A 123,212-nucleotide genomic window follows, 5' to 3' on the forward strand; every position below is an offset into this window, starting at 1 on the left:
CACCAAGTTCTCCATTCCCACACATCAAATTTTAGCCCAAGTGAAGGACAAACCTTGGGTAAAAAGACCGTCACCCTTGAAAGGAGATCCGGACAAGAGGGATACCAGAAAATATTGTGCCTTCCATGCGACACATAGGCACAATACGAATAACTGCTTTGCTTGGAAAGCGCATCTTGAAGAACTCGTGAGAGAAGGTTACTGCACGGAGTTCATGGCGAAGCAGGCCATCCAGCAGATAGAGGACCACGATACCGCTAAGGAGCCATCCCAGAAGGTCATAAGGATTAACACAATTCTAGTCGACTCCGAGAAGTCCGGACTGACCAACAAAGAAAAGAAGAGGAAGATCAAACAGGCTACAATGATATCCTAAGTCTCAACTAGCTTCTCACTTGCAGAAGACGATCCCGTGCAGCCAACATCCTATAATTGGCAGTCATCCAATAGATGGGCTTAGAGGCAAAGATCAATAAATCAGCCAAGTTGCTGACTGGTTTCAATGGCGCAACGACGGTTACCGTGGGCACGATAGATCTCGACGTCTACTCTCCACCTGTAATCAGCTCGCAAACGTTCATGGTCATTGATGAAATCTCACCCTACAATGGCATTCTAGGCAGACCATGGATCGGCCAGATCAACGCCATCACCTCTGCCACACATCAGAAGATTCGCTACCCAATCCCTGGGGGCGGTATCGGCCAGATCAACAGAGATCATGCAATGGCAAGAAAATGCTCAGCTCAAGGGCTGAAGAAAGGCAAGCAAACACAGTTCTTCCCTGTGAACCAGACAGATCTAAAGGGAGTAGAACAAGTAGAGGAGAAAGCAGATCCCGTTCCTGACGGCCGAGCAGACCAGAAAGGAAAAGGAATAGCTACTCCCCAATAGCAATCAAAGAATCAGGACCAAGTCGAGGGAATCCATCCGGAGGTCTCTCCTGAAGAAGGATGGAAGTCCGAAGAGGACGTTGAGCTAGTACCTCTTAATCCTGACAAGCCAGAGAGAAAAGTGCGAATCAGCTCGTGCCTATGCCATGAGGAAAAGATAGAGCTTGCAGCCTTCCTTCGGAACAACAAAGACATATTTGCATGGTCGCCATCCGACATGCCTGGCATTGATCCCCAGATCATCTGTCATTGTCTACACGTCAACCCAGCTATCAAACCTATAGCGCAGAAGAGACTCAACTTCGCCCCCGAGCGGGTTGCCATCATTGAAGCCGAGATCGATAAGCTTTTAGCTGCTGGTTTCATTGAAGAAGTCTCCTATGCAGAATGGCTGGCGAACGTTGTTCTAGTGGCAAAGAAAGATAAAGGTCTGTGGAGAGTGTGCGTTAACTACACCGACCTCAACAAGGCATACCCTAAATACAACTTTTCACTGCCTAGAATTGATCAGCTCGTCGATTCAACTTCCGGCAACTAACTACTAAGCTTCATGGACGCCTACTCCTGCTACAACTAAAACCTCTTTCATCATCGAAAGAGTTACATACTGCTACAAAGTCATGCCCTTTGGGCTGAAGAACGCTGGAGCAACATACCAAAGGTTGGCGAACAAAATTTTCAAGGAGGAAATCGGCAACACTATGGAGGTCTACGTAGACGACATGCTAGTCAAAGCTCGCAAGCGAGCAGACCATATCAAGAACCTTGCAGAGGCATTCAGCCTACTCCGAAAATACAACATGAAGTTGAACCCGAGCAAATGCACGTTTGGAGTCTCGTCCGGTCGATTCCTGGGATACTTAGTCACCCAAAGAGGAATTGAGGCACATCTAAACCAAATCAAGGCTATACTCAACATAAAGTCACCTGCCACAACAAAGGAGATACAAAGTCTAACGGGTAGGGCGGCAGCTCTCAACCGATTCCTCTCAAGATCTACCGACAAATGCAGGCCATTTTTCAAAGCCTTAAAGAAGGGACACAGGGACAAGTGGGATGACAAGTGCGAAGTAGCTTTTCAAAACTTGAAAACCTACCTCACTTCACCTCCCTTACTCTTAAAACCTATACCAGGCGAAGACTTGTACATCTATCTGGCGGTGTCCGACTCAGCTGTCAGCTCAGCTCTCATCCGAGAAGAGTTGGGGGCACAACATCCGGTATTCTACACTTTAAAAGCTCTCCTCAATGCAGAGACCCGCTATCCGAAAATGGAGAAGCTCATTTTTTCGCTTGTAGTTTTCGCGAGAAAACTAAGGCCCTACTACCAAGCACACCGGATAATTGTCATGACAGAATTTCCTTTGAGATCGATCCTCCACAGCCCCGACGCTTCTCAGCGACTCATGAAATGGACTATCGAACTCAGTCAATACGACCTTCTCTACCGGCCGAAGACTGCTATAAAAGCCAAAGCTTTAGCAGATTTTGTTGTAGAGTTTACTCCAACGACCGAAGAAGAGAAGATGGTCACGAAAAGCAAAGAAAAAGCAGACGACACCTCCCCTACCGATTCGAACCTACCTAACGACATGTGGTAATTGCATATAGACGGAGCATCAAATCACAAAGGAGCAGGGGCAGGCATCGTCATAATCACCCCAGACGAAACCTTGTTGGAACAAGCCATCACACTAGGCTTTTCTGCTTCAAACAATGAGGCAGAATATGAGGTATTGCTCGCAGGACTGAACCTAGCAAAAGAACTGACGATTAAGAGATTGGCCATCTACTCAGACTCCCAACTGATCACGAATCAAGACTCAGGCGAGTACATGGCAAAGTATCCAAGAATGATCCAGTACCTCAACAAAGTCCAAGGACTTCTGAAAGAATTTCCTACTTTCACCATCCAACAAGTTCCACGGGCAGAGAATACTCATGCAGATGCGTTGGCAAGCCTAGGATCAGCGCTAGATACCCAGTTCAGACGCTCCATCCCAGTCGAACACCTTGACCGACCAAGCATCGAAGAAATAGAGCCAATCGACTCAATGCAGATCGATGAAGACTCCAGCTGGCAAGACCCCATCATCGACTACTTAGTGAATGGAAATCTGCCAATGGATAAGTCCGAAACTAGGAAGGTCCAACAGAAAGCCGCGAGATATTACATGCAGGGCAACAAGCTCATTCGCAGATCATACTCCGGCCCTCATCTTACTTGCATAAAGTACCTTCAAACACTTGAGGTCCTCTGCCAAATTCATGACGGCGAGTGAGGCAACCACTCTGGGGGGCAGGTCACTCTCCCAGAAGGCTCTAAACGTAGGCTATTTCTGGCCTACTATGCGCCATGACCTCACTGAATATGTCAAAAGATGTGATCGCTGCCAACAGTACAAACCAGTTCCTAATCTGCCTGCCGAAATCTACCATCTGCAGAACAGTCCGTGGCCTTTCATGCAATGGGCCATCGACTTAGTAGCCAACAGCACCTGTCAAGAAAGAAATGATGATCGTCGCCACTGATTACTTTACTAAATGGATCGAGGCCGAAGCTCTATCCTCTACTAAAGAAGCTGATGTGGAACGATTTATCTAGAGAAACATTATCTGCCGGTTTGGCTGCCCATAATCACTAGTTACCGACAATGGCTCACAATTCATCGGCAAACAGATCACTGCCTTCTTCAAAAAGTATGGCATCAAGCAGCATCTATCTACCCCGAGATATCCTCAAGGCAACGGCCAGGTCGAGGCATCCAATAAAATAATATTGGACTATCTAAAGAAGAGATTAGAAGGCGCCGAAGGAAAATAGGTAGATGAGCTCCCTGGCATATTATGGGCCTATTGCACCACCAAGCGAAGATCAACTGGCGAAACCACATTTTCCCTCGCCTATGGAACTGAAGCGATCATTCCTCCTCACGTCACTGTCCCCTCTATAGGCATCGAAGTGGGCAGTATTGAGCAGAATTCCGAGCAGATGAGACTCAACCTTGACTTACTTGAAGGCGAGCGCGAGAAGGCCATTGTCCTTGTCGCCTCCTATCAACAGCGGTTGAAGTCTTACTACGACAAAAGAGCCAAGATCAGACAGTTTCAACCAGGCGACCTTATGCTACGAAATGCCTTCATCACTGCACAAAGATAAAGGTCTAAAAAGATAAAACCCAATTGGGAAGGCCCTTACATAATCAGCCGGTCCGGAGGCAGAGGAAGCTATACGCTTGATATCATGGAAGGGAAAGAGATTCCGCGACAATGGAACGCCTACCACCTCCAAAGATACTATCCATGACGCTTCCTCCTACCTGCTCAGTCCCCAGCAGACGACTGAGTACTGCACATTTCTGAAGAAGAGAAGCAACTACTGCAAATTCCAGAATGTGCCACAGCAAAAGACAGTTGCCCATAAGTAGCGTCCTTCGGGAGACGCATGGCGACAACTAGAAGCGTCATTTGGGAGACGCAGCCCACAAAGAAGCGTCCTAAGGAAGACACGGGGTGCACCAGGAATTTCCTAAGGGATGTATCCAGGTTCCTATCCGTTTCCTAAGGGAGGCAGGACAGCCAAACAGTTGCCCATAAAAAGCGTCCTAAGGGAGACGCAGGGCAACGACCAGAAGCATCATTCGGGAGACGCAACCTGCAAAACAGCATCCTAAGGGAGACGCAGGGTGCGCCAGGAGTTTCTTAAAAGGGGGTTACCATGCTTCCTACGGGAAATATCCAAATTTCTATCCATTTCCTAAGTTGGGCAGGATAGCCAAATAAGTTGTCCATAAAAAGCGTCCTAAGGGAGACGCAAGGTGACGACCAAAAGCGTCCTTCGGGAGACGCAGCCCACAAAGCAGCATCTTAAAGGGGTTGCAGGGTGCGTCAGGAATTTCCTAAGGAAGGTATCCAAGTTCCTATCCGTTTCCTAAGAGGGGTAGGATAGTCATACAGTTGTCTATAAGTAGCGTCCTAAGGGAGACGCAAGGCAACGACCAGAAGCGCCTTCAGCTTTTTCTGGAAAAATGCAAAATACGCCTGGAGTCCCTCAAGGGGGACCCTGGCTTTTGCCAAAATCCCAAGGGAAATACACAGCAAGACACTAACCGGTTACTCAAGCAGTTCACAAGACAATATGCAAATTGAAGTTGAAAAAATAAAGACTGAAATTTCCATAGCAAAGCGACCAACCGGCCAAGTTCAAACAAAAAGAAGATGGTCAAAGCAAGACCAATTATTCTAAACAAAAAGCAGACTACAAAAGCTGAAAAGAAATAAAGAAATCTTCGTTTACTCCGAAACGCCAGCGGGAGACCCCTGATCTGCAGCCTCTTCAGAGTCCACTTGATCAGCCATGCTCTCAGCAGCTCTACATGCATGATCTATGACGTCTGCCACCGCCTCATCAGCTGCATCATCCTCTGCTCCATCCTCTTCAGCTACTGCCTCTTCAGCCACCTGTTTTTCAGCTCCTTCAGTGTTCGCAGCATTAGCCTCCTCACTTTACACAGGGGGCAAGTCAGGATAGAGCATCTCGATGTCTTCATCTCCAATGGCATAGAAGGGATCATATCCAATTGTGCAGTCCAAGTAGCCCAACTTGTACGCATCCATGACAGCTTCGGACTTGGACTCTTCAGCAGACTTATGATAGGCGTGAAATCTAACCAAAAGCTTGTCATAACTATGAGAGATGTCTGCATTCTTGCGCTCAAGGCGGAAATAAGCATCTTTTCGACTTGCCAAGTCAACAACAGAATAGTTGAGCTCGGAATCTTTCTCAGTAAGGGAACTCTTCAGCTCAGATATCATCGCCCGCAAATCAAACGTCTTCTTCTCGTAACGAGTCTACTCGGCAGAAAGCTTGCTAGCCAGCTCAGCATTCTTCTTCTCCAACTCACTAAGCTGAGCAGAAGAGGGGGCAACAGCAGACGAAGAGTTTCGGATGGTCTCCGCAGCAAAAACCACTCCTTTTTGAAGCAGATGAAATGTTGCTTCTCTTTGTTTTTTCAAGGAAAGACTTGAAAAAGTATCAAGATCACCAGCCTGACGAACTTGATCAACCAGCTCAGCGCAAGCGGATGGACTTGAGAGAAAGTGCGTCTTGAGCAGATCAGACATGCCCGCATCCCCTGTAGGGCTAGGCTTGTCCACCTTTGGATCAGCCGCTGATATTGCAGAAGAACCTTTTTTCCCGAGCAGATGACTCTCTTGCTTTCTTAGCCTTTGCCAACCTTACTTCCAAAGGAATTGACGACGATGAATCAACTCCACGCTTGACTGCTTGCGACTCAACAGTTGGATCATGCTGGTTGGATGGATGAGCAAACCTCGCGCATCGACCTCCACTCTTCGACTGGTGCAAACGACCCGAACTTCGGAGAGGAAAATCAGCATCTCTTGGCTTCTCAACAGGTGAGCTGGACCGTGCACGAACTACGTCGTAGAGCTGATCACAATCTCCAAACTCATCAGCAAAAGGCTTAAGGGGAACATCCCTAATGTTGCACTCACCACCAATCTTCTTGCTATCTACACCAACAAGATGTTTGACTCTAGGAGATGACGCGGGAATAGCTCCTACTTGGGTTTTCTCAGCAGAAGGGAGCCTTGGCTTCTTCCTCAATGAAGACACATTCCTCGCCTGTAAAGAAGTAACTGGAGTTCTCGAAGACTTGACATCGGCCTTCCTTTTTGGTGGGGCTTCAGCAAAGCACTCATCCTGTTTAGCAGATAGATCATCAGGGTCCGGACCATTCTACCTCCATCTCTCGACATCCTCGGCAGGGGGTAGACCACCGTCTTCCTCCCGATACTCGCACAACAGCCAGCGCCACTCACGAAACTTTCGGGGGATGTTCAAAGCACGGCGGACCTTAGCCATGTCAGGCCCAAGCTCCAATTGCTTGCTGATGTCACTCACTACAAGCCGAAGACATAAGTTAGTAGCCACACTTCAAGAAACTCAAATAAAAAGGGAACATATCATAAATCGCAAAAAGACACACCATAGCAATAAGTGATAGGAACAAGGGGGCCGTAGCCAACGTCACCCTCCCACCGTCCGCTGACTTCCAACACATCGTCATGCCAAGCATGATCTCCTTGACTAAGACCGTCGAACAGCCTGGACCTGTAGACGCGAACTTGGGCATATCGCTCGAAGTGCCTCACTTCAAAAAAATAAAAGAACTCTCGTACCGTCAACTCCAGCGTAAAAAAACGGCTCAGATTCTCGAAGCACATGATCGCTCAGCAAACGTTGGGAGTACTCTGGCTCAGAGCACACCCCATGGCGCAGAACACCTCCTTGAAGAGCTTCGACAGCAGGAAATTGAAGCCCAGTGAAAAATAAAAAGGACGGAAGGTAATGATCCTAGCACCAGGATCATTCGCATCCCCAAAAGGATCGTTATCAGTCCGAGACCTCAATAGCTTGACCTACACGTCATCTGGAATGGCAGAAGCGAAAGCAGCCCACCATTTTTTGAACTGAGCGTCGGTCGTGACGCGGTGCAAGTTGGCCACGAACTTCTTGCTAGGCACTACGGAGCCTCCCCACAAATACAAAGGCACCTGAGAGCTTGGAGCCTTGCTACCGTCTCTAGAAGACATGGTTGGTCAACGAATAGCTGCAAAAAGAAAATTCTACAAGTTAAAATCCAAAAAAAGAAAAAAAAAAAAAAAAAAGCAGCATCAGAAAAAAATAAAGGCCCAGCGCGAGCAGCCCAGCACGAGAAGCCCAGCGCACCCCCAGCTTGAGCCCATCTCGCCAGCGCGTATTCGGCCCATGCCCGAGCTCGACAGCCCAGCACGAGCAGCCTGCTTGCCCACCGCAAGGCCCAGCGCCTTTTCTGCCTCAGCTCCGAAGCCCAGCTCCTCCTTCTGCCTTGGGCTTGGCTCTTCCATGCTCTTGCTTCAGGCCCAGCGCGCATCTGCTCCAGCCCAGGCCAGGTAGCTCCAAGACTAGCATGCGCCTCATGCTCCATTCGATTCCAGCACAAATTCCTCAGCTATTTGTAAACTATTGCTCACGAATTACAACTCATGCTGGACCATCTCCTTGCTTCCAAAAATCGAAAAATATATATATACGTACATATATATTTTTACGAGCTCGACTTATTTGGGAAGCACGGCAACTCCTCTCCTCAACAAGCAGTACAAATTCTCCAAAATCTTTTTCAAGCTAGAAGGTAGAGAAGTTAAGTTTGTGATATGATAAAGAGTGAAGAGAAGCCCTGTATTTATACAGGTTGGACAACCCGGGTCAAGAAGGAATCACAAGTTCATTCCTACTGGGAATCCAACTCCAACAACAGTCAGAAGCCTACACCAATTGGGAATCCGATCTGCGAAGGAGTCCAACTCACATAATAAAGCCCAAACATAGTTGGAGAGCCCGAAAAAATAATAATTTCATCTCCTACATGCCACACAAGCCCCATGCAGAAGCTGGGGGCATTTGTGGGAGCATATATTTTCGTCTCCAATCAGGGCACGCTACGTGGAAAAGAAGATTATCTCTTAAATTAATTAATTAAACCAGTTTATCTGGCTAATTCATTAATTGGAATAAATATCTTAATTAATATGATATTATCTTTATTTAAAGAGATAATATCATTAATTAAGATATTATCCTAATAAATAGAAGATAATATCATTTAATTCAGATATTATCTTCTTAAGAGATAATATATTTAATTCGGATATTATCAAAGCCGACTCGATCCCTACGAAACCCTGGCCCCGAGGCTCCTATAAATAGACGACCTCATTCATCATTCAAGGGACTTCAGAAAACCTACTCCTTATACCCGAGAAAAATACCCGAAGCTCTCTCTCCCTCTCCACTCTCCATACTTTCTCCACAAGGCTCCGGCCACCTGGTTTACACCATACATATAACTCCGTACCGTTTGCTTAGCTATTGTTTTCCTACAAACACTCGAACTAACTTAGGTATCGGAGGGCCTTTGGCCAACACCCCCCGGGTGTGGTCTATTTATTCCAGTCTTTTTTACAGGAATCGAGGAAGAGAGAGAAGGAATATCGAAGGTTGAAGAATCTAGAAGCGAATATTCTCCCGTGAGATTATTTGCACAAACACATACCACATTGCCTAAGTTACATTACACAACACTGCCATACCAAATCATAAACACAAAGGCCCAAGAAATAAACACAGTAATCCACAACTTCTTCTCTCTTGCTCTCGCATGCCCAATCTGATCTTCAAATTCTCTCTTTGTCCTCAACAGCCAAGCCATCAGAGCTCTCTCACGGGGAGGCATTTCAATATCAACCCATACAAAAAACCCACAACATTTTTCCCCCTCTGCATTCAAACAACAATTCCATCACATTCTCACAATTTTTTTCTTCTTCAAATTTTCGATAAAATGGCAAATATAAAACCTACCTCTGACTTTGGACACACAAAGAACCTCCGAAGTGGGTTGGACTCTGTCCAAGAAGTCTACAGCCGAGCAAGCCTCCCACAATAGCAATCAGGAGCAGCAAGGGCCACCTCTTCTCCTCGTGGAGGTTCTTTCCTCATCTTCACACCCTTTAATCGAACAAAGTTGGAGAGATTTTTGTCTAGAGAACCTTAAATCCTTCAAATGGTGCTAAGTACTTGCTCTGAGTTTAGAAACCCTATTATCGAAGAAGAAGACTGAGGATTCTCATCATCAGCAGCTTAAATTAGGATTTTCAACACCTTATGGGGTCTAATATGCCACGTAGGCAGCTGACTAAGGTCAGCAATTGGCCCACGTGGATGCTATTACCATAATGCCCCTAACACGTCAACCTTTTTGACAGTATTTTGGATGGTGTTAACGGTGAGGGGGGAAGTGGAACACAAAACTATGGTCAATGAGGTAAAGTGGGTCATTTTAACTTTGGGGGGTAAAGTGAGATTTGATCGAAATTTCAGGAGGTGCTACAGTAAATAAGGCTTGTAATTATGACATTTTGATGCACCCACTTGGATTGGTGATCTCTCGTTTGAGTGTAACCGAAGCCAAGGACGCCTCCACATTGATTTTTTTTTCGGACAGAAGCTCCCACATTGATACTTAAAAGAAAACCCATAAAGAAGCTTTGGTTATAGTGTTGGTGTATAGGTGTAGCTGCTGTGATGGAATTAGAATATGAAGGTTCTATTCTTGTTAGGAAGGCTGCCTTGGATCATAGTCCAAGTGTACAGCAGAGAATGTAATAGCATTTTGCCACCTGTCATTATCTTATAGGGTAATGATTGAATGGCTAGATTTAGTGATGTAATAGGGAATATCTCCTCCCTAACGGTTTTTGTCAGTGTCATGATATATACATGTTTTGGTGCTGGGCTGATACAGCTAGCATTCTTCTAAAAGCTCTCTCTCTCTCACACACAGAAATCTGACCTCTCTTTACTCAAAAGCTCTCTGCATTTTCATTGAGATTTATTACATGTTTTGATTGAATCTATATGCATGATAATGTTCTGAATATGCTAACATGGCCTCAGAGCCAGGTTTGATCTTGTAATACTGGGAGTTTCTCTGTGCTAAGCTATTGAAGCTGCAGCTGAGCTTGAGTTCTGCAGATCTAAGTCTAACATGGCTGGATCAAGTGGTGGTGAGTTGAGAGCACCAATTTTCAATGGTGAGAACTACGATTTCTGGAGCATTAGGATGAAGACCATCTTCAAATCTCATGGACTGTGGGATTTTGTGATCAAAGGACTTGATGGTATGGATCTGAAAAAGTCAGATGAATCTGGTGATCAGAAAAAGGAGACAGAAGAATCAAGTGGGAAAGGCATGGTTGCTGAGGTACTCATGAAGGATGCCAAGGCCCTTGGATTGATTCAAGGAGCAGTTTCAGAGGAGATATTCCCACGAATATCTCATGAAGAGACATCAAAAGGTGCCTGGAGTATTCTGCAGCAAGAATTCCATGGAGATAAGCAGGTAAGGAGTGTTAAATTGCAAGGCCTTAGAAGGGAATTTGAATATACAAGAATGAAGGATGATGAATCCTTAACTGTCTATGTTACTAAACTATTTGATTTAATTAATCAAATGAGAAGTTATGGGGAGGAATTGCCTAGGGAGAGAATTGTTCAAAAACTGCTTATTAGTCTGCCATCTACCTATGACTCTATATGTTCAGTTATTGAACATTCTAGAGATCTGAATGAGATTGAGGTGCAGGAGGTTGTTGCCTCACTAAAGAGCTTTGAGTTGCGTTTAGATAGGCATTCTGAAAACAGAACAGAGAAGGCATTTGCTAGCCTTAGTGTAGATGCCAAACAGACTAAGAATGGAGAACAGAACAGCAAGCAGAATAAGAATTGGAAATCCAAAGGCAAGAAGTGGGATAACAAGGCAAGTGAAGGCACTAAAACTCCCTGCAAACACTGTGGTAAGCTACATTTTGGTGAATGTCGATTCAAGGGCAAGCCAAAGTGTTATAACTGTGATAAACTTGGTCACATTGCAAAAGACTGCTACAGCAAGAAAACACCACAGCAGATCAACTATGCTACTCAAGTGGAAGCTGCACCAACAATGTTCTATGCTAGCAATGTAAGTGGTGCTGATGTAACAAGGGATGAAGAGATCTGGTATTTGGACAGTGGGTGTAGCAATCACATGACAGGAAAAGAGGATTTGTTGGTGGATATTGACAGAAAAGTGACTGCCAAGGTTGAAATGGGAACTGGACAGCTTGTAGAAGTAACTGGAAAAGGCACTATTGTGGTTGAAACCAAAGCAGGCAAGAGACATATCAAAGAAATAATGCTTGTACCTGGACTGAAAGAGAACTTACTCAGTGTAGGACAGATGATAGAACATGGCTATTATTTGGTATTTGGTGATCACAAGGTGGAAATCTACAATGACAGCTCTCATACAAATCTGGTGGCAAAGGTTCAGATGAAAGGAAACAGAAGCTTTCCTTTGAAGTTGCAAGCTGAAATGCACTTTGCTTATAGAGCAAGTGTAGACCATTCCACTGATCTCTGGCATAGAAGGTTTGGACATCTCAATATGACTAGTCTAAAACTATTGAAAGAGCAAGATATGGTAGTAGGGCTGCCAGAAATTAAAGAAGATAGACAGGTATGTGAGGGGTGTGTTCTAGGCAAGCAAAGTAGAGAAGCATTCCCAAGAGAAGCTATTTCTAGAGCATCAACCCCACTAGAACTTATTCACAGTGACATCTGTGGTCCTATGCAGACAGTTACCAAAGCTGGAAATAGGTTCTTTCTCACTTTCATTGATGATTGCACAAGGATGTGTTGGGTCTATTTCTTAAGGCACAAGTCAGAAGCTCTTTGTGTGTTTAAGAAGTTCAAAGCCACTGTGGAATTGCAAAGTGGCTACAAACTAAAACAATTGAGAAGTGACAGAGGAGGAGAGTACACTTCAGTGGAGTTTGAGAGGTTCTGTGACAATGCAGGCATTGAAAGGCAGCTCACAACCCCATACACACCACAGCAAAATGGTGTGGCCGAGAGGAAGAATAGAACTATAGTAGAAATGGCCAAATGTTTGATGTTGGAAAAGAAAATTCCACTTGATTTCTGGGCAGAGGCAGTCAACACATCTGTGTACATTTTGAATAGATGTCCAACTAAAGCCTTAAGCAAAAAGACACCATTTGAGGCTTATGGAGGGAGGAAACCAGGAATTAAGCATCTGAAGGTATTTGGTTCATTGTGTTATGCTCATGTACCAAAACAGCAAAGACAGAAGCTAGATTTGGCAAGCAAAAGGTGTATTTTCTTGGGGTATGGCAGCTGTGAAAAGGGATACAGGCTCTACAATATTGAAACTGAAAAGGTTATCATTTCAAGAGATGTGATATTTAGTGAGAATGAGTGTTGGGATTGGAATACAAAGAAGGAGACTAGTGTGAACATTCAGCTCACTGAAATTAGAGAAGAAGAACAAGGAGCAGAAGGGAGTTCTTATGAATTTGAAGAACAATTGGAAGTGAATGAGATGCCTAGCTTAAACACTGAAATCAGTGACCAAGAAAGGGAAGCAGGATCACAGGATGTTGATCACACTCCTCTCAAGTACAAGAGCATTGCAGAAATTTATGAAAAATGCAACATGTGCATTATAGAACCAGAAAGTTTTGAAGAGGCAGCAAAGGATGACTCTTGGAAGAAAGCAATGGAAGCTGAAATCACCATGATTGAGAAGAACAATACATGGGAGCTTGTGAATAGACCATTTGATAAACCAATCATTGGAGTCAAATGGATCTATAAGACTAAACTGAACCTAGATGGATCTGTGCAAAAGAATAAGGCTCGGCTGGTGGCAAAAGGATATTCTCAAAAGCCTGGAATTGACTTCAATGAGACCTTTGCACCAGTGGCTCGACTTGATACTGTGAGAACCTTGGTGGCTGTTGCTGCACAGAGAAACTGGAATCTGTTTCAACTAGATGTAAAGTCTGCATTTCTTAATGGAGTGCTAAATGAAGAAGTTTATGTAGATCAACCATCTGGTTTTGTGATGCAAGGAAGTGAAGATAAAGTGTATAAGCTGAAAAGGGCTCTATATGGTTTGAAACAAGCTCCAAGAGCTTGGTATGATGAGATAAATTCCTATTTCATCAAGACTGGTTTTTATAGAAGTCCAAGTGAAGCTACTTTGTACACAAAGATGTCTACAAGTGGTATTCTCATTGTGTCTCTATATGTAGATGATATTATCTACACAGGAAGCTCAAAAGAAATGATGGCTGCATTCAAGGATGATATGATGAGACAATATGAGATGACTGACCTAGGACTACTTCATCATTTCCTTGGTCTTGGGGTCCTACAAACTGATTCTTGCATCTTTCTTCACCAGAAGAAGTATGCAAAGACTTTACTTGACAAATTTGGACTTAAGGATTGCAAGTCTGTTGCAACACCTTTGGCAGTGAATGAAAAGTTGTCAAAAGTGGATGGAAGTGAACTAGCAGATGAGACATTGTATAGGCAAATGGTGGGAAGCTTGCTATATCTGACTGCAACCAGACCAGATATCATGTTTGCAGCAAGCCTCTTGGCTAGATTCATGCATAATCCAACCAAGAAGCACATGGGAACAGCAAAGAGAGTGCTGAGATATGTTCAAGGCACCATAAACTATGGAATTGCCTATGATAAGGGAAAAGGAGCAGTGTTAATAGGCTATTGTGATAGTGATTGGAGTGGAAGTGAAGATGACATGAGGAGCACATCAGGCTATGCTTTCAACTTGGGGTCAGGTGCATTTTCTTGGGCTTCAATCAAGCAAAGTAGTGTTGCTCTGTCAACAGCAGAGGCTGAGTACATGAGTGCAGCAGAAGCTACTGCACAAGCTATGTGGCTGAGGTTTGTGTTATCTGATTTTGGAGAGGAACAGGTAGAACCAACTCAGTTGTTGTGTGACAACACTTCAGCTATTGCTATATCAAAGAATCCTGTTCATCATCACAAAACCAGACACATCAACCGCAGGTTTCACTTCATAAGAGATGCTCTACAAAATGGTGAGATTGATTTGCTATATTGCAAAACAGAAGTGCAGCTTGCTGACATTTTCACCAAGCCATTAGCAAGAGACAGATTTGAGTATTTGAGGAAGGCTCTAGGTGTTATTTCAGCACAACACCTAGAAGGGAGTGTTGGTGTATAGGTGTAGCTGCTGTGATGGAATTAGAATATGAAGGTTCTATTCTTGTTAGGAAGGCTGCCTTGGATCATAGTCCAAGTGTACAGCAGAGAATGTAATAGCATTTTGCCACCTGTCATTATCTTATAGGGTAATGATTGAATGGCTAGATTTAGTGATGTAATAGGGAATATCTCCTCCCTAACGGTTTTTGTCAGTGTCATGATATATACATGTTTTGGTGCTGGGCTGATACAGCTAGCATTCTTCTAAAAGCTCTCTCTCTCTCACACACAGAAATCTGACCTCTCTTTACTCAAAAGCTCTCTGCATTTTCATTGAGATTTATTACATGTTTTGATTGAATCTATATGCATGATAATGTTCTGAATATGCTAACATATAGTACATGTTTTTCCCATTTGATCAAAGTCTTGTTTATCATTTTGACATGAGACATAAAAAAAGTTGCCACTTCTCTCCCCAGATACAAAATATGGATTTTTATAACCTGTAGAAAGTCACTTCATTAATTTAATTCCTCCACTGTTGCCTGAAAGCCCTGCAGTAGTTCGCTGTTAAAACTTGACTCCCACAGATGGAATGGAGGACACAATCTTCATAATCAAAAGGTTTAGGAAAAGCATAAAACAAAGTACCAAGCTCATTATAGACTTGTAAAGCCACAATCTTCAAAACTGAAACACTCTGGATAACAGAAAAAGGATGTTCATACTCGAAAGAAACCAAAATTCAGTAAAACTTTCATCACCATTCCTAGGTTCAACTACTTTAGCTAATTAAAGTGCAAAGCTTTCAGATGAAAGGAAACCGCGAGGCAACAAAATTACACAAAGATGTTGGGCCTAGTTGCCTTGTATGTCGTCTTGAGCTTCCTGGTTGGGGGCCTAACCTTCTTGAACACCAATGGGAATTTGATCTTGGAGTTATGGAACTGCTTGGTGCTCTCCCTCTTGCAAAGTTTTGCAGGGATAGTGGCTGTCTTAATGATTTGGATGCATGGAGACCTCACCCTGTGACGAGATGCCATCTCAGTGTACATGTCTTCAACAGCACCATTGAGAGTAGTGTCCCGGTATTCCTTGTACATGTTGTGATAACCAGTTCGGCTCTGATATCGCAGCCAAATTCCGTAGTTCTTGATCGTTGTTGGACTTTTCTCAAATATCTGCAATAAGAAAATATCATATTCTTCTTCTCAACCCAAATACTGTGAATACCATAGTCAGTAAAAAACACTAGCAAACAACTCTTGCCAGTAAGACTGGAAAGAGAAAAAGAAAGTTTTTGCCAGTGACAATGTGTTCACCTGATACTGTATACACTACAATAGAAAATTCACATAATCTAATCTATACATAAAAATCTAAAATCATACATGAAAGAGAACCTTAAATCTAAAATGTAAAATCTACCCCAGAAGCTGCTTCCACCTATAAGTGCCAATCTTTCAGGAGTAAACATTATTACAAAGTGGGTAAATATTCAATTTAGCTCTTGGTTAAGCATGAACAATCAAACTAATCCTTATTTTAATTTGAATCAGGGACAGCTTAATCCACAATTGGTAAAGGAACACATTAGCAGCTCATGTTGGCTCATAGTGGAAGAGAGACGTTAACAGACAAGTAAGATGCCTACCTCATTAATGGCCAAAACTTGTCCATTGCTTTTCTTCACTTTCTTCAACTTCCTCAAAAAGTACCTAATTTAAAATAATAATAATAAAAAGAAGTTCAAATGAATGGAGGAAAACATCTGAACGAGAACCCGAAAACATAACAACAGAAATTGAAGAATTCGTGACCAATGAAAACCATGAAAGGTCCATAAAAATCATACAAAAGTTAATTTCTTTCTTTCATGGAACCTAAACTCTATACTTGTTTAACTTCTATTGGCACCATCCTGAAATCAAAGAAGATTCTAACCATATGAATTTGTTACATTGGTACGCACAGTCAAGTGTGGGCTTATTTTATGTGAGGTCATAACTCCTAAATGACCAAGAATCTAAGATTAAAAATTCATTATTTTCGTATCCCCTACATTTTTCAGGAACCAAATAAAAGATATATAGCAAATAGTACATAGAAAAGTGCTCACCAGAACTTGGATTTGGCACGGACCTCATTGGTGGCCCAGAGCTTCATACGGTAGATCTTGGGATGCTCATCTTTTTCAGAAGGGAGGGCTCTTCCCACCACCTGGTACTGATGAAACTGTTTACACAAAGCAAAACCCATCACTCTATGCTCCATAAATCCATGTTCGCAGAAAACATGAAGCTAAACACTAATTGAAAACAAAGTAAATTCACAAAACATGCACAGAGAAACGAAATGAAAGCATACAAAAGTTTCCCATGGAAACAAAAACTAACAACCGATAATGGGTTGTTGTAGCTAGATCAAGAGTATCACGGAGACTCACCCTGAAGGTAACCATTTGGGATGTGGGAGAGGCCGCTGCTGACTGCTGGCTGCTGTGTCTCCAAAAACAGGTTCTCTTCCAATGCTCTAACAAGTGAAGGTTAAAAACCCTACTTCTTCTGCTTTCTGTATGGGCCCTCAAAAGTCCAACTAAAGCCCAAAAGTTTATGGGCCAAAATAATACAACTCAAAAACAAATTTGGATTGTTTTTTTTTTTTAAGTTTTAAAGAAGTCCAAAATAAAAACGAAATAAGGGCGATAGATACAAATTCTGGAAGCTGCTGATAATTATATCATGGATTTGATTTCTTTTTCAATTTTCAGAAGGTGGTCTGGGCTAGATTTTGTTCAACTTATATGTCATTCAAGCAACAGCAACGGAGCACAGTGATTGGCCCATGAATAACTTTTTAAGGCTTCAAGCTGGTGGGCACCGTCCAATTTGATTCGGTTTAGAGCTAAACTGCGCGGTCCAATGTTACAGGGAGGCTATAGTGAGAGGTTATAATAAGGGGATCCTTAATAGCTATTGAATCCTCACATTGTAACCCTTCAACATAGTCCCTTGTATAAACATCTTAATTTGAATTTGTTTGGTTTAGGCTTTAAATATGTAACGTCAACAGAGTCTAATCCAGTGAAAAAGGGCATTGACTTGCAGACTTCGAACTCCCATGATATATTGGTAATGTATGTGAGAGAAATCTTCTTCCTTATAATTTAGATTATCGTTTAAAATAAAAATAAATAAATAACCATTTAATTTTGTGACCGGTATCCCTTCATAAGTTATCGTCCTAGTTCCCTTTCTTGACTTCTCATCGGATGGGGAAAAACTTTCCTACAAGAAACCCAACATGACCACGTGGGTCGTGACCATAAGCACACAAGCTGGTCTAACTTGTGATTTTGTGCACACAAAAACCATGACTGCAGGTCAACACATTGAAATAGTTAGAAGAAATTAGAATGGTGAGGATAAAAAAATTGTATTTCCATTCCGGTGGTCTTCCACTGAACCACGGGTCTCTCGGACGCAGATAGGTATTTGTCATGCTTGGCAAATTGCAATTAATAGTGAGAAAATTCAAGTCCTACCTATTATGAGAGAGAGACATGCGCACCTCCTACCATGTAATTACCTTTAACCAGATTCATTGGAAAGACTTGGGATTGATGGTCGTTTGATTTATGGCAAAGGAGATTTGGGGATGAGAATTTAATTGTTTTTTTATATTTGGTAAGTTTAGGCATGAGAAATCATTGTCTGGCCCATGAGAAAGTATGGGGGAAAGTCAAGTCATCTTCCTAACTTGGGTTTTGTTTTCCCTTATCATAGGAAAGTTTGGGAAAATGAACCAATATTAAATAAATATTTTTCATGATCATTTTGTCCCCATTAACAATTTAGAATTACAATATATCATTAAATGTGTTTTTTTTTATTTGATTTAATATGGGTATAATTAAAAATTTGTACAAACTTTGTTTTCTATTCCTACTCAAAACAAACATGGAAAATGAAATAAAGTGATATCTCCCGGTTACGTTCCTAGCATTACCAAATATAGGAAAGGAATCTTCATTTTCTCATCCCTTGGAAAATAATTTCCTCTCAAATTCATTCCGTGAACCAAACGGGGCCTGAAAGACATCTAAATCAGCTTATTTACTGGAGTTTATTGCTAGACATTGAAGTTTGTTCATCCATATTTATTACCCCTTGAAGGAGAAATATTTTACCTAATATAAAGACTCGTCGAACTTTGTAATCGCTTAAATTCGAGATAATATCGGTGCAACTTACGGGAAGACAGTTACTTCTTGGAAAAACATAAAACCACGACTCGCATTAAATGGGGTGGATGAAAGAATGAGAATAATTGAATTGGGAACAGATGAGTCTTGGTTTCAGTTATTCTGCAATAAGCCACCTTGCAAGGCAATATGTTGGAAATTTCTTTCTACAAAGCTGGCTCTTATGGTGAGAGCCAGCTATGGCCCCTCTAGATGTGGAATCTGGTCATTTCTTCCATCATGCAGAAGAAATTTCAAAGCATTAAAACTATGGTTGTCTCGAGATTTTATGCGGTTCATTTCTGTCAGAAATATAATTCATGACCACAACAAAACATATCCACTTTAAATGCTTGTCCCAAACTCCAAATTAACCATATACATATATACATGCATTGTGTATAAATGTTTACATTACACAGAAACGAAATTACTCAAATCTATCCAAGTTAACCATAAACTGATATATGCAGCTTGTGAAGCAGAGTTGAGATATGAGATAGAGCATCTCTAAGGGAGATGTCAAATATCAAACATCAAATTTAAATTTGATGGCTGATGTGGTAATTTGACATCTTACACAGCTTTACACCCCACCCGATATGTCAAATTAAATTATTATTTTATTACATTTTAGTGTGGATTTATTTTTAATTAAAAATAAAATATAATAAAATATTCATTTGACATCTTTCTTTTGGGATGTCAAAAATAACATATCAGCCTCCAGCTTTCATTCCACATAAGCTTTAACACATCAGTTGGAGTGATGTGAGATGTTTTTTTTAGCCATTAAATATTTATGTGACACTTTTGACATATCGGTTGGAGATACTCTTACAAAGCATCAGAATGACTATAATATTACTAGAACAAAAGTAAAGGCTAATGACCAACGGGGTCTAACCGAGTGGAAAAGTGCATTGACATGCATACCAGATATTTTAAATCTTCATGGCATCTTAGTTGTGTGTATATATGAAAAATCACCTTCATTTATACTATAAAAATATATATATGAAAAGTTAAGGCTAATTATTTTAACAAATTTGTTTTGTTACACCCAGAGCAAGCATATTCTTAGGAGGCTAATCTGGGGCCACCTTTGAATTGAGTAACCTTATCATCAACTGTGTATATAGAGATTGAAATAAAAAGTAGCTGTGGCAGCCCAAAGGGTTGACTTGTTCTTTGTTTATATACACACACTATAATCTTTTTGTTTTAAGTTTCTTGCACCTAAAAATTGACCAGTCTTTTTGTTTTATAATCTATATTCAATATCAGGAACCAACGACCTGCATACAAAATAATATTTATAGTCCAAAGAGTGATAAGGAATTAGGATAAACAAAAACAAATGGAGAAAAAAGGGCAACAAAGATTTATAAATTCATGTGCAAACTCACACACAGCTGGGCCTTCCAAAATGAAGAATCTGTGAGCAATAAACTCAAGACTCTCAAACCAGCCGTTTGAGTAAACTCTCTAGTCTTAAACAATGAAATTAGATTCGGTCATAGAATATCAGCCTCCCTCCAAATCCCCTATTTGCATAAAGACACTCATAAAGTGATCATGAATGAATGATTCACTCAATTAAACTAACAGATCAGAAGGCAACAAGAACACCAGGAAATATAAAATTTGAAAAAATGCACTGATAAGATTGCTTGTTTGATCAATACAGATTATGACCCTGTCTAGCTATCAATATGTAATCACTTGAACTTGAGAAAAATATAAAATGAAAAAACAATGAATCTAATTTCTGTGCGTTACCTCAGATCCTTGTAGAGAGGAAAAACTAAAAATAAAAAAATAAAAAAAGAGAGAAAAAAAAAATTGTTTACAGTTTTTCACCTCCTCCTGATCTTCCAACAAAATATTGTTAAACATCAGCACATTTCATTGGTACATATCCTAGCCTAGACTTCTTTGTGTCATAGAGGATGTGAAAATTCTGCTGCTGATAGTTACCAATGATTGAAAGACCAGATTTTGGAGTTCCTAGCACTGCCAAGCAAACAACCTCTTGCGGATCGATCTGGATGAAGTAATTCTCAACTGGGAAATCCCAAACTGCTCCATCAGCAAACAGAATTGCAAATTCTGGAAGCACTATCTTCTCAACACCAGACACATTGTAACAAGGATCTAAAAATGGGAAGTCTTTTACAACTGGATAGCCTTTAACCTTCTTTGAAAATGCCTCCTTGATAATCTGGTATGCAGGATCTGCAAAATAACTCAGTGTGGTGCCAGAATCAATGATTGTGCCTCCAGCACCTTCTGGTGTCAAATTCCAAGTCTCCTCTGGTATGTCAACCACTTCCCCTCCAACCATGATGGATTTTATCTGGACATAGTAAAATGTATCAGCAGGGTTTTCTTTGCCTCCAACCAATGAGGTGTAGCTCAACTTTGGGTGGCTCAAGAGCTCCTTGTCCTCCCCAAAAATCAACTTGCTGCTAACATTGGTGTCACTATTTCTATCTACCAGACAGTATGAGAATGAATGGCCATAAAGTGATTGAAGCTGAGAGGCAAAGGAGAGAGGCCCTCTCCCAAGTCCTAACAATCCTGCAGCCCCATGAAACAGGCCTCTATTCCAATGGCCACATCCAAACATCACATTCTCCACTCTTTTAAAGTCTGTCTTCCCAGTATGTGATGTGAGATTAACAGTAAAGGTTTCAAGGGAAAAATCCCCAGTGGTATTGGAACTGTCCCCATACCAGTAGAAATAGGGACATGTTTGGTTCTCAGCCTTGCAAGGCTGAGGAGGATCCGGGGACGAAACCAATCGACACCGCGGATCCTGGCAGCTTATGTCTCGAAAAGAGGTGGAATCTTTAGGATCATAATGTGGTCCATCTTGCTCAAAACAAGCATAGCAAGGTGCACATTGAACCCAATTAAGATCACTACCAGTATCAAGTATCAAAGAGAAGTGTTTAGGAGGTGTACCAATAAAAACATCCATGAAGTACTCTCCAGAACCGAGACTGACCCCGGACTTCAAAGTCGCCTGAAGCTGACCGGAAAGCTCGCTTGTATAAGACTCCGGCGAGGCTGCCGGAGCAACAACTGGCTTGAATTCGTGGACCTTCTTGTCTTTCTGTAGCCTTGAAATGGTATTTTGATTCTTTTTCTCAACAATCCTTGTGTGGAGGGTCTGAATTCTGACCAAGTCTCTGACTGTGGACTCAATCACAGAACTCTTACGCTCGGATTCTCTGTTCTGTGACCTGTGCCTCAGGTGGAGCTTCACAGATTGTTTATGGGTTCTCATTTTTGTCACAGAATCATCAGCTACTTCATCCTCGTCGTCGTCAGATTCTTCATTATCGGACACTGCTTTTTCCATGGTTGAATCTGATTGCTTGGTTTTCCTTGAGCTGCTGAGGCTACATCCAGTGTGGGATGAGGAGGAGACAGCATTGAAGCTCATATGCTCTGGCACTTCCATGCCAGCGAGAGTGGAGCCATTAGGAGTTTGATTGTTGTGGTTGTGAATTCCAGCAATCGCTACTAGAGTGCAGGAGAAGATTACAAGGAGAACCAGTATGAGAGAAGCCTTAACAACCATTCTGATCGTCTCTTCTTGTTTGAAAATCCTACATGAAGAAAATTTTAGAAGAAGAAAAAACTGGAAACGAACCCGAAAGCTTGAAACTTTACTGAAATTTCAAGGCTTTATGTGAAAAAATCAGAACTCAGAATTCTCAAGTGGTTGTGACAAGAAAAACCCAGAAACAGAACAATTAGAAAGGACTTGAATTCCAACCACAAGGAAAACAAATTGGAAAATAAATGAAAACGAAAGCAGGGGAGTTTATAAGCACAGGAGACAAAAACACAGAACCCAGAAACAGAAACTTCAATTAAAGCTTAAAAAAGCAGAGACAGCTTCTAGGAAACGGAAAGAAATTGAAAGAATACAGAGTTATGCAGGTGAAAATGTGTATATAGGGGAGATGGAACATATTTATTGAAGAGAGAAGACTCAGTTAAAGAAAGAAAGGAAGAGGCAAGTGTTGGGTTGTGAGGAGAGTCTCTGTGTCTTTCTCAGCTTAGCATCAATGTCAAAGAGTTTGAATTTTTTTTTTGTTTTCATAAGGGTTGGAGTTGAAAACGCGGTTTCGAAATAAAAGAAAGAACAGAGAGGCTGTGAATTGCGTTTTAATATAAAATTATATTAAAATGTTGTCTGTGTGGTCTGTTCTGTAAAAGTGCTTACCTGGTCTTCATCTTGTTCTGCTTCTTCCTCTCTGTTTCCTGCTTCATTGGCTTACGGCACTGTGACTGCCATATATACCGTTATACTTTCACACTAAGCCGCTACATGAACATCAGACTGCCTCTCTCTCTCTCAAATAGTTTTTAGTTTACTTGGTAAAACTACTCTTTCGTCTTGGTTTGGACTTTGGTTTACTTTTCTTATAGTTAAGGAAATAACTGGTTTACAATATTGTTTTATATTACATAGTAAAAGCCATATAAATTACGGAAAGTTTGAAAAGTAAATACCGAATGCGAAGTATTTTATTTGTTAACTTTAAAGAAATAATGACATGTTTTTTTGTTTTGTGAGAAAAATAACATGTTTACTTGTAAGGAATGTGGAAATTCATGAATCGGGAAACTTAATAATAAGAGAAAGTAAATTCATGAAAAATAAGGAATTGAAATCATTCCAATACTCATGTGTTAGTAAGAGACACAGAAGAAGAAGGAATTGGAATAACTTTTTATACCTATCACATTAATATATATATTTTTTAATTATCAAACATTAACTTAAACTAATTTTATACAAGCAATATTTAGGAACGAGGAACGCAACACAATACGTCAAGTAAAGGTTTATTGGATGATTTTCGTGTTCTCCCAATCATTCCAATACCCAAGTGTAACGATTTATGTTAGGTGATCTTTATATTATTTTTTGACTTAAATGTCAAAATGGTCCCTGTGTTTTACTTCATCGGCCAATTTAATCCCCGTGTTATCAATTTGGCCAATTTAATCCATGTGTTTGTATATGTTAGCATATGTGATCCTTTTTGCCAAAATTTTGTTAAAACTGGAAAAAAAAATATTTTAAATTAATTTAAAAAACTGTAATTAATTATTACATATCCAAATTCAATCTAAAAATGGAATTAAAAAAAGTTTTGCCTCCCCAAATTTCACGCTTAGAACTCAACCATCTCCCAAACCCATAGCCACTCTCACTACACCCACTTCAACCCCAAAAAATACACATTGTGTGCCGGTAGTGGAGAAGGAAGATGATTGCGACAAGAAAATACGATTGACTATCACTTTCTTTGCTAGAGGATACAAGAACATCGCTTTTAATAATTAAGTTTTTATTATTATTTGAATTTGAATATTTGTAATTAATTTAAATATTTTTTTTCTTCAGTTTCAATTGAATTTTGACAAGAAGGACCACATTTGCTAAAATATATAAACACATAGACTAAATTGGCCAAATTAATAACACGAAGACTAAATTGACCGATAAAGTAAAACACAGGAACCATTTCGACATTTAAACCTTATTTTTTTGGTTATAGATTCATATTTCATTAGGAACAAAAGACAGAGAATCATTTTATTATGCGTGAAGTTCTCGAAAGTCAATGCACACTTTAGATGGCGGAAAACTTTTCCTATCGTTATTTTAAATTCACTCGTCATTGTCAGATGTATAGTGAAGTCAAAACTTGTTTTCTTTTTTCTTCTCCTTTGGCGTACCCTAAAATATTGTTCAGAAGGCACGTATACTCAGCAGGCATCACCATTTCGATCAGATATGGTCATTCAATCATGCAAATGCTCAAGACCCTTTTTCAAGCAGCCTAATTAATCTATTAATACTATTATTCTAACTAAGCATGCTTAACTTTGATCTGACTGACTAAAGGTACATGATTTTTTATTTTTTTTTTTCACTTTTGCCATTTGGATTTTGAACCCGTGACTACAGTAAAGACATGGTAAAAATTGTTAAAGAATGTAATATTTCACGTCGAATACTTGACTAAATATACTACAACATATATGTAGTTAAATTGAGGACAATCTCGATGTTGGTAAAGTGAACTTTTCTCTGTTTGACCGTTTTATTTAGTTTATTTGTCAAATTTGAACATTTTCTTGATTGAACTTGTATATTTTTCTTTTTAATTTGGTCATATGCTGACGAGTTGCTTTGGGTCTTTTAGAAATGAAGTCACCAAGCAGGAAGGGGCATAAACAGGGGAATGAATCAATTAGAGTATGACGTAGGTATCTAAACAAATATCAGACAGGAAATGAAAGCCTTGACTTATTACCTAACCAGCTCTTAGCCAAATAGTAAAAGCAGGAATCTAGGATAACACCATTTATGTGGTTTGGGGCTTGTGGTTTATGTTATGGTCTTCCAATTTGCACAAGGCAAATTAAATTAACGATAACTTAATCTGAAAGTGATTCGAGATGAATTAGTTGTAATATGTGACGGTGTTTTGATACCGTTGAATATTCTTTTCTCATGAAAGTTGCTTCAAATTATTCGTACTACTATTGCTTGGATAGAAAATACATATGTATAGAGTGTGACATTTATATGGAGAATTTTTTATTTTTTTTAATTTTTAATACAAAGGAGGAAAAGAGATAGGGTCTGTATTCAAAGTTCAAACAATATTTGTCAAAAATGGATGTATATAATGTTTCTTTTTTTCTTTTTAATATGGCATGAATATTCATACTATCCATGCTCATTATCACTCGAGTTACAAATCACCACTTTAATGTTTACTTACCAAAAATGGAAGAAGTCATGAATCGGAAAATTTAGATAAGGGAATCAAGGTATTGAAATCAGATCAACTACTCCCCCTTAGTTGATTCCATTTCCATTTTTTAGGGTATTTGATTAAGGATTTTAAAGTGAAATTCACGTAATTTTTTATTCTTTATGTGTTAGTAAATACGGGAAAGTCTTTTAAAAAACATGGAGAAGTCATGAATTTGAATCATTCCAATACACATGAGAAGTAGGAATTGGAATCATTCAAATACCTATTCCTGATAAGTAGACATGTCTAGTGTATTACTCTAATTCTTTTCCAGATATGATTTCCATTTTTTAATAGTTCTCGTTTCTTTTGTTTACCAAAAAGAAATAAAAATATTTCACTTTTGGTCCCTGTAGTTTGACATTTCAATAACTTTTAACGATGTAGTTTCAATTCCGTCAATTTTGCCATTGTAGTTTCATTTTTCAAGCAATTGAAGGACAATCCTATTTTTTGTCAAATTATTCTTAACTTCCGTTATCCATTCAGGGGTATTTTGGTCCTAGCCAGTCATAGCCTAGGCCACCCCAACTCCAGCACATATTACAGATGCAGCCATAAGGAAGAAGTAGGAAATGGAGAAGAAGAAATAGAGGAAGCTTTGTTGTTGAGATGCAAAAACATGGATTAGAGAAGTAGATGCAGTTTCGTCAAGCTTTATCGCGTTTTGGCCCGCCCTTTCTTTTACCCAGAGAATTCCTCGAAGCATCATTACAGATTTCTCTCTCACCACTAATACTTAGTGTTGCTTTCATGCATGATTCAACATTGCCTGTTCGGACGAACAAGCAACTCTCTGTAGATCTATTGGGTGCATATATGAAACTTGTACATTTTTAACTCCTTGATCAATGTGTTTGGATGACAACATTCTATCTTCATCTTATAGGCAAACATGCTAGCTTGAATGTGAGTCATTTTCTAGCTGTCTCAGACACCCAAATTTCAAATCATTTTTCTTTTTCTTTTTTCTTAGTTTGATTTCATCTTTTCGCTTCCACCCACCTTCCCAATTTTCAAAACCATTTTTCTTTTTCTTTTTTCTTTTTTCTAGCTTCTCTGCTTGCTTGCTTCTCCCACCTTTGTTGGGGTTGGGGCGGCCTTGGGAGGCTGTGGTCGCAGTCAGTTAAGGCTGTGTTTGCTAGCTTTTTGGGGGGGGGGGGGGAGGAGACTGTTCTTCAGTGTTGGCTGGTTGGGGAGGGGATGCGAGTTCGGACCAAAATACCCCTTAATAGATAATAAAAATTAAAATAATTTGATGGAAATTAAAATAGTTCTTGAATTGTTATAATTATAAAATTATAATGACAAAATTGACGAAATTAAAACTACATGGTCAAAAGTAGTTGAAGTGTCAAATTATAGAAACCAAAAGTGACTTTTGACTAAAATATTAACATAACTTTGAAGCTTGGTTAATGATAAAAGAGAATTAAGCATGTAGCTAAGCTAGCTTAATTTCCTCACCATGTCTACCAATAAATAAGAGAGAATGTCTGCCATTAATTTCCACATGGAATGTTCAACAAGACACCGCCCACCATGACCGCCTTGAAATATGAACACAGAAGCACAAAACAGAGAGAAACGAAGGTAGCTGGTAGAATTTGGAGCAGACAGACTTGCCGTGTTGCCGCGATATATATTAAATATATTTTGATATTATCAACAATGGAAGAAATAAAAAATAATATTTGTACGCCGGTTTTGTACTGCATTTGGACCCCTTGGATGGATTTTGAAGGATTATTGTTGACTCCAAAAAATAACATTATTAAATTCAGGGGCTTTCAAAGTGGAAAATTGGTGTGCAATGTCGTGTTCCTGTATAATTTGTCTGTGCTCCCACGTGGTGCTGACTTTGAAATATGGAATTTATATGTAAAACATAACTAGAGCACATTTCAATTTCAATTCCAATTCCTTATCTAGCAAAACATATTTACCTTTTCTTTACAATATTATTTATATTCTCTCTTTATTGTTGGTCTTGACTCTTGATTGATCATTCAATCTGCTTGGTAGGCAAGAAAGCACGCCCAAGTCATGTATTCTTCCGTTCATTATTTTGGTGCTAATCGATTTCATCTCATTTTGATCAAACATATGAATAAGAGTATAAATACAGCTGTTTCGTAACGTTTACTAGACCGATTTTGTGCGATGCGAACGTCCTTTTTTTTAAAACACCTAAAATGGAGACCAGAAAGATGAAATTTAAGTAAATATTGAATTCACATGCATATATTTTCAAGTAAGTAGTCATGACCCATGCACTAATCACTTTCCACAAAGTGGGAGAGAGTCTTTATCAGAAAATTATGGCGTTATATTCTTCTTCTTGTCTCGTGGAAACAAGATTTTCTAAGTCCGCTATATATATGGAATTAGTTAGGTGAAGTGAAGGCAGGTCAAACTCAAGCTTGCAATAATACAGGGGAATGTTAAAGTTTCAACAATCAACAATCACTGCCATACTCGAATCAAAGCTCATCGTCTAAAATGTATTCAACACATGAAAAACGTTTACTGATTGGACAATATAGTTGTGCATATATACTGCAGAGCCATGCTCATGATGCCATTGTTACTACTTAAATATTCCATGTGTTCATCTTCGTGACAATACAACAATACAAAAATACAAACTACGCGATTATTGAAAATTGGCAACATCATGTTTAAACATGGAGAAGAATTTGCATGTCGAGATAACACTGTTGATTGATTCCATCATATGAATCAGTTATTATGTATGATCAAATGTGATTGATTGATTGAAAATACCAAAACAACCAAGTGATATACAAGTTTATTTTTTGATTTTCATTCCCCTAGAAATAGTGGTCATGTATCTTTTTTTTTTAATGAGCGATAGTGGTCATGTATCTTAAACTAAGGAAAAGGTGGAATGTGGAGAAGAGTTTTGGTTTGACACACAAAAGTAGGTGGTGTTAGGTTTTCCTCAAGATCAAGAGAGTTTATCAACAAAAAATACCCAAAGTTGAGAAGGCAAGCCAGTAACAAGTGCTTGTTTCTTGGAGGAAGCAAAAGATCTTGAAGGTTGGGAAATTTAATGAGAATTTCCACTACAAAATCTGTCCTCTAGCATTTGGATGTGAATAAAAAAAAAAATGCCACCACATTCTTTCTATAAATCTATTCTTCAATTCTCCGCATGTGAAACTCTACTCTATGCATGGACTTTCGAATTTGGTTTACTTGGACTTTTAATTGTTTTTTTCGTCCTCTTTTCCTTGGAGGTTTTTCTTAGACTCATTCTTATTTTGAACTATTTTAGTTCTATCTGAAAAGGTAAGTTACGTAATTGAGTAAGTCTTTTAATCCCTCAAGAATCCGTCCTCATTAGGGTCCAAGTCTAAAACTTTGAAGAGACTTGCATGTCACTAATTAAACCCTATCTTCAACTTTAGTCTTCTAACTTAGTTCACATTAGAATGCTACGTTTACCTGAAAGTATCCCGTAGTTTATATGATCAACTAATCTGTTTTTTTTATAATTTTTATAATTTTTATAAATAGAGTAGGTCAAAGAGATCATTTTGATGATATAAGTGTAATTAGTTTTATCATTGAGGGGTTAGTTAGATTGGCTGAGGATTCAAGCTACCCTTGTGTCTGAGTTTATCCCCTCCTTTTTTTTTTTATAACTTCGGCAAAAAAGAGAATTTATCATTTTTATAAAATATTTGGAGGGATGGAAATAGGCTGTGCGATCAAAAGCCCAAATGAGGCCCAAATGAGAGAAAATGGAAGGAGGTTTCTTTCTCAAATCCTCAGAGATCAAATGTTTCGTTTCTGTTGAGCAAAAAAATGTTATGTTTCTAAGAAAGAACATGGCAAGGAAATCCAGAAAGCCAGAACTTCTACAAGAATTTTACACAAGTGTGGACAATGCAGAAGATGGTGCACGATGCTTTCAATCTGGAAAATAGTAAATTGGAGGTTTTATGTAGTCATTCTAATACAATAGCCACGGCCAGCTCGCTCAGTCATCCAGAGATTTTTTTTTTTTTTTAAATTTACTGTACAACAAAAGAGCTAATACAAGTCATCTCTTGAAATGAAGAGGAGAGAGATGTCATAGGATATAGAGCTGCTTTCTTGGCATTATCAGTATACTTTCAAGGTCTCAGTACAGTCAAATTGTAGCCAATTGATTCACGTGGTTAAGCCGTCTCCCTTTCGATGTTCTCGTCTGAAATGCAAATCGTAGCAGCAACTATGTCTAGTTTGACACAGACTCAACAGGCCTTTCAGACAAATCTTGCAATCCACAAACCATATTCGCAGGTACAGCTATGTCAATCATTTTCGGATATGAGAGTTTTAGATCTGTCAAGAAACATCATTTTTCTTAACTCAAACCTAAAATGGTTGGATATATCATATAATCAATGAAATGACAGTTAAAACTGGACATGGTTACTTCTAAAAAATTGGATGCTAGATAGTTTTACTTACTTTCCATGATATTTTGAAATGTTTCCTGTAAAAAAGAGTTCAAAATCAAACTAGTTAGATTCATATCGGGAAGAAGTGTTAAAATACCAATATGATAAATGAAAAATAAAACTGCATCTATGCAGCGCATATGGTCAAGACTCTTTACAGTGACTGCTAATTTATTCAGCTAGTATCTCACATAAAAGAAATATCCATTTCTCACTACTTTCCCTTAAAACTCAACATTCTTTTACAACATCTGTGCAACACCAATATTAACTATTCTTGGTAAATTAGATGAGTGCTTTTAGGCAGAGGCTCCTTCACATTAATATCGCCCCAGGTCAAAATCATGCTAAGACATCTTAGTCAAACATTTGTTGACCCAAGATATGTCGATATACAAAATCTTGACAAGAAAGGAAAATCATCATCCAATCGTCAACCAGATAGTATCAGTGTCATCTTTCTGAAAAACATTAAATTTAGTAACTACAAGGGTTAACACTTTTGGAACAACGAAACATATACCTCATCTTTAGTGAGTCGAGGATTATAAAGCATCTCCTCACCAACGGTGCTAACCTGCATCTCAAGCAAATGTGGCATAAGAAGCTGCCTAGGTATACAGGGTACAGAAAAAATAGACAATAGTGAGTTCCATACACTGAATCCCTTGTAATCATGAGCAGGATAGATCAACGTATTCTTTGGCAATGTGAAAATCTGGATTTGTAAGCACAAAAGAATAAGTGGGCTTTTAACAAAGTCATGTTTGAACTCATTTCTTTCCTATGGTATCAAAGGTATGCTAGCTCAGCATGTTCTTACCTGTGAATGAACTGACTTGTACAGTTGATGTGAACTGCCACCCTGCAACAGATTAGATAAATCAAACACAGGAACTTGGTAAATCCCCTTAACAGTTGCGTTTTAAGAACAAGCCAACTCTTCTAGTGGCAAACTGTTGCTAGTTTTTCAATTTTTGCTTTCCTTGTCTTTTGATTGAAGCAGCAGAATTTGTCACAAAAAGGTAAATTATAAAGAGTTTCAAAAGTTGAAGGTACTATACCTGAAAATCAGTTCTCCCACAACCCCGTATGAGTAAAGCATCTCCAGTGAAAGCCATCCTTGGTTGGGGCTGATTAGGCCCATCTCCTGTAACATAGGTAACACAACCTAATGTATGCCCAGGAGTAGCTCGAACCTGCAACACAAATGCACACATGAGATACATATATACAAAGGCACATACATACACACACACCCGACACAGAGAACCACAGCTCTAACTAGTCCAAAACCAGTAAGATACATACATAACTTCTTTCAGTAGGTTGTTTCTTTAGGCCAATTTGTCGCCACATATGCACATAAGATACATGTATAAAACGTATATGAACACATACAAACACACACACACAAGCACACCCCTTTGTGTACACATATAAAACTACCTAGTTGAAAATCAGTAAGGACCAGTACAGTAAATTATTTCTTTTGGTCACTTTTATATATTTCACAGGAAGAGGAACTCGGTAGACCACAGCCTATACCAGTTAAGTTTTGTATTCATTCTACTTTATCAGCCCAAAAGCAATTAATTCAATAAAGGCCGACTCTTTAGTATTCAAAACCTCAATCTGAGCTTTAACACTATTGGCAGATTTGGGCTAAACACTCCAGTTTAATCAACCCAGTAAGTTTTATACCTTCACCTAGGAGAAAAAATTACCACAAAGTCTGGTATATGAAATATCTGTGATGATCACTGGGAAGCAGATAACACATTTCCAAGGCTGGCCTAACAAGCATTACAATGATTCTCCCACTTACACCTCAAATCATACTCGATTTCTTCAATAATTTTAAAAGAGGGAATATAAAGGTACGCTTGTGTACACATTTACTCCTCTAGAAGCCATTAAAACCTTCCAATTTCCATGTAACACAGTGCAAAGAGCTTAAACATAAAAAAAAAAACCACGGTGTTAACCAAACCTCCAAAAACAGATCGCCGAAATGTATTTTTTCACCAGCTTCAATCAGACGGTCTGCTTTTGAGTTGCTCGCCTTCGAAATGATAGATTTGACACCAGGAAGCTTAGTCTGCCACAAAAGGAAAAAATGTATACTCATCAAATAACTCAGTTGTTGTTACAAAGAACAAAACTTTTTTCCCAAATAGCAAGAATGCAGAGGCATTGATCACTCATGAATAATCCAAATGCACCAACATTAACAAAAGAAGTCAAAAATAGATGAGCAGAAGAAGGTGGAAAGCCCAAACCTTGATGAGGCCAGTGCCAGTGACATGATCAGCATGAACATGAGTGTTCATGGCATAAATTAGCTTCAAACCCAACTCTTTGACAAGGGAGATATCCCTATCCACCATCTTGTCCACCGGGTCAATCAACTGCAAATTAAAATTCATCAAAATCCTAATTATAATTATAAAGTTTTAATTTTTATTCAAAATATTTAAAGGCTAGCTAACCAGAGCGGGTCTGTCGGGGTGAGCGACGTCGGCGAGCAAGTAAGTGTACGTAGAGGACTCCTTCTCGAAGAGCTGGCGGAAGAGGAGCTTCGCAGAGGAGGCGGAGTCAGACGACGTCGTGTAAGCACAGGTGGCCATGCTTTGGGAATGGGAACAGGGAGAAACGGGATTGAAGAAAAGGGAAGAAGAAGAAGAGGAGCGAGAAGGAAGAGAGAGAAATCTGAGGAGACTGATTCGAAGCATTTGGCCTGTAATGTTGTTGGTGGACACAGCGATGAAATCGATCAGCCGATTTGCTTATTATGTTATGTTCTGTATTATTTTTATTATTTTTCATTATTTAAGGTGGTGGTAGTGTTGTCCATTATTATTGTTGTTGTGCTTTTCGAGTTGTGTTGTCTAGTGTGAGATCGGCAACAACAAGGATTGCGATTGGTTTGTGGGCGCCAAATCCGATGAGGGAATGAAGAGAGCGACAGCCAACGAGTCTCGGGCGAGTTATGTTGTGTCCTAATCGGATTAAGAATAAAGGGTCACATTATTTGAGAATCACACGCATTCAATTCAATGACACAAAATATGATGATAACATTCGCCACCACTAATCAAGGATGGTGAGTAAGCCTTATTCTCATTCATATTCTGCTCGTATTCAACTTTAATCCGGTGGAAGGGAGTGCTAGTTGAGTTATGTTGTTGTTATTTAGTTATCGTCATTTCGAATCTACGCTTAGAGGTAATTGACTTTAATTTTATTACAATAAATGTTAAATGAGTTACTTGTCGTAAATCGTTCATGTAATTTTAAATATTATATCTTATTGTTTAATAAGGTAGAATGTTAATGACAATCATACACGTGTGCAAGTCACTAAACCAATGACTGAAGCCATTAACCGTACAAGGTTTATAATGAACTGTTTGTAGTAAAATATATTCAATTAATTGTGTAAAAAGATTGCAACTTCCTCACCAAAACAAAAGAAACATAACATTTGTATAACAGAGATAACACTATTTTTCTACTCCCGATTAATAACACAATAATACTTGTAAAAGTTAGCTTACATATTTGTTGGTACCGTAACTGACCGAGCAACTAGCTAGGCTAGATCATCCACGTGCCATGCTTTGAGAGGTCATCACCTTAGCCCAAGAAGCACCACCACAAATCACAACTCTAAGCAGAGTAAGAGGAGTCCCACATCGGAAAACTACAAGAGATGGACTCCCCCTCACCTATAAAAGAAGACTGCTCTTTCCTTAGAGGGGGATCCGGGTCTTGGATCTAGACCCTTAGGCCTTGGACTCTCTCTTCTAGATCACTAGACTGGGCTTCTCACTTGTTATCTTTATATTTGGGTCTAATCCCCTTGTACAAATGTAAACAAACATTATCGTTTGCCCAAATCCTCACACACTTGGTGAATATCCTCACCTTCATCCATCATCCATCACACCTCATCACTAAGTTGGACTCACTATTGGCCGGGCCATTTTGAGCATCAACAATATTGTAGTGTTATTGACAAGAAATAACAAAAAACGCTATTATATGAGAGTGTTTCTCCTACAAATGGTTTCTTTGCGTCTACAAATTGTGTCATCCTCACAAACCTTCCTTTTGGAGCCAAATAGGCCCCCAAAACAACTCGAAGCCCAAAACTTGCGCTGAGGAAAAAGGTTTAGTCCCGGCCCAGTTTGCCACCAAAAACCCCAAGCCCGATTGCCCGAGTCTCTGGAGCTGCTGCAAGCAAGCAAGCAAAATGGTGTTTGCTGCTTCCCTTCCGCCTCTTTGAATGAAGAAGAAAGCTTGGGGCTTGTCCAAAACCATCGGCAGCTTCTTCACCAATCAGCACAAACTCATGGAAGATTTCCCAGAGCGTTACTCTTACAACCCAACTCTGCGTTGGAACGCTGAGCTCGAAAGCTACTTCTCCAATGCCTATGGACCCCAGAATTTCTCTCGCATCTCCAAAGCCCTGACGTACTGCTCTCTCTCTCTCTCTCTCTCTCTCTCTCTCTCCCTATTAACCCATTCAGTGGTGCATTTCATTTTTTCTCATGAGCCTTGTTTTAAATTTTTTTTTCTGTTTTGTTTTTGGGTTGCTTAGGCGCCCGTCTTGCTACTCCTGTATACGGGTGAACACACTCAAGACCACGCCCGATGCCGTCATTGACAAGTTGACGGCGGTTCTGAAAGAAAACAGAGCTGACATTTCCAAGTGTGAAGTCGCAGGGCTGGACAACGTTGTGTTTGTGAGGGGCTCAGGCCCTCACGCCATTAATTATGGTTATGCTGCAGATGGGAAGCCTCCAAAGGAGGTTCTTGTGAGCCGGAAATGTGCCGAGGCAGTTCTTCGAGGTGCCCAGGTTAGCCTTTTCTGTGTTCTTTTGATTTGCCTCTGCTTTGCTTTGCTCACTCAGTGGTAGCTGGGATGAATTTGCTTTTGTCTTTTGACATGTAGGTGTACGTTCCTGGTGTATTGGCTTGCAGTGCTCATGTTGAGAAAGGGGAATTGGTTGCGGTTTCAGTCTCGGTTGAGCAGCCTGGTGTTGATGGTGGATGGGGCGTTGGGATCACTCGAGGGACTGTGCTGCAAGGTTCAGAGACAGGTAACACTAGTGTATTTATTCATGTACCACCATCGGAGAGTCAACTTATCACTAATGAAGGAGGGTGGTAGGATTTAAGATTGGCAAATGGGTGGTAATGTGGGATAAAAGAATATGGTAAGGGGCACATGATGTAAATTTTATGGATGCTTGAAATTTTATTATTTTGTTTTGGACTTTTGTCATGTGATGATTATATTGATCTTAAGCACATTTACTTATTTTTCTCATATTCTTTTTTGTGTTGTAAATACAAAGATTGTGACTTTGCTTTAGTGACCGTGGGTTTTATGCATGTTAATTTAAATGATGTTTTAGATCCTTATCATCTTGAACGAAGTGGGCTGTATATCGGCCAAGGAAGAGCAATGATGTCAAGGTCCGGGATGTTCCGTGTTACAGAAGGGCTTGCTGTGGATATGAGTGACAGAGTATTTCATCTGCCTTCCTTTCGTGGTATGATTCATTACTTGTCCACAAATTATAGTGAAGACTTTCTTGGAAATAGATAGTACAAAAGCACATACTCCTATTTCTCTTTTAATGAATTTCATGTCGTCTGAAGATGTTGCATGGCTCCTCCTCTAGCTTATCAAGTGTTTTACGTGGTTTTTAGTTCATTCTTTGTTGCATATAAATATTACATGGATTGTTTAATGCAGATTTTTATTTCATACTGTGAAAGATAATCTCTTTAGTAACCGACAGGGGTCTTAAATTAGGGAACTTTGATTTTCTTTATTTATGGTATATCTTTTGTTTGTTGCTAATTGATGAGTAGGTGCTTGCACTTTCATGGTTTGCTTTCTGTTTTGATCGTTGCGTTTTTTTTCTTATCTGGAATGGTGTGTGTTTTTGGTTTTGCATTATGTACAAAGTTTCTATAACTCCAATGTTCTTTTGTCTTGGCTTCCAGACGTGCTTGAGGGGGAAATATTTCTTCAAAATCTGCCAAGCATTGTCGCTGCTCGTGCACTAGGTAACTATTACAGTGTTGTGGTTAACTACAGGAATTTACATGTGTTGTTGTTTCCTAATAATCATTGACTCTGAATGCTTCTGTTTCACAAAAACTACATCATTTTATAGGTGTTCTGCAAAGTAGTGATCTGTATCATGGTTTTTCTTTAATGGTGTCATTAATATTTCTACAATCGATCATAGTTGTGAAGGATGGTTCCTTCCATAGGAATTAGCTAGCTGTTGCTTACTTCGCTCATCTTAGAATATTTGATGATAATTTTTTTTTTTTTGATTTAATTATTGTTATTGTTTTTTTTTTTATGTCTTAGATCCTCAAAAAGGTGAGCGTATACTAGATATGTGTGCTGCACCGGGAGGGAAAACAACTGCAATAGCAATTCTTATGAAGGATGAAGGAGAAATCGTTGCTGTTGATAGATCTCACAATAAGGTAAACTTCCTAACTAGAGATGTGATTAAAAAAAGTCTCCTTTATGATTCCGGAATCCTATTTAAGTCATATTGTGCATTACAGTTCCTTATCTAAGGCGTCTCCATGTGGTCTCCTGCAGTTCTTATAGGTGGTTAGAGTCTATGCTCCTTATTTACATCATATCATGGCAAGATAAAATTAAGTCCATTGATCTGGGATTTTCAATGTCCCATGATGAACATTCCCCCTTCTTGGTTTGTTTGCAGGCTTCGGGTTTCATGTGTTATTTATGCCCCACTATATTTTGCAGGTGCAGGGTATTCACAAATTGGCTGCTGAAATGGGCCTGAGTTGTATAACCCCATATAAACTTGATGCTCTAAAAGCTGTTTGTGTAAGGAACGAATCTGAAGATTTGTCTGATCCATCTTGTGCTAAGGATAATCATGGTGGACACATTCAAGATTCCAACTTCATGAAGTCAGAAGTAGAGAAAATTGAATCAATTACTTTTGAAAGGTTGAATGCTGAGAAGGATTTTAAGAAAGCTGGTAGGTAAATTCTCCTCGTATGGGTACATGAGACCAATGTTCATAGTTGTGCACTGTATTCTGGTTCTGATAGTTGGGAACTGGAACTTGTTGGAATCAGTATAGCAGTTTATAATGATATTAATTTGTGAACAAGCTCATTAAATGAACTTTCAGTATTTTGTGACTTTATGCATTCTAAAAACTTAACGTGGTGTTTTAGATGATCAAATATATTAAAAGTTGAAATATATTTTATATCCCTGGACCCTTACTTGAGGTTGAGTTATAGTTTTCGTTTTATCGGAATACAGGAGGTTAATTGGCCGCTCACTTTGTGGATTGAAATGATTCAATCCTACATGGCCTCCTCCCCTACCTTTCATTGGGCTTAAGGGTATGCTTAGTTTTTAATTCTTCAGGAGTTTCACTGTAGCTGATAACCTCCTTAAACTAGTGGAATGGTATAAAAATCTTTATTAGAATATGTCTTCCATATGTAATTTTCTTTTCCCTACCAATGCTACAGTAGTCACCCTTTCGGTTTTGTTATATGCATGACAAATGCTTCTTTGTGAAATTAGAAATTCAGTTCTAATAAACTCAATGTTTTAGTTAGCAATGAAAAAGCGATTGAGAGTTCTTACATTAGCAAAGCTGACATCAGGAAGGAAATGCGAAGAAAACGGAATGGTCCAGGAAGAAATCAGTGCTTGGGTGGTAAGGTTGAGAAGTCAAAAGGCTTTGCTCCCAGCAGCTTTGATCGAGTTCTTCTTGATGCACCTTGTTCTGCCCTTGGCTTAAGACCTCGACTATTTACTGGAGAGGTACTATAACCCAATCAATACATATTCACAGTAGTTTTTTTTGTTTCTTCTTTTCTTTGGTTGTTCTTTTATACTTTAAATGCCTCTTTGTCTTGTTAATGTCTTATGTTTATATGCATATACAAGGTATTTTAGTTACAAGTAAGAGTAGTTAACATTCTGTAAGTGTTTGATAAAGTTAGTTGCTTATTCCAGGAAACAATCGAATCCTTGAGAAAGCATGCGATATATCAAAGGAGAATGTTTGATCAGGCTGTTCAGTTAGTTCGCCCGGGTGGAGTTATTGTGTACTCAACGTTAGTAGATATGCCTAACATGGAAGTTATTGAACTTTATTCTTGTATGTCTATTTTCTACTATTGAACTGAACTTTCTGTATCTTTTTTGTCTCTAGATGTACAATAAATCCTGGAGAGAATGAAGCTTTGGTTCGATATGCTTTGGATACATATAAATTCCTCTCCTTGGCACCACAGGTTCGATTAGTTTAGGGGAGGTCTATATAATTTAGTTTCTTGAATTTGTCAAATTTTTTTCCTAACAATGAGGAAGTATCAGTATCTCGTTTCTGATTTTGCATTTGCTATTGACTTTGATTTTCAGCATCCAAGAATCGGGGGACCTGGTCTTGTTGGGCGCTTTGAATTTCCTGATGGATATACTGAGTAAGTTCATTCATTTCCATGTCTTATGCAGTTGTTTACATCATTCTTAGTACGCTTCTCTTTATTGTAGATTGAAGTTGGGAAACACGCAATTAGAAGAATTTTCTTACGTTTGAAAGAAAAAGTCATTATTGAGTTAGTAATGTTTGTCGCTTTAAATCATCATCTGCTCTTCATTATGATTGATGACTCACAGTCCAATAGCAAGTCTTTATTGTTGACCAAGGAAAAGAAAAATCAAATCAAATAACCAGTTTACATGCTTGACGTCACAGGGAGTGGCTAAGACCTGGTGAGGAAGAACTTGTTCAGAGGTTTGATCCATCGTCCCCGCTTGACACAATCGGGTTTTTCATAGCCAAGTTTGTGGTTGGATCAAATGAGGCTGACTTACAAAACTCTTCATCTTGACAAGATCAGAACTTCTCCCCATGAATACGACGTGTAGTCTAACTCAAATTCAGAACTTCTCTATCTGGAATATCATTCAAGGTGGTCATTCATTTTAGGTTCAATATTTCATACACTAGAGAATACCAATGGATTAAGAATACATCTTCTATAAGTTTCTGTATTAAAGAAAAGTTCTTGACAAGTATAAATGACAGTTTCCTACAATGATTGGATTCTTGATTCAGCGACCACTACATAACTTTTATGAATGAATGAGTTGTATCGAATGCTACAAGGAAGCTGCGTGCGTTAGTTGTCTTTTAAATTGAAGTTTGTGTGCGTTATCTACTTTGCTGATATGATGAATGATATTTTAAAGTGGGGTTTCTAGCACCGTATGGTGCAAGGCACCCCTTTGTAAATTGGCTTAATGCGCACCTTAGCTATCATGAGAGTAATGTTATCCACAATGTTGGAGAAATTCCAAGGTCTAATCATGACATCGTGATGTGATGTGGTGATACCAATTTATATGTCATAACATGGTGGACGATATAATTGATATGTCATGGTGCATGACACCGTCCTTGTAGCTTGGCTTAATGCACACCTTGGGTATCATCAGAGTAATGTTATCCACAAGATTGGATAAGGTCAGTCTAATCGTTCTAATCGTGATATCGTTACATAATGATACCAATTTTAATGTTATAATATGAGTGGATGACATGATTAATATGTCATGAATTTAAGGTATAATTTTAATATATAAATACATGTACTGTAATATAATTATATTAATAACATCACATATCACATGACTATGTGACTATCACACACAAAAATTTAAGTGAAATTGTGTCAGTACTTATTTAATTAAGATGGCAGTAAATTAAATATTCTAGTAACTGGCGACATGCATATATTATATTACATGCGCAGGTAGAGGTGGTCCATGGATCATGCTTCTTTTACATTTCTAATTACTCTTCCCTACACATCCATAAGCACACATTTTCCCTATAATCAAGTATCTCCCCACAAGCAATTGTAAGTTATTTCATTGCAGGAGGCTCCAATATGAACACCATTATGCAACTGTGGAAAATCTCCAACGACACAACCAAAATCCACCATTCCCACCGTGTCATCTGCAAACCAAGCTTCCATTTCATATGATGATGGGTTTGTCTCCGCCATGTCTACATCTCCCGACTTTAAGTCAGGGGTGCAAATCTCATCATGCTGCTCCACTGAAACCTGCCCATCTGTCATGCTATTAGCATCATCAACATCCCCTATTTTCCCATCCTTCTTCACCTCCTCCTCATTCTCCAACTCTTCAAGCAAGTCCCAGAGGAGGGCTCCATCAACTTCTGTGACCTCAAAGTCTTCAAATTCATCTTTACCAAGAACAAGCTGCATGCTTTCTGATACATCATCAGAGGCCATGTATGACAGAAAATAAAGCTGTTAAAAAGTGCACAAAATGAAGAAACAATTTTCGAAGGAAAAGAAGTGGAGTTTTTTAAGAGAACTTGGGTAAAAACCTTGGAATACAATATTGATTTATATAGTGATAAGGTAGGGCCCAAGTAGGCATATCGATTGCCATGTCAACTTGTCAAGGGCACAGATTACTGGCATCATGGGACATCTTGAAAATTACATGTACCTAATATTGCTAGAATTAGGTGTACACATATGGGGGACCAAGAAAGATTTGAAAAAAGCCAAATAATGAACTAGGTTTTGGAAAACTCTACCATATAGGACATCACATATGGCTCCTAACAAGACACATATAATGCACAAAAACCATATCTTTGATGAAAACCCAATCTTCTAAGCCTAGAAGGAAAAAGACTACAATTTTATTGGTAATTTGGTGTGTACCTCTCATGCACTTTTACCAAATTCAGATGAACCATTGAGTGTGCTTTTTTGGTCTCATTCAATTCTTTTGCTCATTGGGAGATGGAAAAAAAGGGCAATAGAAGGGGATGAGCAGCATGTGCAATGGTTGCTGGTCATTGTCATTGTGTTCAGTGCATGTGAATTATGCACATGTTTTCATCTTGTTTTTAGGTATCTTTTTGGTGTCATTTTAGGCTTTTAGCTATCACGAGAGTACATGTACTTGTTGTTCCTGCACCATATAAAGTTTCATTTCAATTCTTTTTCTTTTTCTTTTTCTTGGGTTTGGTTTTATCTGGCTAGCACAACAATTGTGAGTGGAACAATTGCCTTTTATTCTAAAATGTTTATTTCGATTTGATTATGAAATGAATTTTTGAGCCAATATTGGAAAGATTGATCAATATTTGGCAACTTGGTAGTTTGTGTAAGAAATTCTCATCTCTCTTGTAGTTTAGACTATCGTTTGTATTGTTTATATATATAGAGCTTCAATTGAGGGGACTCTCATAGGGACACCCTTGTAGGGCCCACCACACATTGTATTTCAATGATCCGAGCCGTCTAGTTTTTAGATATTACATCAAAGATCATCTCTGCAAAAAATCACTTGAATCTGAAATCATTTGACAACTCAATTAAATAGTTGCTATTATAGTCTTTTCTTGAACTGTGTTCGTTTATTTTATTGGTCCCAACTAGATGCCTTAATGATTTTCAATTTGCTTAATTTTTTGCAAGAATGATCTATGAATGAAGACTTGAAAATTAGACGGTTTGGACCGTTGAAAAAAAAATATTATAAGGGACCCTAAAGAGTGTTCCTGAAATAAAATTAATTATGGGATCCCTCAATAAAAGATGACTATATATATTCAAGAACAATGGTTGGTTAAAAAAAACCCGCTAAACCAAAAAAACCGCTCGATTTAGTTCAGATTTTGACCAAAAATAAAATTAAAAGTTCAACAGAAGTATGAACATAAGAACAGGCCAAGAGGAAGCGATAACATAACAAACATGATCTAATAAACATTTACATTTTCCCAACAAATGCTAAAAGAAATTATTTTCTACAACGATGTAGTTTTAACACAAACGAATCTTTATTTATATAAACTATACTACCAAAAAAAGAAGAATGGATTTTTGTTATGGCAAATAATTGAAAAAACATGCCTCGTTCAGTGTTCTACCAGAAATATAGATTGATTGGTTGCCAAACTAATGAGATCTGGAGCCAATCTGTAGAATGTGAAACACATTTTATTTCCTCTTATAGAAAGATCACATTTTATGAAACATCGGGGCAGAGGATACCAGAATTTCCTTCTATAGAAAGATCACATTTTATAAAAGATTGGGGCAGAGGATATATCAGATATAGGGATATTGTTGTGACACGGACACTGTCCATCCTCCTTGCTAAAACATTTTATAAATCCGGAAATCAGGACGGAGTACGTTTTGCTATTAACATGACATGATATTAATATGGACACCTTATCAATATCATATCGACAATCAGTACTTAAATAAAGAACAGACGTCGAGAGGAACTCTAGCGCTTATTGTAGGGCATTACCCAATTTGAGGCTTTCAGTTTTAGCTCGAGTACTGCTAATCCTGTGCTGGACAATTTCATGATTTGAAATTTGAATATCAATAAACCAATGCTCCTTATCGTATTGTGCCAAACAATTTGTATGGCATGTTTCTGGCCAAATCTGAATTGATTTTGATTAGGGGGATAAAGCCAGACCTCCAGTTATTTTAGTTTTCATAGATTTCAAAGTCATGATTTTTATTTTTATTTTTCTAAGGAGATTTTTATTTATTTATTTATTTTGAAGAAATATACTTCTTTAAACAAAGTCATGCTGCATGCATGCAGATCTAGATGAGCTCATTTCATAGATCATAGATTACAAAACTTTGAAGATCCAAACGTTGTCGTTTGGAGGAAGTTGATCTTTCTATGACGGAGTATTACAATTATTATTTTCCACGTCAATTCAAGGGAGCTGTTATTAGCACTCTAAAAAGATAATTTTACACTATTGAAGTGCAATTTCTTCAGCTTTGTTTAACAGTTAATTATGTATAATTCATTCATTTGATGCCGTTGAAAATAATATATCGGAGTATCTAACTAAAACCAATTAGTACCTAATCGTGACTAAGATATTAATGAGATGTGAAGGTTAAAATGTTGGAAACAATATGGCAGAACATCTAATCAAAACAAGGTATTAATGAGATGTGAAAGTTTAAATGTCCGAGACGTGAAATTCCCAAAAAATAGAAGGAGCCAGGAGAGAGATTCTAGAAGATGCAGCTAGAATAGGTGATCATTAATTACATAGAAATGTTCTTTGTTTTGATTTTGATAATATGCTCTTTATCATACCTTTAAAAAGATGAACATCATGTTTAATCTTAAGCAAGCCTTGTTGTTGAAACCCAAATTCATGGGCTGACCTTCTGAGAAGTGCAACAATTCTTGGATGGCTGAGGAGCTTGATGGGTATCCATAGCTTCTCCATGTCTCCCATTTCTTTCCCCACCAGAATTGGGACATAACCTTTTCTAACCCTGTCTCTCTCCACTGTCTCACTGCAGCTTAAGCTCACATAGGCTGATGAGCAACAGCAGCTTCCCATTTTAATTAATTTCCAGCCCTTCATTGAGTTTTGAGTTTTGAGCTTTTTGTGTTGCACTTGATACATGGTTTTTATAGCATGAAAAATATTTAAATAAAAGTAGAAAAAATAATCCGAATTTCGACAAATTTTGATTGGTCAAATTTTTATAATGCATGATTCTTTGAAAAATTTAGATTCAATTAGTTATTTGGTCAGTCCAACTAAATTTTTATAAAAATTTCATATTGTGAAGGCATGGATAGTCCTTTCTTTGATGGGGATGTTTGGATTAATCTTGAGATTTCCTGTTCATGTTTCATGCTTGCCTGGAAATTCAACCAACTGTACTAATTAATTCATAATTAGTTGAAGTATTTAGAGCACAGCTCACGCAAGAAATATCTTTGTGAATATTTTTCTAAATTAAACCTTGTTGTTTATTACTAAACAAAGGAAGTTCTGCAAAAGGATTACTTGCTTATCAAAATGTAGTGACTCGTGAAATGGATGTATTTGTTTTATGTTCACCCCTTCCATCAATTCACAACTAACCATGAGTTTAAGTTCACACATTTGAGGGCCAGGGAACTGTAAACTAGGCTGGGTTCAGTCCGAATTTTTACGGGCCCGGCTCGGTTCAACTCAAGCCCAAATCTCTTTTCAAGATGCCATATTCCATTTTAGAGTCTACCTCACATGAAAAGTGAACTTTTTTGTCTGCGGACATATACAATTATGTATCTATCACTCTCATCAAGAGACGAGATGAATAATGATTTCACACTCATTGGTACTAGAGTGTGCTAAGTGTGGCGATACAAATATTTTTTATGGTCCCCCCCAAAAAAGTCTTCTGTTAGAACGTTTCTTGTCATCCCTTGGTCATTTTAAAACACTGTTGGGCCCATGTTTTGTACGATATGGTGGATCAAGGAGCTGGTGTCTGATAGAAGGGCATGAAGCTTGAAGCTTCTCTATCATTTATCAAGTTTCTGCAATTTCATGACACTTGTAAATAAGGTGATGTGCAACAAAGATAGCTACATGGTTCCTTAATCTTTTCCCTTTTTTTGTTGGAATTTTTAGCTACAAACACAGATCATCAACTTCAGCATCATCTCTGATGAAAGAAAGGTGAAAGCAACAATGTTGAATCTAACCACCACATGTGATGTGACCCATATAAATCATAATTTTGAGGCCCCAGCTATTAAACCTAATCTTTCAGGGCAATAGGGCAACTGTGTACTTCAAGGGGCAAGATCAGCATTCCTCATAAATAAGCACCAACCAGAGCAGTTTCTCTGTTAGGAAGCCTTTAATGTGTCTTTAATATCTCTTAATTATGGGTCACATCCAGTGCTCAATCTTCATTCTCCCAATAATATGCAAGATAAACTTCTCAAAGAAACAATATGCAAGATAAAAGTTTTGTTGATAAGACCTCTTTGCTTTGCAGACATAGGTTAGGCCAGTTGGCCAGAGCAGTGAGCTCGCCCTTCTTGCACTCAATTTCGAATTCTCATTTCCATAGATTAGATTAATTGTATTCAAAAGATAGAGCACTGTTTCTTCTCAAATCCATAACTACGTTTCCCAGATCAGAAGTTGTAATCCATAACTATGTCTTCTCAAACATCATTTGTGTCCCTAAATTTTGGAAGTTTTGAGTTTTCATTATGTTTGACAGAAAAGGTTGTAAGTATTTGTACCTTACTTGGTACACTGCTAGATCATGTTGTCTTCACTTTATCAGGCTTGCAGGATTTTTTTTTTTTTTTACCACCTTTTGACTTTTTGGTAACAAGGACTGCAGGTAGACCTTTCTCAGGAAATGGAATGGAGAATTGAATGCAAGTTGCAGTATTGCAGATAATCTGACAAACTCCATCTACTACATTTATGGCATTATCAATACTAACAATCACACAAGCAACTCAACTGATTGACAAACTTTTCAACCATTTTTGGTGCCAATAAAGACTTGCCTTTTTAATGGTTTCATTCACTATTTACTCATTCCTTTTCATCAAAATTCTATGATTGCAGAAACCCAGGAACTCACTGAATTTACTGCAGCTCTGTGTTTAACCCCATTTTGGTTAAGCTTCCACCCCATAATGCTGGTACATGCTAAGCTTCCTACTGCAATTAAAAGCAGAACCCCCCACCAAACTTTCTCAATTATATATCCACATTTTCCATTATTCCATTAAATAAATCTGAAACTAGTATTTAGATTCCTTCTCCCACCAATCTATCATTCCCGTCCAGTTGTGAGCTTGCTAGAACCTTATACCAGACACAAAACAATATGGCAAACTTGTACATTCCTTGGATTTTCTTAGTTCAAACACTAACACTATTTGCCAAATGCAGAGGTAAAGTTCCAGCAGTCATAGTGTTTGGAGATTCTTCTGTTGACTCAGGTAACAACAACTTCATTCCAACAATTGCCAGGAGCAACTTTCAGCCTTATGGTCAAGATTTTCCGGGAGGCCAACCCACGGGGCGGTTCTGCAACGGCCGAATTCCTTCTGACCTCATCTCTGATGGTCTAGGCCTTAAGCCAACCATACCTGCCTACTTGGATCCAATTTATAACATATCAGATTTTGCTACTGGTGTTTGCTTTGCTTCTGCAGGAACCGGCTATGATAACACAACTTCTGATGTTGCTGTAAGTGACCAATCAACTTCTAAAGTCTGCATCAATTAAACATGTTGAAGCTATATATCTCATCAGATTCTTTATGCTAACCACATGCTACAAAAATGTTTACAATTATATCATTATTTCAGCGTGTGATTCCACTGTGGAAGGAAGTAGAATACTACGAGGAATACCAGAAGAAATTAAAAGCCTATCTTGGAAATAAGAAGGCAAAAAAATTACTAAGTGATGCTTTATATTTGATTAGCATAGGAACAAATGACTTCCTTGAAAACTACTATACATTACCGGACCGACAATCCCAGTTCACCGTGAAGCAGTACGAGAACTTCCTGATCAATCTTGCAGCAGATTTTGTGAAGAAACTATATGCTCTTGGGGCTCGGAGGATGTCCCTAGCAGGGCTTCCTCCAATGGGGTGTTTGCCATTGGAAAGGACCACAAATATCATGGGACTGCATGCATGTGTGGAGGAACGCAACAATGTGGCTTTGGAGTTTAATCGGAAGTTGAAGGGTATGGTGGCAAAGCTGAACAAGCAGCTTCCGGGGCTTGAGGCGGTATATGGAGATGTTTATTACATTTTCTTGCAAATCATAACAAGGCCTTCTGTTTTTGGTAAGTGTTTACTTGCTTTTGATGATTGGTTGGTTCTATGACTTTAAAGTTCTAATTCTGAGGTTCCCTCAAAGAGATGAAAGTCAAATTTCAAAACGTCAAAATTTATATTTTTAGTTTTTTAGTACAAGCGATATTGTAAACTACCTGAAAGGGGGGATTTCACACGCACACACAATTAAGATATTCAAACCAAAGACCTTTGATTTGCAAGTCAATGTCCTTTTCTACTGGGCTAGACCCCGTTTGCAGAATTTTTTTGGTTCTAGGTTGCTTTAACTGATTTGAATTTGATTTCTCTATGTTTTTCCTTGTTCTTTAAGGTTGTCCAATTAACATTTTGGGTTTAAAAATGGTTCTCTTTTCGATGACAGGATTGGAGGAAGCAAGAGTGGGATGCTGTGGCACGGGGAGATTTGAGATGAGTTTCCTATGTAATCCACATAATCCCTTTACGTGCCAAGACGCAAATAAGTACGTATTTTGGGATGCCTTCCATCCTTCAGAGAAAACCAATCAAATCATCTCAGATAATGCTCTTAAAACTTATTTAGCAAAGTTTCTTTGATGTTGTAAAATGTAATGTGTAACATTGAAGCAAATACAACGGGAACTCCCTTGTTAGTGGAATGAAATTTCTAAGACGACCAAACATCAAAGTTTGAAGGTTCCCCTTCATCTCTCTATTTCTTAGTCATCCACACTTGGGAACTCAGAGGATGTTTACATAGGTTGGGAAGATCTTGCCACTTTCCAAATTATTTGGAGTGAACGATGAACAGATAGAATGAACAACGAACAGAAATAAAGCTATTGCAGACTCGAAGCAAAACATTTACCAAAAAGAAGCAAAAATAATCAGCCCCGACTCTGCATCCTAGCTATCCTTCCATGCAGTTAGTTACCCATCTCTACACCAATCTCATTTCCACAAGTCAAAGACTAATAGGTTAAAGTTGCCCCGTTGCAGCTTCGTTACAGCAGCGAAAGCTGTACCTGGAAATTTGAGGCTCATATTTACACCTGAGATCTAGAAGGTTCAGAATCTTCCTTACCCCTGACTTCTTGTCTTCTCCTCTGTGAATGCTGATGCTCCGACCATTCAACCCCTCCCCCTCCTGATACTTCACATATGATCCAAACCACTCATACATCCAAAGCTACCTCCTGCCGGTTTCACCATAACTTAAAACTTCCACAATGCATTTCGTCACTAAAAACAAACTGCAATCCTCCATTAGTTAACAAGGAAGGATCAACAGTAGCTACCAGCATCTATCTGGATTTAGCTAATTCCGTTTTGCAATTATTTGAAACCAAACTTACAAAGCTTTTACAAGATCCAACAAACAAAGAATATCAAGAACAAAAGACACTAATATTTCGATCTCTATTCCTCCTTGAAGTTGCTTATTACAAACATGTCCAGAGTGCAACAGGTTGATGATGGATTACACTTGACATACATAATTAGAACTAACATTGATGTCATTGTGCATAGATCAAAAACACCAACAGTGACAACCATACAGCCTGTTACACATAATAAGACACTTGCTTACCAGCCCTAAAATGAGTACAACGACAGAACCCGACTTCAGCAACTACCTTATTTCACAGTATCATGAACAAAGGCGAATCAAGCAGCCGCTGGCTCTGCAATTTGTCTGGCTTCGAGAGTCTTTTCGTATTCCTCGATGGATTTGAAGAGCTCGGAGAAGTTACCTTTCCCAAACCCACCACATCCACCCTTCTGGTGAACCTTCCCTTCCTCATCCTTAAGCATGCACCCTACTCTCTGAATGATCTCTACGAATATGGTTGGCCTGCCCATTTTAAGACAAGAACCAATTAACCCAATGTCATAAGATCAAGCAGGAAATTCTTTTAAGCATGAAGCTATCATTTTTCAAAAGCCCCAATTGCCTCATACTTAAAGACCATATCTTTGACACAAAATTAACAACTTTAACAAAGAAAGAGCAGAGCAACCGTGATCAATTACCTATCTCCAACAGGCTTTGTGAAAATCTGAAGCAGAGTGCCCTGGTCGTCCCTGTCCACCAAAATCCCCAACTCCTCACACTCCTTGATCTGATCATCCGTCAACACGTCCCCAGCCCTCTTCTTCAAGTTCCTGTAATACGTCGGCGGCGGCGACGGCATGAATTGGAACCCTCCGATGCCGCTCCGGCTCCTCATCTCCCTCAGCGTCTTGAATATGTCTTCGCTGACCAGAGCCAGGTGCTGAACTCCAGCGCCTTCGTTGTGTTCCAAGTACGTCTGAATCTGACTCTTCCTCTTCGTCCCGTATACCGGCTCGTTCATCGGAAACAGAACCATCTCTTCGTTGTTCGCCAAAACGACGGAGTTTAGCCCGCTCTCGCTCGTCCCGACGTCCTCCGCCGTGAACTCGGCGAACTCGTGAAACCCGGTGAAGCCTTTCACGTACGACACCGCCGATTTCAGATCCTCCACGTTGCCTACGGCGTGGTCCAGACGGCGGAGCCCGAAGTCGAGAGGAAATGACGACGTCATGGCTTCGAATCCGGGGAGGAACCAGAGGTCCGGGTTCGAGTCGGAGACGTCACTAGAGTTAGAGTAGCTCACGTAGCGCAGAACAACATCGCCGTAGAGCTGGACCTCGGCGACGGTGACGCGGTTGCCGAGGAGGATCGGCGGGGCGGAGGGTTTGGCGCCGTGGGCGACGCTGGTGGTGAAGGCAGAAACAGCGTCATCGACTTGGATGGCGACGGCGCGGACGCCGAGGCCGTGGCGGGAGGAGAAGTCCCGGGAAGCGGAGTGGTCGAAGGTGGGGATGGAGGCGGTGGAGTTGTTGGGCCTGGTCGGATCATCGGTCCGGGTCAGGGTGGGGGAGTACGGGGCGGTGAAGAGGAAGTTGAGGTCGCCGGAGCGGAGGAGGTAGGAGGCATGGGTTTGATTGCCTGTGGAGAGGTCTGATTTGGCTACCATGGGCATGCCGAGGCCCCACGAGAATCGGAGGGCGGAGTTGGTGGCGTCGGTGCACCAGAACTCGACGTGGTGGAACCGGTGGACCTTGAACCGGTCGGACCGGGGATTGGACCGAACGAAGTTGGAGAAGCCCACGAGGTTCAATTGGCTGTCGTTTTCCTGGCCCATGATGCTGCTTGCTGTCGTAGTGGCGGTCGCGGTGGTGGTGGTGGGGGGTGAACATAGGATCATATAGCAGTGACTGACAGTGGACTTGGAGAGGAAGGTGAGCTGACACGCGGCATGGGTGGAGTTATCTGATTGTCTTGACACGTGGGTGGATATGGGTGGTTGTACAGGGTGATAGTGGAACAGACGTGTGAGACTGGCCTTCATCCAGACAGTGATCAGTTCTGAGTCTGTCACTGTGAGGAAGGTTGTTGAGTGACGCAACTTGGGACCTGGAAGCAGGGCACTTGCGCCACCACACAGGTCCTGAAAAAGTTTTCTTCATATTATAGGAATTGTATATATAGTATAGCGGGCTAGATATTTATGCTTTCGGTCTATTAGTTTTCTGCTCTAAAAAAATTACTTTCTTCATTCAAAGCAATACAAAACATTTATTGACGGTGATTTTTAATTTTATAAATTTAATTTTTGATTGTCATTACATATTTATTAATAGTGACTTTTAGTTTTAAAAAAATTGCTTATAACATTAAGTTATGGCAAATTTTTATTTATAGTATTTTCGTATTAGATTATGTGATGTCCCAATTTAAGTTTCACACAAGGCTCTCAAAATCTAAGGGACGACCCTGCCTAGAAGTTCGTAGATGCGAGTTGTAGCGGAGAAAACTATGACTCTCAAAAAGTTTTAACTATCAAAATATCCCCTCTTGCAAACCCTGTAATAATGGTAAACTCTGGCAAGCATACTTGATACCATAGTTTAAAATATCGATAATATCAACGAAATATCGAGGATATTATCGTTTTTTCGGGTCACGGATATTTCGAAAAGTATCCACACATATCGTATAAATATCGAGAATATCGACGATAATATCGAAAAATATTAATGTCGATAATTTCGCTCACACTTCAGCAATATTTTGCCAAAATATCACTATAATATTGAAAATATCAATGTAATAGAAAAAATGGAGGAAAAAAAAACACGCAAAGGGGATTCGAACCCTTTCATACCCTATTCCTTTTGGATGGAATTGAGTAGCTTATGGAAAGAATCCGACACCCAATTTTCAAATGATTTTGCTTATGAACAATGTCAACCAATCTTGGATCTATATAGGTGTCATGTTAACAATTATATGCAAAACTATTTTGGGGATTTATCATTTGATGGCTACTCTTCACAATACACTTACTCTACACATAGAGATGATGAAGATAGTGAAAATTTTGAACTTTATAGGAATTCTATGCGGTACTAAGTCACTTATGTATCTTACCATGCAATGTATAAAGTGTAAAATATTGTAGTAAATTATTATATATAAATGATTATGATGTGTTTAATCTTTTTTCATTAATTACTACATATTTTCTATATTCATGCAGTGTTTGTTAGCTCGCTATATAATCAACTTAAATCAGTTAAACCCATCATGCAATGCATTTCCTTATAATTTTTTGTGATAAACTAATAGATAATTGACTAAATAAACATCTTCCAAAATTTCAATAAAAATTTCCAAGTTTTTCTTACAATTTACGTAATTTTTATTCAATTTTTATCAATTTCAATAATATTCCAATATTTCTATCTAAATTTCCGTATTTTTGAACTATCGATATTTTCAATATCATCGATATTTTAAACATTACTTGACACCTAATTAAAGTGTAGTGCTAGGTGTAGGGCCACGGGATATAACTCATCTACGTGTTTACGTGATATAACTCATCTATATATCCACATGGTATAACTGGTCTATGTGGCTGTGGATGGATATCATTGACTCATACTTTAACAGTGGACGGATTATAACATGCAGGAATATTGCAGTATTATACAATAATTTCTGAGCTTAAAAAACCTGCTTTTTGCCGGAGTCTGGGTTTTTTTTTTTTTTCCTTGAGAAAGTTACATGTTCAGTAGGAGGATAAAAACATATTGGGTAAATAAATCTATACACAGCTACCTATACGGAGCATAAATCATTTGAAATGGCTTGTTTTACATGTTCAATATACAACAACTATTCATTTCCTTCAAAATATGTTGGCGAGAGGATCTTCCTCATCTTGCGGATTCTCAAGGGCCAGAATGTGTTTCTTAAATGAAGCTGCAGCGTCTTCTCTGTCCTCTAGTCTTCCCAGTTTGTCAAAGACCATTGCCGTTAAATAGAACGCTTCCGCCGCCAATTCATGATACTGCACACCAGAAGGATATTCAACCCATAAACAATGCAATATCAAAGCATTTCCAAGACGCACAAAGCAGACACAAGTAGACTTTAATATTTTATACAGTCCTTGTACCAGGATTGAAGCTCAGAAGTAGGTTTACCTCCAGCAATTGAAGCTCATCTGAAGCTTGTCTCAGAGGATCCAGCACAATATCAGAATCTTCAAAAACTGGCGAGCAAATTCACGACAGCAATGCGAAAAATAATTAGGACTTCAAATGAAATAAAGCCAAATATAATTAGATGATAGCAACACAGAAAAAGATTCATCGACAATGAAACATGTTAAGAGGGAACGGATATATGCATGATAGCTAAAGAAGATGGGGCAACAATTTGGAGTTTGTTGACAAAATTGCTTATGGTTGACTTACCGGAAAAGCTTGGATCAGATAGATAGCATTTTGCTTCTACAATGAAGGCCCGAGCACGGAGCTCCAAACCCCCTTGACCAAGAATCATAGGAAAGGCCCCATGCACAAGGCTCAAGGCCCTTTTTGCATGATTTGATCCAAGTGATAGCCACAACTCGGCTAGTGTGAGTGTGGCTGATGCTTTAAGAAGATCCAAGTTAAATGACTGGCAAAATGAGAGGCTTGCCAATGCGTACGGAAGACCTAAAACAGCATTGCCTGATTTCTGACAAAAAAAATAAAACAACTTTTACCTTTGCAGAATTTATAGAAGGTTAAATATACAAATAGAGAAACAGACATACATAGCAAAGAAGACAGGTTGCCAAGAAACTTCAAATTCAAACAACTAAAGTGGAAAATATGTCATTTCTTCATCATTGGATTATACAGATATACAATCTAGAAGATACTAAAATATAAGAAACAACTTATACCAGCACATCAGATTTCCTGGACATAATAATATGGACCATGGTTGCCTCCCCCCAACCCCTTCTATATCTTCTTTTTTCTTTTCCTTTTTGGTATGCGCATGGGGGGCTGGCATGTTCAGCCATAAATAAGAACTTTCCTCCACAATTTATAAAAAGCTGACCATTGGGAAATGAATTTCTAATATGTCTGAACCTCCAACCACATTGTTCATAAAATGTAAATTGTACCTTGTGGATTTCAGCTAGCAATAGAAGAACACTGGCATTTTCAACTTGCATATTGAATTTGTAACACATGCAAAAGAGTGAGTGTGCTACAGCTGCTGCCTGCAATGAAATATGTCAAAATAGCCAAGGAAAAAGCATGCCACACAATTGGAAGATGGAGTATAGTCCCAGGGTAGGAAGTTCAATGTATTGAAAATATCAAACCTCACTGAACTGATTTGCCGCAAGCAAAGTACGAGCATTTCGAAGGCTTGCTTCCGTCTTCAATTCCATATCCACACCAGTGACAGATGATGCCAGGACTCCAAGCTCATCACATACTTGTTGGGCAAGCTTCAAATGTCCTCTAAATAATATTTGGCAAGGTCATAACATAAAATGTACTGTATATGAATCAAGATATTCACAAAATATTGTACCTGGTAAACTGACCTATGTAGAGCACGCTCATGGAGGAGCTGAAGTTTTAGTAACAAGATTCGTGATTTTGAGACAGATAAAAACTTCTCTGCAGCTATTTTAAGAGCAGCAAATGCCTCTAAACAAAGAGAGAAAAAAAAAAAACAAGTCATCAAGGATGAACAGCATTCATGCATGTGTTTATGTGCGTGAGAGAGAGAGAGAGAGAGAGAGAGAGAGAGAGAGAGAGAGAGTACATATACCATAAAAGAAAATGGCAACATTTAGAAAAAATGTAATTCTTTTTGTTTACAAGAGTTCTTTAAATAGTAAACTCAACATAGTGCTTATACCAAAGAAAAAGTAAAGGGAATACAGGTCTTACATATAAATGACACATTTATTAACAATATGACATACAGAAAAAGACTTCGAAGTCCAATAACAAGGACCACAAACTATAAAATGGTTCCTTTTCTCCGCACAAACTAAACACCCCTACCTAAACAGATTGATTCAAAATGTTAACAAGAATACCAAAGAGTTTTATGTGCGGGAGCAAAATGGCTGCTTGGAGAATCAAGAACACCAAGCATTTTCCAGGGTGTTAATCTTTTGCCTCATTTTTCTAAAAGTATAACCCCAACTACATAAAATACATTTTTCCAGGAACCAAAGATTTTATTAAGGCGAAAAAGATGGATAAGAGGTCCATCAGTGGATGCCTTTTTTTTTTTTGGCATTATATTTTATATAGTTCCCCAAATGCTAGTGCAAGCATGAAACCCTATCCAATGTTATAGATGCATCACTCTTTTTATGATAGTTGAACTTTTCTTGATATGGGGCACTATTTGACGTATAAATAACACATAAAGCAGGTCAGTCATGTGGACCAGGACTATGAAATATATATATAACATACAATTTTAAGTAAAGAACATGTGATTAGCTGAACACTATCACAATCACTAAATTTTAAATAAAGACTACTGGAAAGGTACTCAAGTATTTCATCTAACCTTTGTATCCTTTAAAAACTGCTAGATGTTGGATAAGCTTCAAATATGCTAATGCTGTGTCAGATGAACTGAAGACATCCAAGAAGTAGTCAGGTTCAAGTTATATAACATTTACATGGAAAGAAGGTTATATTATAGGAAAGGAATAGAAACACGATATGCAAATCTTGAGATACTTTCAGCTAGAAATTACCTTGAAACATCAGGAAAACAAGTTGCATGAACAAGCGCATTAAATCTAGCAAGAGAGGAACTGATGACATGCAAAAAGAAAAAGGTATTAAAACAAGCAAGGCATCATAGTCCTAGAAAGTAGTATGAAATTAAAAGTAAATAAAACTAGTCTTTAGAATGAAATCAAGAATTCTAGAATACTGAAAAGATAAATCTATTCATGTCATAGCTACTTTTTTCTCAGCAGGGAATCTATACAACACTTATTATTTATGTTAAATGTTGGTGGTTACCACTATTCCCTGAAAGCTTAAGCTACTAGGATGTTGAATAAAAATTATCTTATTCTCTAAGTCTCTCCCTCACTTGTGGACCCCCACCCCAAAAGATCAAAAGAGCCCAACATATGAAATTCCGTATAAATTGTGAGGTTGTAGATGCAAGGATTTGAATTCAGGGACACTTTGGTATTATGTTAAATTTTGTTTGTTTACGACTATTCCTAAAACCTTACGTTGTTAGGAAGTGTCATAACTGTTATTTAATACTCTTAACACATTTACAATTTTCATTTTGATTAGAAAAGAAATAAAAATAAAAGAATGAAAGGAGCATCACTAAAGATCAGCATTAGAAAAGAAAAGAAACAAAAGTAAACTAATACAGGTCTTTACTAAAGATCACCTGCCATATATTTCCCATGCAGTGGCACGAAGTAAGTATGAAGAGCCTACTAATTGCAACACAGATGCAGGGACAGAACTTGGTTGTGCACAGAACTGGAAAGCATTATTGCTTCCTGATCCACTTTCTTGTGACAAGACTTGTGAATCCATTGGCTTCTGTAAGTTCTTAAGCCATGCAGTACTAAAAGCACCATCAGTTGTCATTGAAGAAGTTTCGGACCCAAACTCACTAATCAATTGAGAACTCAATCTAAGTTCCTGCAAGAATTATACGTAATAGAGGGGGAGAGGGGAGAAATGTTAGGAAATTGAACAATTTAACATGTTAGATAATCGAAGACCATTGGAATATCTTCAAAGAGTCCACATTACCTTGCAAACATTAATTGGACTTGTTCTAAGCTTCATTGAAGCCTTGGGACCAAATGAAACTAGAGGCCTTTGCACATGCTGCAAATGATGATACAAAATTACAATTTGCTTCTTTCTTTTTTTTAATGAAAAGATGAAATTTTATTTCACAAAAGAAACTGTACTGCAACAAGGATAGCAATCCACCATGAATATATAAGAGAAAACAATAATTCATGCTACATCTAGTTTAGCAAACCAAAACATATTCATGACACTACAGGTTTCCATAAAAATACATTGCAATGCCGTGCTCACCGTTAAATCAAATTTAGCCATCGCAAGATGATTGGACGCCACTAAACGCTTTAACTTCAAATTTTCTGCCCTCTTCAGAGACCCCCTTAAGAGAACAAATAGTTGTTGCTGGACAGACAGTGAAATGCCTATTCTGGTCAAAGGGGAATATGACGAGCCCAGTATTCCAGTTGTACTAGATATACCAGTTTCGGACAACAAATTGCAGATAGCCGCTAAGGTGTAAGCAAGACATGTGTCATTACTTTGCTGCACAAGTTGAAAATCATAAGGCCCTAGTAGACAACATATCCGTGAAGGAAGAATAATATCACAATGCTTTTTTAACTGAGATGCATGTATATAATCCAAATGGCTATAGAAAACCCAAAGTCAGACACGATATAACTACTGACATGATGACATACGAGTGATTTAAGATAAGAATGTCTACATAAACTAAGAAAATTACCAGTTGAGAAAAATGTACTGCTTCAGTCAAAACCTGAAGATTGTAACAAGCAGAAAATTATTAAACACAGGGAAATATAATGACAGAATGCTTCATAACTAAAGGAGAGTAGGAAATTGAGTTCTTTAGGCCCCCTCCTCGTGCTCACCTCCAAAGCTTGTTTCGGGTGCCCAAAATGGAAATGCATCATTCCCAAACAAAGCAAGGCAATTTCATATCTTCCAAAGGTATTGCAACCAGATGCAGGAGGAACAAAATCAAATCCTTCAATCCCTGCACTTTTGTGCCAATGTTTATTGGATTAGTTAATTTGTTTTTAATACATTTAAAAGAGACCAAATGGTGGACACAAATGGCGACCAACTAACATAAAGCTGCAGCTTGAAAGCCATCATTTAAAGGCTTAACCTAAGCCAATGAATAATGTCAAACTTAACTTTCATTGAGACAACCAAGACTAGGAGCATGCCATTGGACATGTATGAAAAGCCATGAAGATAAGTGATAGATCCAGTCATAACAATTATCTCCTTTAATAGGAGCATCACCAAGAACAGCAATGGCTCACCATTTCCAATTTACATTCAATGTATTAGGTTACCAAATGAAAGAAACATCTGCAACAGCACTTGATCAAGTAATTATCAAACTAGATACAGAGCTAAGTTCTGACATACCTGTAATCAAAATAGCGGTGAACATTCTCCAAAGCAGCAATACAATCATCATGATACAAACCATTCAAGTAACGCAAGAAGTGAACCTGCATCAAAATTCAGAAAAAATGACAAAAGAAACATACTCTAAGTGCAAGTACAACACAAATTACCAAACAGGAAAAAAATTCATGCGAGTTACTAACGCGATGTAGCTCAGGTGCCAGTTTTTGAAGCTGCCTTAGCATAAGTTCAAAATCATTTAAAGAGAAAGAGCTCCCCTGTCTTCCAAACGAATATTAATTAAGATTCAGTACAACCTAATGAACATAAAACAAATAGGAAAACCAAAATTTTCACAGATATATGCATCACTTACTTTTCAAGTGCATCAGCTTGCTCCTGTAGAAATCCTTGTATCTGCCAGTTAGTTCGTAGGAATATGCCACCACTGGGATCAAGATCTCTTAATGTATTGCTTGTAGGATGTGCATAATGACAAGCTTCTCTAAGTTTGCCGCCATGTTTGAATTCTGGGTCACCAGGGACCTCAATATCTGCATGTTTAGTTTATATTATGCATGATTATGATTGACATCGCATTGAAATTTGAACACACAATATTTTAGAGCAAACCCATCAATTAAGGAATACAAAAATAGTGAGCATAACAAATGAAATTCTTTGTCTTTGTCCCTCGCATGCCAGGTTTTGTTTCAGAACCACAGATATTTGGACGTTTGAATCAGATAGAGTAAAAGAAATAATTGATATAAATATAATGATCATGATGTTGCCTGAATTTGAAGTGCTCCAGATGGCTTTCGAACTTATTTGTTGACTCCAGAATGCCAGTGACAATGAAATCAAGATTGTGTTAGATTTTAGTAAGGAATGTTGACTGATCTGGAGATTTAAGTAATACTATTGGCAAACTTCACAAGTTTCAATGAAGATATCAAATGGCTTCAACTATTCATAACTCTATCCCATATCAGGAGTGTCCTATTTGATTCAAAAATAACTTTATGCAGTAGGTTTTGAAGACCATTGTTGTCAAGCACAAAGACCTCTATGATGTCATAGCATCTCTACATGCTTCACGAGAATGATGCTTTGTATACCTTCAACCAATCCAACAAGTGCTTGGGGTGCATGAAGATGAAAAGAAACTCTTCCACCAGCTCTTTCCCTTGCTTCGATTTCTTCAGTGACTTTCTCAAAAACAAGATTCTCCAATTCCATGTTTTCATATTCCGGAGGTGTTTCTAAATCATTACTAGAATCATCTAAGTGAGGTGCCTCATACGGAGGACAACTTGAGATAGCTTCTTTACAGTACATCCCTATACTTGTCAAAAGATGGCATGCACCCTGCATTAATATTAAAATTATATGAAACACTAGTTCTTTAAAAGCTTTCATTACCATAAAAACTAACAAGAACAAACACAACACAACACTCATTTCCCCATCGAATATAGAAGGAACTGAAAAACAAATGGAATGTATTTTTAGAAAGAAAATAAAAAACTAACAATACCTCAAAGGATAAAAGATTAAACGCAAGTATGCAACGACGAAGAAACATCCCCAGGTGACTATTTGGATCCAAAATGACTTGGTCATCTTCCAGAACACCTGCTTCGGGACCGCCAAGGATTCCTAAAGAAAAATATCAAAACGAAATGAGTATCAGCAAGCAAGTACAGCACAACATCAGCAACAACAAAAAACGGTAATTTAAGATGAACTGACCTCGCATATCACTAAAGAAGTTAAACAAATCATCCGGCGAAGACAGAGCCAACAGCTTACTGGTTAAATGGTCGGTTAACCAATAGTTCAATAAGCCCCCAATCCCCCTCAATTGATGTATAAGCTCATCCAATTTGGGCTCAAAAATATCATCATAAGACTACCAAAAGCAAATAGCAACTAAATTACATGGGTTGTCCAAAGATTGAAGCTTTAATTAGGGAGAAGAGGGAAAAGTTGAAAGTACCTTAGTGAGAGACAACAAGAAGAGGCCGAGGCGGTTGTGCTGATTGACGGTGGAGAAAGGGAAGGGGACTGAGATTTGAGCGGCCGGCGCGTAGACCTGAAGCAATATGCAGACTGAGACCTTGTGTGGCGTCACTGCGAAAGCCCCCGGCGGTTTCACAATCCCGGCCATTCGAAATGACGCGCCTCTCGCAGTTTCACTCTCACTCTGTCTTCTACTTTTCTGGTTGTGGATTGAGGATCGTAGCCAGAGCTCTTACCTCAGAGTCGAAGTGAGAGTCTTTCTAGGGATTGAGGTTTTGCAGGGGTTTTTGGAGACGAAAATGGGTATTTTAAAAAAGAACCGGGAAGTTTTGGTTTTCTTTTCTGCTCTCCTCTCTAGAGGAAGAGAACCATTTTTATATGTTTATTGATTTGTGTGATTTGATCAAATTTTTTTTATATTTATTTAAGTGGCAAAATGGAAAGAAGTTAAAGGAAAATGGGAGCATTTTTTCTCACCACTTTAATGAAAGGTGTATCATAATTATGGATCTCGAGCCTCTACATTTATGGCATGTTTACTAATCCATAATTAGATTATAAGGAATTGAATTGATGAGGAGTTGGATTGAGGAGAATTAGATTATGAAATCCTATTGGAATTGTTTATTAAATCATATGGATTGAGGAGGTCACTCTCTCGTTCATACGAGGAGAGCCTTGACGGCTAGGGTTAGAGTTTCTCCAGTTTTCTTTACTCATTCTCTACGCCGTCTCTCTCAGTCTTCTCTAATTGTCTCTTTTGGTTCTTCTTGGTGTATTGGGTACGACGTTATTTTTTATTTTTTGCTCTTTTGTTTTCCGTGGGGTGGCTGCGTCGACTTCCTTCCTGAATTCCCAAGGAGCTAGTCACTGGTGAGGGGTCTCCATCTTAACGCTATGGAGGTGGTCGCTGCCTCTTCTACTTAAAGGGATGACAAGTATGCGGCACCAAACGGGAATTAGAAGCTTGCGAAAATTGGTGTTGGGCATATGATTGTTAGTGATATGGATTTTTTTGATAAGCGTAGTTTTTGTATCGAGGATGTTGTTGAAAAAGCAGAGGAGACCAGCCTCGAGGGGTCTACAATGTCTCCCTAATAATTCTCCTATGGAACGTTCGTGGGCTTAGCAACCGATAAACGTTCCTACTATGAAGATCTTTCTTCGGAATTTTCTTCATACTAAGAGGCCAATTTTGGTCTCCCTTGCTTGTCAGCTGGGGCTTTAGATCAAGAAAATTGGAGGTGGCGATTGGTGTTTGGCTGGATCTGTTATGATGCTCACAATACGTTTTTTACTCTGTACGAAGAACTATGATGCTTTCTTTAGATCATAGAAGGCTTTCTTTGACAGTACCTGCGTAGTGATGGGATGTGTTTCAATGGTTTTGTGGTTGGTTGATTGGTTAGATCTATTCTAATACCCATAGTACGTTTTTGACTCTATACGAAGAACTATGATGTTTTTTCTAGATCATAGGAGGACTTCTCTGATAGTACCTACGTAATTATGGGATGTTGTTTTAAGGGTTTTGTGGTTGAGTTTAGGTTGGTTTGTTTCATATAAGTTGTTTGACTCTTCTGTTTAGTCAATAACATTGGTAGTACTCTTTCCTACCCCGGGATTTTGTTTTCTTTGGAAAGGTTTTAACGAGGCCGTCATTAATATGCTAGTTCTTACCATGTAATGTTCCTTTCGGTTGAATGAAATACCATCTTTTCTCAACAACAACAAAAAACCATATGGATTGAGAGGAGTTAGATTTCGGATTCCTATTGAAATTGTTTACTAAAACATATGGAATTAGGGTAGGAGTGGTGCTACTTACTAAAATGTCCTTGTTATTGGGTTAAAGTAGATGGCAAATTTAGAATTTTGAAAATTGTATGAGGATATAATGGGTAAAAAAGGTGAATTTTTAAAGGTTAGTTCTCTAGGAATTCGAATACCACCTCCCACCCAAGAATTGAATTCTTCCAAAATCAGGAATTCAATTTCTAATTTTGTGTGGGCCCCACTTACTTTTCAATTCCTTAATGTGAAGTAAACGCAGAAATCTTCCATATGTGGAATTCAATTCCTGATGAGAATTCCAATTCCTAATTAGTAAACACATCATTAAAGGCCGTACATTTACCCACATTTCACAACATCTAAACTATTCTATTAATCTATTCGTTTAAAATATGACATATCAACAACAAGTATTATTTATTTATTTTTCATGAAAAGAAGTGTTTAAAATTAACAAGTCTTTTATTGATTAAATAAAAAATAAAGTAACAATCCACGAAAGTTACCCATAACCTTCAAAGTATATGAAAAAGTGTTATATGGAAGATCAAAATGGAATATCCTTTGAATAAGCATCTTCACTCATCGCTCCTTCTCAATATAATCAATTTACCGAAAAAAATATATCCCTACATTCAACAATTTGGAAAACCAATTTGATTTGTATTTTGCATTTGTGTTGACACTTGCTTAAATGCAGGTAAATGCACAACATCTAAATGTAGAGGTTCGGGATTCCATAATTATCACTTTTCTCAACACTTCACGTGTTCATGGGCATAATCATGATTCTATAATACAAAGCAAAGAGTTAACTCTGGACTTATGGTAATGGTTATGGATACGTGTCAAATGTTGAGAAAGGTGGTGAGGTATACTTTGGGATAAAGTGGTGAACAAATATATTTCCAACAGAAAATATTTCATCCTCCCCTAGAAGTAGAAACTCCTACATTTCATGGCATGTGAGTAGAAAGTTTTTCTTATATTTTTAATAAATTATTTTTGTACATGCGTCAAACTTAAACTGTGATTTTGCACATGTGTACGGACATAAATAGTCAAAATAATATAAATATATTTTTATTTGATAAAGGGAGGAACTATCAACTTGAATCTCTTCCAATATTGAGAAAAAATGTCACTAAATTAAATGCTAGTTGGTTTTTTTTTTTTTTTTTTTGGTGTGCAGTGATAATGTGATCACATTACATACTTCACAACTCATTTATCTTTTTTTATTTTATTAATACAAGCGATTGGAATAAGAGGATTTACAAAAATATTTACTGGTGTTACCAATTTCAAATCTATGACCACATGAATAAAAGTAAAAGAACTCAACCATCTATATTCCATCACCTATATAAGGTTTTTATTTATTTATTTTTGGTAATGAAAAGACAAATCTAAAAACGCATCAAGCTTAGCGGGACCTATCTACCGCTTGTAAGCCAGAACAGTATTTCTAAGCGAAAAAATCTCAAGAAACAAGTAGCTAGCTCACAGGAAAAGAGTCAATAAAAGGAAAAAATTCTCACTTTTTTTTTTTCCTTTTTTATTTTTTGTTTAATGCGTGTTAGAAGCTTAGAAAGCAACATCATCATCTTCACCTGCTAGTCCATGAAATGAAACAAACCTAACAGCCTTCTTCAACCTCACCGATAACCAAAAGGCCTCTAATTTACCAAAAGTTTCAGGCTTTCGATCCTCTCGATCTACCAATACTATGGCCACCAATGGTGCCCCTCCGGTCAGCCCCTTTGCCTATATTTACTTGTTTTTTGTATGTATTTGAAAAGGTTTTGATATTCATGGTGGGCAATTGTGAATTTTCTGTTCGAGCAGAGAGCTGCGGACGCAGAGAATAGCTTGGAGAAGATCAAGCGTCATCTGGCTTCGGGTTCTGGCCGGAACTTGTTGCAGGGCCCGCTTCTCAAGCGATCCGAGACGGTAGGATCCCGTAGCCTCCCATTTGTCTTTCTTTTACTTTCTTTTTTTGTGGTTTCAAACTATTTTTTAGGATTAGATTTTGGTTCTTGCGAAAGTTCAGTTTCTTTTTTGTTGGGTCAATTCCGAATTTAGATTCTGTTGGCGTTTCATTGAACCGCTTGTACTGCGAATTAGAAAAATGATTAGTAACATTTTTTAAGCTCCCGTTGATATTATGGAAGTTCGGTCATTTCAAAACTGAAGTCTTTATAAATCATGCTTGAAAGAGTTCTAAATGTAATTTGGACACTGGGATGGTTTGGCGAGCTTTTCTTTGTAGTGCTCTTTGTTCTGGAAATTATTGACCTGCTGTTTTCTTTTAACAGCTGAGAAAATGGAACGAGCGGTGGGTGATCTTAGACCCGACAACAGGGAGAATGGAATACAAGTTAGTTGTGCAAGACATTCTTACTTCAATTTATGCCTTATAGATGCATTGCCCAACACCATACTTTTTTATGATTTAGGATTAGGAGAAATGAACCGACTGTCAAGGGAACCATTCTCTTTGATGCAAATAGCACAATCACCCTTTCTCCAGTGAACTTCCAGTAAGATTCATTTTTGCATAGTATCCGTTTTATATAACAGTCATCTGTGCTGGTTGTAATTTCAATGATGGGTTACATGATTTCTTTTTCTGTTTTGTGTTTTCAGTGGGATGCAAAAGTATGATGGCTGCTGTTTCTGTATCCTCATTTATTCTCTAGTATTTTCGTAATGTAGAAAACAAAATGAGGCATATCTTTTAACTTCTATAGAAAACATTCTTGTAAATCTGGATCGCAATTTCTGAACTTGCATGCTTCTTAACTTCATTCTATAGATATTGGGACCCCACAGAAAAAAGACTACTTCCTTTGTGCAGAGACTCCTGGTGCAGCTAGAGCATGGGTATCAACACTACAGTAAGTTCTTTCCCTTTATATTATGCTGTAGTGATTATGTAGATGTTATTATATATCGTACAGTTTTGTCTTTATGCGCATGTTATAAATACTTTATAACGTCTAGGGCAGAGTTATATGCTGCTGATTCAAATGAGAAATTAGTTAACACATGTAATGGAGATTATCGCTGTGGGTTGAGGAAAAAACAAGGGTTTTAGAATTTGTTTTCCTATTCTTACTATTTAATTTGAACTTTCCCAATGTAGTTTGAGTTCTCTTTTAGACCGCCCATTGCATATGGTTGGGCATTGTGAAGTTCGCTTGTAGTTTACAGGCTAAATGTAATGGCTTATCCAAAAATTTCCTCATCTTCAAGTAATATATTAGCAAGTTACTTCTCTTAAAATGTGACTTATCAGGGGAAAAAAAGACTCTTAGTTTGTTATGTTACTTCAGTCAAAGATATTATTCATGCATCATATGGTTGATGTAAATTTTTTGTATGATGTCAATAGAAGCCTGTGGTCCATTGGGGATGAATTGGAATAGGGTGCATTTTCAAGACTAAAAGACTTAATTTTCTGTTGTCATAGTGAAAGAGGCAATGCTTATCTGACAAAAATTCCACCTTTCCTTTATTTCCGGTGTGGTATTTGACGAATCATTTCCATAAAGACCGGATTAGCAGTTTCCATTATTACATGTTTCATCTAATCTTGTCTTTTGCTCTTTTTTTGTTTTTTTGTCATCTGACGCAGAGCAACACAATTGGTTTTAAAGGCCCATAAAGAAGCTGTGAATTCCTTGAGTGGCAATGGTTCTGCGAAACTGGGAACGGTTGCAGCAGTTGTTGCTGCTGCCAATTCGACTGCTTTGGAGAGTTCTAAGGATATTGAAGCAGCAATGCATATTTCTTTGAGAAATGCTTTGGGAGTGATAACGAATAAGCCAACTGATGGTCCAATGGATGATTTTGCAATTATGAAGGTACTGCTTATGATCTAGTTATTTACACTGCCCTACATTCATTTTGAAATGGCTTTTACAGTATAGTTTGTTAATGAAAGGGCCCTGGTTTCAATTGTACTTTATCAGTTCTGTGTCATGAGAAACAGTTTTAGAAGGTAATTGACACCCAGTAGTGTTTAAAACATTCATTTGTGCACAATAGAGATAGAAACATGCTACATCATTGAATTTCTTCCAAACTTGTGAGAAGCAAACATGAGGAATGTTGACTCCTCTGCAGTCCTTCAAATCCAATTGCTCTTTGTGAACTTTTAGTTCACTTAGACTTTGTTTTCTGATTGTGTATCTCTGTTCTGTAGGAGACATTACGGGTCAAAGATGACGAACTACAAAATTTGGCTAGGGACCTTCGTGCACGCGACTCAACAATTAAAGAAATAGCAGAAAAATTAACTGAGACTGCTGAAGCTGCTGAGGCTGCAGCCTCTGCAGCTCATACGATTGATGAACAAAGGAGAATTGTTTGTGCAGAAATTGAGCGCTTAAAAAAAGATTCAGATAAGCAGCTGGAATCTTCCATGTTAAAGGTATTGATAAGCTCTTCTTTGTTAATTTTGTAGTGTCTTTGGATAAGTGATCTCCTTTCCCCCTCCACTACTATAAATTATTAATTTGGAAAAAGAAAAAAAAAAAACTAACTTTTTGTTCTGAGAGCACTTTTGATTGTTCAACTTTTTTTGTGGCTTTTGTTCATATTTGTAGCTAAAAGATTCTGAAGAAAAGGCTATGGCCTTAAGCAAAGAAAGAGACCAATTGATCAGGCAGAGAGATTCTGCTCTTCAGGAGGCACACATGTGGCGTTCTGAGCTTGCAAAAGCTAGAGAGCGTGTTGTGATATTAGAAGCAGCTGTCGTGAGAGCAGAGGAGAAGGTTAGGGTTGCAGAGGCAGATGCTGAAGCTAGAATAAAGGAGGCTGTGCAGAAAGAATCAGCTGCGCTGAAGGACAAGCAAGAGCTCCTGGTCTATGTGAATAAGTTGCAAGCACAGCTTCAAAGGTTTAGTACCTTCTGCCTTTTACCCAATATATAAGTGGCTTGGGGATTATAATCCTTTAGTCCCTTATTAAGATATCATCAATATTTTATTAATCAACCATTTCATGTTGACAGACATCACATTGATACGAAGCAAGTGTTTGAGGAGAAGTCTGAGTCTGGCAATACACCCCTGACTAAACATGTAGACTTGTCTGAAGAAAATGTTGATAAAGCATGCCTCAGTGTTTCTAGAACAGTCCCAGTACCAGGGGAGAGTGTAGTTCACATGGCTGGGGATCAGGTCAACCACCGGCCAGCTGTAGATGGTGAATGGAGTGACATTCAGGCTCAAGATGCAAGGATAGCTGATGTAAGAGAAATTGCCCCCGAGTCAGAAGCAAGTAGCTTGGATATTCCTGTTGTTAGCCAACCAGCTGGTAACCAACATGAACAAGGAGGGAACTCTTTTCATCAGCCTTGAAAATGAAGTGATACATTTGTAGAGCAGAAAACTTGGAATTGTAGGGCGTGCGGCGGACTATATAGAAGTCAGTTATAGGAGAAATGTGAACTTGGTGTACTTTTTATACCCTTTCATTTATCAAATTGAGGTCTTGGCAGCCTGATTCTGCATGGATCAGGCTAGGCGTCTGTATGCGCCGCATTGTGTCGAATATTCACAGATAAAGAAAACACGTGCTAGGCCCATCTTTGTATAATGCGTTCCATGTGTTCCCGCTGGCCACGTGCAAAAATTTATCCTGATTGTGTTCATATTGTGCTATTAACAGAGGGTTTATACTTATGTGGAAGAAGTATCTTTGGAGCTTCTTCCTAAACTATCTATCATGTTTCTGAAAAGAACCTAAGTGGAATTTTCTGTGCAACAATCCGAACATTTCGTTTTCCCCAACTTGTTCGTTTTATTAATCTATTTATTTACATTTCTGTGAGTTTTTTATCCTTTCTGCGAGCAGTATGAGAAGTTCTATGATATTGAATACTGATGGTGGTTTTTGCTTTTTGGGTATGGTGTGGTCATTTACAACCATAAAAGCAAACCCCACAAGAACTGTTTCTCAAAAGACAAAGAATATCCAAAATTTTGGAATCTAACTTATATGGTTAAACCTCATTAAGTGGAGAGAATCCGCATTGTAATTGGGTGTATGCACCCATATCTCTATGGAAATATTTTTGCTCACTACTGTTGAGGCCTAAAATGTCACAAGAAGCCCAAGAATGTTTAAAGCCCAATATAACATATAATGTTGATAATGCGTCAATCCAAGCTATATTTTGAGAATTTATCCATTAAATAAATATAGAAATAGTGTACGTGTCATGCCAAGCAAATAATACATTTTTCTATGCTAAATCACCCAACAAGCCACATACATGCATGAGGCTTGCTGAGAGGGTTGTGGTGTGAATGGTTACAAGGAGGCCCATCAAAAGGTTCAAGAAATGGAGGTTTTTGGGCTGCTTGGGAGCACCAAAATCCAAGCCCATTTGTATTGAGCCTATTGAGTGGATAAGCAGAGAGCGTGTCTTCTTCCAGCCTTTATTACCCGATCTCCAATTTTCTACCTTAGAGCACCAGAACCACTACCAGTCTTGCTTCAGCGACTACTACCCAACCCCCAACTGCCCCGCACTAAAGCCTCAGTCATACTTATTGTGTCACCAACTTGAGTCGCTCATTCATCACCTGCTTGAGCTTCAGCGGCTATAATCTCACTGCTGGAAACCATCATTTTCTTCTCCCATCAACCATCAACCATCTTCTCTCTTTTTTTGTTTTTTTTGTTTTTTTCCAGAAACCATCATCTTCTTCTCTCAGCAACTATCCTCTCATTTTCCCAAAAGCCATCCTTTACCTTTTTTCCAGAAACTAGAAGCCATTCCAAGTTCTAAAATAGCCTTGATCCAAAACACTGTTTCAAGTCAGGCAGACGCTCTTGCTAAACTCGTGGAGACTTAGCTCCCATGCCAAAAGTCACTCAAGCCAAGCCAAAATTTTAGTTCATAACAATCATTATCAGCTTGGTGATAAGAAACCAGAGTATTCCCTAAGAATCAGCATTCTTTCGGGGTATTTTGGGGCCTAATTCTTGAACTCAGGCAAAGGGGCAATGTCACTCTCTCTTTACAGCCGCCCAAGTCCACATAGAGCTATTGGAACAAAAAAATCCCCATAACCACTTTAACCCAAGGTGTACCTTCACCATCATTCTCAACACTTGACACGTGTCCATGGGCCTAACTATAGTTAACTTTTTACTTTGTATTTATGGATCATGGTTATGCTCATGGACACATGTCAAATGTTGAGAAGGATGATGAAGGTACACCTTAGGTTAAAGTGGTGAGTAAAAATGCTCTCATATCTCTATAGCACTCATCACGTGATATGTATGTATACACCAAGTAATTATAGTGTTGTAGTACAGTAGTATGGTCATGTGGTATAATTTGTCCACATGTTATAATATAAGTGGATATTTATTGATACTATTCTGTAAAAGGAGGAAATATCAACCATGTCGTTTACCCATGTTATAACACGTGTACATGCTATACCATGTAATCCTACTACCATACTATTATATAATTTCTCGTATGCACACATGTCTTTATAGTGCCCCCCATGTGACATATATACTTTTTTTTTTTTAACAAAAGGATTATGCGAGATTAGCTTCTCAGTATCGGTCATCAGATGCACAAACATCCACCACCCTTAAAGAGGGGACCAACACTCCGAAAGCCCCCCGCCCGTCTCCTTGATCATAATTATTAATAAGAAACAAAAAAGAGATACAAGAACAATGGGGGACCAAACCAAACCTTGAAGAAGAGAAAGACAATGACAGAAATGCACAACAACATGCTGACCTAAGAGACCAAAACTCTGAAAGAGTAAACAAAAGAAATTAGGAGAACCTGTAATTAGGCATGCCCAGCTAGTCCCGCTGACAAAAAGGCAAAATAAAAGAAGGTGCAGTATCCCACCAAATTAAACCAGAGTCCAAAGCACCATGATTTGCCAAAGCATCAGCAGCACGATTACCCTCACAAAACACTTATCACATGATATACCCATGTCTTTATTGCGTTCATGTGTGCTTATAGAGCTCATACTTAATCCAACTCCTCGATTCAATTCATCCTCATCTCATTACATAGTAAAAAAACATGTTTACAACAATCTAGCATTTGACTTTGGCACACTATATATTATAGTATATATTGATATTTTAAAATTATAGTTAAATTAGTAGGTAAATCAAGGTTTGTCACATTCTTATTTATATATATACGATAGTCGCTACAATTTTATTACTGTATTTACCTACCATGAGACAGAAAAAGGAAGGCTCACAGAAAAGGAAAAAAAAAACAAAAACAAAAGGTTTGAGGTGCACACCATCCTCCAAATATGCCTAATCTATACAGTCATAAACTTGGGAAAGATGGATCAACAGCCAGCTGCACCACTGGTCTCAGCTCATCCCAGTTTCCATTTATAAAGAAATCGTTGTCGCTTGGAATATCCCTCAAGCTTGAATAAGATGTTGCATATGGAGTCTCCTCTACAAATTTAAACCACTGATTTGTTTCATCAACTTGTTCGTCCACACGAACTGGTTTTGATGATGATCTTTCAATGCGTTGCATGACGACCGACTCTTGAGGGCTCACGTGTGGCTCGCCGCAGTAGTTCTCAGATTCGAAGCTGCATGTTTTAGAACTTGAATCGGTAGGGTTTTGTTTGGTGTTGCCTTCTTTCCAGTCATCTGGTGTGTACTTTTTGTAAGATGGGATTCGTTTGAAAATTCTGCAGAGTGTCCAAACTTCCTGCAAACCAATCACGTCATTCAAAATTGTGATTAGCTTTCTGACTTGCAAATAATTAGACAATTAACTTAATGAGGAGATATAATCCAGCACTAAGATAACTAACTCCACGCATGCATAGGGTTCGTAATGTTCTCTTGCAACAATTAACCTAATTAATGTATGAGATTCAGGTAAATATGTATCTTAATTTTGTTGCGCAATATTATCTATAATATAACATTGCCGTCAATCTAATACATATAAGCATCTCATGTTGCACCAATTGTTTTCTTGTATCGATCCAGTGTTTTCACATATCATACTTGTCAATGAGATCTACATATATTTAAACAAAATTTCACTTAGAGCATACAAGTTCACAATATGACAACACAACTCTATCAAGAAAGTTTACACATATAAATTGTGGTCTTATCATACTTCACTTGGGGCATACGATAAATTTAACACATATATATACAAAATTTGAGTCACCTAACTAAGACTATAAGGCCATCTCCAATGTTAAGACCCCAAATTCTTGATCTGGGTCCAAACCTATGTTAGGCCTTCTCCAATGCCCTAGAAACCCAAAATCCAAATTTACTTTTACTCATGTGCATCAATTAGAGCAAAAAAGAATTACAAAGCCTTTAGGCACCACCATTTTTAGACTCATATGAGAGTTTTGGTATGAAAATTTGGGTATTACATTAGAGATGCCCTAAGAATTAGGGAAGAGACTTACAGCTTCTTGTGTAATGTCCTTAGCATTGAGGAAGTTGGTAGTTTTCCCATGGCCGTGAGGTGGAAGGCGAAACTCATTCATCATCCAATCAGTTTTGGTGCCTTTGCCAGCACTCCCACGGTAGTAGACTAATGATTTCTTGAGGCCAATGCACTCGAGGGGCTCTTTCACTGAATATATGGGCTTGTCAATGCCAGTCGCTTTCCAAAATCCAGAACCCGTCACTCTGTTAGGCCTTATGCTGTTCCTGTATTTTCTCCCTCTTCTGCAAAAGAAGTAGCACTCTTTATCCCCCACAGTGCTTACTTCTTCATTGTTACCCGAAAACAAGCCACTCATGAGAGCAAATTATAAATTATAATATATATATATATATATATATATATAGGTTAGAATGACACATGCATGCAATGAAGTTGGTCAGTTATATATCTACGATGAACTCTTTGTGTTTTGTATGTCTCAACATGTTTTGCTTAACTTAATAGGAGATATAGACTCATATGCAAATAGTGTTTGTTACGACAACTTTTAGGACCCCTAATCAGCGGAAAAAGTTACATAATTCAGAGTGATGGGACAATTGTGTCTACAACATTCATCTCAATTGTTCCATCACTCCACGGCATGTAAAGTTTTTTCCTCTTAACCATTCCACGTTGTCCTAGCTATCTAGCTAACTAAATTAGGTAGGTAGCTCATTTTGTTCAACTTTTTCTTTGGAATAAATTATTTAATAGCGGACTTAAAATTCAAATTAAAGTGATGATTACACAACTAACTAGAACCCTAATTTTGCTTCGGATGGAGATTTTAGTTTCGATAAGCAGACAGTTTGCTGAGTAGTTTCATTTCCTAGCATACATTAAAAATACCTATATATGTATAAATGATTGCTATAAGACATGCAAAACGCGCAGCCTCCTCGTATAATTCTCTCTTTCTGCCATACCAGGTGTACTGTAAAGATCTATCAACTTCATATCTGAGATATTAATCCAACATATTCTCAAGATTTTTGCATACATATTTATTCACAGATACACATATATAATCAACTGAAAATCAAAAATTATCAAGGGTGGTCTTACTTGGAAGATCCCAAGGATCATATTTGTAGATATCAATCTGTTTAATGAGCTCCATGCTAATGGGTTTCTTCTCCACCTTCTTCTTTAAATAAAACCCAACAAGCTCCTCATCAGTTGGATGAAATCTAAACCCTGGAAGCATGATTTCCTCATCATCCTCCTTAACCTTCTGATCTGAAGAATTTCTCATCACCTTCGCCACGTCCATCTCTCTCTCTCTCTCTCTCTCTCTAGACTCTACTATTCTTCTCAGCGCTATAGTATCAATCTTCTTATATATATAGAGTAAATATCTTAGTTAAGTTTCTCCCCCACGAGAATTTAAATTAATTAATTAATTAAAATATTATATATATCGATGTTTCAAGCGGTGGTGGTTGCCTCAGTCAAGTCATGGCATGATCGAAAAGGTCTTGGAAGAAGTCTATATCTCATATGCTGGTCCCTCTGACTCTGTCCACATGCAGGAGAGTTCGAGTTCCAGCCTTTGACCCATTTTGCCCACTTTTGGCAATCTCCCATTTTTGTGGTGTGGGAATTTTTAAGTTTAACACGTGGATAATATATATTAGGTGATATAAAGTATTGTGTCTTATTGGGCTTTCACTCATGGGCAAACCTGCTCTAATACTATAAGGAAAGTTGAAATTCCACCCTAATTCCAATTAGCAATGAGAGAATAATCCAACTCCTCATAAGCCCTTAAAAGATTTTTAACTTTTCAATATCGCATTCATATTCTCACATTTTCTCCTTCTTTTCTTCTATTTCTTCTATTTAATTAATTAGTCTTTCATATACTGATTATGTGTGACTAGTTGTGATTTGTGGAACAATCCTGGGTAGGCTTAGAAAAGGTAAATTATTAATCATGGAAGGTAAAGAACATGTGACATGCGACTTTTAGAAATTTGGGGATATGGATCATGTAAAATAGTTTAAAAGTCTACCTGAGTGGGCATCTCCTTTGACTAATATATTGGCCACGTACCTTACTCTTTTATTGGGACAATTAATTTCAACGAGAAGCTCAGTAAACAATATTAATTATTGCTGGGGGGAGAGATATTTGACCCATTTTAATGCATCAAATAGAATTATGTTTGCCCTCCTATATAGACCAGGCCATTGTCCACTTTGGAAGGGGGATAATTCTTGTTCTCTTATGATAATATAGTTTTTTTTTCTTTCTACGGGATCTAACTCAGTGAAAAAAAATTTATTATAATTTTATGTTATATTTGATACAGTACATGAGGACCATAATGTTGTATTTGCATTAGCCAAACTAACTCTTTTAACTAATGATATGTTTCTTCTTAATATTGAAAGAGATTTGAAGAAAAATAATAATAATTTATTTATAAACTAGGTAAAAATATTATATGTGTGTGATATAATATTTCTTTATGAATCATATATACATTTTTAAAAAAAAAAAATATTATATGCGTGTGATATATTTTTTCCTTCATTATGTTCTCTTATATTTATCAATATCAAGAACTTATAAAGATTTTGTATGTTATTTTTTCAATAGAATGCTGTATAATTATATTTACTAATTGCATTGTTGATATTTATTCGGTCATACCTTTCTTCCTTACATATACGACTTTCAACAAGCATAAGAATTGTCATCTCACTAGCATCAAAATTTGAAAGGTGAGTTTCGTACAAAATTAAATGCGGTCCGCACACCGCAGAATTGTCATCTCACTAGCATCAAAATTTGACAGGTGAGTTTCGCATATATATATATATATATATATATATATATATATACGCATTGAATTTGATAGAGAGAGAGATAGAGAGACGGTTGAAGTGGAAGGCGATAGGTTTTTAATGGCCAGACTGAGTTTAAGTTTTCAAGTCAACCATGCATGCAAACGTCAACAATTTTATTGATACTTAAAACCAAATTATTGAAAAGCCAAAAGTCCAAGTCCTTGATATATTTGAGATTGTAGGGCAGAGATATAGTCAGGTCTTGAAGAAGCTTCTTCTTCGAGACAAGCCCCAAATTGCAACTTACACTTCTTGGAATAGTCTTACCTGCGACGTAGTCTTACCTCATCAATACTACGCCGTTTTGCTTTAATCTGTATCTCTGAACATGTAAAACAATGTTATGCTAAGAATAATAATGTATGAAAAATGGGGCTCCAAATTAAGCATAATTCCAAATGAAGCTCACGAAACTAACATAACTGAAACTCTAAAACAAGTCAAGAGCCTAAATAAACCCTATCTATAAATATGAAAATGAATGGAAAAAATGTGTCCACATAGAATACACTAAGCTTCTAGTATTTGTGTTAAATCATTGTGACAATTTCTTTGCAAGGAGAAATGATTGGGCATTTTCTTTGAGAAATGTATAATTCTAGAACATTTAGAAAATACTCATGAAGGTACGTACGTACGTAGGTAGTTTACAAACAACTAGAAGAGGCGATAGCATAATAAACTCACACACACAACACGGATGCTAGGATTCGAACCCAAGACCTTGCCTGAGAGAGTAAATACTCCAAACCACTACACTAGTAGGTCCTTTGCGTGGTAGGCAATTTTTAAGTATTTAAACATTAAGCAAAGATGCGTAACATGTGGGGAGAAACCTGACCAAAAGGAAGGAAAAAAGTAATGAGTATGACTAAGACCAGTTGAAAATCGCATTCCCAAATTTCAAAGGTTTTTGTGACCTAAACTAAATTTTCTTTTGATTATGGTTTGACTGGAAATCAAATGTCCTATTGGGTGTATATTTGTGACTTCCTGTAGAAAATGATGGTGTTTTTTTTTTCTTTTTACAAGAACAAAGAACATTATAAGAATTCATTGAATATAATTTTCATTAATGGAGAATACCCAAACTATGGAAAGTCTCCTCTTCTCCATGTCTAGCCAAACGAAGAAATGACAAAGCAATTGGCAAGTCAAGCCTCAAGTGGCCCTCCCTCTCTCTCTCTCTCTCCAGGCATGCTGAAAAGCTAAAACGTTCAACTATGTGGAGCTAATGAAATTGCTTAATTTCTTGCCAAATAAAACAAAAAAACATGTACGTTATACATTGACTTTTAGCAATAGCATGTCTGTTGGTTTCAAAATCTACCCTTCACTTTCTTGCTTTCTTTAATCCAATGGCCCAACTTGTCTCATTTTGGTGATAGATAGATAACATGCATATGCATGCAAATTAAACGCGTCGCTTTTTGTGATAAACAGGCCAAATGGAAATAATAATTAATACAATGGATTTTCTCATCTCTATCTTTGAGGATAGAGTGTAGGGTTGGGAGAGAAATAATGTTCTCTATTATAATTATATCTGCAATATTTTATCAAATATCCAGAACTTTCCCAGGGTTCCCTTATATGTGTGAAAACTGTGTTTCTTGTTTCCTCTATGGGGCCAAAACGACCGAAAAATTGTACTGATCCTGCACCCACATCATAAATGATTTCATATGCGTGGACGCTGACCCTATACACTGCAAACAAAGCCTTGCAGTTTTCAAACATGCACTTGTAAATGGCAGTCCAATAATTGTCGGATTACAACTCACAAAGTCATATTCATAACCAAAGTCATGTATGTAGTGCTTCATTATAAGTAGTTTCATTTCAACCACACATCGGCTCTTGCGAAGCCTAGTAGGTGTGATGTTTTATCATAAAAGGTCTCGGCACTATTAATGATGGAGAACCACTTATTATATATGTTTCATATTATTTTGTTAAGTTCCCGATGTTAGACTTTACATTCATCAACGTCATAAACATCATTTTGTTTGTAGTAGAGAAGGGAAAATTCATATACATGTCACATCATAATCATTTCGGCAATTCAAACACCCCAAGCTGGAGGACTTTTTTCCAAGATGGCCTGTTGCCGATATCATCCCACCAAGCAGAGACATGTTTTCTGTCCCTGATCATATGCTCCTTCCCCAAATCAGCCACCAAGTGCTGGTTAAACGGAAGGTGGCTAAGATCAGCAAGGCTGAAGAAATCACCAGCCAAGTACTTGCTCTTTGAGAGCCTCTCCTCATAAATGTCCAACACCTTCCCCAGCTTTGCTTCGCTCTCTTGAATGATCTTGGGATCTGAAGGAAAACCCAACGCTGAGGCAAGCAGAATGTGAACGACTAACTTGTAGACTGGAGGGTGGAATCTTTGTGCTTCAACCTCTAGCCATTGTTCCACAAGCCCTCTTTCCTCAATTGTCTTTCCCAGCAACTCAGTACCCTGGGACTTGAATTTTTCTGCGTAGTATCTCATGATTGCACGCGATTCTGCACGTCAGATTAGAAACCAGTGAACAAGTTTGTGTATGTCAAACAAAACTCTGTATTCTTGCTTCCCAAGCATTCCAATCGAATAATGTTAGGAGATAAATAATGTAACAAAATGCATGTAATGTTAATTACTTTGGTCCCAAATTAAAGACCAGAAAGCAGAAAAGGCAGAGCATACCATACAGGGTATAGTCCCCATCTTGAATGACAGGAACTTGTCCAAAGGGCTACACATTTAAAGACAAAGCAATCCAAAGATCAATATATTTATAGTTTCGAAAGAGATTATTATGAGTAGACCAATCACAATTAACAAGTGACTTAATAATACTAGCTAAAGCTAACCTGTAATTTGAGGAACTCAGGGTCCTTGTGCTCCCCCTTGAAGAGATCAATGGGGATGATCTCAAAGTCGATCTCTTTCTCCACAAGGCAAGCCAGCACACGCTGTGGGGAAGCGTCGACGGAGCCATACACCTTCACCACCATTGTGAATTAGAAGAGCCCGCAGTCTGCACATTCCAGCTTTTGGTTCTAAGTGGTGTTTGGTTGGGGCAATGAAATTGAATGGTAATGTTAATAGGAAAGATAATGAAAATGGAATTTTGGGATAGAAATCCTTATTTCTATATTTGTCCATAGTTGATGCATATACTTTGTAGATTGCAGATTACACAAATTTGGTTTTTTAATTCACATCACACCCCAAATGAAATGCAATTACTCATTACTGTTTTTCTTTTTCTTTTCAGTTTTCCCAAAATTAAGATTACAATTTACAAACTTTCTTTCACACATCAACTATCCAGAAACTGTTTCTTCATCATAATTCATGACTTTATGAATGACATAAATAGATAATAGAGAAAGGTCAATGAATGATTGGAGATGATATAGCTTATAAATGTCAGGTCACTCTTCGAAATGATGGATTGTTCCCTAGCTTATACATGACAAAATATGGATCTTATAGAGGTTGAAATTTAGATTCCTTTTGGGAGTGAAAATTCTGGCGGGGAAAAGAGAGAGAGAGAGAGAGAGAGAGAGAGAGAGCAACCACAATTGTAATTCTGGGTAGATTATGGTTCACGTTTTAGAAGGAAGATGGGTAAGACGCACAAAGGTGTTCGGATCGGAATGCATGTGCCCTCATGCCATGCATGCACTAAAGTGAGGTTATGAAATAGCATGAAAACAATGCGTTTTGCATTCATCAAACCAAATAGCATGAAAACAATGTGTTTTGTATGTACTAAACCAAATATTTTTCGATGCTGATTTAGTATCTTGTGTGGGTAACTTGGTTGGGCAGATCCACTAATATGAGGCCAAAGTTGAAATCAGTGATATGTATGTGCCTCTCAACTGTCCCCAATTTCTTTTTCTTTACACAAGCAATAGTCTAAATTAGGGGGAGAGAGAGAGAGCGATTGAACTCGGGTGTAAGGGGGTGAGCACACTACCATGATCAACTAGCCTAACCCACATGTACAATCTACAATATCTCTATATAAGCAATTATTGGGTTATAACTCATAGGAATCAATTGTAAATTTGCTCAATTTGTTGGAGAAAAAAAAGGGTCATAAATCGGTTGCAAAGTAGTATGATCTTTTTGGAGTTCAATTCTTCTGTGTCCAACTTATCTGTGCCCTCTCTGTTTCCTTCTTCGTTTTCTACCACCTGTCCTCACACATAATTGATAGAAAAGAGAGTTGACGGGCTTATCTATTAGTTATGTTGAGTACAACAGCAGAAATCGAAAATGGAGACAGGGAGGACCATATAAATTGGACACAAGAGAACTGAACTCTATTGGTGCAAAGACGGAAACCAATTTCTAAAGTGATGTTATTGCTCGAATGAAATTGAATGCTAATGTCAATGGGAAAGGTAATGAGAATGGAATGTTGGAATGGAAATCCTTATTTCTATTTCTCCACAGTTGATGCATACGCTATGTAATAGATGTGAGTATGAAAGCAAAGCCAACTAAGAGTTAATAATGATCTGATCATCTAACATTCACGAAAGTCATACAAAAGCAGTTAAAGCTAGGAAAGCTACAAAAACAAAACCAGCTCAAAAAGTCCAAAACCCCCGAACAAAATGTGAATTGCTTTGCTAGCTTTGTTTTCAACTAAAGTTCATCTTTAGAAACTCCAAAAAGCACCCCTCCAAACCAAGAAAGACTTTCATGAAATGGGGATAATACTATTTTGTTATTCCTGTCTAATAACACTATGTCACGTGAAAACGCGTCATAACACTTTCACACGGCATAGCATTATTGGTCGGGGAGCAAAACAGTGATATGCCCATTGCAACTAAGTTTTTCTCCTCTAAACCATTCATGATGCGAACAAATTTCACATCCCAAAATGGGTTTGCCCACTTCTCCTTTCTCATTTGCTCTGATCTACTTTTCTTCTTTTCTTCTTTTCCCTTTCCCTTTTCTAATTCACATCACGCTCCAAATGAAATGCAATTACTCAAATTTCTATTACCAACGAAACTCCAAGCCCTACAGAAAAAATGTGACATTTAGGGCCCATTTGATAATCATTTCAATTTTAGTTTTTAATTTTCATTTTTTGTGCTAGAGTACAGAGGAAAAAGAGGGAGAACGGAATTGAGAATGAGAGTGGAAATAGGATTGAGAGGGAAGATGAGAGGGGAGGATGTGAGGGAGAAGTAACAAAAGTGAAAACAAAAACTAAAATTTGAAATCTATTTGAAATTGTTCTCCCGTTCAAGTTTTTGTTTTCACTTTTGTTACTCCTCCCCTCCCATCCAGAGGCGGATGCACGTTGGCACAAGAGGGGTCCCCCTTGGAAGGCTGGAAATTTGGGAAGGGACTCCATGAAAGCCCCCTTGGACAGCTGCTGGAAGCCCCCTTGTACGCACACCAAGTGCTCGACGGAAGTCCCACAAGACGAGCTGGAGTTGCTGTGCTGAGCCTGCGCCTTGCGCGCAGCGCGCGCGGATTCTAATTTTTGTTAAAACCAGCCTTGCCAAACGACGTCGTTTGGTCAAGGCTCAGTCAAATTTTTTTTTAATTGACCTGGCCTCAAAACGACGTCGTTTTGGGCCTGTTTTAAAAATTTAAAAAAAAAAAAAAACTGCACAAAACAGAACAGCAACACATGCTTCGACAGAACAGAACCAAAGCCATTTCCACAGCCCCTCTTCTCCCACCATCTGAAACCCTAACCTCCCCAACCTCCCAATCTTCGAAACTTTTACACTAAGCCCCCTTGGCCACATAATCCTGGATCCGCCACTGCTCCCATCCTTCCTTCTTATCCTCTTCCCAATCTCATCCTCACTCCCATTCTCACTCTCATTTTCCTCTATACTCTAGCACAAAAAATGAAAACTAAAAACTAAAATTGAAATGGTTATCAAACAGGCCCTTAGAAAATAGACTTCTATAGTGGAATGGAATTGATCTTTCCCAACAAATCAATCGTATTTCAGAATAAAAACCCATTCTTACACATTAATAAAACATAATCCAAGCAAAACCTCAACGTCCAGAACCATTCATTCAAGCATCGGTTTAATATCAAAACTTGCATCACAGAATCAAATGTAGGAAGGAAAAAAAATTGAAGAAGCAGACCAAGAAATAGCTCAAGTACCTCGTTCTTTCCTTCAAAGGTGAAGGCTTAACCCAAGACTTGGCAGATGGGTCTGGCCGTCAGCGAGAGTGTGAAGATGGAGTGAGAAGATAGATAAAAGAGATAAAGGAGAGCGAGAAAGACAAAGCTTTTAACATCGAACTTCGGTTTTTGGGTGAAGTTAAATCAGAACAAAAGCTAGGACAAGCTAGCCCACAGGTTGCTTCTAGCTAAGCCACCAACTTTACTAAAATCCAGCCCAAACCCAAAAATGGACTGGCTTTAAAACCCCTCCCAAATCCAGCTTGAGCATTCATAATTCAAAAATGAGGAACTTACTCAACCAAGCAGTTAACCATAACAAGTTGTCAAGACAAAGCAAAAAAGGAAAGGTAAAGAAGTCTATTGATGCAGCAATAATACTTTAGTAAATTTAGGTTTTACCCATAAAAAAACTTTCACTTTTGGAAAAAGCCAAAGCTTTTTGAAAAAAGACAGAATAACCTCTCAACTTTCAAACCAAAGACATGCAAATGTAAAGGATTTCTTAAGAAATCAAAAAATAAATAAGGGCAATTTTGTCCATTTTTGCTTGTTTTAAAAATTTTCTCTCTCCTTTGGGCTTTTCCAAAGTCTCCCTAATACTTTACCATGTGCCAAGAGAGAAAGCAAATGATGAAGGACATAGCACATCATTATTCTTACAAGTAGTTTTGATTATTTATTTTTGCCCAAGCCCAAGCCCAAGCCCAAGGTACAGAAATTCATACATACTAACGTTCACATGACATGACTAAGCGAAAAACATTGTATGCACCGGCTGTATGCAAAAATACATCTGCCCTAAAATGGGGTACCAAACTCGAGGACCTTCTTCCAAGATGGTCTGTTGCTAATATCATTCCACCAAGCAGAGACATGCTTTCTGTCCTTTATCAGATACTCCTTCCCCAAAAGAGTCACCATATACTGAGTAAATGGAAGGTGGCTAAGATCAGCAAGGCTGAAGAAATCACCAGCTAAGTACTTGCTCTTTGACAGCCTCTCCTCATAAATGTCCAACACCTTCCCTAGCTTTTCTTCACTCTCTTGAATGACCTTGGGATCTGAAGGAAAACCCAATGCTGAGGCAAACAAAATGTGAAGGACTAAGTTGTTGAGTGGTGGGTGGAAGTTGTGTGCTTCAACCTCTAGCCATTGCTCAACTAGCCCTCTTTCCTCAATTGTCTTCCCTAGCAAAGCAGTCCCTTGAGACTTGTATTTTTCGGCATAGTACCTTATGATTGCGCGTGATTCTGCGGATTAAAGACAGTTTTATCAAAGAACTTGTTAGATCATTATGTTGATGATGCTGATAAGAAACCAGTGAACACTATTGTCAAAGAAAAAAATTTCAAAACTTTCTTACTTCCCAAACAGTACAATCCCAATTTGATGCTCTACAGAGATTCAAATGATGAATTGAAGCAAACCCACAAAATGGTATGCTAAAAGATGAAGAAAAATGAAATGTAACGCTAACTTTGATCCCAAAATTAAAGATTTAGCATACCATATAAAGTATAATCCCCATCTTGAATGAGAGGAACTGTTCCAAAGGGCTACATTTAAAGACAAAAGCAATACAAATTAAGATCAACCGTCATATATACAGATGATAAATATGATTTCCAAAGAGATGATGAGCAGAAACAATCACAAAAGATTGAATTAATAGCAAAAGGTGACCTGCAATTTGAGAAATTCAGGGTGTTTGTGCTCTCCCTTGAAGAGATCAATGGGAATGGTCTCAAAGTCGACCTCTTTCTCAACAAGACACACCAGCACACGCTTCGGGGAAGCATAGGCAGCGCCATACACCTTTACCACCATTCTTACTGTTTCAGCGAGAAACCAAGTATTTAGATCTCGGTCTGCAGAGTACCCTAGATTTTGGTTTCTTAGTTCTTATAGTAGTTAAGGTGTGATATGCTCATGCTTTAAGGTGTGATATGCTCATGCCTAGTGGTCCAATAATTGCCCTCTGCACTCCAAAACAGATAAACTCATAAGATTTTTTGCGCACTCAGATTTTTTGTTCTTTTCTTTTTTGAAGGCTGTGAGTAGCTAGTGAGTAGTAGGTAGGCGGTCACATGAAGATAATTCTTTAACAGGTAAAAGACAATTATGAGTGGATACTGCTTGTCCCCTCCGAAATGAGATAATTCATTAAAAACACAAAACAAAAACAAAAATTATACACACATCACATTATACACGCGTCACATTATTGACAAGAATATATAGACTCTATTTATATAGTAAGGAGGAAAATATTTTTCATTATGGTAGCCTTTGACATCATAGTTCTATTTAGGCTGCTGTGCATTGCGTGAGCAATTAAAAAAAGTGCCAAAGGGGTTCAGAATGCATGTGCCACCATGCCATTCATGCACTCAAGTGAGGTTCTGAAATTGTATGAGAACAATGCGTTTTGTATGCTCCAAATCAAATGTAGCATGAAAACATTGTGTTTTGTATTCACCAACCCAAATAGCATGAAAACAATGTGCTACTGAACCAAATATTTTTGGATTCTGATTGAATATCTTGTATGGGTAGCTTGGGCACATTCACTAATACGAGATGCCAAAGTTCAAATGAGTGATATGTATGGGCCTCTCAACCGTCTTCAATAGTCTAAATTATGATAAATGACAATCAAACTTGCATGGGAATAGAAGCACTACTTTGATCAATGAGCCTCGCTCATATCTATAATCTACAATTTATTTTTTTAGGTAATTACGAGGGAATAACTCATAAAAATCCATTGTAAATTTGTTCAATTTGTTAGAGGAAAAAAAAGGGACAAAAAAAAGGAGAGAGATATTTTTAAAAGAATTCAAAATGGACAAAAATACCCTTATTTATTTATGGATTTCTTAAGAAATCCTCTACATGTGCATGTCTTTGGTTTGAAAATTGAGGAGTTTTTTTGTCTTTTTAAAAAAAAAATTTATTTTTTTCAAAAATAAAAGATTTTTTTGTGGCTAAAACCTAAATTTATTAAAAGGTTGATAAATCAGTTGCAAAGATCTATGATCTTTTTGCAGGCTATTCAAAGACAGAAACCAGTTTAGGCCCAAACTGACAGATTGCTTCTCAGTGCTCAGTAGTCAGTAGTAAGCCACCAACCTTTCTAAAGTCCAGGCTCAACCCAAAAATATGAATTATACCAAGCCATTAATCATGCACTCAAATTACTCACCACACCCATACCTTAATCTAAATATTGGTTCAAAAACCTACCATTGTCTAACAAAAAGCTTGTAGTTCAAGTGATTAAGAGTAACTCCACCCATTTGCCTTTAGCCATGGCAAAGAGGGAGGTAGGGCAGTCACTATTCACATGAATAGTGATTGCCCTTGCAAATAGTATTTTGTGTTTCCACCTATTGCCATGGCTAAGGGCAATTACTATTCATTTTTTTGTTTTTTCACAACTTTTTTTTACTTAAATAATTAATTTGGATAATATTTTCGGATAAGATTTTTGGGTTCCTACGTGTCAATACTATTCATATCGGATAAGATTTTATTTTATTAGTTGTATTGGTTGGTATTTATAGAAAAAAAAAAGTATGAGGATTTTATGTTAAAAGTGAAGAGTATTGGTTGGTATTTATAGACACGGGCGGACCCATAATTTTTTTAGTGGAGGTGCAATATTGGCTAAGTATGAAAAATGGTTTTTCGGAATAATCATTTTCTCAAGATAATTTTTGGCGGCTTTTATTCCTTACACATCAAATAAGAAAACTTGATTTTATGGGATTTTAATATGAAGTATATATTGACTTAATGAGCCATCATTTTTAGCCTAAATTGTATTTTGCACTAAAACCGATTTTTCATATTTTGATTTGGTGGGAATTTGATTTTCTAGTATTTTTATTTGAATCCAAATGGGGGGTACTTCCTTATTTACATTGTAAACTTAAGTAAATGGAGTAATATAAAAATAAATGAATGTAAACTTGTTGAAAATGGAAATAAGGTATAGAGAGGAAAATGTTGAGTATAAAGAGTGAATAATGGTAGAAGTAAAAGAAAATGTAAGAGGATTGGTATTGAAAGGTATTTATAGAAGAAAAAATCTGACTTTTTAAGAATTTTTTTTTAAAAAAATTTAATACTGGGCGATGACGTCACGCTGACGCAAGCCGTGACGTCATCAGCCTGGGTTTCGAATGCGGGCTGAACTGGCCCTCGGGCCAGCCCGAGTTGGTGGGTCCCACACGCAACCCGGGCCTGGGCTCCCCGCTGGAACGAATTTTTTTTTCGGCCCCCCCCCCAGCCTTGGGCTCGGTCTCTCCGGTGAAACCGCTCTAAGAGCATTTATCTCTACACTTGAGGTCCTAAGTTCGATTTTCCTTCCCCAATAATGCTTGTATCCAAAAATTAAAAAATTAAAAAAGTTTGGATTATACAAGAGGAGAAATAACTACTGCCTTTAACAAACAAAACCTTTCCAACTCCATCATATTAATCCACTTGTACACCCGGAATGGATTACAGATCCAGCAAGAATGCTTTTTTAAGTCCTAAGAGAGAGCAAATTACAAGGGGCGGAGCTTCTTATTCCCACAAGTACTTTTGATTATTTATTTTGGCCAAAGCCCCAAGGCAAAAGAATTCTTGTGTACAACCAGTGAATCCAACGTTCCTCCAACAATAATTCCCTCACATGTCGTTCACGTGACAAATTATTACGATACACATTGTATACACTGGTTGCATGCAAAAATTTCTTCCCATACCTTAAAATGGGGCACCAAACTGCTGGAGGACCTTCTTCCAAGAAGGTCTGTTGCTAATATCATCCCACCAAGCAGAGACATGCTTTCTGTCCTTTATCATATACTCCTTCTCCATACTATTTGCCAAGTAGTAGGTGAATGGAAGGTGGCTAAGATCAGCAAGGCTGAAAAAATCACCAGCCAAATACTTGCTCTTCGACAGCCTCTCCTCGTAAACGTCCAACACCTTGCCAAGCTTTTCTTCACTCTCCTGAATGATCTTCGGGTCCGAAGGAAGACCCAATTCTGGGGCAAACAAAATCTGAATAACTAAGTTGTCGAGTGGTGGGTGATAGTTGCTTGCTTCAACCTCTAGCCATTGTTCCACAAGACCTCTTTCCTCAATTGTCTTTCCCAGCAAATCAGTCCCTTGGGACTTGTATTTTTCTGCATAGTACCTTATGATTGCGCGCGATTCTGCATATCAAATTTTGACAATTTTATCAAAGAACTTGTTAGATCATTACATTGATGCAGACAAAATAAATCCAGATAACAAGTTTGTCATGGAACAATTTGCATAAATTTCTCTCTCCCGAAACATTCCAATGTTTGCTGGATGTTGCGCACAATTTTAAATAAAGAACTGAAGTAAAGCCCCAAAATGTAATGCCATATGTAGTTGTACTCTAGCCTTTGATATTATATAGTCAAGTCTTACCCATAGAAAACATGTCCAAATATTATATATCCTGCTGTAATGACTGAAAAGCTTTGCAGATTTAGGAAATTCATCCCAAAAGTTCAAAGCAAAGTAAATACATACTACATAATTACCAGGGTGTATACTAATACCCCGGCAACTTTGTTATCAGGCTTCTAATCTGAAACACATTCAACTTCAAATGAAAATCTGCATGATCGAAGTGGTTTTCATCAACGTTGTTATAAGTTAAGAACATCACATCCCAGACTGTTTAGAAATAGAAAATTTCAACTATGCTAACCCTTGTCAGAATTTTCAACATATATCTAACAAAGAAAACACAAGAACATTATTATTGAACGACTTAATATTTATCATGAGAGCAAGCAAAAATGGATTAAAGTCAGTGAATGTTAATATAAATTTAAAAAAGCAGCATACCATATAAAGTGTAATCCCCATCTTGAATGACAGGAACTTGTCCAAAGGGCTACATGTAAAGACAAAACAATGCAAAGATCATATATATATACATAATTTCCAAAGAGAAGTATGAGTAGAGCAATCACAATTAACAATTGAAAATTAATAGCTAAAACTAACCTGCAATTTGAGGAATTCAGGGTCTTTGTGCTCTCCCTTGAAGAGATCAATGGGGCTGGTCTCAAATTCAATCTCCTTCTCAACAAGGCACACTAGCACACGCTTAGGTGAAGCATAGAAAGGGCCATACACCTTTACCACCATTCTGATTCTTTTGAAAATTGAAAAAACAACGAACTTACAAAGTGTCCGTGCAGAACAGCTTTTGGTACCCAGTTCTTATATAGACTCTCTAGCTCTTCCTCTATCTCTCAGAAGAATGCATTTCTTTACTGAAAAACAGGTATCCAATTTGCCTTTGGTCACTAGTTCTTTTGCTTTGATAAGCTCTTAGCTCATCATCATAAGGGGCAGTAGAAATTTAATTATCCTTGACTGGGGCAAGCCAGTCAAATGGTGGCCTATCTACAGTTATCTCTGGTTTATAGGGACACCAAGGACCAAGGTACCTATAGTCTCCAGAATAAATGCATTCAACGAGGATTATATCATCAAAACCATTGAAAGTTTAAAGTGATCATCACCTTCTAATATTTTTTTCTACCTCAACTCTGTATAAATTATATTAAATGACTATGTCAAAAAATTGGTCTTTGAAATTTAAAGCCATTCTAAACCCAGCTAGCATAGAAAACCCTTACATCACAGGCACTGTCTTATATGAAAATTCAAAATAAATTGTAAAAATTTCATGGTTACTGAAGAAAATAAAAACCAACAAGAACATAAATCATGGAACAAAAAATACGAAAAAATACGAAAAAATAAATTATTCAAACCTAAAGAAAAAAACTATTCAAAGCGAAGTGGAGCCTTCAGACATCATCATAAGGCCCCGAGGGTTCGAGGTGGGCAGAGTGGGGAGAGAAAGAGAGACAGAGGAGATGTCATACGAGCAGCAAAGTAACCAAACGCATTCAGATTGAAAACTATAAAATTGTATGGGAAATCACGGTCCCCTCAGTTATTTTCGTGTCTACACGGTGTTTGATTAAATGCCGCTTCGAGCAAAGCATTCCTCTGAACTCTTTTTCTCACAACCCAGCAGCCGCTCCACTCGCGCCCTTCTGCATAACGCCGACCGGAAGCTTCCATTTATATTTCAGTTTTTTCTTTTTCTTCTGGGTTTTAGGGCTGCAGTGTTATGTAATTTGGGCCTATTTAGTGGACCTAGGTTGTCCGAGCCCAACCCAATCCATATTTTCTGGGTTTCGATGGGGCCTGAGTTGGGTGACAACCACATCAAATATTTTGTCTTCAGAACACCCAAATTCCGAAAAATTATTATGATACCAAAATACAACCATGTGGTGCAAAGAGTTTGTAGTTTAAGTGATTAAGAATATTTACTCTAATCACATATAATATCAATACTCCTTACATAAACGAGTTATACCACTTATATTATAACACGTAAACATAACCATGCTCCGCACTACACTATAGTTACTCACAAACTGCAATGTTTTCAAATGAACAGAGAATGACAGCAATAGAGATTGAAGCATAAATAAATAGTCCAAAACACTGAGATATGATTTCCAATAATTCTGTACATTCTAAGCAGCTTAGGATGCTGCCAGCATGACTATATTGACACAGTAATAAAATTTCCAGAATCCGCTTTAATCGTTCAGTGGCTTGCTTGATGCAAGCCAATCAAGAAGTTGCCCCAAACCCCGAAGAGCCAAACTTCAAATTTATAGTTTTAATGAGCTTAACTTCCTCAACAACAAAACTCATGTAACACAAGCAACAAAATGGGATAAAACCACCATCTTTTCATCAGAATGAAACCACTGATTTTGGCTGGGATGAAGATTGCAATTGAGAAAGAGCAGTATCACTCTCCTCAGTCTCATCAAATACAATTGGCTTTCCCTCAATGTGTTTTCTGCATACAAAAACAAATGCTGTTAAGGCAAATCAATGCTTCTTTAGACAAAAATCACACCCCAGAGCAATTTAATACCTCTGAGAGATGAAACTCTCTTCAGACAATGCCTTCTCTAACCTCTCCTCAAATGGTGTCGCATGCCAACTCACCTTCTGATCCTGAAAGTTAAAATATCACTTCAGAGTTCAGAACACTGCTTTAAAGATTCAAGGCTGCAAAAAGAAATAGAAAGCACTTTGGCATACCTCCTTGTATTTATTAGTTGAGTTTGGGATCCCGTTGCCGTCCCACCACTTCGGCGAGATACGAGTAGGCTCATCTTCATTCCAGTGAGTAGCAACAAGCCCAATGATAGGCCTGTCCCCAGGAGTTCTTCCAAAATGGCGAGTTCGACCAGGAACATAACCAAAGTTTTGGTTGTTGTCATCTCGATTTACTGGTTTCAGCCAGGAGGACAAACTTGATTCGACATTGAACTCTTGTCCAGATGAAGTTTCTTTTGCCCCCACTTCTGATATAGGGGTTGCATTTCCGGATTGGTTAAGAGATTCTCTTAGCTCACCTGAAAGTCCCTGTGAGTTCGTATCTTCGTCTTTCATTAACTTCCACTGAGAGATGCCCTCTACGGGGTTTTGCACGGCATAGACATACTGGGACCTGATTCGAGCCTTTCCATTTGGAAAATTTCCCAGGTTTGCTGGGAAAACAGTTCCTGGTGTCTGCATCTCATCAGACAGAGTTAGTGGGGTTGGATAAACTGAAGGCTTCGATATGCTCTGTTTTCCTGGAGTTTCAGATACCTTCGCACTCCGGCTATAATTTTCGGATGAAGAACCTCTGGAGGAATTTGTATTGATATCGCATTCAAAACGAACAGCCTTGCTCCTGCACTGGACATCTGGAGTTGAAATACTCTCAGTCTTGACCGTCGAATCAGTAACTATTCCACTGCCTTCAGTAGAGCTGATAGAGATTCCTCCAGTATTCTGTTGGTTCGACATACTACCATTGCAAACAAAATAAATTGGACAAGTGTCAGAAGCTATGCTATTCCAAGGAAATAAAATCTAAAATGTAAGGACAAACGTCCCACGAATCAAGTATGTTTACTAAATCTAAAAGGTTCCTGAAAGTCCAGATCATTACACCAGAAAAAGAAAAAAAAAACTCAATTATTTTATGCAGACCATTTCAAATTGGCACCGATTTTTCCCTATGGAAGCCCAAAAAAATTTCAATGCTAAACGATGTCAGATTGAAATTATGGTTTAGCAAACGATCTCCCAAGTCATCTATAAATAGCAAATCTATTAATTTTCAAGCATTCAATACAGTTGTAGAACCTGCTAGGTGTATGCTCTGAACGACGTGATCCCTTTCCCCACTCTTCACCAAGTTTAATAGGTGTAAGGGGCTGATCTGGTTGATCCTCCTGCTGAAGTTGTTTAATGGATGTGTTGGGAAGCCATGAGTTGAACTTTGGAGGCTCTGAACCTCTATCATGGTGGGGTGAGCCATTTAACTTTGAAGACGCCTTCCGAATTTCAACTGGGGTCTCTACTAACGTACCACAAGCTTTAAGAAACTTGGCCTGCAGAATAAGGTGCGGTTCATAAGTAAAATAATATTTTCCAACAGTATAAGAAATTCAAACAAAAATGTGACCAGCAAAATGTAAAAATGAGATTAAATCTACTACAAAAATGGAATTAAAGCTCCATTGAATGTCACATTGTCTAACTTATAAAGCAACATGAATTGATATTGTTTCTCCGCTTAAACACCATGATACTGGAAAAGAACGTCTTTGTTGCAGTATATCACATTACAATAAGGGAGCAACATGAATTGATGTTGTTTCTTCACTAAAACACCCAAAAAATTAATTGGCAAAAATGGCCCTGTCAGATTCGAATTATGTTATTCTTTAGCATTACCATCTAAATAATCTATATCTTTAAGTGCCATATTCATTTTCAAGTTCACTGTGCGCAGGACAAAAGATCATTAAATTTGTCAATGTTCTTGCTTATAAGGAAAAGCCATAGTAAAGAGCTGGAATGCACAAGACTATGGTTCCAATACTTCCAAACTCATACCTCATTCCTCAGCTCCTTGTCAATTTGTGGAGACCCATAACATGGACTTTCCCTATCTTTGCTTGGAGAACCTTCTCTCTCTTTGAGAGTTATATGCAAACCAAACAAGAAGTAAAATCAGCAATAAAATTTATGACTCAGATAGAAGAAAAAGGTTGATATGCTACAAAAATAATAAAATAATATACCTTCGGCTGAAAATAGAGACGACAAACGGTTTTGAGATATCACGACTTCCTGATTAACATAAAGGAAATGAAAAACAAGAAAGCAGTGTTATATTATATAGAACTCATTCATCCACTGTTTGCAAGCTAACTAAAAGAAACACTAATCGACTGTTGGTAGCTAATAAAACGAAATAGAACAAAACAAATAGTAAATTGAAATGCTTTTGGTTCCATTTTCTATGATATCCTCAGCAACCAAATTAAAAATTGAAAATTTATATAATCAATTTTTTTTTTCTTAGGCTGATTCAAGATCAAGCACAAATTAGTATTCAATTGACTCTGATTTCCTCAAATTTTCTCAAAATTTCGAATACTTCACAGAACAGTAAGAACAGACACTGAGAAGACGAAACATTTCTCAGGAACCAAACGGAAACCTTACCGTCTGATTGTTACGGGAGGATTGGGAGACTAGGTGAGGCCGAGAGCGGAGATGGCGATCGTCCTTGACCCTAAAGCAACCAAAGAAGCAGCCCATAGCTCCCGAAACCGACCTGTCAAGAAACCTCAACACCGATCTGCAGAGAAGCCGTAATTCACGGTCCAACAGCGAGCATAACATCGATTGCGAAAATTAAAAGAAAAATGAAAAATAAAACCCTAGCTTCTTCTTGGTTTTCTTTTTTAGGTGATTTATGCAATGAGAGAGAGAGAGAGAGAGAGAGAGAGAGAGAGAGATGAGAGAGAGGATGAATGGAGTTGTTGGGTCGTTTTTGAATTTTGAACAAACAAAACGAGGGAAACAAATACGCCTCGCCAAATTGGAGGGGCCTGGGGACTTGTGTACTTGATCGAGTGCGTTGAATTCGATACTCGCTATGTGGGTGGTGAAACGTGGTGCGAGAGGGGCTGATATAGCAATTAGGCAGAAATATTGGGGCCCAAATAGAAAAACAATATATGAGAAACCGCGAGTATTGTACTGCATATGGAAGGGAAGGGCGTATGGATGCTCAAGTAAGAATGTTTGTAATTACAGGTTTAATTGTTAACGTCTATCTGTGTACAAATTGTCGTCGTCTCTTTTAATAAATAAAATATATTCAGATTATAAAACAAATAAAATGGATTCAGATTGCCCATGCCATTGTTGATTTGTTTCAAAAATGAAAAAAGGCAAAGCAAATATTTCCTTAGAATAATTTAGGGTGTTGATTTTCTCACTTTTTTTTGTCCATTTACAGTCTTTTTTGTTTTTTTTAATACTTTTTACTATAACACACAATTTTCAACAAGGAAGTGTAAGTGGACAAAAGATAAGTGGGAACATACAATTCCAAACAGTGTAAGCGGATAAAAGAAGAATGGAAAAATCAACTCTCATAAATTATTATATGTTATATCGTTGGACGAGATGTTGATATTTTCTATTAGGTATAGTTACTGTATAAGCCCCTTATTTCTCAAAAAGCGTTTTTCACTTTGAGGGAGGTGGAAGCCACTGTTCTTCCTCTCCTCTCCATTTCCCCTTCCTCCTTTCTCCTCTCTTCCCCTATTTTCAAAGACAAAAGGTTTCCCCTATTTGTCTTTGTTTTGTTATGATTTTCCTCCACTCATCACAAGCAGATGTGTCTCTGCGTCGGATCTCCATTTGCATTTCAATGTTGGATCTCTACCACCATTTTTTTTGCGGTTTCTTCATGTTTGGAATAAGGCGCGCGACTCTTTGGGTTTGTTTTTTTTTGGGTAGTTTTCACCTCACATTTTGTGAGAGATTTTCATATTTCCTTTGTGAGAGCTTTCCACCTCTGTTATACGAGAATTTCCTTTGTATTGTTAAGGCTTGGTTTTTTCAAGCTTTATCTTTTTTTGGTTGTTTTGAGTTTGCACTCATAATTGGAATGCATATGTCAAAGTTTCTTTGATCCTGCGTGAACGTTAGTGGAGGAGGCCCAGATTATCTTAATGTTAAATCACTTTGTTATTGTAATGGCCCTTTGTGGTTACTTTATGGCTAATGACTTTTTTTTGCTGAATTATTAATGTAATCCCAGAATTTCTAAAATAAAAGAAAGGAATAGTTATTTTATAACATGGGGAGTACAAGCTATGACGTGTGACTATACTTTAGTATCACATTGTCATTTCTTCTATTTTTTTTTGTTGGAAGTACCACACTGTAATTACTCACCCCATAAGACCATAATATTTCTAACCACTACCTTCTTTTTTCTTTATAGTTTCTCCTTTAATAAGGGAATGTGAATATACTAACCATTGATGCATTATGAGACGCACGTATTCTTCAACAAAACTTTCTTTTTTCATTGACATTTAATGCCAGCATTCTCAAAATTAGATTAAGAAGCCAAATGGTCACCCTCTTATTATGTTTTTCTTTTCTTTTTTTGTGGAGTTAAAATTTTGTTTTTTGTGTTGGAGAACGAATTGAGTGTTCCAAAAATAAAAAATAACAAAGAGGTTAGATTTCAAAATTGAAACACATACAAGTCTAATGTGAAAATCTTTTTTGATTAATGATCTGTTATATATATATATATATATATATATTAACCCATTTATGATGTGTATGGAGTGTGAAATTTGCTGTGTGGGGTGGCATGTCATGGAAACAAGGACATGAAAAGCAAATGTCACCGAAAACATAAAAGTAATCTTCATGGAAGTCTTTGGAAAACTGATCCGAAATAATGAGACGTAATTATCAAAAGTTCAAAAAGCACCATGAGATGTGGAGCCAATAGCTTGAGCTTAGTGAGGATGAGTCTCTGGGCATGTGGGAAATGGCCCACAATTTAGACCGTAGTCTAGCCCAAGCCCATTGAAAGATTAGCATGACCCAAATTATTATGAACGTTGGGCCTAGCGAAGTCTTATTTTTGTCCTCCGTGTACTTCTCTTTCCAACTCAGAAAGAAGTTGCAAGTTCGAATTTTCCTTCTACCATTCCTAATTTGCCAGTTTCTAATTGTAAAATCTACTTAGCTATGGAAAACCTAGTTGTTGTTGCTACAACGGATAGAGTGAATCTCATCACTCCTTTTTTATGGGCGACATATACCTCTTTTCGAAGATAAATTATAAAGTGATACAGATGTAGACGCTAAATTATAAAGTGATACAGATGTAGACGCTAAATTATAAAGTGATACAGATATAGACGCAATTACGTAATTGGTTTGGCAATATTTGGTACCATCTACGAGGCAACAGATAATTCCATAAAGAATAAACCTAAAATGCAGAAATTGTACAAGAAAATTTGAAAACTACACATTTTGTAGAACAGATTGTATGGGCTTGGCAAGATGAAAATTCATTTTCCATAAGATAATGAATCTTTGCCAAAGGCAAAACAATGAGTGACCAGGGAGTGTACATGACAGAAGGCAAAACAAAATGACGTTTGTGTTCAACTCACACCCAAGTGATAGATAGCAACACCACTCGATTCACAGCCACCAAATTTGTTCTCACACACACACACACTTGGGTTCTTTCTAGTACAAAATACAATTAAAGTTTGCCAAGCCAAGTGGGTCGTTGTCTTTTACCAAAAGCACCATAAATTGTCTCCCCATCACTTCGCAAATATATGGTGGCCATGGTGTGTGGTGAACTTAATTGCAGTGGGCCTGTGGTATTCTCCATGGCAGCAGAAAAGAACCCAAAAAGTGTACGAAAAGATTGGGGTTGGGAGATCCATGGCCACAACAACAATCCACAATCGACAACCTATGAGTCATTTTATCACTTCCATTTTTGTTGTCCACACTTTTTCATCATTGTTATTATGATCCTTGTCTATTACAAACATATGCTAATAAATCAACATATGATTTAATTCAGTTGTGTGTTAAGGAATTTTTCGTTACGGGGACGAGGTGTGCCCACGCACCACTTGGCTCAGTTACCCTCAGCTTCCTACTCTAGTTCGACCTCTTTGAGGCATTTTGTCGAACACTTAACTCTTTCAAAAAAATATTATAAATGTATAACAATAATGAGTAGTAAGGACAATTGCATTCATTATTACTTATGTGGATCCGCTAATAATTAAATGTGCGGTACACCAAAGATTTCATTATTATTATCTACAATGTTGAAAAGTATTTTATGTGTTAATATGCCAACCACTTAATATTACCATATATAATATAAAATAATTTTTCTAAACGACATCTCGAAAATTTCAAAGATATTTCAAAGTTTGAATTCACACATTTTAATGTGTTATATGGGATACAAAATGCATGATGTGTAGAGTATTAATTATATTATTTTCCATGTTGGTGGTATATTTACGATAAGATCTACCCTATATATGGGAAAGGCCAAACCATCACCATTTCCTTTGCATGTGAGAACAAGAAATCAAAATGTCATCTTGGAATTTCTACACCACCACCACATGTCCAGATACCCTGGCTACCCAAAACGATGAAGCAAAGGTGACGGTGGCCCTCAACAAAAGCATATGGAATCATGGAAGGATCTTCCTCTCTGCTCCTCCAACATACCTACCTACAATACAAGCAGCTGATCAACTTCATTACTTTGCGCTAACATTCACATAATGTTCAATGATATATATCAAATGATTTGACAATATTAATATTTTAGTAGAAATAATTCATATTTAATATACATTATTACGTCAGTTTGGTCGATTAATACGATTCTTCTATTTTTTATTTTTTATTTTTGTGGGTACATTAGGGTCGAACGGGGTGCCAGGGGATTCGAATTGGGGTACCATATATGGTGGGAACCCATCGGCTATTAGCATTATTCTTTTACCATCTTTAAGGCCATCTCCAATTCATGAAGTCAAATCCAAAAAATCTCAAATTATAGCCCAATTTCTCTCTCAACCCAAGAAAAGTAAAGGGTCAAAATTTGGAAAGACTCAAACTTGGGACTAAATACCAATGCATGTAGATTTTTGTTGGAGCCCACTCATGGCTGACGCATTCTATGTGCAAGGAGGAATCAATGGGCACCAGGTGTCCTGCTGCTGAAGTTGTCATGCGCCAATAGTCGCGCATATTTTTTTATTTTTTAAATTTCAACAATCCATATTAAATCCAAGCTATTTTAACCGTAAAAATAAAAATAAAAATCCAACAGCTGAAATTTAAATCCAACGGTCAAAATAATACTTTTAATTAATCTAAAGCAAATCCAACCCCAAAACTCACTCCAAACTTTATAAATACCCACCCATGTCTCAAATAAAATTATATTTGTGGAATTTCAATTTTTTTTTTAGGTCACATTGTTCAAAAAATTAAATTATGAATTTATTTAAAAGGATTAAATGAAGAAAAGTTATCCATGAAAAAAAAATAGACTTAAACTATTCTTAAACAATTTAATAAAGTTGTGGACTTAAAATTTGAGTATAAAGGAGTAGGGGAAAAAACGGTTACCAAATTAGTTGGAGAATGCCTAACTCTTGCTTTATTGGCCAAAGTTATTTGAAGACCAAATCAAATTGAAGTCCCTTGTGTAAGAAGATCGAATTGCTTGACAAAAAAAGAGAGAAGAAGATTAAATTTGCTTTAATGGTCAAGGAAGTTAGCTAGACCATCACATCATGTCTTCCTTCATAGGGTTAGTTCACTCTTATCACACCGAAAGGGGACTAAAATCTAACCAACTCTAGACTATATGGGCACCCAAAACTTGGGTTTCTTTTTTTCTTTTTTTTTTGGTGAAAACCAAAACTTAGGTTTCAATCACTAGGACCAAATGCTTAAATTAGTAGAGAGCTGCGGGGAATGGGGAGTAGTCGACAAGACAGGACAGTTAAACACACACAAATACAATGATACATCACTTCACTCACATGCATTTCGTTCATGAATCATTAAGACCTATGCGAAAACTGTTAAGGATCCTTACCCCAGCTAGTAAAAATACTTCCCTACCCGATATCGGTGTTGCATGAGGAGAGCGATAAGAAGAGGGGGCAGTAACACCGAGGTAGGGAAGTTTCTCTCCTAACTTAGGCTGAAGGTGAAGCCATTCTCATCAGTCACAGTACCCTACAATCAAGAGGCGATCTAAAACAATTTCATCCACACCACACCCACTTTTTTTCTCTTGTAAAATTGCAATAACCTTGTTGGTACCTGTCACTTTCCAAAGACAAAGACTTGAATATAAAATGCAATCTCAGCTTCATTCAGAATCCCACATGCCTTTCTTGACTGGTTCCTACTTCCTACTTGTGGAGCTATATATATATATATATATATATATAACTTCAATATATTAATGCATTTTGTATTGGGACCAAGGATGGACATATAGTTTAACTGTAAATAAGACGAAATACTTTTCGAATAAAATCAACTATACCTCTAGCTAATGAGTAGACATTTGGTTAACCTATACATTTAATAGAAATCCTTGCATAATTTATATGTATAATGAATCCACACAAATTGTTGTTACTACTAGCTAGTGTGCACATTGTTGTCATATATAAACTTTTCTAAATAAAGTCAATGGTATAGGCAAAATACCGTACAAGGAGCATTTTTTTTTTTTTTGGAGTTACGAGTGAGTTTTAGGCTCAATTCTATTTATAAGTGCGTAAAAAAATCAAGTGTATAGCTATTTTATCGAAGCTGCTCAAGCAAGCAACAAAATTTGTGTAATCCATAATTATGGTTAGATTGAATCTCTAATCGTTAAAACTAATAATCTATTAAATCATTTATCTAAATTCAACTGTTTATAGCAGTAAGCGCTTAATAATACTTAAAAATTAAAATTATCTCTCGAATGAATAGTTCTCTCAATTTTATAATAAGTGAAAAAGAATATTCATGAGTCAAGTACAAAAACAAAAATAAAAAATCGGTGTTAGCATTAGTCCCTCATGCGGTTATTCGGAATCATTGATTAATGTATGATTCATACTGATCGATGACTCATGTTCGTCCATGCCGGTGAGTGAGACTTGTTGAGAGTGTTTGTCCCACATTGAAATGTTAAGGGACCTAGCCTGGGTTTATAAGGAGTTGGGCTACTCCCCCCAACGGCCAATTGGTTTTGGGGTGGAACCTCAACTTCCTTCATGGTATCAGAGCGGGTTGCCCACGTGTGAAAGCCCAACGGCCACACGTGCTCCACGTCACCCAAAATGTGTTGTCCACGTGTTAGGCTTGAAAATTCGCCACACGTGCGGGGGCGTGTGAGAATGTGAAGGTAAAGAGTCCCACATTGGAAAGTTGAGAAACCTAGCAAGGGCTTATAAGGAGTTGGGTTACTCCCCCCATTGCCAATTGGTTTTGGGGTGGAACCTCAACTTCCTTCATGGTATCAGAGCAAGGCTTCACGTGTTGGGCCCAACGGCCACACATGCTCCCACGTCACTCAATATGTGTTGTCCACGTGTTAGGCTTGAAAGTTCGCCACACGTGCGGGGGCGTGTTGAGAGTGTTTGTCCCACATTGAAATGTTAAGGGACCTAGCCTGGGTTTATAAGGAGTTGGGCTACTCCCCCCATGGCCAATTGGTTTTGGGGTGGAACCTCAACTTCCTTCAAGACTAACCCTATTCAGAAGATAGAAAATTACACAAGTCTTTTAAACGCTGTCCACATATTTTCATGTATGACCAGCTATGCAATAGCAAAGCATATTCCTTGAATTTGGCTTCTCTCTCTCCTCAGTAACATGCACACATCGTTATTAGCCTTTGGAAGCAATATAAAGAGGGGAGTTTTTTTATATTGCAATAGACTCAAAAAACTACTGGACACCCATTTGCCAACGACCCTTTCAAAACCTTGCCTTACCCTCCAATCTCTCCATAAGAGCGCCTCAACCTCACAGCTTACAGCCTTACATTAAGAAAGCTGAACCCAAAAGGCAAGATAACAGCAAGAGATCAATTGGGTTTTCTCAGTCTTGCTTTTCTTCTGAGATGTCAGGTGTTCTTCTTTGGGTGGTTAGTCCCAAAGAGAATGCCAACTCTCTGCTGAGTCTCATGCCCAGAATTGGTAGCCCAAGGAGGTCAAAACTGTGCTCTAGGCTGACTTTTTCAACTGGGGTTTTAGCTTACTCAGGTGCAGTTGCGCACCCAATAAGATCATCAGAAGAAATGGTCTATGAAGTGGTGCTCAAGCAGGCTGCTTTGGTTAGAGAACAGAGCAGGGTCAAGGAGAGAGCTTTGGACTTGGATGAACGGATTGAAACTGATGGTCTGAGCAATTGGGATTTGTTGAATCAGGCTTATGATCGATGTGGTGAGGTCTGTGCTGAATATGCCAAGACGTTTTACTTGGGTAAGAGGTGTTTCAGGCTTTCAGCTCATCTCTCTCTCTCTCTCTGTGGTTCTGTTTTAGTCTTTGTTTATCTGCTCTTTTTCTTATTTCTTTAATCGGGTCCACTCATTTTCTTGGATATACTGGTGGACTCAGCACTTGATTCTGTTTCCTTTTTTTATTTGCCAAGCAGTAGTGTGAACATTTGGGATCCAAAAAAGTACTTTACATTATCATTGACTAGAGGAAATTTATTTGGTTGCCATGAAAATGGAGAAATGAGAACTTTTGGAAATTTGACAGCAGTTGAACTTGATTCCCAATAATCATTGAATACAAACTATTCTTTGCCTTCTTTTGGATAGGATCTTAATGGTTATTAGTCTCTTATATAGAAATAACTATTATGGTAGTGTAATGAAGATTTAGATTCTAAACTATCAAAACTTTAAAGATAGGATGTGCTTCTTCAGATTCCATAATATTGCAGGAGGGAAAATTTATGCAATTTACAACTTGATGTTGATACTTACTAATTTCCAAGGCAATGTCCTTATCAGTTTCTTTCTGTGATTTTCAGGCACATTACTCATGACACCAGAGCGGCGACGAGCTGTTTGGGCAATTTATGGTTGGTATAATGATTCTTATTCGAAACCCATTCTATTTCTCTTGTAATTTTTGTGGTTCATTACACAATCTGTGCTTAGTATTGCTGTATAGTCAATTATAGTCAATTTAAATCTGACTTATACATGGTCTTTAAGTATCTTTGCTCCTTTACAACTGAGGGAGCAATTGAGACCTCCATGGCCCTTTTGAAGAAAACATCCTTTTTTCTGCACATTAACATCAATATACTTGACTTCTTCTTTTTAAAGCTTGCAAACGAGGAAACAATTTTGTGCACAGTTTTTAAATGAAGAATTGCTTTCTTTTTTCTGCAGTGTGGTGCAGAAGGACAGATGAGCTAGTGGATGGACCAAATGCTTCATACATCACACCCAAAGCTCTTGACAGATGGGAGAAAAGATTAACGGATCTTTTCGAAGGTCGTCCGTATGATATGTATGATGCTGCTCTATCTGATACAGTCTCCAAATACCCTGTTGATATACAGGTACTAACTACCACAAATCCAAAATCGAGCTGAAAAATTTCTTTTATCTATTAGAATTACTCAATGATTTACCATACCAATTTTCTCTTTGGACAGCCCTTCAAAGACATGGTAGAAGGAATGAGATTAGACTTAATAAAATCAAGATACCAGAACTTTGATGAACTTTACCTCTACTGCTACTATGTTGCTGGGACTGTAGGCCTAATGAGTGTTCCGGTAATGGGGATAAGCCCAGAATCAAAGGCTTCAACAGAGACTGTTTACAATGCTGCATTGGCCCTTGGAATAGCTAATCAGCTCACTAATATACTCAGAGATGTTGGAGAAGAGTAAGCTTCTTCTTTATGTGTCATCATTTTGTCACATACAAAATAATTTGGTCATTCTTTTATGAGCTTGTAAATCTTACTCTTTGAATTGATTGATCATTGTAGTGCCAGGAGAGGAAGAGTGTATCTCCCACAAGATGAGCTTGCCCAAGCCGGCCTATCAGACGATGACATCTTTCAAGGAAAGGTGACTGACAAGTGGAAAATGTTCATGAAGGGCCAAATAAAGAGAGCTAGGATGTTTTTTGATGAGGCTGAGAAAGGTGTTTCAGAACTCAACTCAGCTAGTAGATGGCCAGTGTGGGCATCTTTGCTGCTGTACAGGCAGATTCTGGATGCTATTGAAGCAAATGGTTATGACAATTTCACAAAAAGGGCTTATGTTGGGAAAGCAAAGAAGTTAGTATCATTGCCTGTGGCATATGGCAGAGCGGTTATAGGACCCTCTAAATTAACTAAGCAGTTGGTGTCGAGATGAATTAGATATATACTTAGATAATATTTAGAGGTCACAATTTCTAAGCTCTTAGCCTACCATATTAGACAAAGCCAAGTTAAAGTTGGGTCTCAAGTTGAAATATGTAAATTTTGATATCAGTTTTTATTTTGTTAAATCTTTCATCACCATGATTTCATCAATACAATGGATCTTAACCTGACATTGCTCTTTGCTCACCCTTGTTTGATGCTATTCTATAAAATTCTCAAGAGAAGTGTGATATTTTAAAGTGGAGTAGTTGTTGCAAGGGGCTTGTAGCTCAAGTGGTTAAAAGTTTTTACCCTCTGTATATGAGGTCCTAAATTGGATTTTCCCCTTCACCGTTATCGCTTGTATAAAAAAAAAAAAAAAAAAGGAAAAAAAATTGTGGGTTGCAGTGGGCTTTATACATAGGAATTTTTGTGTTGTCCAGTCAGCCCTTGTGTGGTTTCATTCAGCATAGTTCAATATAATACTTTTGAGCTATCACTTGTAAAGTTATGTTCATTATCATTTTAATTTTTAAGTATTATCTTTTAAAGATCGGCGATAGTATTTTATCAATAAGATAAACAAAAACAAATACAAGTACTTTAAAAACAACTAAGGTGTCGAATATGAATATAACACAGATGTATGTTCATACATACAAATATGCGTATGTACTGCAGCACACATCGCTTATAATTTTCTATATCAATTTGACAAACATAAGATGCGTAATTAATGTTATAGAAATTTGTTTTAGGCAAATATTTTTATTTTCCTATTTCAATTAAAATTTGGAGTTTGGTTTAGCAAGTAAGTTTGTTTTCCTATTTTAGCTAGGGTTTGGAGTTCAGTTTGTTTTCCCTAAGTCTAAAAGCTATCATATATCTAATTGTAGGAGAGTTTTTGACGTTGAATATTAAACTTAGAGAATTCCCTCTATTTTCCCATCAACTTGGTATTCCTCTAGAATCAACAAGGCATAGAACCCCTTTGTTCTTAGTTATTCTCATCTAGAGAATCAACAAGAATTGAAGGTTTATTGTTTTCTTTCGTAATCTTCATCATTCTTGCTATCACACGCTGCTTCAAGATAAAACTTTGACAAATCAATCTAAAAACATTTTAACTAATGAAAGATGTGAATTGATTAAGGGCTCATTTGGGAGTGATTCATGATAAGCTAGAATCACCTTTAGGGAGAAGCACCTCCATACGTGCTTCTCCATATAATCACTTTTATTGATTTGAAGTGCTGAGAGAAGGTGAGTTAATGAGTTGAAATGATGTATTCAATATTGAGATTTTAAAAGATTTTAAAGAAGTTTAAAAGTCCAGGTGTATTCAATCACGATTTTATAGAAGCCTTCAAAATTATGGGTGTATTCAATCCAAACTTTTTAAAGTCCATCCAAATTTGCATGTATTCAATATGACTTAAAAGACTCCATAAAAGTTTGGGTGTGTTAAAAAATCATTGATTTTAAATAAAACACAAAAAAGTGGTAGATTTCGATTGACTCTAGACTGATTTTCGGCCATGACAAATCTTTGCTTGCTTCCCCTCATAGATTTTGATACATATTATTTTTATTCTCAATATATGATTTCACCACCTCTACTACTACCATCTAGTCATGGCTATCGCCACTGCCACCACCATCGCCGCCGCCATTTCCACTGTCATTCCCACCACCTCCACCAACCTCAATAGAACAATAGGAATAACATTTAGTATGCGGCTGCACCTAGTAACCTTAGGCTGCCTATGTACCCTCACTGAGGGATCAAGCCATACGTAGTTTTTCCATAAAACCCAATTCCACACATAGGTAATACCTTTATTCATATCTCTGTATTTCACATTATCTCCCCATACGCCGGTACTACCAACGCCACGTATGGGGCCTGTCAACACGCCGGATAACCTACGCCACGTGCGACCTCAACATATTATCACAAGATATCCCTATATGCCGGTACAACCAACGCCACGTCTGTGGCCTGTCTCAAATTCGGATAACCTACGCCACGCGAGACCTGAACATCATATCACAATATCTCCCTGGTACAACCAACGCCACGTATGGGGTCTGTCGACATGCTGAATAACCTACGCCACGTGCGACCTCACCATATTATCACAATATCTCCTCATACGCCGGTACAACCAACGACACGTATGGGGTCTGTCTCAACGCCGGATAACCTACGCCACGCGAGACCTCAACATATTGTCAAGTAATCTCTCCATACGCCGGTACTACCAACGCCACGTATGGGGCCTCTCCGCACACCGGATAACCTACGCCACGTGGGACCTAACTTTCACAGGGGTGGTACTTGTAGTGTAACCAAAATCTGGGGAGGTACCTAAGGTAGTGTGTATAGCACTTCAAACTGACATTCTAGACTCTTTTTATACCTTTACAAACATATATAAATATAGAAATACCTAGATTAATATATATTAAATTTGAGACCATCCAACGGTCTCAACCTATCGAACCCGGAGAACACGCAATAGGCGGTATCCGTTCGATAGTCAAACGACGTCCGAATTGAGATCCGCAAAATCCTACGCACTCGTGACATTCTAAGGATCTCATCGAGACATAGTGAAACTTCACTACCCTCGTCCACGCGCAGCCACACGAGCCGGCAGCGCTAGGTGCCCAAAGCGATTACGCATCGCCGAAAAATCTCAAAACCGCGGCTCCAAACTCCTACCCTAGGTATAACACCCTATTTGGAGCCACTTTTGTTCTTGGACCTACCCCAAAAACTGACCGGAGGTGGCCGAAATCGCGATCCCAAAACTGACTGAATTTCAATTCATAAATCGAATTACCTACACTAAGAATCAATCCAATCCTACCCAACAGGTAGCTAGATTATGAAGAATGGATGAATTTCCATACCTTGATTACCAAAAATGGCAGTCGGAGGAGGGAGATTGGAGCCGGCAAAGTTCGAGCGAAAACTGGACAAAAATCGCCTTTTTCTGGCGGCTGGAGCGGCGGCCGATGTCGGAGAAGGGCCGGGTCGTGACGTCGAGGCCGAGCCGGTCCTTTTGGCACAAGTCCCGTCTGCAGCCGTGGCCGGTGGCCGGAGATTCGAGGAGAGAGAGAGAGAGAGAGAGAGAGCACGCGGGAGGGAGAGAGAGAGAGAGAAGGAAAAATCTGATTTTTATAAAAAAATTCCCTTTCGAAACAATTACGATTGTGCCATTGAGTTTCTTTTGACCATATCTCTCTCGTTACAACTCCGATTCGAGCCCACCACGTGTCTACGGACTCATCTCAGTACAACCTACCCAAAAATACTAGTCACTACCCCAAACTCTTTTCGGGTAAGAAAATGATCAGAATACCCCTACCCCAAGGGTAAATTTGCAATTTCACTGAAATAATTTAAATAAGGGATTAAATTTGGAGTCGGGGTGTTACATCTTGTGTCCATTGTAAACCAACGGTAATGTTTGAATTACTATTTTTTTAATTGCACTCCAACAGCTCTTTCATCAACGGGTGGTATATTTTTATTTTTTTTTGCAAATCCAACAGTGAAAATGAAGATCCAACGGCTGAAAATTAAATTCAACAATCAAAATAATATTATTAATTTATGTAAACTAGATCCAACCCTAAAACTCAGCACAAACTCTATAAATAACCATCCATTTGTTAAATAATCTACCAAATTCAATATTATCTTTTTTTCCTTTGTTAATTTTGTTAATTCTTTTTCCATTGTTGTTGAAGATGGGCCCAAAATCCCAAAGAGGTGTGAATTGGAGATTAGAAGAAGATGAGGCGCTATGCAAAGGGTGGGTTTCTGTATCTGAAGATGGGGCGATTGGCATCAACCAAGCAATTGATACATTTTGGGTTCGTGTGTACCAAATTTTTTTGGAGAATGATCTAGGCATGGTTGGACCAGAGCGTCGAACTGCACATGTGTAACACCCCGACCTCGAATTTAACCCTTATTTAATTATTTAATTATTTAAGGGTATTTTAGTCATATTTTTAACCGGAGAGAGTTTGGGGCAGTGACTAGTATTTTTGGATAGATCGTACTGAGACGAGTTCATAGACACGTAGTGGGCTCGAATCGGAGTTGTAACGAGAGAGATATGGTCAAAAGAAACCCAGTGGCACAATCGTAAATATTTTGAAATGGGATTTTTATAAAAATCTGATTCTCTCTCTCTCTCTCTCTCTCTCTCTCTCTCTCTCTCTCTCTCTCTCTCTCTCTCTCTCTCTCTCCCGCGGGCCTCTCTCTCTCCTCTCTCTCGCGCGCGACAGCCGGCCACGTTTTGGCCAGCCGTGCTCTCCTCCGGCCACCAATGACGACGGGACCGGTACCAAAATGACCGGGCCGTCGTCCTCTTCCTACCCCAGCCACCTCCAGCCGCGAGCCGCCGCGGATTCGCCGGAATCTGGAGATGAAGCGGCCGACGTCGTCCAAACTTCAAAGCCGCCGATCTCCCTCCTCCGGCCACCATTTCCGTCGACCCAGGTATGGATCTTGAACCTCTCGAGCTGTTCTAGCTGATGGTTGGGTAGGATTAGATCGATTCTTAGCGTAGACAACCCGATTTTTGAATTGAAAATTGGCCAAACTTCGGTCGCCGTGATTGGCCATTTCCGGCCACTTTTTGGGGTAGGTCCAAGAACAAAAGTGGCTCCAAATAGGGTGTTATACCTAGGGTAGGAGTTTGGAGCCGTGGTTTTGAGATTTTCCAGCGAAGCATTATCGCTTTGGGCACCACGCGCTGCCGGCGCGTGCGGCGGCGCGTGGGCACGGTGTAAAAAGTAGCACCGTGTTCTGATGAGATCCTTTGGTTGTCACGAGTGCGTAGGATTTCGCGGATCTCAATTCGGACGTCGTTTGACTATCGAACGGATAATCGCATATTGTGCGTTATCCGGGTTTGATAGGTTGGGACCGTTGGATGGTCCCAAATTTAATATATGTTAGTCTAGATAAATTCTAGGATCGTGTAGGAATTCACGGATTGTGAATCGGAGCCCCGGATGTTCCGAATAGTAATTTTACAGTTTATATTTTATATTAATTGTCAGATCATGCGATCGTGAGAAATCCGACCGTCCGATCTGAACCAAACTTGCAGGACAAGTGTCCTATACCTGGTAAAACCTATAGAGACTTTCGGATCGGAAATTGGAGGTCGTGGGTTCTGCAAGTCCGGTTGAACAGGGTTAGAGTAGTTTGACCCTTGGTTGACCGTGAGTCTCCCGGAGTAATCTTACCTTTCTAGGGGGGATTATCGGGTGCTAGATGATTGTGGAGGGTTACACAATATTAGAATTAATTTATATAACTATAATTATATATGGTTGTACAAGGGTACAACAGAGTCTAGAATGTCAGTTTGGAGTGCTATACGCACTACTGTAGGTACCTCCCCGGATTTTGGATTCACTACAAGCACCACCAAGTGAAAATTAGGTCCCACGTGGCGTAGGTTATCCGGTGTTGGGACAAACCCCATACGTGGCGTTGGTTGTATCGGCGTATGGGGAGATTTGTGATATGATATTGAGGTCCCGCGTGGCGTAGGTTATCCGGCGTTGGGACAGGCCCCATACGTGGCGTTGGTTGTACCGGCGTATGGGGAGTTATGTGATATGATGTGCAGGTCTCACGTGGCGTAGGTTATCCGGCGTTGAGACAGACCCCATACGTGGCATTGGTTGTACCGGCGTATGGGGAGAGATAATGATAGTATGGCATGGTCGCACGTGGCGTAAGTTATCCGGCGTGTTGACAAGCCCCATACGTGGCGTTGGTTGTACCGGCGTATGGGGAGTTTATATGAAATCCAGAGAAATGAAATAAGGTATCGCCCAAGTGTGGAATTGAGTTTTAGGAAAGAACTACGTGTGGCTTGATCCCTCAAGGAGGGTACGTAGGTAGCCTAAGGTTATTAGGTGCAGCCGCAGACTAAATATTAGTCATAATTTGTATTGAATTGTTTGGTAGTTGTTTGAGAATTATTGGAAGGCCGAAGGCCATTTATGAGAATTTGCATGAAATTATATTGTGCATGCTGCCAGTTGTGGATATTAAATGCGTTTTTATGCAGGTTGAAATTTTGGGAATGTCCAATTTATAGGGGAGACTCTGCCGAAATTTCGATAGGAAGTCTCGGTCTTTAGTAATTGGGTCTGGCATCGGAGTGATGTCAGGAATTCCAAAGGGTTCATCTCGGGTTTTGAGAAAATTCGGGGCGGGTCCTTTCAACATGCCATTGCTTCTCGGTTCAAAACATGAACCAACAATGCTCTCTTTGGAAGAAATGTATGACTAAGGCCAATGCAAGGCAAGCAAGTGGCTCTAATCTTGATGATGTGGTGAGTACTCATTTTATTCAAGGAGTAAATTTATAATTATAATTATTTTCAATTATTAGCTTATTTTTTCTTTTAACTCGTTCATAGGATATGCATGCAAAAACACTTTTCTTGAATGATAATAAGCCTCATGGAAGGCCTTTCAAGTTGTACCACGCTTGGCAAATCTTAAAAGATTGCCCAAATTAGAACGACCTATTGGAATCTCCCACACCAATAGTCATAGATTCTTCCATTAGTGACAATACAGTCAATTTGGAGGAAGATGGAGATGATGTGCAACAACCCACTCAAAGGCCGCTCGGACGAGATAAACCGAAGGTTGCCAAAAAGAAGGGGAAAGGAATTGAAACTTCCATAAACGTAAGTTCAAACTACATGTCTGAGTTGATTCAACAAGGAAATGATTTAAAGGAGGATAGGAGGCAAAAGCTAGAGCTCCTACAAGAGCAAAACAAACTTACCAAATCTCAACATGCCTATCAAGTCCAACAAGATAAGGAGGCCAATGAACGAAGGATAATGTTCATGGACCTAACCAAATTAACTCCAAGAAAGAAGAAATATTGGGGGAATAAGAAAAATGAAATTATGGAGACCCAGATGAAAACAAGTTCTTCCTACATTCCAAAAAACAACTTTGGAGACTATTATTCAATCCCTCCACATGGTGGTTATTAGTTTATCTTTATTTGTAATTTTCGTTTATCTTTATTTGTAATTGTTGTTTATCTTAATATGATTAGTCTTTTTTAAATTTCAAGGATAAATCACATTTTTAAGTGAAATTATAAAATATTTTGGATTTTTTAAGGTTAAAATATTCAGAAGATTAAATCACGAATGTTGAAAAAAAAAAATAATATCAAGAAAAATTAACGACAAAAATAAAATAAAATAGAAGTTAACCATTCTTAACCAATTTAAAAAATCTGGGGACTCAAATTATGAGTCTGTATAGTTTGAAGAGAAAACATTTTGAGTCCAAGCAATACATAAATAGTTGTATCTTAGAGAATAGAAATTTGAGTTCAGCCCTAACATGATTGGAGATGGCCTAAGATAATGCCCACTTTTAAAAAGTAAGGCCCCAAAAACCTAATAGGCCCAAGGCGCAAGGTCCAATGATATTACCAAAGATCTTCTATACATCAAAGTCTTTTTTTAGTTCAACCATACCCAAAAGTAAAGCAAAATTCTCTGCATTGCAGTCGATGTTAATGGGAAGAATTACAAGGAAGAAGTTGAAGGATGGCAATTAAATCAGTTGAAAAGAGGACCAAATTGTAGTGTGAATAGAAACTAGCTAGGTAGACAGGAGAGGACAATAACTTTTGAAGATTCCATTTGACTGAAAAAAATAAGCATAGCTGGATTTGAAAAGCTATAGCTAAGATAAAACCTAGTAGTTATGTCTGCATCATCATCGTCATTTAGAATAATACTGAAGCTTATCTTCGTCGCTTCCAAAAATGGATTCAAAATCCATAATCAACTGATAGGACCTGATTGGGAATCATGGCCTCATAATTTACTACGGATATATGTGAATGCAGCGGAATGACTTTAGCTTCAATCAACTACCATGCATGCAAACTTTCAACAAATTCTTTTCTAGGGTTTAATTCTTCCATGTATATTTCTTGCACATTGAATTCTTAGGGTTTGTAGTGTGGAACACGGCAGCACAAAGATGCAGTACATATGGGTCCAAAAGTAGGCACCGTCTTTTATTGACATGATAGGTATATAAATTATTGATTGGAGAAAGAAGAGATGGCCTTTGCTTTTCTTTTAAATTCACACCTTGACTTATTTGCCTTTGCTTTGCCATCTTGTGGCTCGTCGTCCAAAAATCATAAACTTTAAACAACTACATGCATGTCCTAGGTTTTTTGCACATGGGTTTGGAGGAGTATAGGTATTTCAATTATATGAGAAAACTTTGTGTCCTTATCATTGTGCTCAAATAAGACTCATTTTAGAAGAGAATTGTTCTTCAATATTCCTTGAGGAAGTTAACAACAACTAGAAACTTTGACATGTAAGTTTAGTCCTTGAGGTGCAAAATATTGTTTCTAAAGGAATAATATGATGATTGGTAATCATTCACGCACGTGTAAATGACTATTCTTAACATTATCAACAAAATTACTTCGATTGATGTTTTCAATACTGAAATTTAACAAGAGAAAATGAAAATTAATTTCCCACTTTGATGATATTGTGTGAAGCTTGAAGCTATATACCTAGCTACCTAAATAATTGTACTATTACATCACTGTTTTTGACTTTCTAGCCGTTTCAATCAGCTCCCTAGATCTGCAGCGCTCTCCCAAGGCATTTAATTTCCATCTTTGACTTGTTCCGTAAACAATTCCATTTTGGCATTATCATCTATTTCACTCAAACATTCATTTTCATATAGGCTCATATATATATATATATATATATTAATGAATTTAATTTGCTTAATTTCACAAGGAAAAGGTCCAAGGCACTACCATTCCCCAACATTTTCTAAAAGTGGAGCCTTGTTTTACCCATAAATATTTATATATAAATTTGCAAGTTAGTAGAATATTTTAATCGGACAATAAAACATTCCATCTGAGAAAAATATAAAAATGTGACCAAGACAATACATGATGGTAGATGAAAAGTATGTACATATTCTCATCAAAAGTCTATGGTCTTAGACTGATCAGCATCATATGGTTGCGGCTGCATTCATACTCTCATTCAAGGTAGCTATATATATATATATATACATACATACATATATACATCATTCATCATCTTGCTTGTGAAGAGCTAGCTCCTCAATTATCTTTCGCATATGAACGAAGAAATGAAAAGTTATCAGAAAATTGGAGTGAGGAACTACCAGAAATCTGATCACCCACGCCTGCGCTGGACACCTCAACTCCATGAACTGTTTGTTGAAGCTGTTGAAAGTCTTGGTGGAAAACACAGTAAGTCTAATAATTGGTTGCTGCAGTTAGCATATATATGTATGTATGAGAATTAGGTCACTATAACTAGTTATATACAAACCAAAACGAAGCTGTGTCTTGAAATCATAGCAGTAAAGAAATAGATGTCTTGATTTTGCAGAAGCAACACCCAAGCGCATTCTGCAGACTATGAGTGTTAAGGGACTGAAAATTTCTCATGTCAAAAGCCATCTGCAGGTATTTATATTCAATATATGTTCTTCATATATAAAATCGAAGCCGTACAAAACACTAATTAAGCATCCTTGTTAACTAAACAGATCCAATAAACCAACAGAGAAATGGTTAGGATCGATGCCGAATTACGAACAGAATCAGATAAGAATACTTTTGAGTTTTGACCTAATTTAGTGTAAGTTAGGGTGTGCATATTATTAGCATATATTCAATTTCATCCCTTAATCTTTTATTTTTCATTCTTTAATCATAGCCTTTGATTTCCTTTCTGGTTTTCTTTTTGTTTATACTTTAGAACTTTGTCTTGTTTCGCCACGAAACAGATAGACATCAATATGATCTAAGAGAGATGAGATATGATCAGATCAAATTGGCTTATAAGGCCGTTGCCATTATTGAAAAGTAACATGTGTACATTATTTTAAAAGAGTAGCTGGTGCTAATTCATTCTAATTATGCATCAGCTTTTGCTAATTAATTAAAGCAGTCCTTTATGAAACAAAAGCCGCAAAAACAGCTTTATGGGACTTTTGGGATAGTTCCACTTATGTTATAGTAAATTTGTTTCCTAAACTGGTGGCTTACCCCCTAACCTGATCCTCATCAAATTTACCTAATCTTAATTAAGCACGACGGAAAATGCAGCCTATCTACTTGCTAACCTAATCCTCTCTTAATTATTAACCTAATAACAAAGCTGGCTGCCCTTTAAGTTTACGCATCTATACATAATTTAGGGTTTTGAAGACTTAAAAGTATGATCGAACGGCTCATAGTGGTTTTAAAATGTATTTCTCTTCATTTCATCACTTTAATTTTGACCATGTAGATGATAATTATACAGTCCCGATCTCTTGGACTACAGGGGTCTAAGAGATTTATGGTCACTCACTGTTGGATATAAATTCAACGGTTCACTCACTCTTGCACTGTTTTTAAGAAACTTTTTTGAACCATTTGGATTAATATCCAACGGTGAGTGACCACAATATCTTGAACTCCTGTGGTCCAAGAGATCGGAATTCGATATTATAAACTGCAAATAGTACATATACTGTACATACCAAAAACATGATGTATTTAATACGTAGTCAGTCAGTCCTTCTGTGGTTTGAGTACTGAAGTAGATTTCTGGATTGAATGTTAGATGTACAGGGGCGTGAATGATAATGCACATTCTCAAGATCATAGCAGTAATGTCTTCTCCATTTTCTCACCTCAAACTCAAACTCAAAGGTAAGGCAGTAATGTCTTCTCCATATATATATATGATCTCTCTTCTTTATTTATTTATTTGGTCTTTTAAATGATCTCTCTGTTCGCAAGAAAGAAATCAAAAGATTAGAAGCATAACAAAGCACCATGCATTCTCTAGCTTTAATTTTTCAAGTTAATCAATGAAAACGTTTCTGTTTTGTTTTTCCTCTCTCTCTCTCTGTCTCTCTCTCTCTCGACCTCTGCAGGCCATCAGAAAATTATTATTTAAGATATGAGCCGCATGTAATGTTTTCTGAAACGGATGAGGAAACAAAAGGACGTATATTAACACGAGAGGAAGCTGCAGGCAAGCAACAAAATCAGGTACTTCAAGCACAGAAGTATCATTTGCACCAAACCAGTTTTGAGAAGGTGATCTGTCGTGGTCTGCAACTGATATGTCGTAATAATTAAACTTTTTCTTTTTGGGGGGGTACAAGGTTGTGTTACAAAATTCACCTGTTGCATTCACAACTTTAAGTTCCCCCGTTATACATATATTGCTTACAGATCAAGTAATTAATAACTCACATTTTCTTTACAGAATGCTCATACCCCAGAACTCAGCAGATTGTCTATGGATGAAGAAACTTGTCAACTATATGGATTTTCTGAGCTCTCATTATCGTTTAATCCGACTGTTACTACCATGGCGCAGTTCCGAAAAGAAAGCAAGTTGTGGCCTTCTGCTGATGAACACAATACTTCTCAGTCCAGCTCAACTGGAAATTTCAGTAACATTCAGGATTTCCAAGAGGTTGGAAGCAATGATATAAACTTGGACTTAACCATTTGAACATTGTTTCTTCCACTGTAGGATTAGAATTATAAGTATAAATCCTTGTTTTCATTATTAAAAATTGGTCCACTGTACAATAACTTAATTAATATCAATCAAATACGAACATTATAGATGTTCAATTTTGGTCTCAATCTTGCACATTATGATAAAATGACTTTGACCAAATGCTTCAAGGACAAATGTATATCATGTTTCTTGAACTTCATTGTTCTGTTGCTATTGGTTTTTATTTATTTATTTACAGGGATACACAATTGTTATACAATATTTCGTGGGAGCAAGTGTTTCCCTACTTATAAAACTATACATATTTTCTAAGCTGAAACAGGAACTATATACATATATGGCTCCAGAAATAACACCGCCACTTCTTTACCAGCACATTACATGAAGGCTCAGCTGTACATGACTGGTAAGGCGGTGGGAAGAACACAAGTGCTTGCCGCTTCCCGGCTCAAAACGCTGAGATAAAAAAATAAAAAAATAAAAAATAACAATTTCAGTTCCATCCCAAGCACAGAAGTAAGATCAACAAAGAAATTGATTTGACTCAGGATCAAGAACCCAGTTAATATTACTATGGTTCAGCTGTGTTCTAAAATCACAAGAAACGGTTCCTGAACATCTACTATATCTTTAGATTCGCACTGCATCAGAAACCATGTCGTGTGCTCAGCATATTGATCTATTCTGTATACCATTTGCATGCTAAGAGGAGGCGGGGGTGTACAAGAACAGTTGAGGACATATCGTACATCCAGATAACCACAGATAGGTGTAGATCTTCAGTCACTTCTTAAGCCACTGTCACCCATCAATAGAATCTTTCACTGACTCTTTGCTAATGTCTTCTTCAATCCCTTGAAAATCTTGCCAAACCACATCACATTCATGACCGCTAGGATTGGTGGCACTCCGAAAGCTAAAAATTTCCCAATGATGTGCATTTGCTTAACCTGTTAAGCAAGCACATGTAGGCTGAATATACTTGTTTCTTGCTGTGTCTCACAAGCTAATAAAATAATCAATTTGAAAATTAAGACATAGATATTATAGGTCAGGCTGGTCAGCAGACCAGCTCCACAGCACCTCAGAATTTAATCAAATTAAGTTCTTGCTGGTGTGGAAGTTACCTGTTGATAGTGCAAGTACAGATGGTAGAACAGATACATGAACAGGAGTATTCTTGCAACCTGCACAGAATAATAAAAAGCATGTATAATATCAATGGTAGAAGAAAAGTTGAATCTAGAAAGATTTTGTCAAACGGCTCTTCCCTTAGTAAAGTAACGCAGAAAATAAAATTAGAGAAAAGGAAAAGATTTAAATTTGTGCAAAAATTGGGAATAGATTTGACTCACCAACCAAGCAATGAAAATTACAACCCCATTAATCAAATATGTTCTAGACCCCTTCATTCCAGTCGTGTCAAGATACCTTCACAAGACCACTATTCATCAACAATAATGGACAGAATCATAGATTTTAGAAAGGCATTTTAGTAAGAGATGAATACCATCTCAAGTTGATACCAGGGGTGGTTGTCTCAGAGATAAGAACCATGTAGGTATAAAGCTGTCCCTCCCCAGTCAACATAGCATATGCTACTGATGCTACAGAAAGAAGATGATGAACCACCTAAAAGATTAACATGATCACAGTTAATTTGACCAATATCAAGGTTATTCACTTCATATACTACAACTTCCACCTAGGCTTGTGCAACACGGATAACAAAATTCAGCCCAATAACAAACAATTCAAAACAGAATGCACTTACATACTCCAGTCCACCAAGAGCAGGGTAAAACCAAAAGATCATCCCAAGGTCGGTTAGAAAGTACCCAACTGAGACCTGCCAAAATGACACCAGAAAAAGGTACCATATCATCCTTTAGCATTATGCATCACTCCTATTATTGGCTTCTCTAATGTCTACATTACTACTCACACGATTGGCTTCAATTTATATCATGACTTGAAGATGAGAATGCATTTACTTACTGATTTGCTAGGCATATCTATTTAGTTCAATATTACTTGGAAATTTACACATGCAAGAAGATCCCATATTTAAAGCATAATCAAGCTTAAACATGAAATATAGAAACCTAGTATCATATTCAAGCTTCAACATGCAAATGTCCAGAAGTCAATAACACCTTAAAACAGAGCAGATACAAGAATTTCAAATAAGTCTGAAACAAAGGGAATGGGAAACATCATTACCCCCAAGGCAAATGTAGACAGCGGGGAGCTCTGCAACGTAACAAAAGCGTTGAGCTGTTGGTCAGAATAAAGATCTGACCAAAACACCAAGTACAATGACATAGCTGTGATAAAAAGGGCATGGACAGTTGAGATTGCCCTGTATAAACAGGTTAACAGAACACAAAACATATGGGTTTGAGTGAATGAACAAAACGGAACAAGAAAGAACAAGTAATTTAGAAGAGGCTGAAAAATCACCGATTATTCCACTCAATGCGTTGCATCTTTGAAAGGTTGGAATAGCTCTTAAAGTAAGCAGCACTTAGCAAGTGGTTGAGATCATAAACCTGAAAAGAAAAAGAAAAAAAAAGGAATTGAAGAGAAAGATACTATCTTTATACAATATATGCTTCAAAGGTATATATTAGTAAAAGGGTAAGAAAGAGAGAGAGAGAGAGAGAGAGAGAGAGAGAGAGAGAGAGAGAGAGAGAGAGAGAGAGAGAGAGAGAGAGAGAGAGAGAGAGAGAGAGAGAGAGAGAGAGAGAGAGAGAGAGACACGCCATACCAATTTGCAGGCGAACATACCCACGAGCATAGATATATATGGGACAAAAGGGTGCGGGAGTAGGAATTGCTTAAGCAACATGTCGTAGGATTCGTAGGATTGGATTGCCATTCAGAAACACCAAAATCACAGCAACCCAAAAGCTCTAACGCTCTGAAATTGATATGGAGGACGAATTCCGAGCATCAATCAGCAAAAACGTCACCTTTACTATAAAAAGTCGATGAAAAATTGATAATTTCTGAGAGAGAATTGAAAAGGGTCGACGAGTTTTGGAGAGAAAGGTGTGTAGGAGAAAGTTGAAGGTGAAAATGGAGAGAGATAGGGAGAGAGGGAGAGAGGGAGGGTGGTTTTAGGCGTTTTGGTTTGTTCGAGGCTTTGGAGCAGAGCCAGAAAGAAGGGTGACAGAAAATGCGAGAAACCAGTGGCAAGTAAAAGACGAGACGACCCAATTAGGCTTCGGGCCCAAGCAAGCTGATGAATCGTTGCGCAAGGCAACGCAACTTATCATGCGAAACTTCCAGAACCCAAAGAAAAGAACAATGAACAATAAATATTCGACGTTTTCTTTTCGTTTTTTAATGAAAAGTTTTTCTTTTCATCCAACCAAAAAGAAAAAAAAAAGGTTAAGAAGAAATTATTTGGGGGAAATTGATGGGCCCTTCATTGCAGTTGATGAGTCTATTCTAAAATGGCCTACCACACTTTGCTCACGTGGATCCATCCTTATTATTTGTCCACGTGGACAATATAATAAGCTTGCTTCCATCATTGGTTTACATTAATGAATAATTATCAGCTATTGATTAATGTGAGATTATTATGAAATAACTGAAATATGTGCAAATATTGAGCTGCATGTAAAATAGATGAGACACAACATTTAATGAGGTTCGGCCATGCCTTCATTTTCGGAGAGCAGCAACAGTAACTTTTTTACTATGTAAAATAATAGGACTACAACTTTAGTATTTACAATATATGTGGCTCACTGATTTTTCTCTCTTGGAGAATTTCTCTATGCTCTCTTTTCTCTCCACTCACTCACTCTATTTCTTCATTCTCTCCTTTCTCTCTGAGCTCTCTCTCTTCCTTACATGATGGTGGTGTGTAGTGCAAAAGAAGGGGGGAAGCCTTATTTATAGGCAGAATTTTGTGGATGCTTATTCATTTTGCTTTGGCTTCACGTGGGTGTTGGCAAGCATCATCATTACCATTTTGGGCTTCACATTCTTGACTTTACAACACTCCCCCTTGGAGACCACAAATGATATGTTAGTTGCATCATTAAAGACTTGCTTGGAGAGAAACCCAGCGAGGTAGAAAACTTATGGATGGAAGAAGATTACAGTAATCAGTGTAGCATACTTCTGGATGCTCCCCCTGATGTCTTCATGACTATCTTTTGGAGCGAGAATCTTTCAAAGTGATTGGAGGATGTAGCCATCAACTATTCATATAGTTGAGTAAGTAAATATATTTTCAGTGAGCTATCTTTATATGGAAAATATAATATCCGGTCCAGTATACTTTCGGAAAATTATTTAAGTGCCCAACGGATAATCCACATAAAAATGCTTCAGTACTTTCTCAGTATAAGCAAGAATCTCGTTGGCATAATGCTCGATCTTAAGGCCGAGACAAATATTTCTTGAACTCTTGTTTTAACAAAGTATTAACTCTTCAGGAGTTTTGATAAATTATCAACTCTTTAAAAGTTATAATGTGTTGCAACCTTATCTTAATAAATGTACTCAAGGAGGCAATTTGTACATATTAGTATTGAGTACAAGATTTGTGCTTCAGGCACATGTCTACAAACTTGCTTTATGCAATTTCAATCATTTAATTATTTTATTTAAGGGATTACACTTTATGACACATTATATAGCTTTAACTCAGCTATTTATACATCTTTAGGGAATCATTTCTGGCGATTTATTCCGTGCATTTAATAACCCTTAAAGATAACATGTTGGTCTCCGTAAATGTGCAATAAGGAGGTACGATTGCATATATAAATATGGAGAAACCTAACATTCCTTGTTTCTGTCAGAAACATTGTGTCATACAAAATGGGTATATTCCCTTTTATTCCGAACACCCAAGTATAACTTTCAGTATTAACATTTTTTTTGGGGTTTGTACTACAGGTTTGTTCTTTCACGTTCATTCTCATCTATAACGGAATTGCCTCTTTTCATTTTGACAAATGATATTGTCGACAATAGAACATGGTTCCAATCAACACAGCCCATTGATGATTTGAATAGCTACTCCAAAACCAAAAATTGTCATTCATCAATTCATGATCCCACCATTCTCATGTGCATGCACATGCATCAATTATAAGCATTTATTTGCTTTTGGGTACCCAAGTCACTTCAGGGAGCTTTTATTGTCTCTTTCCAGATAGACATCTTTTATAAGATGAATTATGTGAGAATATGGATCATAACCTCCAATGGAGCGTTATTTTACAGTAGGGCGTGGATAATCTCCATTTAGGAAGTTGAAACATTTAGAACCCATATATCTGTCATGCTGCGGGCATGCCATAGATTAATACATACATGTCAATTAATTTATAGGACTTTAAACCATATAATTTGCTACGCATTAGGCGTGCACCATATCAATATTGACATGTTAAAGGATTGTCCTTCCGGGACTTCAATCCATATCACTTGCTACGCAACAGACGTGCATCATATTGATCACTGATATACCCATATTTTTTTCTTATGGGATTTTAATCTATGCAGTGTATCATTAATGTATTCATCTTGCAATCTGTGAAATTTGCATTAATAATTCATGAATGCATATCAGAATGATACAAGTCATTCTTCTGGAACGGTCATAATACAAGTCGTTCTTCTGGAACGATCTATAATGCAAGTCATTCTTCTGGACGGTCATTTGCATGGCGTTCTTCAAGAACGGCCTTATCTCCCCATTTGGTTACCTTTAAGGATGCTGTACAAAATATCAAAATAAGAATACAAGTATGAAATAATATAAGTATCGCTTATATCCTTAGGCGGGAGAGACTTTGCTCAAATATCTTCAAAGCTCGTATCGGCTTAGCAAATACAATGTAATGCTTGATGATCTAGTTATATCTTGCAAGAGCAAAAATCACAATTCTTCTCTTTGTCAAAAACAAATAACCCTCAGAGTTAGGATCACTTCATGGATTCTTTCTTCGGATGTTTGTTCTAAAGGAATCAAATCCTTATGAATAGAGAGTTATAAAAAGAAAGAAAAGATACAAAAATTGTGATATTGATTGCAAGGTAAGGTAAGCAATCAAGGGAGGAAGCTGATGAAAGCAGACAACAAACTCTCATTTCTCCTAGTCTAGAAGAACTCCAGGAGATCAGAGCATGTGATCGTCATTACAGTTCCCCGATGTAGCGGAAACATGATCAGGGATAGTCTCGCTTCTTGAATTGCTGATCAGAGATAGTCTTGCTTCTCAAGCACATCGAGTGCTCACTGATAAGAAAAACATGTGATATTGCATCACTAGATATGGAGAAAACTGGATGTCTTCTGCAAAGAAAATTTCGTTAGTAACATATTTATACACAAATAAGAGGAATAGGTATATCCAATGAATTTCAGATTAACCACAAAAATTCGCGAGATTCTCGGGGTGCTTTTGAAAAAGTAGCTCTGTGAAATCCGCAAAGCAAGATTGGCTTTGACGAAAATAATCCTTGAGAACACTGAAAGTGCCGACAAACATTAATGGAGGCTGCGTGAAGTTTTGGAATCTGGGAAAGAAAAAAGAGAATATGGGGATCGGAGATAATATTGGGATCTGGGAAACCGTTGCCATATTTCCGCATATAGATATTGCCTATGCAAGACCTGATTGGAGTAACTGCGTTTCAACTCAACTTTCTTACATTTTCTGAAAATTCAGCTTCTCTTAAAACTTTCCTTGAAACATTCTTAAAAATGGCTTCCTCTTCTTCTTACCCAAACCATCTTGATTTAAATGTTGCTCCTAACATAACTCATGACGCCAAAGTTTGGTGTCCATCCTTCGTATCCCAAAATCGTCATCTCATGGTTAATGATTCTGTGATGATGAATGATGCGACTGCTGTCATAATAGCTAGGAATTTCCTTATTCCAATGGATGAAATGCTGTTATTAGTGAGGTCTGATGAAGAGGCTATTGATGACTCAATGGCTTTTAGCATTCAGAGTGCTGCTTCTGTTTCTAACATGGCTGATCGTTTGTGTGCTAGAGCAAACGAGGTTCAGGAGCTGACCACTGAAAATTCATCTCTTCAGAGAATGCTTCATGAGTTTCAACAAGAGGTTGAGAAACTTAAAGAGGAAAATAATGCCTTGTTGAAACTGGTGAGTTTGTACTCTATTGATACGTTGAGAAGGTTAGATATGCTGCAGGTTTCCAATGAAAAGATTCTGGGAGACCACGAGAGGCTCATGGCTAAGCTTAAGATGCGCCGTCATCTTCCTTCAGAGGCTTCCAAAACATAATGTAATTTTATAGATTTTGCAAAGCCTGCTTTTCCTTACAGGTGGAAAAACTCTATCTGTTGTATACTCCTTTTCTGTTATAATAATTGCGCAAATTCTTAAACTTGCACATGTGGTTTTACGTCTTTTCAAAATGACAGTTTGGAACATTGTGCCTTATAGGTTCAAGTAACCACATCAAATCTCTCAAATTACATATTTCAATGCATGTGAGTCCGGAACTTCTGGCCTGGGCTAAACACAACCTCATAATTCATTTGCCTTTTTTAGATAGGCACGAAATATGAATTGAGGAAAATCATGACAATATTGCAATATAGTAGTGAAGAGCATTAACTACTACATACCTAAAATTTCAGATTCGGAATTTTCTCATATATTTGGGTTCATGGGTTTCCGGCCCAGATCATATAATATAACAAAAAATATGGAGAGCCTCAATTCATCATTTGAGGTTTATCCTGATATTATCTATTTCACGGTGTATTCTTAACAACCGGAATTCACAAAATATATTTCTTCCTTGAGGTGTCGATTATAACAGAATTGAACTTTATTAAATTCATCATTTTCTTATGCCAAAGAAATATGTGGTGTACCACAAATTGAAATAATACCTCAAGGGTTGTTCATTTAACTATTGGAACTTTCAGGTTCTCAATATTGTCAAATTTTGAACTTAGGGCTAAAATCACATATTCTCATGGTATGGACATTTTTATAATTTTTTGTACATATTTCGAGACTTCAAGCCCTTACATAATTGTCTATATTTTGAGGAACTTCTGGCATCTCATTTAATTGCTCATCCATGAGTTTAAGGAACTGCAGGTTCCCTTTTGTACATAGTGACTGTTTACCCAAAATGGTTAATATTTATGCATACGTCACTATTCATGCATATAGTACTATTCATCAAATCATGAATACGTATCTATTCATGTGTACAGTACATTTGCCAGTACAATTATTATTCATGTGTATGACACTTTTAACCAATACGGTACTGTTATATCATCAAGGAACTTTAGGTCCTTATTTACATGTCAAGGATCAAGGATCTTCAAGTCCGATCTCTTGTTTACAAGTATAGTACCGAAGAGACTGCTAGCTCTCATATCAATATCATCATCAAGGATCTTCAAATCCTGATGTAGTTATATGATGAAGATCAAGGAACTTCTGGTTTTGATCTGTATGCTGTAAAAACTTATCATACCGCACAATTAATCTATAAAATAAATTACGGGTATGGACGATAAATCCACACCATACTTTAAATAAATGTAAATATGCAGTAAAATAAATTCATAAAGTAAATGTGCTTGTATGGGCACTAATTCGACTCCATACTTTTAAATAAAAGTAAAGGCAGTTATGTAGACGATAAACCCGCTCCACTCTTTTAAATAAATGCTATTGTATGAGTAATAAACCTACATCATACATCAAATAAAATAACTGTGGGAATAAAACCACCACTGAATAAGATAAGAAAAGTGTTAGTATTGCTAACGGCCTCCTACTAATAATATGTTTAGTATTATCAAGGGTCCATTTTTATTTGTGGTTAGTAATAGAAAAGCAAATAAATATAGTATATTATATTACCATTTTTTAACATAATATGTTATATCAAGACCAAAATAGTTAATGATGCTTTAATATAATATATAAAGTAACCATGTATCAAAATGAATCATGGCCGACAATGATATTGAAGTGATCATTGCATATGTGCATGTCTTCAACTTAGTTGCTTTCACTCCTGCCATTTGTACTCAAACTGTTTGTACAGTCAGCATATATAGAAAGTAGCATTGAATAATGTAAAGTATTAATAAAAGAAGAAGATGAAAAGAGTGCTTATCATGTTTTGGTGGGTTTGCTCATATATCTCTCTAGCAGACCACAACAATGGTTAGTAGTATAAATAATAGTGCAACACAAAAATTATACCTGAGAGCTTCTCGTGCTGATAACGTTTTATGAAATAATTGAAATATGTGCGAATATTGAGCTGCATATAAAGTAGATGAGACATAACATTTAACGAGGTTTGGCTATGTCTATGTCTTTGGAGAGCAGTAGCAGTAACTTTTTCACTATGTAAAATAATATGGCTACAACTTTAGTGTTTACAATATATGTGGCTCACTGATTTTTCTTTCTTGGAGAATTTCTCCCTGCTCTCTTTTCTTTCCACTCACTCACCCTATTTCTTCATTCTCTTCTTTCTTTCTGAGCTCTCTCTCCTCCTTACATGACGGTGGCGTGTAGTGCAAAGGAAGGGGGGAAGCCTTATTTATAGGCAGAATTTTGTGGCTGCTTATTCATTTTTCTTTGGCTTCACATGGGTGTTGGCAAGCATCATCATTACCATTTTGGGCTCCACATTCTTGACTTTACAACAGAGATCAATTGTTAAAGATACATTTATTCTTGTGAGCCTGTTAAGGTTAATCGTTAATGCAGGAATGAGCAATTTCTAACTATAGATGTGCATAAGATGGTTCAATAAGAAGCTACTTTCATATATTTGTTCGCACGAGCAAAGACAACTAGGCTTAGCTGCTAAAATATGAACATGGTTTGAATATTTTAGGTTAATTGTATTCTTCTCCATAATGAGAGAGAGAGAGAGATATATATATATATAGGAATTTACAATGGTACTTTAGATATTCTCCTAATTATATAAGGATATGTAAATTATATAAAATAAGAAAGTAAATTACCTAATTAACTTAGGAAATAAATCTCCTTGATTTAGTAGATTAACTCACGTCAATACTCCTCTTCAAGTTGGTGCATACACGTCACCAACGCCCAACTTGATAAGTGAGTCATAAAACACTCATCCACATACATCTTTTGTTAAAACATCCGATAATTGATCTTCTAATTTTACAAAGGGTAGACAGATGATCTTGTTCTGAATTTTTTCTTTGATGAAATGTCTATCCACCTCAACATGTTTAGTTCAATAATGTTGAACTGGATTATGAGCAATATCGATAACTCACTTATTATCACAATGTAACTCCATTGGCTTCTCTGGTTTAAAACCCAATTTTGTCAGGAGTCCTCTGATCCACAATAATTCACAAACTCCTTGAGCCATTCCTTGATACTCTGCTTTTGCACTAGGCCAAGCAACCACATTTTGTTTTTTACTTCGCCAAGTGACTAGGTTACCTCCAACGAATATAAAGTAACATGATGTAATGTGGTTATCTGTAATGGAACAAGCCCAATCAGCATCTGTATATCCAACAACTTCAATATTTCCATTCTTTGAGAACATTAATCCTTTTCCAGGGGCTGACTTTAAGTATCTTAAGATCTGATCCAAAACATTCCTATGAGAAATACTGGATTAATGCATAAACTGACTAACCACACTCACAGCATATGCAATATCTGGTCTTGTGTGTGCCAAATATATCAACCTTTCAACAAGGCGCTGGTATTGTTCCTTATTGGTTGGCAACCGGTCTATGTCTTCACACAACTTGCGATTCATCTCAATGGGTATGTTAGCAGACTTACATCTAAGCATTCCTATTTTATTAAGTAGATCCATCACATACTTCCTTTGAGATAGAAATATACCAGTTTTTTACCTTGCTACTTCAATTCCGAGGAAGTATTTCAGAGCACCTAAATCCTTCATCTCAAATTCCCGAGACAAATACTTTTGTAGCTTATGTTGCTCTCCTGTGTTGTTCCCAATTACAACCATGTCATCCACATAAACAATTAATGCAGTGATTTTTCCTCCATCACGCTTCAAGAACAATGTGTGGTCTCAATTACTTTGAGTGCATCCAAAATTCTTTATGGACTTAGTAAATCTGTCAAACCATGCCCTTGAAGATTGTTTTAACCTATATAATGACTTTCCGAGTTTGCGAACTTGATTTTTCTTGTCAATAGCTAAATTACATCATGGTGGTAAATCCATGTTTACCAAATTCTTCCAATTCTCCACGTAAGAAGATATTTTTAACATCAAACTGATGTAGTGGCCAATAT

At 37.9% G+C, this 123,212-nt stretch overlaps 16 protein-coding genes across 23 annotated transcripts; 5 read left to right on the forward strand and 11 right to left on the reverse strand.

Annotated features, from left to right (window-relative positions):
- On the reverse strand, positions 15,230-22,929 carry LOC18783407 (protein ASPARTIC PROTEASE IN GUARD CELL 1). The gene is made up of 6 exons (XM_007214996.2): positions 20,706-22,929; positions 20,100-20,106; positions 17,012-17,160; positions 16,685-16,800; positions 16,220-16,283; positions 15,230-15,746 (listed from the first exon to the last, which is right to left on the reverse strand). Exons 1-6 carry the CDS (start codon positions 22,398-22,400, stop codon positions 15,405-15,407), a joined length of 2,373 nt encoding a protein of 790 aa, XP_007215058.2. The 5' UTR covers positions 22,401-22,929; the 3' UTR covers positions 15,230-15,404.
- On the reverse strand, positions 29,578-33,130 carry LOC18782019 (persulfide dioxygenase ETHE1 homolog, mitochondrial). Of its 2 annotated transcripts, XM_007217685.2 has the most exons (9): positions 32,636-33,130; positions 32,426-32,554; positions 32,137-32,244; positions 31,208-31,342; positions 30,967-31,008; positions 30,802-30,861; positions 30,667-30,720; positions 30,154-30,178; positions 29,578-30,024 (listed from the first exon to the last, which is right to left on the reverse strand). In XM_007217685.2, exons 1-9 carry the CDS (start codon positions 32,876-32,878, stop codon positions 29,918-29,920), a joined length of 903 nt encoding a protein of 300 aa, XP_007217747.1. In that variant the 5' UTR covers positions 32,879-33,130; the 3' UTR covers positions 29,578-29,917. The 2 variants fall into 2 exon arrangements, with proteins under 2 accessions (XP_007217747.1, XP_020416510.1); XM_020560921.1 differs by lacking the exon at positions 30,802-30,861 and having other exon boundaries at positions 30,667-30,750; positions 32,636-32,979.
- LOC18784378 (putative methyltransferase NSUN6) lies at positions 34,176-39,387 on the forward strand. Of its 3 annotated transcripts, XM_020560607.1 has the most exons (13): positions 34,176-34,622; positions 34,750-35,008; positions 35,104-35,251; positions 35,570-35,707; positions 36,168-36,230; positions 36,544-36,665; positions 36,958-37,198; positions 37,793-38,004; positions 38,200-38,300; positions 38,399-38,480; positions 38,608-38,669; positions 38,740-38,804; positions 38,945-39,032. In XM_020560607.1, the coding sequence occupies exons 1-12, from the start codon at positions 34,435-34,437 to the stop codon at positions 38,783-38,785; spliced, it is 1,662 nt and encodes a 553-aa protein (XP_020416196.1). In that variant the 5' UTR covers positions 34,176-34,434; the 3' UTR covers positions 38,786-38,804; positions 38,945-39,032. The 3 variants fall into 3 exon arrangements, with proteins under 3 accessions (XP_020416196.1, XP_020416195.1, XP_007215485.2); XM_020560606.1 differs by lacking the exon at positions 38,740-38,804 and having other exon boundaries at positions 34,180-34,622; positions 36,958-37,202; positions 37,845-38,004; positions 38,945-39,387; XM_007215423.2 differs by lacking the exon at positions 38,740-38,804 and having other exon boundaries at positions 34,181-34,622; positions 38,945-39,387.
- Positions 39,842-40,613, reverse strand: LOC18782178. Its single transcript, XM_007215082.2, has one exon. It carries the CDS (start codon positions 40,512-40,514, stop codon positions 40,089-40,091), a length of 426 nt encoding a protein of 141 aa, XP_007215144.2. The 5' UTR covers positions 40,515-40,613; the 3' UTR covers positions 39,842-40,088.
- Positions 45,689-48,083, forward strand: LOC18782884 (GDSL esterase/lipase At2g42990). Its single transcript, XM_007215562.2, has 3 exons — positions 45,689-46,304; positions 46,427-46,916; positions 47,291-48,083. The coding sequence occupies exons 1-3, from the start codon at positions 45,939-45,941 to the stop codon at positions 47,482-47,484; spliced, it is 1,050 nt and encodes a 349-aa protein (XP_007215624.1). The 5' UTR covers positions 45,689-45,938; the 3' UTR covers positions 47,485-48,083.
- On the reverse strand, positions 48,288-50,374 carry LOC18782301 (4-hydroxyphenylpyruvate dioxygenase). Its single transcript, XM_007215331.2, has 2 exons — positions 48,922-50,374; positions 48,288-48,742 (listed from the first exon to the last, which is right to left on the reverse strand). Exons 1-2 carry the CDS (start codon positions 50,262-50,264, stop codon positions 48,556-48,558), a joined length of 1,530 nt encoding a protein of 509 aa, XP_007215393.2. The 5' UTR covers positions 50,265-50,374; the 3' UTR covers positions 48,288-48,555.
- LOC18782093 (anaphase-promoting complex subunit 5) lies at positions 51,850-59,851 on the reverse strand. Its single transcript, XM_007217004.2, has 20 exons — positions 59,447-59,851; positions 59,200-59,359; positions 58,985-59,106; positions 58,566-58,815; positions 57,821-57,998; positions 57,648-57,726; positions 57,463-57,548; positions 56,934-57,063; positions 56,786-56,818; positions 56,335-56,583; positions 56,038-56,115; positions 55,664-55,923; positions 54,999-55,058; positions 54,806-54,873; positions 53,817-53,922; positions 53,589-53,730; positions 53,385-53,483; positions 52,681-52,945; positions 52,408-52,475; positions 51,850-52,271 (listed from the first exon to the last, which is right to left on the reverse strand). The coding sequence occupies exons 1-20, from the start codon at positions 59,615-59,617 to the stop codon at positions 52,110-52,112; spliced, it is 2,766 nt and encodes a 921-aa protein (XP_007217066.1). The 5' UTR covers positions 59,618-59,851; the 3' UTR covers positions 51,850-52,109.
- LOC18783707 (switch-associated protein 70) lies at positions 62,726-67,064 on the forward strand. The gene is made up of 10 exons (XM_007217656.2): positions 62,726-63,016; positions 63,112-63,216; positions 63,582-63,643; positions 63,723-63,806; positions 63,913-63,944; positions 64,082-64,163; positions 64,904-65,132; positions 65,474-65,701; positions 65,877-66,169; positions 66,284-67,064. The coding sequence occupies exons 1-10, from the start codon at positions 62,993-62,995 to the stop codon at positions 66,630-66,632; spliced, it is 1,488 nt and encodes a 495-aa protein (XP_007217718.1). The 5' UTR covers positions 62,726-62,992; the 3' UTR covers positions 66,633-67,064.
- On the reverse strand, positions 69,404-72,128 carry LOC18784349 (transcription factor JUNGBRUNNEN 1). Its single transcript, XM_007216361.2, is given in 4 exon segments — positions 69,404-69,624; positions 69,626-70,012; positions 70,743-71,050; positions 71,834-72,128. Coding segments are annotated over 4 exon segments (930 nt in total). The 5' UTR covers positions 72,042-72,128; the 3' UTR covers positions 69,404-69,597.
- LOC18783070 (glutathione S-transferase F9) lies at positions 75,562-80,184 on the reverse strand. Of its 2 annotated transcripts, none has more exons than XM_007215882.2 (4): positions 79,785-80,184; positions 76,486-76,652; positions 76,319-76,367; positions 75,562-76,137 (listed from the first exon to the last, which is right to left on the reverse strand). In XM_007215882.2, the coding sequence occupies exons 2-4, from the start codon at positions 76,627-76,629 to the stop codon at positions 75,677-75,679; spliced, it is 654 nt and encodes a 217-aa protein (XP_007215944.1). In that variant the 5' UTR covers positions 76,630-76,652; positions 79,785-80,184; the 3' UTR covers positions 75,562-75,676. The 2 variants fall into 2 exon arrangements, with proteins under 2 accessions (XP_007215944.1, XP_020415924.1); XM_020560335.1 differs by having other exon boundaries at positions 76,486-76,674.
- Positions 80,459-81,783, reverse strand: LOC109946244 (glutathione S-transferase F9-like). Its single transcript, XM_020560337.1, has 3 exons — positions 81,492-81,783; positions 81,316-81,364; positions 80,459-81,058 (listed from the first exon to the last, which is right to left on the reverse strand). Exons 1-3 carry the CDS (start codon positions 81,633-81,635, stop codon positions 80,607-80,609), a joined length of 645 nt encoding a protein of 214 aa, XP_020415926.1. The 5' UTR covers positions 81,636-81,783; the 3' UTR covers positions 80,459-80,606.
- On the reverse strand, positions 84,207-86,934 carry LOC18782598 (glutathione S-transferase F9). The gene is made up of 3 exons (XM_007215894.2): positions 85,854-86,934; positions 85,692-85,740; positions 84,207-85,021 (listed from the first exon to the last, which is right to left on the reverse strand). Exons 1-3 carry the CDS (start codon positions 85,995-85,997, stop codon positions 84,567-84,569), a joined length of 648 nt encoding a protein of 215 aa, XP_007215956.1. The 5' UTR covers positions 85,998-86,934; the 3' UTR covers positions 84,207-84,566.
- On the reverse strand, positions 87,319-90,880 carry LOC18782605 (protein JASON). 2 transcript variants are annotated; one of them, XM_020558721.1, is made up of 8 exons: positions 90,465-90,880; positions 90,038-90,086; positions 89,850-89,929; positions 89,094-89,341; positions 88,551-88,752; positions 87,996-88,469; positions 87,826-87,908; positions 87,319-87,747 (listed from the first exon to the last, which is right to left on the reverse strand). In XM_020558721.1, the coding sequence occupies exons 1-8, from the start codon at positions 90,642-90,644 to the stop codon at positions 87,639-87,641; spliced, it is 1,425 nt and encodes a 474-aa protein (XP_020414310.1). In that variant the 5' UTR covers positions 90,645-90,880; the 3' UTR covers positions 87,319-87,638. The 2 variants fall into 2 exon arrangements, with proteins under 2 accessions (XP_020414310.1, XP_020414309.1); XM_020558720.1 differs by having other exon boundaries at positions 87,996-88,752; positions 90,465-90,879.
- LOC18784309 (phytoene synthase 2, chloroplastic) lies at positions 97,797-100,448 on the forward strand. Its single transcript, XM_020560648.1, has 5 exons — positions 97,797-98,344; positions 98,904-98,954; positions 99,271-99,443; positions 99,540-99,775; positions 99,881-100,448. Exons 1-5 carry the CDS (start codon positions 97,984-97,986, stop codon positions 100,251-100,253), a joined length of 1,194 nt encoding a protein of 397 aa, XP_020416237.1. The 5' UTR covers positions 97,797-97,983; the 3' UTR covers positions 100,254-100,448.
- On the forward strand, positions 109,300-112,004 carry LOC18782172 (putative Myb family transcription factor At1g14600). Of its 3 annotated transcripts, none has more exons than XM_020559163.1 (5): positions 109,300-109,599; positions 109,742-109,818; positions 110,966-111,054; positions 111,282-111,399; positions 111,620-112,004. In XM_020559163.1, exons 1-5 carry the CDS (start codon positions 109,464-109,466, stop codon positions 111,869-111,871), a joined length of 672 nt encoding a protein of 223 aa, XP_020414752.1. In that variant the 5' UTR covers positions 109,300-109,463; the 3' UTR covers positions 111,872-112,004. The 3 variants fall into 3 exon arrangements, with proteins under 3 accessions (XP_020414752.1, XP_007217678.2, XP_020414753.1); XM_007217616.2 differs by having other exon boundaries at positions 109,303-109,599; positions 111,282-111,447; XM_020559164.1 differs by lacking the exon at positions 109,742-109,818 and having other exon boundaries at positions 109,518-109,599; positions 111,282-111,447.
- Positions 112,086-115,192, reverse strand: LOC18784311 (transmembrane protein 56). Its single transcript, XM_007215757.2, has 8 exons — positions 114,654-115,192; positions 114,347-114,435; positions 114,107-114,245; positions 113,658-113,732; positions 113,394-113,515; positions 113,239-113,314; positions 113,011-113,070; positions 112,086-112,833 (listed from the first exon to the last, which is right to left on the reverse strand). The coding sequence occupies exons 1-8, from the start codon at positions 114,762-114,764 to the stop codon at positions 112,705-112,707; spliced, it is 801 nt and encodes a 266-aa protein (XP_007215819.1). The 5' UTR covers positions 114,765-115,192; the 3' UTR covers positions 112,086-112,704.

This window comes from Prunus persica, chromosome G3 (assembly GCF_000346465.2).
Source record: "Prunus persica cultivar Lovell chromosome G3, Prunus_persica_NCBIv2, whole genome shotgun sequence".
In the NCBI taxonomy this organism is placed as follows: Eukaryota; Viridiplantae; Streptophyta; class Magnoliopsida; order Rosales; family Rosaceae; genus Prunus; species Prunus persica.

What these genes read in the sequence shown, in the direction of transcription:
- LOC18783407 (XM_007214996.2), bottom strand. Translation starts at nt 22,400, where the DNA reads ATGGTTGTTAAGGCTTCTCTCATACTGGTTCTCCTTGTAATCTTCTCC. An exon ending in CGTGCCAAATCCAAGTTCTG is followed by an intron (nt 16,284 to 16,684) that starts GTGAGCACTTTT and finishes ATTTTAAATTAG; the next exon opens with GTACTTTTTGAGGAAGTTGA. An exon ending in AAGTTTTGGCCATTAATGAG is followed by an intron (nt 15,747 to 16,219) that starts GTAGGCATCTTA and finishes TTCTTATTGCAG; the next exon opens with ATATTTGAGAAAAGTCCAAC.
- LOC18782019 (XM_007217685.2), bottom strand. Translation starts at nt 32,878, where the DNA reads ATGCTTCGAATCAGTCTCCTCAGATTTCTCTCTCTTCCTTCTCGCTCC. An exon ending in ACCCCGACAGACCCGCTCTG is followed by an intron (nt 32,555 to 32,635) that starts GTTAGCTAGCCT and finishes TTTAATTTGCAG; the next exon opens with TTGATTGACCCGGTGGACAA. An exon ending in TCGGCGATCTGTTTTTGGAG is followed by an intron (nt 31,343 to 32,136) that starts GTTTGGTTAACA and finishes TTTGTGTTGCAG; the next exon opens with GTTCGAGCTACTCCTGGGCA.
- LOC18784378 (XM_007215423.2), top strand. Translation starts at nt 34,435, where the DNA reads ATGAAGAAGAAAGCTTGGGGCTTGTCCAAAACCATCGGCAGCTTCTTC. An exon ending in TTGATAGATCTCACAATAAG is followed by an intron (nt 36,666 to 36,957) that starts GTAAACTTCCTA and finishes TATATTTTGCAG; the next exon opens with GTGCAGGGTATTCACAAATT. An exon ending in GGAGTTATTGTGTACTCAAC is followed by an intron (nt 38,301 to 38,398) that starts GTTAGTAGATAT and finishes TTTTGTCTCTAG; the next exon opens with ATGTACAATAAATCCTGGAG.
- LOC18782178 (XM_007215082.2), bottom strand. Translation starts at nt 40,514, where the DNA reads ATGGCCTCTGATGATGTATCAGAAAGCATGCAGCTTGTTCTTGGTAAA.
- LOC18782884 (XM_007215562.2), top strand. Translation starts at nt 45,939, where the DNA reads ATGGCAAACTTGTACATTCCTTGGATTTTCTTAGTTCAAACACTAACA. An exon ending in ACACAACTTCTGATGTTGCT is followed by an intron (nt 46,305 to 46,426) that starts GTAAGTGACCAA and finishes TCATTATTTCAG; the next exon opens with CGTGTGATTCCACTGTGGAA. An exon ending in AACAAGGCCTTCTGTTTTTG is followed by an intron (nt 46,917 to 47,290) that starts GTAAGTGTTTAC and finishes TTTCGATGACAG; the next exon opens with GATTGGAGGAAGCAAGAGTG.
- LOC18782301 (XM_007215331.2), bottom strand. Translation starts at nt 50,264, where the DNA reads ATGAAGGCCAGTCTCACACGTCTGTTCCACTATCACCCTGTACAACCA. An exon ending in ACAAAGCCTGTTGGAGATAG is followed by an intron (nt 48,743 to 48,921) that starts GTAATTGATCAC and finishes TAAAATGGGCAG; the next exon opens with GCCAACCATATTCGTAGAGA.
- LOC18782093 (XM_007217004.2), bottom strand. Translation starts at nt 59,617, where the DNA reads ATGGCCGGGATTGTGAAACCGCCGGGGGCTTTCGCAGTGACGCCACAC. An exon ending in CTTCTTTAGTGATATGCGAG is followed by an intron (nt 59,107 to 59,199) that starts GTCAGTTCATCT and finishes ATTTTTCTTTAG; the next exon opens with GAATCCTTGGCGGTCCCGAA. An exon ending in GCATGGGAAATATATGGCAG is followed by an intron (nt 55,059 to 55,663) that starts GTGATCTTTAGT and finishes GCATGTCATCAG; the next exon opens with TTCCTCTCTTGCTAGATTTA.
- LOC18783707 (XM_007217656.2), top strand. Translation starts at nt 62,993, where the DNA reads ATGGCCACCAATGGTGCCCCTCCG. An exon ending in GTATGATGGCTGCTGTTTCT is followed by an intron (nt 63,945 to 64,081) that starts GTATCCTCATTT and finishes TTCATTCTATAG; the next exon opens with ATATTGGGACCCCACAGAAA. An exon ending in TGGAATCTTCCATGTTAAAG is followed by an intron (nt 65,702 to 65,876) that starts GTATTGATAAGC and finishes TCATATTTGTAG; the next exon opens with CTAAAAGATTCTGAAGAAAA.
- LOC18783070 (XM_007215882.2), bottom strand. Translation starts at nt 76,629, where the DNA reads ATGGTGGTGAAGGTGTATGGCTCCGTCGACGCTTCCCCACAGCGTGTG. An exon ending in CTGAGTTCCTCAAATTACAG is followed by an intron (nt 76,368 to 76,485) that starts GTTAGCTTTAGC and finishes TTAAATGTGTAG; the next exon opens with CCCTTTGGACAAGTTCCTGT. An exon ending in TGGGGACTATACCCTGTATG is followed by an intron (nt 76,138 to 76,318) that starts GTATGCTCTGCC and finishes TCTGACGTGCAG; the next exon opens with AATCGCGTGCAATCATGAGA.
- LOC109946244 (XM_020560337.1), bottom strand. Translation starts at nt 81,635, where the DNA reads ATGGTGGTAAAGGTGTATGGCGCTGCCTATGCTTCCCCGAAGCGTGTG. An exon ending in CTGAATTTCTCAAATTGCAG is followed by an intron (nt 81,365 to 81,491) that starts GTCACCTTTTGC and finishes CTTTAAATGTAG; the next exon opens with CCCTTTGGAACAGTTCCTCT. An exon ending in TGGGGATTATACTTTATATG is followed by an intron (nt 81,059 to 81,315) that starts GTATGCTAAATC and finishes TTTAATCCGCAG; the next exon opens with AATCACGCGCAATCATAAGG.
- LOC18782598 (XM_007215894.2), bottom strand. Translation starts at nt 85,997, where the DNA reads ATGGTGGTAAAGGTGTATGGCCCTTTCTATGCTTCACCTAAGCGTGTG. An exon ending in CTGAATTCCTCAAATTGCAG is followed by an intron (nt 85,741 to 85,853) that starts GTTAGTTTTAGC and finishes CTTTACATGTAG; the next exon opens with CCCTTTGGACAAGTTCCTGT. An exon ending in TGGGGATTACACTTTATATG is followed by an intron (nt 85,022 to 85,691) that starts GTATGCTGCTTT and finishes TTTGATATGCAG; the next exon opens with AATCGCGCGCAATCATAAGG.
- LOC18782605 (XM_020558720.1), bottom strand. Translation starts at nt 90,644, where the DNA reads ATGTTATGCTCGCTGTTGGACCGTGAATTACGGCTTCTCTGCAGATCG. An exon ending in CAACTAATAAATACAAGGAG is followed by an intron (nt 87,909 to 87,995) that starts GTATGCCAAAGT and finishes TTTAACTTTCAG; the next exon opens with GATCAGAAGGTGAGTTGGCA. An exon ending in GAGAGTTTCATCTCTCAGAG is followed by an intron (nt 87,748 to 87,825) that starts GTATTAAATTGC and finishes TTTTGTATGCAG; the next exon opens with AAAACACATTGAGGGAAAGC.
- LOC18784309 (XM_020560648.1), top strand. Translation starts at nt 97,984, where the DNA reads ATGTCAGGTGTTCTTCTTTGGGTGGTTAGTCCCAAAGAGAATGCCAAC. An exon ending in AATACCCTGTTGATATACAG is followed by an intron (nt 99,444 to 99,539) that starts GTACTAACTACC and finishes CTCTTTGGACAG; the next exon opens with CCCTTCAAAGACATGGTAGA. An exon ending in CTCAGAGATGTTGGAGAAGA is followed by an intron (nt 99,776 to 99,880) that starts GTAAGCTTCTTC and finishes TGATCATTGTAG; the next exon opens with TGCCAGGAGAGGAAGAGTGT.
- LOC18782172 (XM_007217616.2), top strand. Translation starts at nt 109,464, where the DNA reads ATGAACGAAGAAATGAAAAGTTATCAGAAAATTGGAGTGAGGAACTAC. An exon ending in AAGTCTTGGTGGAAAACACA is followed by an intron (nt 109,600 to 109,741) that starts GTAAGTCTAATA and finishes TTGATTTTGCAG; the next exon opens with AAGCAACACCCAAGCGCATT. An exon ending in ATGTCAAAAGCCATCTGCAG is followed by an intron (nt 109,819 to 110,965) that starts GTATTTATATTC and finishes ATTGAATGTTAG; the next exon opens with ATGTACAGGGGCGTGAATGA.
- LOC18784311 (XM_007215757.2), bottom strand. Translation starts at nt 114,764, where the DNA reads ATGGCAATCCAATCCTACGAATCCTACGACATGTTGCTTAAGCAATTC. An exon ending in CTCTTGGTGGACTGGAGTAT is followed by an intron (nt 113,516 to 113,657) that starts GTAAGTGCATTC and finishes TTAATCTTTTAG; the next exon opens with GTGGTTCATCATCTTCTTTC. An exon ending in CCTGGTATCAACTTGAGATG is followed by an intron (nt 113,315 to 113,393) that starts GTATTCATCTCT and finishes GGTCTTGTGAAG; the next exon opens with GTATCTTGACACGACTGGAA.